The sequence below is a fragment of the Silene latifolia genome, chromosome 1, assembly GCF_048544455.1.
Source record: "Silene latifolia isolate original U9 population chromosome 1, ASM4854445v1, whole genome shotgun sequence".
Lineage (NCBI taxonomy): Eukaryota > Viridiplantae > Streptophyta > Magnoliopsida > Caryophyllales > Caryophyllaceae > Silene > Silene latifolia.
Genome location: NC_133526.1, coordinates 171,943,590 through 172,060,853, shown reverse-complemented (window position 1 = coordinate 172,060,853; position 117,264 = coordinate 171,943,590). Strand labels below are relative to the sequence as shown.

Here is a 117,264-nt window from a genome sequence, read left to right as displayed (position 1 = left end):
ACAAAGTACTATGTGTTAACCAAGTGCTTGCAGTCTAATGATAGACTTAACCTCCCCAAAACGCAAAGTAAAATCATGGCGTCCCCGTGTTCGAACCCACGGATGAGCAATTGCATGCGGTTATCTCGGCGGCCCCAATTGGGGTGGTTTACATGGTCCAGGTGGTGACGCCGGAATGCCTGGGCCGGGGATTAAAACCCCTCGTCACCAAAAAAAAAAAAAAAAAAAATACCATGTGCATCAAAACTTCCCTTTTTGGCCCCTTTACACCAAGAAAAATCTAGGCCAAAACGAGGAGAAAGTGTGGATTGTTGACAATTAGCAGTTGGAGCAACTTTTTCAAGCTAGCTTTGTTTAGGAGGTTAGCTTGTCTTAGCTACACTATTTAGCCTGTTTTCTTGTTGATTTGAATCTTATATGTGGTTTTTGCACCAGTAAAACTCTAAGAAACATATTCCCCAATTTGACTGCTAATCCTCAGCTATGATTACTGCTAGTAAGAACAAATTGGTATGCTGTATTGCTGTATCATTTTCTCAGCAGATATATTCATCTGTATAGAAACTTCAAATCCAGCAAAAGCAACATCTCGCTTCCATTGCACCAATAAACATCACTAACACACACAACCATATAGTTCAAATCACAGATGTGAGTTCACTTGATTCAGCCTAACAACAATAACTCGTATAACATTTCTGATCAACAGTCATCTAAAACATAGAATATATTTTCTCTTGATTCAGTCTTGCAAGTATTCGCCAACAATCTTGTCTACTCTACGAGCTTTAACTATTCGTAGAGAATCAAGCCATATAAGCAAAAACAGCGTGTTTTAAAACAACAGTTTCATTTCAATCGCAACCACGTGTGTAAAAGTAAACCACATTGCTCATAGAGTCAGAGTTGGCTATTACTGAAGGCATGATTGTATTGGGAGGTAACCATATCCAATCAAACATAAAGTTTACTTCCATAGTCAGATTGAACATCCACTATCTGTATCCCTATTCTCTTACTGAAGGCATGATTGTATTGGAGGTAATTGTTATGGGGGGTAAAAGACGCAAGAATGCAACATACAAAGGAAAGTAGGAGATATTGGTGGTGGTGGATAGAAGGAGATGATGATATGCTAATAATTCTGCGACAAAGGGAGTCATAGTTATCCACCCCCTTCCAGTGTAAAGCATTATCCTCTTATGGTAGTACTAATTCCCTCACGACCCCGTTTTGTCTCTTCACCACCCTATCCTCTCTTCAACATCCTCATTTTCTTCTTTGTTTTGAGCTCTATTAACCTCGTAAAATGATCCCAAATCCAAACGAGCACCAAGGGTTCGATACTTAGATTCTATGACAACTTGAGTTTGCACTTTTTTAGTCAGCATAACGTTTACAACAGTGGGGTTTCGATACTTAGATTCTACGACTACTTGAGTTTGCATTTCAAAACAAATAGGGTTTTCTGAGTAGCTCGTAACAGAAATTGGTAACTGTGTTCGACATGACAGTGACAAACAAGTCCTACAAGCTGCAGCGCTTCCCCCAAATACAAATAAACAAGAGCACAAAGAAATATGGGATGAGACTTGAGAAATGGTAAATTGCAGAAGGATTACACAATCACTACCTGAGCAGTAATAAACAGGAACTACACTAAGATTACTCGTATGTGATTGAGAAGACGTAAACTGCAGAAAATTACACAACCACAACCCGAGTAATAAACAGGAACTACACTAAAACAATTCCACTAACAAGAGGTGATATTAATCATCATATTTAGGCTTAAACACAAGTAATTAGTAATTCGCTACTAGTTCTACAAGTACGAGGCCGGTGGCTAAATCAAGTCGGGATAGGATACAAAGTGACTGAGTTTCATCTTTTTAAAAAACCCAAATCCTAATACTGCAAAGTGAGAAACTTGAATAGCCTTAAACCGCCCTCTTGATCTGTACCTTCATCGACAAGCCTAGTCATCATCCTCGTCCTCCTAAAATTCAAGAAGCAACAAGGTTTAATTAGACACCAGCAGATTATAGAAAACCTCGAACAAAAAATCAACTGTTTACAATCAAAATAAGTTTATTCACCTCGCCACTGTCATCACCATCATCCTCATCGTTAACCTCAGACCTGGATTTGTCTGACTCGTCTTCTGGCTCATCTTCAGGACCTTCAGCCTACATTTTCAACATGTTCCACATCGTTATTAGGTCAATCATAAACATTTAGGGAGTTACAATCTTCCAAAAGCACAAGGGCACCAAGTTCGAAAGGCTATGTACCAGTTTCTTGTTGTAAGCATTCATGTTCTTTTCATAATCAACTTTCCTTTTCTCAGCCTTCTGAACGTAAGGAGCCTTCTCCTAAAATTAAGAAAACACACAACACAAATCAGTATACTAAGTATTTCAGTTAAATGCACAACAGCGAATTCCGTAATTTAAGCAATAGCTGATAAACTTACAGCATCAGACAATGACTTCCATTTCTCTCCACCGGCTTTCCCAACCTATAAACAAGGGTGTAATCTTGTTAACAAAAGCTGTGGACAATCTACAAATATTAGATCGGATTCAAATCATCTGAAATTCAAGTATGAAACAGGACTCACAGCAGCAACAGATTTGTTGTTAGGGTGTTTCTGCTTATACTGAACTCGGAAATCCTCCCTAATATTGACAAAACAGCAATCATGAGGACCACAGCGAGGAAACTAAGCACACGACAGTTAACCAGTAAAGGAAATAGTCGGCCAACAAAAAGATTACATGAAAACAAAGAAGGCACTTGGTGGCCTCTTGGGCTTGTTAGGGTCCTTGGCTGGCTTCCCCTTCTTAGCAGGGGCACCTTTCTTGACAGCAAGCCTGAACAAAATTTCCGAGATCAATAATCTTTCAACAAAAGAAAACTTATGGACAGATCTAGCATCAGAAGTGCGTATAACATCATCAGAATAATATAACTGTCACTCTATTTTTAAGAGGTCAACGTATAACAAACAGCTACTCAAAATCAATCAATCTAGACTATAGTTTTCAACTTCATTTATTCACATAACTAACTTGACATAGAAAGAGCTTTAAAGTTGTTACAAGTACAAAAGTCCATCGAAAAAACGGGAAAAAAAAACAAGTAATCGGATGTCAATTATCTACACAGTGACAATAGCTAAATTGAAAGGCACGAAATAGAGCAAAAATCGATACAGATCTGTAACTCCTTTAAATGTCAAAGTCGATTTTACGATTACTGATCAAAATCAGATGCCGCAAATGAACTTATAGCAAAATCTAAAACAAAACCACAGCTCATGTTGACCTCAACAAATTGACCAAAACGCTGAACTACAACAATTTACAGGTGAAAAAAAGCAAAAAAATGATAAATTATTATACAGAAGACTTAAATCACAAATTAACTAAAACTAAACAAAAATTAACACAATCAAAATTCATACTCATCCTCGAACATCAACTAACTTCAAAGATATCTCAATCAAACCAGATCAACAAGTAGCGAAACGTTCCGAAAAGCAAAACATGAAGAAAATCAATGAAGATGTTCATACTATGCTCGAACATCAATAACGAACATCAATAAACGCCAGAAATAATCACAAAAACCAGATCAACAACAAAGCGAAACGTTCGAAAAGTAGAACGAAGAATATCGGTGAAGATAACTACCTTCCTTCGGCTTTTTTAGTATCCGCCTTAGACTTTCCTCCCTTCATTATAACTACTGTAACATAAACACAAAAACGCGATCAAACATCAAAATCATAGCAAATAAATCGACAAAATTAAGCAAAAAATCGATAAAATCAGCAATAACAAGCGAACGAATCGACAATAATAAGCAGAAAAATTGAGGAAAACAATCGAGAAATCGAGTAAATTAGAGAAATAAGCGAAAATTTGACAATATGAACAGAAAATTTGACAAAAACAATAAAAAAATTCGTCAACAACAAGCGAAAATTTGACAAAAAAATAAGCGAAAATTTGTACAAATTAAAGCGAAAAATGGAGAAAAAACAAAGAAAAAGAGGAGAGAGATGTCATACCAGAAAGATAGGGTTAGGGTTTGAGAGGGAAGAGAGAGATTGGGGAAAGGAAAGAGGGGAGAGGATTGAAGGGAAGAGTTGGGAAGGAAGGGGGGATAAAAGGAGGAGAGTTGAAGGGTGTTGTTGGTATTTGTTTTGTTATTCTTTCAGCGAGTGTGTTTCAATTCTGTGTTAGTGTTTTTGTTTCTCTTTCTCTACCCTTTGCAAATTTAGGCGGGTTTTTGAAATTTGGGATTTTATTTTGCTCTTTTATTTGTTTGCCACGCTAGCTATCCGTCCCGCCTTTGCTTCTTTCTTTCTATTGGTCCGGTTTGGTTTTTGTGTTTTTCCGGGTGTGTTTGTTTGATCATCTCCCCAACGGCTCTTTTTTTTTTTTTGGAGTCTGATCGCCATCCTCATGCAAGTATGCAACGTCCTTCAAGACTCAATGTTCATCATCATACGGTATTGGTTGACCAACGTTGCTAAGATGTGTGTTACTCCCTCCATTTCAATAAATTATTATCTATTTATTTTTATACAAAGACTAATAAAATAAAGAGATTATTACAATATTACCACTTGCATACACTAGCCACTTGTTCAATATTTGCCTTAAATAGAAATAGATAACAAATAAATGATACACCTCAAAATGAAAATAGATAACAATTTACCTGGACGGGGGAGTGCTGCATATCATTGTCAATTTGTCATGATATTTTATGGCGATGTCATTCATTCGGGGTCTTAATTTAACATCCTTCAAGACTCAATGCTCAACACACCAACGAAATAACGGTTGACCATGATTGCTAAGATGTGTGTTACTAAGATGTGGGGGTTAGGGTCGGGTAAGCCTGGAGGAGTGGAGGCCCTGAACTGGCAAGGTTGGACAAAAAGGTTGGTGGATTGAGAATGAGTGAGCCAGTGACCGGCCCGGTTGGGGAGGTGGGTTGGACAGGTTGTGTTAGCGGGCCAGAGACAAAAGGGACTTGTTGACCGGGTCGGGTTGTGGGTCTCTTGCTATGACCATTGTGCCCGTGTAAAAGTCTGACATTTTGTATCTTATGTGTTAAGATATCATAGGTCATGCATCAAGATGCATCTTTGATGTTTATTTTATGTGTTGCCCTAAATTGAGGAAAAAAGAATTACGCATCGGACGTATTACATCAGATCCCTTTATTAATTGAGTTTATATGTAATTTTTCTAAATTTGTAACGTTTGTAAATTATATTTTATTTTATTTTTACGTCAAAACTTAAAACTAAGTTTATTTATATGTATAATTTTGAGCAATATTGTATTTTTTAACTTAATATTTAAATGGACAAGCTTAAAAACTCATAATGTATAAAACAAAACTCGAAAATTTTATTATAAAATTCAGAAATTACACAACTAGTTGTACAACATCTGATGTATACTCTATGAAATAATAAATTAATTGTGGATTACTCCTTGCAGTCTTAATTAGTGATAGGCGTGTCGTTGGGGTTTACCAAACACAATTATAAACTTAACTTAGCAAAGCGGTAAGTCAAGGTTGATTCATGGGACGGGGATGTCTAAAATAGTTCATACATCTAAATTAGAAGTGCAAGTTGTCACGATCTGAGTTTGGATTAAAGTTCTAAATTATGAAATGTAAATAAAACAATAAAGTAATGTAAACTAAAGCAAGGAACTAGAATAATCGATATAAAATCAACAAAAGAGGAAACTAGTGTTAGTTGGGTTCATATGGGGTTGATTAAGAATCTACTGGTTGGTAATTAATTATCATTTGGGGTTCTATTTGGTTGATGAGTTGAGTCTCTCTATCTTACGACTCTACCCAAGGCAACACGAGTTAGCTCTCTAGTACAGAAGGTCCTCCTACCAAAATCATGCACGCTTCTAATGACATCTAAGACTTTCGATCTTATAGATGCGTAAAACAAGCAATAAAACTTGAGAATTGATCATTCACGCCTTTCATCAAACACATTGTGTGCAAGGATTGGAAATAAAACCATTAATCAATAATCATACACAACAATCATAGATTAACCCTTGATCATGTCTCCATAATCCCTCTATAACCCTAGCCTAATCACTACTCACTCATGACTAGTGAAAATATGCTAACAATAACATAAAACATGGAATCTAAACTAACAATAACATAAAACATGGAATCTAAACTAAACATAACGATCTAAAGCAAGTAATTAACAAACTAAACAAAAATTAACAAATAATTAAAAGGAGATTAAAGATTATACAAACTAATTAGGAGAATGATAATAATATATAGATGAAGAAATAAGAAAGGATCCTAAATTAATAAGAAGATTTTGTCACCAATCTTCAACAATTAACTAGTCTAGAGAACTAAGCTAGATTAAAGAAAGATTAATGCGTAATTATGGAAAAATTAAACTATTTAGAAAAGATTAAAGACTAAATGTAGATCTATGGTTTACTTAAGCTGAGATGATCTAAGATATACCCCAATTACAATTTATGGGTATATAAGGCTCATCATTAAGGGTAGTGAACTCTATAAAGAAAATGGGGCGGTAACAGTTTTATCCGATCGGGTAAAGTCTTCCTCAATAGTCATCATGAACACATGTAGCTCTAATTCTCCCCCTTCTCCCTCAGATATGCTCTCCTACCAGTTAGGGACCAACCTTATCCGTTAGGGAAGGGTGATAGAGTGTCCTTAACGGTATGTGGGCCTTCTAGATAGTCGTGCCTCGATTTTCCTTGTTCGGTTTCCTTTTGTCTTCTTGTGATTGTACTTTGATGTCCATGAATCCTCCTTTTGCACTCAAATTGGGGTAAAAACCGCTCCATTTAGTTGTTTACCCGTAAAACCGTTCATAAAGCGCAAAATTGCAAATAGGAAGGAATTGTCACCAAATATCGCTCATAATAGCGTAAATAGCAAGGGAAATGGGACAAATAAGGGCTTAGAAAGTGCATAAATTGAGACTGTATCAATTAGTTGATTGGTTGATCCAATGTCCGTGCGGGTTGTTGATGGTGTTGCATGTGAGAAAATGTTACAACATTTATTTGTAATAAATACTGTATCGATATATATTGATTGAATGTTTTGTAATATCGCATATTAATGTTGTTATATAGTGGTTAATCTTCGTTGATTTCGCTAACTAAGTGCTCTAATAATTATTTGGAGATTACTTCATGTTCAAATTATTGTTTATTTTATCGGAGTTGTAGAAGACTTGTGAACACCTGTATGAAAATGGCTAGACTAATAACGTAAAAAATGAAAAAAAAAATGGAGGACATGCTAATTGCATACTTTAGAGTGAAACCTTAAATATCTTCAAATCCAAATGTAAAATTATCCCATGAACATATTGACAAATATCGTAGATTAAACCATCTGCATCCAGTCTAAAATGCACTTTGATTATTTATTTATTCGTAATTTACGTATTACTCGTTATCTCAAATCCACTGGACCACCCTTTAGACTTTACCATGGACATCGTTGTTTGTTACCTCCGTTAAGCCTTAGCCAACCTCGTCGTGCCGCTAACAGTCTTTTATTGGATAGAGCCTTGTCTTATCAGTCGTCACTATGAGCCATGTCACCTTTCACGAATATATCAGCTCTCCCTCAAGCTTAGGAGTTCCACGCCTTATATTGTATCATTTGTATGCCACCTTCAACTTCTTGAGCCTGATGCTTTTTCTTATGCCTAGCCCAAGTCGATTGGGGTTTGGTACTACTTGTTGTGTGAAAACGTTGATACTTCTAGTTTGGCCTTTAATGCGTCAGGTCCTCGCGGATTTACTATCGCGTTTCTTCCCAAAAGGCTTCGTACTATTAAAATTAGTAGATACTATAAATATTTTTCCACTTTTACACCGTCAGTGTGAGGCTTGAATTTACACCCTAACCTGTATTAATACATAAAACCATCAATTGGGTTTCAACATTAACTTAAATTATGGTAACATTGCTATCTCACACTATTTTGGACAAATTATGTTTGAGAATTTCTATTAAAGCTATCCACCTTTTTTTGTAAAATGGCCAATCTATTATTACAATTTCTCATTGAAGACGGGCACTATCCGTCACAAACTGAAGACGGATAGTGCCCCTCTCACAATATGCAAGTGGCACTATTCATGGGGTGCTCCATTTCCTCCCCACTTGCCCTCCCGCTTGCCTTATTGTGAGATGGACACTATCCGTCACAAGCAAGACGCTTTGATCTATTGCAAATCAACAAATCTTTTTTAAATTTACATTAAATTTATTATTTTTATATTTATTTATACAAAATTTGAATGTGCAACAAAAATAATAATTATAAGTTTAGTTAAACGAACATTTATTTATTGTCACAAATTCTTTTGAAAGACGGTAAGAGAGACAACATTTTTGTCAACCATTGTATTTGTTGAAACTATTTTTAGTAAAATTTCCGTCAACTCTTGTATTTGTCGATATTATTTTTAATAGTTGATAAAGTCATAAGAGGTGACGCTTATAAATTAAGTTTAAATCTCATAAACATCAAATTTGTCATTGTGGTTTCCATTAGACCTCCCTAAAACAACTTTCAATAACGCCAGTGTGGGTGGTAAGAGATCTCATCTCTTAAACAAGTGGTCAGAGGTTTGATTTCCGACTCTTTCGAATGAAAATCAAACTTGGGTGGGTCAACTCATTAAATTGTCTTCAATACCTCAAAAAAGATTGTATCAGTTTTCGGTAGAGGTCTTGGTCAACACCAATAACGCCGGTGAGTCCAGGGGCGGACCCACCTGGTAGTAAGGGGTGGCGGCCGCTATCCTAAACGTAAAAAAAAAATCGGTTAAGTGTACGAATTTTTGCTACTCCAAATATTGTTGAATAGTAGTTATGTATATATATGTGAATTATATATGTAAGAAACATCAAGTAGTACAGTGGTAAAGGCTTTGGTTTCTATATTCATTATTTTTGCTACCCCAAATTTTACATTCTGAGTCCGCCCCTACCGGTGACATCTTAGTTTGATACCTATTCTAATATTCTTATATTTTACATAGTACTTATTTTTGACATTCGTAACCTTTTTTTGGACTTTCGGTTCCTAATTTTACAATGTTTGTAATTATTCCCGGTCTCTTAATAAGATGGTCTCCCATGAAATTTACTTAGCTAGTGAAAGCATAAAGATGAAACAAGTAGAGAAAAAAGCCGTACCATAATTTAAATTAAATTAAAAAAAAGAATATATCAGGAATTATGCATTTATGCCCACTTTAATCGCACACTTTAACTTTCTATGGTGCACGTGGTTGGATGAAACGCCGATAATAATCGGTCATAAAGATATTTTAATTAATTAATTATTAATTAATTAATTAATTCTCCAAAGAATCGGATCAAGAAGAAGATATTATTTGTAGGTTTATGGAATATGAGTTGTGGGTGAGATAAGCGTTGTAAATATATTTCCCAAAATACCCCCAACTTGAGCTATACACAAGGCATACGCGTTTCCTTCATCTTATTCCCTAAATTCCCCAAAATGACCATGATTCTGGTGAAATTACTTATTTGCCCATGAAGGGATAAGGGTAGGATTTTCAACGTGGAAAGGTTTATCACGCATTTATGCGTACCAATAAATATCATTATCGGGTTATTAGACGGGCCTTTATTTAATTTATGTTAATAAGAGGCCCATTAGATTTATACTAAGAAGTCTTGGAAACTAGAGGAACATAGCCCAATACTTTGGGATGGCATATACTCTAATACTCTTGTGATAATGACTAGTATTAGGCCATGTTTTTTGTGAATTAAATTGTCTGAACTGAATTGAACTAAATTTAATGGAGCTGAATTGAGATGAAATAATAATAAAAAAATTACAACAATAATAATAATATATTAATATAATATGATAATAATAATTTAATAAGATATATAAAAAATAAAATAGTAATATAATAATAAATATAGTAGTAGTAATAATAATAATAATAATAATAATAATATATTAGTAATATAAATGATAAAATTAATAATAAAAATAATATAGTATATTAATAATAATAACAAAAAAATAAATATGATAAGTACAATATAATAATAATAATAATATAAATAATAAAAAATATAAATAATAAATAATAATAATAATAATAATAATAATGATATAATAATAGGTCTAATATAATAACTTATTAATATAATAGTATTAAATGTAATATCATAATAAATATGTTATTAATGTTCAACTGAACTGATCTGAACTGAACTTAATGGAGCTGAACTGAACTGAACTTAATGGAGCTTAACTGAACCGAACTTAAAAGAACTAAACTGAAATTAATTCCAAAAGAACATGGCCTTAGTCACCCAAGTGAGAGTAATCTACATTAGAAAACCCAATTGATATTCGTCGTCGACATACTACTCCAAATCATCGACAATCTTAATAAAAAACATTGATTAAATCTACGAAATAATTTAAAAAATATTTTAACAATCAAGATCGAATTACTAAAAACTTGATTGACAAAAAAAATCATTAATTAAACTCTTAGAAACAATGAATTACACAACGAATTACTAGCCGACATAAACTAATCGAATTAGTAACAATAAACAAGATCAGAATATCGAATAAATTTAATATAAAAAAAGGAAAATGACTTCAAAGTGGAACCACCACGTCTCCGTCTGGGTCTAGACGTAAAACCACCACGTTTGGCCCTATGCGTGGACGTGGAAGCACCATTTCTCCGTCCAGGTGAATACGTGAGTTATCCACGTCCAGACCTAGGCGAACATGTGAATTAAAAGACAGTTTTTTGATTGTGCTTACCTTGGTGATATAGACCTCGATGAAACCATGTTTGAGAAAAGACTTGCATTGTTGCATGTAATCGGTATGACATGTAATAAGTTATGGGAGGTCGTCATTGCCATCCTACAGTAGTAAGGTAAATGTCTTTCCAAGAGAATTTATCATAAACCTAATTAATTAACATCATATGGAGAACATTGTTTAGTTTATTTACCTTTGAATAGGGGTGTTCATCGGTCCGAAATCGGGCCGGGCAAGACCGAACCTGTAACACCCCCTTCCTGCCCGACCAAGGCAATAAAAGGATGTTACCATCTCGATATCCCGAGCCGGTGAATCAGAGTTGCAATTAAGAAACAATTAATATAAATAAAGTATTTAATGAATTACATAACCGTGAATGAATAATTAGGAGAAATAGTACAAGTCATGACTACTATACTCTTATAATGAAGTGACACTCGGCTCTAAGTCCAAAGCTCGTCCCGCTTCCCACGTGACATCAAATAAAACCTATAAATGACTGCTCTCCATATGATCGAAAATATCATATGGATCGACACAGGCCACCCCGAAAATAGGTGACAATTTACACACAACCCAAACACGTCAGTTTCAATAAATAAACACGACACACGACACAACATGTAAAAATGCAATATGCCAATGATGTGAACAAGACATTATTATACAATCACCACGCCGGTACCGGGACATGCCCCCAGACGTACCCACAATCACCGGTGTTAGGGACACGCCCACGACACCACACCTCACAAACAGGTACTCGGGACACGCCTGTGGTATCGGGTCCGAAAGCCAACCGGATCCCTTACCAGACGTCGTGCCTCAACCACACGAGTTCCTCCGTACTCAAGACATTAATGTGCACGTCTCTCTTGGAGTGTGAAGCTCCAAGAGGCGAATCAAGCATAAGACGGTCTCCCAACCGTCTTACGTCTCCTCAACAACAACCACATCTTCCACATATACGACAACAACAATGATATAATATGAAACACAATATATCAAAATACGACTTATTATGAGATACACTTCCCAAACATGTCATACATTCAAGTTCTCAAATGTCCCGACTCTTAAAGTCGTCACCAACTAACATCATGTTATGTATTTTCGACCACATATGAGACTCACCAAGATCCTTGATGCATGCCCTTTGTATGCGTTTATTCACTTGCTTGGCACGTATTTCTATAAGTTTATTTGATTATTTCATTCTATTTCCTCCTGTATTTGCTACTTGGGTGTGTTTCATGTCTCTTGCAGGTTTTGAGACTCATTTATACATTTAGAAGCCAAATTCGTTCGACAATGGAACAAGAGAGAAGCTTAGACGAGCTTGGGAGAGAAGGACTGAAGTTTTATACAGGCTGTCTATTGACAGGCCTCCTATGTCTATCGACCATCAGTTACATATGTTGTTAGACATTGTCCAAACGACGCATACTCCTTGAATGTTGATGATTTTGGCGTTGTCTATTGACTAAGTCTCCTATGTCGATCGACTTGCCCCTCTATGTCGATAGACAGAGTGCTATATGTCGTTAGACATGACCATTAGACACAGATTCACGTTATATTGAAGGCTTTGCTCAATGTCGATCGACCAAGTCTCTATGTCGATCGACCACTTGCTCTATATGTCGATAGACATTGTTCATTCGACACAAGAGGAACACTGTTGGAGAGTCTTGCTCTTGTCGATCGACCAAGCCATATTGTTGATCGACTAAGTAGACGGATACACGTGATTTTGCTCGGTTTATTTCTTTTTTTTGGACCTAGTATAAAAGCTCTTGTAATCTTTTAATTAGGTTACACTTTCTTTTATGCAAGGAGACAGTTAGAAACATTATTACGTAGAAAATTTCTCAAACTTCTAGATCTAGATTGAATTCTCCTCTCTACTTTGCTCGTACTCGGATTTATTTTGGTAATTAATTTAATCTCCTATTTCGTTCTTCTTATTTAGTTTTATTTATTTCTCTTGCGTTCATCATTAGTTTTAGTTTATGTTTATTTCTCTTCCGATCAATTTATTTATGAATCCTTTTTATTTATCATCTACTTTAATTATTGTTATCGATTTCAACATGAGTAGCTAAATCTCTTTCTAGGATTTAGGGGATACATGGAAAGTTAAGGGTTGTTAATTAGGTGATTAGGTTAATCAATTTTATTAGTCTTTATTGTTAATTGCAACATTAAATATACGAATAGTTAATTAAAGGTCACAATTGGTTATTTGATTTGGTAAATCCTGACCTAAGATCGAAAGTCTGGTAAGGATTAGACCTGTTGTAAACATTAGAGTGCCCTAGTAAGTTGCGAGAGCCCGCTGGAAGTATTTTAGGGCGAATAGTGATCCGAAAGGACCTTTTCACTGCCTTCTAGACCGGTAATTGAGACTGACCTATGACCCTACCTTAGACCCGCAAATTTCCACGGTGAACCGACGATCCTAGTCTTTTCTCCTTATATTTTCACAGTTTAATTTCTCTCTTTTAATCCTTTTTATTTTAATTGTTTTAGTTATTATTCAAACAAACAAAATCCCCCATTTGTTACATAACAAACTTGAATTAGCAAATAGATTATCATCTGTCTCCATGTGGATACGATCCCGACTTCCCTAACTACGTTAGTTAGAGTATAGTTGGTTACTTTTGATAGGGTTGCGACAGCCTCATCAATCTGCAAATACCAACACAATATGCAATACGACTCATACAATGTAAACAATGATAAATGACCCATTAACAATGCACACATTATCGAAACCGAGTAGGATAACCTACCTCTTCGCAAATATCCATATTCTACACGAATCCGACCCGATTCCGTCTCATGAGATCGTCACATCCTATATAAACCATGTAATAACTATCACAAAGCATCCTACACTATTATACAATACAATGCCCTTACTATTACCCATTAATTACCCATACTAATTGCTAATTAATTACTCATAATGAAATCCCCAAAAATTAGGGTTTATACTAATTGGAAGAAGGGTAGATCTTAACTTACCAAATGATAAGAAAGGAGAAGGAAGGTAAACAATCCACCAAAACAAGCTTGAATTCCATAAGAATGGGTTTGTGAGGTTGTTAGAGAGAAGAGAGAGGATTTAGAGTGAGAAGAAAGAAGAATGAAATGATTTGGATAAGGTTAGGATAAGATTCCTAAATTAAGCCTTATCGGGTATTGCAGTTGTATTCGGCCGAGTGGAACCTACTCGGTCCCCATAAAGCTCTACTCGGTCTACTGCTGGTTCACTAGGTCTAGTTTAGGTTCTACTAGGTCTAATGTATGCTCACTAGGTCTATCTAACACTCCCCTAGGTCCACTGTAGGATCACACCTTACATCCGAGTGGCCTCCCGTCTCACCTAAGACCCTCTCACGCATCCCAAGGTGATATAAAATAATCACGCGTTTTACCAAATTGATGTAAAACTAGTACAATTTTTATTGTTGGTTCTAGATGAATGAAATACGCAGTGGAATTAAAGTGTTTTTGGTATTTTTTGTATAAATAAATGCTCGAAAATTAAAAATAAATACGTAAATTCCGCTGCGTTTTTATTAATCTAAAACTAAGTACGATTTTTTAAAATAATGCTCAAAAATAAAATATTTATCGTTTTGGGTTGGTTTTGAAACTATTTGTCAAAATAGTGTCCACGTAGGCTCGGGTATGTGAAACACGGAGTAAACACGTCATTGGTAATGGCGTGTTTAGTTTAAATTCAAAATTGAGGAGAAATTTTTACTTGACGTAGACACGCCACTATGAATGGCGTGTCTTTAGCACGATAAAAATTCTGAAGTAAATCAAGTCACAACAACAACTTTTCCAGTGCTGTGCTATTTTAATATCTCTTCTTCAATCCTTCCATTATCATCAACCTTCCATTCTCGCATCTCCATTACTTCCTGTGGACAATGGGCCCACGGGGGCGCTTGGGAAACAAGCGTTTGCATTTTGTATGGAGTCGCCACCAATTTTTATGGGAAATTGGAACCGTTCGAATACCTCGTGTCATGTCAAGACACAAAGTAGTGACATGAACACTAAGCAATCGTTACCCTTAGCATTCTATGTCTAGAATGACTCTCGTGGATGCCAATGAACACGGGTGTTCACAGATATCTTGAGTAAGGGGTGAGGGTACGTATTAGGAAGCTCTTTTGATCGAACACCTAATCCCGCCCGCCTCGATAGCGGCCTCTACTAATGATTAGGGAAGTTATCTATACTTGATATATCGTCGATTATATGCATGCAATGCAACATCCAAGTTTTAATCCTAGCATGTGAGAATTAATACTAAGTCGGTTGACACATAATTAGCATACAATTGGGTCGAAGTAGGATTTAATGCTCATTTACATGTGAAAACATACAAACAATAAAAGAAATACAATAATTACAAATTACAATAATGAAAATTACAATAATTACATTGGAATAGGCGATTTATGTCGAAAATACCTTTAAAACGGATGATTTGGGAAAAAAGAATAAAAGAATGAAAGAAACTAAATTAACAAACAGGAATCAGCGCGATATTACGGTTAATAGTTAGTTAATACGTAAACTAATTAAACTAGGTCAAGGCAAAAACGGAGTTCGGGACGAAACTCGGCCAGAACAAAGCAAAGAGCTGCGTCCTTTGGGAATAAGCGCAGCAGACGCCGCGTCTGTTCCTTGGCTTAAACGTGAAGCCGTAATTGCAAGCCGTTAATGTTAATTGGTGATTTAATGATCAATTGGTATTATCTACTCGGATGGAAGTGATTAGCATGTTATTTAACATATGAACGGGTCGTGAAAACAGCAAAACATGAATAAGACGGAATTAAACGAATTAACATAAGATGGATTAATGATAGAAGTGAAAAATATTAATGAGTCAAACAAATTAAATCAATTAACTAAGTTAGATACGATGGATTAATGACGAATATGCGATGATACGACAAAAGACAGGTGAAAACTATATCAAAGACGAATTCCAGAAACCCAATATTGATGAATTGAATCTCTACAACCCGGAATTGAATTTAATGACGAAAACCCGCAAATATTGGATTATTAGGGATTTAAGTCGGATTTGTGACGATTAAAAGCATGTTAATGATGATGTTTATAAATATACATGTGAATTATATACTGACATGATGATGAATTGACAAACAAACAAAACAAAAGAAAGGATTTTGGGACGAATAACAGAGGACGAGCGAAGAAGAAAGGAAGCAGGAACTGCGGCAGCCTCACGAAGAGGCGCAGCAGGAACTGCGCTCCTTCAAAGAGGCGCAGCAGTTGCTGCGTCCTTTCTCGACGGTTATCTACTGGAAATCCGTAAAAAGAGGTTTTAAAGCATGGTTTTAGAAGTCGGTTTTAATGGTATTTTTGACATAAACCTTACAATCGATTATGATACAATAATTAAAATACAATAAATAAAAGAGAGATTAACACCCTCAGACTTACATGTTGACGAAACGAGAAGGACTAAGATATCGATTAGTGATGCTCGACGCGAATGCAAAGAAAGTGCCCTCGTAAGAGGAAAACGATTAATTAATTAAGTTGATTGATGTGTAGTTGGTCAAATTGGTCGGTCATGCAAACGGGGAGGCTGGTACTCAGAAGGATCCGAGCTTACGTGGTCGAAAGTTCAAGCACGTAGACGCCAAAAGTAAGAACAAAGTCTGTAATGCAAAGAGATAAGAGAAGGGCGGACACTCGCGTGAGAAATATGAGGAGCGAAGGCTCCTATTTATACTAATCACGTGAAGGAATTAGGGTTTCGGAGACTCTTTGGAAGTGAATCTCGGAAAGATATGAAAAGATACGAAAAAATATGCAGAAAAGGGCCTGGGAAGAGGCGCAACAGCCACTGCGTCTCTTGGAAGAGGCGCAACACCTGCTGCGTCTATTTCCCAAGGGGTTTCCTCCTGCAGAAGAAAGATTTCCGTGTTTGAGTTATGGTAGGACGGAAATAATTCGGTCTTCCTTAATATCTTATGTGAATATTACGGGAAATTGTTTACTAAAAGATAAAATTTATGAAATATGGAATAGAAATATCCGGAACATTCCAGAACATTCTGACTCGGGATTTAACGGTTATCAGAAAATGGAGACGGTTTTGGGCCCGGACTCCGAATGTACTCTAATTACTGTCAAAACGACCGTATCGGGACGTAGATGACAACTAAGAGGTAGACATTAATATTTGAGCAATCACTTGACGATAATCTTACGAATTGTCACAAATCGTTCCGCGTACCAAACATGCGGCCCAATCATCACCGGGTGGTTTGCGGGAGGTGCAGAAATGAGGTATCTACAGAGCCCCCACTTTGACTGAGGCTTGGACAAGGCGAAAATCAAAGTATAGCCATCAGGTCAATCGAAGATTACAACCTGACGACTATGGCGAAGCGAGGCGGTTCAAGGGGTCTGAACCAAGGACCCGTCGTCGGGAACATTTTAGAGTCTGTCGACTATCGGGGAGGGTCGTTTAGAGTCCATTAGACTACGTAAGGAGGCTCGCCAGCCATAAGAAGAGACCATACCTAAGACTTCTTCTCGAGATGCTTCCGGAGGTGCATAGGAGCTAAGGTTAAGCATGGGAGCTAAGGGTAAGACCTAAAAGATAAGTAAGGATTTGCGCTAGGGTATGGGGCCCTAAAAGGAAAGCATCGACGGGAAGGAGGCCAAAAGTAAGTTCAACTTAAGGGTAACTAAAGCTTGGGTATAGGAACTCTATTGGTTTGGGAACTTCTGGAGAACGACTCCTTGTCGAACTCCGCGGGGAAACACGAAATATTGTGAGTAGCAGGACACAGGCGGGAGCTGCTGAGAGAAAACTGCTTGGGTAGTCTTCGGGAAATAATTGCGAGTAGCAGGACACAGGCGGGAACTGCTGAGGGGAAATCTGCTTGGGTAGATGTCAATCCTCATGTCTTGAGAGGGACAGTACGTCCGCTTACTCTCGCTGGCGACATGATTGGGAGTTATTCTTCTTGTCTTGAGAGGGAAAGTATATCCACTTACTCTCGCTGGAGACATAATGAATGTGTGTCAAATTCTGTGAAGGGATAAACATGTGACAGTCTGCTGCTGGCTTGGAAATACGGGCCGGAACGAAAGAAAATCGTCAAATGGACCAAAAGAATGAAAATAGCATCGGGGAAGAGGCGCACCAAAGATGGGCCTACAAATAACGAACTCATAACGAATTTTTGAAAATCCGTATGGAGGGAACACAAGGAAGAGGCGCAGCTAGAGCTGCGTCTCTTGGAAGAGGCGCAGCGCCTGCTGCATCTGTTCCCCAAATTGGTTTTTCTGCGTAAAAATGCGAAGAATCAGAGGGATTGCTTCATTTGCTCGAAACATAAATAACTCATTTCTCTCTCAAATCTTCACCATTTCCGCCAAGATTTGATCCAAAAGTTTGCATTTAACATGACTAATCGAGGTATGTGTCTCAATCTTGCATTAATCTTCTACATTCATTCGATTTTGAGCCGAAAAATTTAGGGTTTATGACCCTTTTGATCGAAATTTTGGGGCTTTTCCCCCAAACGCATTTGCCTTGTCAAATTGACATTAGAAATGGATAGTAGGTGATATTAGGAACATAACCATGTATTTGTTTCGAATTTTCATCAAGTTTTGAGCCTTTGAGTGAAATTTGAGACGGTTTCTGGTTTGAGCCAATCAGAAATCGCTTCGAAAATAGCCTTAGGAATGCCCATTTGCGATGAAACTTGATATTTGGGATCCTTGAATGATGGGTAAACTTTATACCATTTCGGAATTTTTGTTTGTGACGGCTTTTTCAGGACACTTTTCTAGGGCATAATCGCCGTTATAACGAAATGCTGCCGAAATTTCGACTCGAACCCGGAACTAGGCTTCGAATTAGACTTGACTTGACCCAAATTACCACATGAGTGATCGGGTTGGTGGGAATATGGCCAAGGATGGCGAGAAAAGGAGTGGTTTCAGGGCTTTGAAGGCTCGAAAATCCCTTAACCCAGGCTCGCCGTCACGTGACGCGGCCTAAATTTGCTTTAATGTTGCAGGTGATGAGGCTTCTACTTCCGGGAGAGCTCCCATGGAGATCGACGCTGCTACCGTCGAGGAGGCTTTAGAGTAGGCCTTCACCGCTGCGGTGATGGCTGCTGGGGACGAGATTCACGAGGAGGAGGTCGTCGAGGAGGAGGAGACCCCGAGACGGGCCAACGTTGGATGAGGAGGTCGTCAGCTGAGAGGAGCTCCTGCGTGGGCTGAGACTTGGGAGAGCAGGCACCTGGTGTAGGCTGCAGAGGGTCACATGTCCTACAGGACGGTGAAGAGTTTGGTAAATAGGAATTCACTACTCATTACTCATCCCCTTTCATTCTTTTGTTCAAATTTCTTTCAAATTTCTTTCAAAACTAAATATAGCTTTGTTTCAAATCACAATAGGAGGTCGGGAACATCAGGTCGTTCTCGGGTTACACGACAGCGATGGAGCACTGCGAGCGGTTGTCGGCGGAGGAGAGGGCCATGATCGAGCGTGGAGCGTTCGGTCCTTTGGTTCAGGTCTGGAGGGACATCGCGAAGAGGAAGTTGCGGGCTAACCTTAGCCTGGTCCGCGCTTTCTTGGACCGATTCTGGGATACGACTTCCACGTTCCACATGCCTTTTGGTGAGGTGGGAGTCACTCTGGAGGACTACGGCATGATTTCTGGTCTGCCGTATGGGACCGAGAAGGTGGTGTGGCCAGAGACTGCCATGAGGGCAGACTCGGCCGAGGCGAGGAGATTGATCGGCTGGAACTTGTCGCCGAAGGTCTGTTCGATCTTGGGTTTGATACCCAGTTCTTACGTTCGAGACTACTTTGCGGGGAAGACCCCGGCGCTGGTGATGATTGACGGGAGGGAGACGGCTCCTCCTCCCTACACAGCTGAGCAGAGGGCCCGTCTGTGGCTCTGGTGGTTTCTGTCTTCGATTTACCTCGGAGACAAGGGCGAGAGGCTGTCGACGAAGCTTCTTCCCTTCCTTTCTGACCTGAGTTCCCTAGGGCGTTGGGACTAGGTCACTGTTGGTTTTGCGGTCCTCATCCGCTTCATGAGGGCCATGGTTCGTCCGGAGCTGATGGAGAAAGGGACTTCTCCTGGTGCCGTCGGGCCTGGACTACTGCTGGAGGTATGAACCTTCCTTTAGACCAAAGTAAATTCTTTTCTTTATCTAATCATGAAAGATCGTCATTTGATCATTCTACTTTATAGGCGTGGGTGTACTCCTACTTCCCGAGCCTTGCGCCCAAGAGGACGGAGCCGCTGGAGAGGGCCTATCCCGTGGTGAGGGATTGGGTGATGTGATGGACGAAGAGCAAGCGTTCTTCTCACAACGTCTACCGGCGGGACGTGAACGCTCTTCAGCTGAGCAGCGTGAGCATCTCACTTATATTCACTTGCTTCTTATATTTGCCTTTAATTGATCATAGGAATGATCTTTGCTTTATTTTGTCACAGTGGGTGCCCAGACCTTGGGCGGAGTACGCTGGAGCGCCTCCTTTCGTGGCTGAGGTCCTTCGGCCTAGGAGCTCGAGCCGACTGCTGTTGAGGACGTCGATGGGTCCTGTGTGGTACTTGGGCGAGCGCTTGGCTCGTTAGTTCTCGTGGGGCGTGCTGACGGTTCCCGTCGATCCTCCTAGGACGATGTTTAGGGAGCCTTCTGAGGCTGAGAGGGAGGCGGACCTGGCTGGTGCCAGTGGCGATGCCCTTCTTCTTCCTGGCGAGGACTACTCGGCGTTCCTTTACGGGAGGTTGGCGTACTGGCCGGTAGTGGTGAGCATCTTTTATTTTTCCTCTTGATTCGATTTTGAGATTTATGATGAAAGATCATCGATTCGTGAGAATCATTTGTCTTTGCAGGAGGTTGAGGCGGCTGGCATCGAGCCCCTAGAGTACCCCGAGACCCTTGAGTACACTGACGCGACCGGGAGGACGACGATCTCCGAGCTGCGTGACTTTGACGTAGCTGTGACGGATCTTGGCTGGACGATCGGCGACATCCCGATTCGGAGGGTGAGCCTCTAACTTGTATATCCTTTGTGTAAGAACACATTTAATTGAGTTTGTTCAATTGTTGAGAATTTCTTTTTGAAAATGCAGGTTGCGCCGTCTCGGTTTGTGGCATTGTGGAGGGTGGCCAACCGGCTGCGAGCTACTGCCGTCGAGGCACTTGTCGGCGGTCGAGGTCGTCAGGTATGAACCTCACGCCTATTTCCTTTTTGATTTTTGTCTTTTCTAATTTTGCTTGAATCGATTGACATGAGCCAATTTATTGTTTACAGGGTGACCGCGGGCTGGAGCGAGAGTTGACCCAGTCTCGGGAGGAGACAGCTCGCGTGTTGAGGGAGCTCGAGGTTCGGGACGCCGAGATCGCCGTTCTTGTGGCGAGAGTTGCAGAGTTGGAGGGCGCCCAGCAGTAGTTTTGTGTAGCTTTTGTCGTATTTTGCACATTTGTACATTTGGACTATCATTTCGAACATTTTTTTGGACTTTGTTTGGGGCTCGAGCCCCCAGTTTGTACATTTCCTCCGTTTGGTATATATATGACGGCCTGAGTGCCTTTGCTGCTGGGTTGCGTTGCTTGTATCTGCAGGTTAGTTTCGAACATGTTTGGTAGATGACGGTTTACGCCGTCATGCTGCCGAAATTCACATAGAAAACACGCAAAGCATACATCTTTATATACACATGGCCTTAATTAGCGCAAAATGAGAGACTCAAAAGAACACGAAAAATGCAAAAATTTTGCCGGAAATGACCGGACGGACGGTAGGGAGGGTTACCCCCTAAAAAAAGAAAAAAAAAGAAATCTATAAGTTAGAAATGTAGAAATGAAATTAAGAAATTGAAATTAATATATACACGTTGAGCTTCGGTAAAATAAATGATTTAAAATGAAATTATTTCCTAAAAAAGAAAATTAAAATGAAAATTATTTCCTAAAAATGAAAATATACAAGTGTGATATAATGGCAGGAATGTCGATGTCGCCTCGAAATGCGTGCCCGCGAAATTAGGAAACCTGAAACATGGTAATCTTCCCGTATTTACCAAAATAATAACCTGTAGGAATAGGAAATTATTCGTCATGGAATTAGGAAAGATCCAACGCGGAAAATCGCAGAAGTGAAGCTGAGGAAGAGGCGCAGCATGGATGAGTCCTTTTGAAGAGGCGCAAAGCCAGTGCTTTGCGCTTTGTTCCCAAGGTGGTCTGTTCTGACGGATTTTTGGAAACAACAATTAGTATAAATAGAAGCGTCGATGGAGCTTTTATTCACACAAATCTTCCGTCTCTTCTTCGTTTAATTACACAAAATTCTTCAAAATAAATTTTCTCATCATGAATACTTTGGTTCAAATATGGAGAAGCATGATATGGGCTTTTATAACTTTGGATCGTTGTTGAGTTTGAAACTCTTCAAGGTTGTTAAACCGTTCTTAGATGCTTGCCTTGACTATTGGGACCCGAATTTCCATGTTTTTGCGTTCCCTGGAGGTGATATTTGCCCCTTTCCTGAGGAAATTGCTGCTATTGGTGGGTGGGACCCCGAACACTTGCCTGCCATTCCTTCTACTTCTCAAGGGTACAAGAGCAAATTTAGAGACTTGCTTGGATTGACTAGACTTGAGGTGGACCGCCTAGTTACCTCCAAGGGTGTGAGGATGTTGGACTTCATAGATCGATTCATCAATCGGGCCGACCCCACCGTTTCTCATGTTGCTAGGCGGAGGGCATTAGGCTTTTGCTTGTTGCATGTGTATGTCTTCCAAGGGCATGTTGATGAAGACTTGAGAGGTGATCCCCGTCTTCTGGGCCTTGTTGAGCAGATGGAGCTGCGCAGGTGCCCAGCTTGCTTATGCTTAGGAGAGGTTATATTGGGTTTGGATAATAGGAAATCCAACCGTGATCTGCCGTTCTTGGGGAGTCCCGTCATTTTGCAGGTAAAAACACCTTTTCGTTCGTTTTTTTTTTTCTTCGATGTCTAATACCCGCTTTTGGTAGGTTTGGCTTATGGAACGGCTCCGCTTTATCGAGCCCCCAGTTCATGCGCTTTCCTATCATGCCCGCTCGATTGCGATGAGGACAAGGTTGTATATGGTTGACTTCACGCGGGTTTGTGATTATTGGAAGAACAAGCTGAAGAGTGATGATGGCCCGTTAATCAGGTGGGTCGTACCGTGGTGGCACCTCAAGTCCGTCACTGGAGTGTCTTCTTTGGATCCCACTAGGTCCGTGCGCATTCCTGGATTGGAGTTTATGGTATGTATCTTCCCGGAAAGGCTGACACTACTACAAAAATCAATAAAGAGGACGGTTAAAAACCGTCCTTATTACGTAAACAAACCGTCCTTAATTAACCCGTCCTCGTAGGCTAAGAGGACGGTTAAGATAAAGTCTAACCGTCTTCTTTTGTTTGTAAAAGCAGGACGGTTGTCTCAATGAACCGTCTTCTTTTTATTTTCCAAGAGGACGGGTACAGGTCACAACCGTCTTCTTTTGGATAATGACGCTTTATCATACAACTGTGTTCTATATATTTTTGCGCCAATTTTTGAAATCAATTCCGCGCTACAATTTCACGCCAATTTCAGGTTTTTTGCGCCAATTTTTGAAATCTATTTCGCTCTACAATTTCACGCCAATTTCAGGTTTTTTGCGCCAATTTTTTAAATCAATTCCGCCCCCATTTTTTAAATCAACTTCAGGCCAATTTTCAAATATTACATGCACACAATATTGGCACATATCCATACGCTTTCACACAACCATATTTTTGAAAAGGAAATTGTTTCATTCATATTCTATATGACAATAGTCGCTTAATATTATATTCGGCTACATTTCAAAAAATCCAGCAAATCTTACCATTATACTCTAAAATCCAACCAAATAAAACCATATAAGTTTGAACCTCCAAAATACAAGGCTATCAACGACTGATTTTTGAACACACGCACTAACACAAGTTTCTCCATCCACAAACCATTACATGAACTATCTGATCAACCTAATTACTTTAGACGCTGCCATCAAATACTTGCGCCTTAAACTCCAATGCATATTAAGCCCAAATTTCCCGCATCTCATCAATTTCCTCAACCGAGTATGTTTTCGGAGCTTTAATCATGAACTACATACAAAGTAACCAAAAAACATAATTATAATTATTTACATACCAACATATTTAATTTATATAAAATGAAGTAAATATTGAAACAAAATAAACAAATGAAAGGACGTACTCACGTACATTTGGAATAATACTAATATATCGTCCTCTGATGATCTCGAACATATATCGGCAGACATAATATCCACATAAGACGGTCCCAAATGGCTGTGTAGGACACTAAATTCGAAATCATGTCAACTACAACGTATATACAATAAGTCCACTTCATTAGTTATGTGACTTGAAAACTGAAATCACTTCAACGATCCAATATTTACTTCGACCAAGGAAAATGATTAGTGAACACTCCATTTTAAAAAGTTAAGTGCCACACGTATAATGTCTTGACTCATGGCCAACTAGGGTGACACGGACACGGCTCCTTTTGTAAAAGATTATATTTATTCCAACCCTTAATTCTCCTTTGTCATAAACGGACCCTTGCCACCTCTATGACTATCTCTTCTTTATTCTTCTTCGAAGTGTTCTTTTTACCATGTTCTCTTCTTGCTCTTATCTAACGCAGTTAAAAATTCAATCTGATGATGTCAGCAAAGTGTCAGCATCATGTTTGAGTTCGTCTTGTCGGGGATGTGTCTTGCCTTATGTTGGCTGGGGTGGCTAAGTGAAATTTCAGAAGTAACTAGAACTAAACACGGAAGCGCTTCATACTTCACTCATTTCAAAATGGGACCTTGCTTGAACATGATTAATTTTTTTCAGGATGAAAAGAGTGAGAAATTCACATTGCCCACAGTAACGTACTTGAGTGTTTCTTTTTATTTTTTTATGACGAAACCCATAAAGAGTAATTGAGTGTTTCTAAGAACCTATATTATAATCAACCAGATCATCTAATACACGCATGAAGCAACCGATTGATATTATGGAGTGCAAACTTTGACATAAACCAGCATGAAGTAAGCGCCAAAAACATGAAAGAGAATGAAGAGCACATTACCTCTCTGGACCATCAAATGAGGATGGGATGTAGATACCTGGCTCGATTGTTATAACCTGGCGAAAGAAAAAATAAATGAGAAACATGTGGAAAACAAATGGACGGTGGTAAAATCCATTCTGCAAGCTCAAGCCTCATGTTAATCGAACTATTCATATCACCTTGAGTACGCATGACGCCGTACACGGGCACGACATTGGCGTACTTCATTTTAGGCCAAAGGCATGTGGAGTTTTCCATTAAAAAGGAAAAAGAACCAAGCCATGTCGAATACTTCTAAGAGAGTCAGAGTAACATAGAGTGAGCGTATTTAGATATACAACGCAATTAGCCAATGAAAAGAAAAAGGACGGGCCTCGCTCCTTTGGAAAATGAAAAGAAAACCCCAACATGAATTTATACAAGATGAGAAAATGCACGCTACTTACTACGCCTGGCTTCAGAGGACGGTCATTGCTGATCGTAGAGCAATCATGAACATCCATGCCTAGATAGTGACCTGAAGAATAAAATAAGAAGAGATAAGTCGGCCAATTGTTGATTAGATGTCAAAATTTCAAGCCAAAGCCTTTGTCCCTTTTTTTGCTTAATATTCGGACAACAATATCCAAGTAGTGAACAAAAATTACATTAGTCATGAGGGACACCTATATTTGTGGGATTGAGCTGATGATATAATCGGTAACTGCTCGCTTTATTTTTCAATATCCCAAATTTTGTTAATCCTTTGTGAAGCTTATGAACCTACACAAGCACATAGCATACAATCAGTTAGCGTATATAATCAGCATCACATTATGATTAGCAGATACTCTTGTTACTCCGTAACTTCTATTTTCAAAATTTCTAGAGTATTTTTTTAATTGAAATCCGTAATCTCCATATGTTCATATGTATCAGAAGTACAAGCATCGGCTTTTTTGGGAACACTAAAACACTGTCTGTGTGCACAACTGCACAAACATAACGACTGACAGATTGACTGACCAGAAATCAGAAATTCAAACTGCATTTATTATGAGACCACAGAATATCATACCGAATACTCGTGTATGTTGCTTATGCTTACACCTGGTTTACAGAGCTCTATACATTCTTTGTTTGTCTCCAAAATAAGCTCATAAAGTTCAGCCTGTACACAACAAACGAAAGCACATCAAAACTTATGAAAGCGGAAACAAAGAAGATGAAAATAAGCAATTTTCTGCATCACATTCGTAAAACAACTTATGAGACCAGTAAAAGTCATTCAATTTATAAAACTCAACAAAGCATACTAAAACATTTAGTACGGAGTAATTAGGAACTTCAACAATGGCTACAACAAAGACTTGCAACGAAATAATTTGGGTTGCTAACATAGAAGATGGTAAAACATATAAAGGGTAGCCAAAATTTAAAGAGAGCATTAGAAGGACATGTGAAGGAAAACACAAGAAAGTAAACAAGATTTTAAAAAAAAAAAAAATTAAAAACAAAACGAGGAGACTAGGTGAAAAGCAAATGATGAAGGGGAAAAAACAATTAAAGGAGAATGAAAAAGAAAAAAACAAGAGAAATAATAAAAAAACAAAACAGAACTCGAACACCATTTTTTACCCCTTTATCAAGATCAACATGACACAGGTCAAGACAGAAACACGAGTTACTAGATACATGTATTATAAGCATCATCAAATTCCATCAACAGAATTTCTGCAATTTCTAATGAGGCATACTCACTCACACAGAAGATCAGAGTCGGAACAACACCTTTGTGACGACGTATGGTAAACTAATAGTTAAAGAATAGGAACTAAACTTTATTGAAGAATCTAAAACTATTGTTGCCTGTGTATCGTTTACCATAATTCACCAATTTTATGGCAAATGATAATCAATTTCTCATTATAAGGGCCGGTCTCATGATAATCTAACTATAAAACTGTCTTATACGAAAGAGCTTGCAGTAAGAAAGATTGATAAATATAGCAAAATCAACAATTAAGCATATAATCACAAGCAGAGTAAGGGAATTGGGGATAAGCACAAGCAAATTAACGAAAAACTGGAGCAATAGCACAAGAAATTAACGAATTGTCAGAAATTAAATGCAGAATATGATATATAGAATTGATTTCATTGTTCAATTATGATAGTCACGAAATCAATTTGTACTAACTAAACCATATATCAGATACATAATGAAGAATATGACGATTGACACACCTCGATAAGGCGATGAATGACTGACGGTGATCGTGCTACGCTGTTGCTTTAGGGCTATGATGAAGAAGAATGCTGAGGCGGTGGTTTGCGAGGCGTTGGTGGTTGCGTCAGAGTTGAACGACAGGCGATGAGATGGTTTATGTTCTTTAGGGTATAAAGAAGGGTTTTGTGTATATCCTATTGTTTGAATAAGCAGGGGTTATATGATTGGGAATTTCGATCATCGTATTAAAATACAAGGAGATGGTCGAGTAATATAACCGTCTTGTATTTTAATAAGAAGACGGTTTAATTGACCAACCGTCCTTGTTACTTTTACAACAAGGACGGTTGTCACTATTAACCGTTTTAAGTATGTTTTCACTAATTGCGCCAAAATTTTTGACTGATATAAGACGGTTTCGTGTCCAACCGTACTCTAAGTGGCATCCTCTTTGAGTAAAATTGTAGTAGTGTGATGAGACAAGTTGGGCTGAAACAGACGATCCCGAGGCTTGATACCGTCCCGCAGACTGTTATGGCGCTTACTACAGAGAGCCGAAGAGAGTGGGTTGTTAAATGGGCCCAAAGAAACATGTGGTTCTTGAATTTCTCCGCCAATGATTTATGGGTGTCAGATTCTTATCTGAGATGGAGAAAGGCTACCACTTCGGAAGAGCGCGAGAAATTGAGGAAGCGCGAGCCCATCGACTACAAGGTGCGCGAGGGAGAGAAAAGAAAGAGAAGCATTGACAGAGGGAGAAGAAGAAGCCGGGTTTCAAGTTGTTCATCCTTCGAAGAAACCAAAGACTACTCCTGTCGCAGAGATGGTGATTGGCAAGAATGGAAAAGCTAGGCCTCGAGAAAGACCGTTGGTGATTAGGTCTGAAGTGGCGCAAGAGCGTCCGGCTCGAGGTCGTGACAAGAAATATGACAAGAATGACAAGGGCAAGGGGAAGATGGAGGAATAGCCCGAGTCTTTATTGTTATTTGATTATTATTATTATTATTATTGTTGTAATAAAAAAGGTGGGGTTTTTAGAATCCTAGCCTATTCTATTTTTATTATGTAGCGTACTATTATTATTAGAAAAATGAATGAAATAAAAAAGGTTAAATGGTTATAAAACCGTCGTGGTTTTCTATTTATTATTCTTGTCGAATTTCAAATGCAATGCAAATGTCCTTCTATTTACATTTTAGATATAATGGGTTGAATCCCGTGAAGGATTGCCTACCTATTCACTTAAAAAGCGAAATCAAACCCTTGCGCGTAGTTCGAGTAAATGTAAAAGAATAATTGTTCTAAGCAAGAGCTTGTAATGAACTTAGAAAGGAAGCATGAGCTTTTGCTTACTCTGAAGGTGCGAATTTAGTTTATTTGATGATATGAGGATGATGAATTTGCCAAAATGCAAGAGCACAGTGACATTAGCTTATTTCAGCTTGGCCAGGGACCGTTTATTTAGTACCACAAGAGCGACACGTGGGGTTACGCGAGGCGCATTTTCATTCCTATTCTAGGCGTAGTATCGTTTCAGTTGGTCAAGGTTTGTGGGGTTTGAAAACTCATTCCCGTCTAGGTCTGTGATTCTAACCGCACCCCCCGGGAGTATGGATTTGACTAGAAATGGTCCGGCCCAATTAGGTTTGAATTTTCCCCGTGGGTCAACAGGTAAGAGAGCTCTAACCGATTTAAGCACTAAGTCTCCTTCTTTGATGTTTCTTGGCCTAACCCTTTTGTTGAAAGCTCGTTTGATACGTGCTTGATATGTTTGGACATTATGCAAGGCGCGTAGCCTACGTTCATCCAGGAGGATGCGTTCTTCATATCTATCCCTCTTCCAATCGGCTTCAGGGATTTGACTTTCGAGTAAAATACGCAAGGATGGTATTTCTAGCTCGACTGGTTGTACAACTTCCATGCCGTAGGTCAAATAGAAAGGAGTAGCCCCAGTGGGCGTCCTAAAAGATGTACGATACCCCCATAAAGCGAAGGGTATCTTGCTTGGCCAATCTCTATAGTTGTCAATCATTTTCTTGAGAATCGTGACAACATTCTTGTTTGCCGCCTCTACCGCGCCGTTAGTCTGTGGTCTATAGGGCGAAGAGTGGTGATGCTTAATCTTGTATTTGGCTAGCAATTGCTCGGTCTCAGCTTGGAAATGTGATCCGTTATCGCTGATGATCTCATGTGGGCAACCATATCGACAGATGATGTTGTTTTGTATGAACTTTGCCACATTTTTAGCTGTAAGACTAGTGTAGGAAGCCGCTTCTACCCATTTGGTGAAATAGTCAATCGCTACTAGAATGAAACAGGTGACCTCTGTTGTTAAATTTGGGGTTATCTTCCCGATTATGTCAATTCCCCATGCAGAAAAAGGCCAAGGGGATGTCATTGTGTAGAGCAATGAAGGAGGGACATGTTGCACGTTCCCGAAGATTTGGCAATTGTGGCAATGTCTTACGTATTTGATGCAATCGGATTCCATTGTGGTCCAATAATATCCTAAACGTGTGATTTTCTTTGCCATTATAGGCCCACTCATGTGAGGACCGCATTCTCCGTCGTGGACTTCTTCAATTCCATCACCTTTCGTGCCTGTGAATGATCAAGGCAACGTAGGACTACACCAAGAGGTGTTCTTTTGTATAATTCTCCTTGCATGAGAATGTATTGGGAAGCTAGTAGGCGTATAGCACGTTGTCCCCTCTTGTCCATATCCGGTGGATCTGTACCATTAAGCTTAAAATTCAGGATTGCTTGGAACCAGGGTTCTTGTGCGATTTCCTCTTCATCGGTGATTTGGTGGACATAAGCCGGCTCTGACCGTCGTTCGATGCACAAAGGCATTTCCATCATATGATCTGGCATGTTGATCAAAGATACAAGTTTCGCAAGAGCGTCTGCAAATTGATTTTCTTCCCGAGGTAGGTGTAAGTAGGTTACGTGATCAAAGAATTGAGCGACTTGGTCTATTCTAGCCTGATAAGGTGCGAGGCTTTCGCTTCGGATTTTCCAAGATCCCGTAACTTGGTTGATGATCAAGGACGAATCTCCATGTACTCGGAGGTTTTTGATGCCTAAGCTCACTGCCGCTTGTAGTCCAATGAGACAAGCTTCGTATTCTGCAGCATTGTTTGTCACCTCGAAGTCGAGTTTGACAGCAATTGGTGTATGCTCGCCTTCAGGAGAAATGAGCAACACCCCTATTCCGAATCCTCTTAAATTCGATGCTCCATCAAAGTACAGGTCCCAGGAGTCTACATCAGTTTGGAGTATATCCTCGTCTGGAAATGACCAAGTATCTATTGTTTGTGCGTCGTTGATAGGATTTTCTGTGAAGAATTCGGCGACGGCGCGACCTTTTATAACTTTCAGTGGCACGTATTTGAGGTCGAATTCTGAGAGCATCGGGGTCCATCTTGCTAGGCGTCCGTTGAGGACGGGTTTTTCCAAGAGGTATTTGACTGGATCCATTTTGGAGTATATTTTGACGGAGTAGCTAAGCATGTAATGGCGTAGCTTCTTCGTTGCCCACACAAGAGCGAGGCATGTCTTTTCGAGTTGTGAGTATTTGCACTCGTACTCCAAGAACTTCTTACTAAGGTAGTAGATAGCTCTTTCTTCACTTCCTACAGTTTGAGCCAGCATGGCACCCATGGCCGTTTCGGTTACTGTGAGATATAAACCAAGAGGTTGATCTCGTTGTGGTGGCATGAGCACTGGTGGTTTAGCCAATATCTCCTTGATTCGATCGAATGCCTTTTGACAATCAACATCCCACATGGTGTGGTCTGTTTTCTTGAGTTTCTTGAAGATAGGCTCACAAATTATCGTAAGTTTCGATATGAATCGACTTATATACTGCACTTTTCCCAGGAATCCTCTGACTTCTTTTTATGTTTGAGGTTGTGGCATTTCGATCAGAGCTTTGATTTTGGAAGGATCTATTTATATACCTCGTTGGCTAACGACGTATCCCAGGAGTTTGCCAGATGTTACCCCGAATGCGCATTTCTGAGGATTGAGCCTCATGTTGTATTTTCGTAGCCTTGTGAAGAACTTGCGAAGGTTCGCAATATGTCCTTCTCTTTCCTTGGATTTGACAATCATGTCATCTACGTATACCTCAACTTCTTTGTGCATCATGTCATGTAGGAGAGTAGTTGCGGTGCGTTGATATGTAGCTCCGGCGTTGATCAATCCAAACGGCATTACCGTATAGCAATAGGTTCCCCATTGGGTGACGAATGCGGTCTTATGCATATCTTCCATGTCCATCTTGATTTGATTATAACCCGCATACCCATCCATGAAGAATAGTAATGCGTGGTCTGCAGTATTGTCCACCAATATGTCGATGTGAGGTAGAGGGAAGTCATCTTTTGGACTTGCTTTGTTTAAGTCCCTAAAATCAACACAAACACGGATTCTCCCATCCTTTTTGGGTACGGGTACTATGTTAGCTACCCAGTCAGAATACTCGGAAACTTTGATGAACCCGGCTTTGAATTGCTTGTCAACTTCTTCCTTAATCTTTAGAGCCCATTCTGTTCTCATTCGTCGAAACTTCTGTTTTACAGGTTTGAAACCTGGCTTAATCGGAATTCTATGTTCAGCGATATCCCTGTCGATCCCTGGCATGTCTTTGTAGGACCAAGCGAAAACGTCTTTGAATTCATTTAGGAGGTCTATGAAATCAGCCCTTTCGGTAGAGCTCAAGGTAGTCCCTATCCTAAGTTCTTGGGGTTCTAGTTCGGTTTCTACATTGATGGGTTCGGTGTCCTCTATTACTGGTCCCCCTTCCCCTTCCTGTAATATTTCTTTGGCTACGTAGGGAGGTATTTCGATCGAGTCTGGGTCTTGGTCATCCTCAGTATCATCGTAAACAGAATTGCACTCAAGATAACACGAAGAGTAAGCAGAACCTGATTTATTCATATTAAAATTTGAGTAAAGTTGAAACAGAGAAGCCAACTGATCCATGGTCAGTGGCGGCAAAGGGACAGTGGTTGGGGCATTTCCCGAACTACTGTGACTACTCGAGACTAAGCTAGGAGAAACAAAGGGAGTGGGGATGACGACAGGAGTAGACTCTCTAATGACTTCTCTAGACTCCGACTCTGACTCCGACTCCGACTCGAACTCATCGTCTTCTGGTTCTCCTTTGAACATCTCTCCTTCTCCAGTGGTGAGCTTGAAGAATCTTCCTTGATTGTTGGTCCACTTGATTGATTTTCTCCATCCTTTCTGCTGTCTTGCGTCGGTTTTCTGTGATTAACGCGGTGGGGTTGAAGCAATCGTCTTGTAGTATCATGGTAATGATCTCATCCTGCGCGGCCCTAACGAATCGATCTTCTCCAAACAATAGGCTAACGACTTGTTCGTCTAAACAAGGTGCTTGACGGGTTTTGACGGTAGGAACCGTTTCTGGAGGGATAAAGTAGCAATCATGAAAGATCTCGATTCCGGCTAACTTCCTCTCGAGATAATGCCAAGGCTCAGGAAATCCGTGAAAGAGTTCTAGACTTCCTTCTTGAACAAAGTACCCATTTAAAGTAGGGAGATAGGGTCGCATTTGGACTCCTACGTGCTTGCGGTTTTGGACTTGGGCAAGCATTTCGAGAACCTCCTCTTTTGTGGGTTTGTACCCTAGTCCAAGTGGTATCCTCGTTGAGTTGCCTTCCTTGTATGGTGCGAAGGTATTCTTCCGAATAGGGTTCAAAGGCATTCCAGGGAAGTATCCCTGGGATTTGAGTATGTGGTTGACCACCAAGTTGGAGTAGGGATTATAGTATAAGGGTGCCAACTCACTTTCTATGACACTTACACTTTGGAAGCCCCCAAGTTCGTATACGGGATCCGCAAGGACTTGATTGTTCGATTGCTTTTCGATTATTGCCTTGATGGGTGACGAAGTGATCGTCACCACTTTGCCGTTTAGTGGGATCTTGATCTTTTGATGGAGGGTGGATGTTACCGCTTTGGAAGCGTGAATCCAAGGCCTTCCCAGAAGTATGTTGAATGAAGCTTCAATGTCCACTATTTGGAAGTTGACCTTTCGTTCGATTGGTCCCGTGGCTATGGTTAGGTTGATAAGTCCTACCACCTTTCGTCGTGTACCGTCATATGCACGCACACCTTGATTGGTGGGGGTCCAATCCGACTCTTTCATGCCTAGCTTGTATGCCGTTTTGAGGGGTATGACGTTGACTGCGGAGCCATCATCCACCAAGGTCATTGGCACATTCTTCTTTAGACAAATGACAGTGATGTATAGAGCAAGGTTGTGACTAGCGCCAAAAGGTGGCAAATCTTCATCCGAGAAAGTAATAGGATTACTTAGCTTTGGTGATTCTTGGAAGACCAAGTTGACTACATCTTCAGGAGTGGAGTTATGTGCTACATTTAGTTTGGCCAAGGCTTGCAGTAAAGCTTGGCGATGTGGGAATGAGCTTGCTACTAATTACCAGACTGAAAGATCAGCCTTTGTCTTTTGTAATTGCTTGAGCAAATGATCAGTGGAGTCATCTTCGTTGTCATTTGGTATGATGACGTTGGTTGGACCATTTTGAGTAGTGCTTTGATATGGGCGACCCGAACGAGTTAGGTGGTCCACGTCTCGGTCTTCACCATTTTGGACTATTTCTTTGACTAGGGAGTTTTCATTGAGATACTCGTCCTCGTCATCGTCGGCCCAAACTCCATTGATTGTAGCTAATTCCCTCATTCTCATGATATCATCTTCTAGTCGTATGATTTGATCGATTAGTTTATCAACCACGGTGATTATTTCTTGCATAGTAGCGTTTTGAGAGAAGATTAGTGGCACATGTTCTTCAGGTGTTGCGTTGGGATTGCGTAAAGTTGTTACCACGTTTTCTAAGTCCCAAACTTGCCTATCTACACTCCTTGCACATGTGATGAAGTCGGAAATGGTAGGGGAGATAGTGGAGTAGAACCCTTCATTCTCGATTGCATGAATTTCATTTTTGATTGGAGAAATGAGGTGTGAGCAATCTAAGGTAGATTCATCACTTGTGATTACTAGAACTCCCAAGAGGATTCTGAGTGTTGTTGGGTTTACCTCTCGGTGGTATTGGTAGTCGACCATCTTCAATCATGTCTTGAAGCACGTTTTTCAACTTGTAGCATTTTTCTGTGTCGTGCCCCTTACCCCTATGGTATTCACAGTACTAATTCTCGTCCCAGAACTTGGACTTCCTTTCGGGTTCGGGAGTAGGTCCAATGGGTTGGAGTTTACCTTGCTTCATTAACCTTTTTAGAGCGTTGGAGTAAGTGTCCCCAAGGTTTGTGAATTTCCTTGGTGGGGTAGTTTTCTTGGATGGCTCGAGAAGGTTAACTTCGTCGGTCTTGCTAGTGGAGCCGTATGAACGACTTGTGGACCCTTGATATCCTCGGCCTACCGTTTTGGACAAGAGTCCTTTACGGATGTCATCTTCAATCCTTGTCCCTAGTACGGTCAAGTCCTTGAAAGTTTTGATGTTTTGGTATCTCAAATGATTGGCATAGATGGGTTTGAGATTATCCACAAACTTCTCCACAAGAGTGGCCTCATCCGGGCGTTCAACTAGTTGAGTGCTAGTCTTCCTCCACCTACTTAGGAAGTCGGTGAATCCTTCTTTGTCGTTTTGGGTAAGAACCTCTAGAGTACGCATGTTGACTTGGATCTCGGCATTATCCGCATATTGTTTAGAGAACTTGATTGCGGCATCTTCCCAAGTAGCGACCTTCTTGTGATCTAAAGAGTAGAACCATTGTCTCGGGATGGTATCAAGAGATGAAGGAAATATCCTTAAGAACATCTCGGGTTTGATGCCTTTGATAGACATGTAATCCTTGAAGGCACGGATGTGGTTCAAAGGGTTCTCGTGTCCCTTGAACTTAGGGATATCCGTCATACTAAAGTTAGTTGGCAATTTTGAATTGACGGCCTCATACTTGCGATTGTTCTCCCTATAAATGTCATCCCCCTTAAGGTACATCAATTGCTCCTCTAGGTATTGGAGTCTTTTCTCAGCTACAGTCATCCCCATGAGAGGATTTTCATCCTTGGATTCGTTGTCAGAGTCACGTAGTACTTCACTTTCATGAGGAGGCAACCTTCCCTCTACGGCATAGATACGGCCCTCGATGAGCTCAAGGCGGTCATAGGTTTGTTCTTGAGTAGCTTGCATTTGGGCTATCGCGGCTAGGATTCAATCATTACCATCTTGAAGTTGGTGGAGATTTGTTTCATCACTTGATCCGGGCATCTTGGAAACTGGATAAGAGATCAGCGGCGAATCAAAACACGATCGACCATTCTAACACACTTGCTAAAAGAAGAAATGTTTTGACTCGTGAAGTGGGTGTGTGCCACTTGTGTTGAGTGAATTTTGAAGAAAGACAAGGTTTTTTGAAAATGTGTGTCCTAGTCAACTATAGTGTAGTTGTAGGAGTGGACTCGAAGTGAGGTTTTGAAATGGGTTTGTGGCCCGAATTTTGACACGACAAACGGACAGAGTTTTGACCGGATTTTGCGCTAATTAAGAGCCTATTTCGAAATTTTGTTTGAAAATGGGTTTTGATTTTTGAAAAATCGTCATGGTTTTGTTTAGAAATGGTGATCACGTAAGGTATACACATTTATACAAGCATTATAACGGCTGAGTGCATTTAAAAGGGTTTTGGCTTTAAAGGGTGGGTTGCCATACCGAACCATCAAACCCGAACTCTGTGGAGAGGCTCGTACCAAACCAGAGTAAGGCCGATTCCTAATCCATTTCCTCAAGTAGCGAAGGCCCTTGATACAAACAAGAGTAAGCATCATGGTATGGATGACGTCAATCGCTATCCATCCTTAGGCCCAAATAAGAATTAGGACCGTTTAGACGGGACGATTGGTCGAATGGGTTGGGTTGGGCCTAGGAAGGCCAAATAAACGATCTAGGAAGACCGAGTTATGAAAACCGACAATTGTCTTGTACAAACTATTCCCTAACCTTGTTCAAGTTTCACCCTTGGCTACACGTAAGTGTATTATCCCCAACGGAGTCGCCAAACTGTGGACGTCACCAAACTGTGGACAATGGGCCCACGGGGGCGCTTGGGAAACAAGCGTTTGCATTTTGTATGGAGTCGCCACCAATTTTTATGGGAAATTGGAACCGTTCGAATACCTCGTGTCATGTCAAGACACAAAGTAGTGACATGAACACTAAGCAATCGTTACCCTTAGCATTCTATGTCTAGAATGACTCTCGTGGATGCCAATGAACACGGGTGTTCACAGATATCTGGAGTAAGGGGTGAGGGTACGTATTAGGAAGATCTTTTGATCGAACACCTAATCCCGCCCGCCTCGATAGCGGCCTCTAATAATGATTAGGGAAGTTATCTATACTTGATATATCGTCGATTATATGCATGCAATGCAACATCCAAGTTTTAATCCTAGCATGTGAGAATTAATACTAAGTCGGTTGACACATAATTTGCATACAATTGGGTCGAAGTAGGATTTAATGCTCATTTACATGTGAAAACATACAAACAATAAAAGAAATACAATAATTACAAATTACAATAATGAAAATTACAATAATTACATTGGAATAGGCGATTTATGTCGAAAATACCTTTAAAACGGATGATTTGGGAAAAAAGAATAAAAGAATGAAAGAAACTAAATTAACAAACAGGAATCAGCGCGATATTACGGTTAATAGTTAGTTAATACGTAAACTAATTAAACTAGGTCAAGGCAGAAACGGAGTTCAGGGACGAAACTCGGCCAGAGGAGCAGTAAGAGGAAGCGCCTTTGGAATAGGCGCGCAGACGCTGCTGTTTCCCTACTCGATTCTGGCTGTGAAGCCGTAATTGCAAGCCGTTAATGTTAATTGGTGATTTAATGATCAATTGGTATTATCTACTCGGATGGAAGTGATTAGCATGTTATTTAACATATGAACGGGTCGTGAAAACAGCAAAACATGAATAAGACGGAATTAAACGAATTAACATAAGATGGATTAATGATAGAAGTGAAAAATATTAATGAGTCAAACAAATTAAATCAATTAACTAAGTTAGATACGATGGATTAATGACGAATATGCGATGATACGACAAAAGACAGGTGAAAACTATATCAAAGACGAATTCCAGAAACCCAATATTGATGAATTGAATCTCTACAACCCGGAATTGAATTTAATGACGAAAACCCGCAAATATTGGTTATTAGGGATTTAAGTCGGATTTGTGACGATTAAAAGCATGTTAATGATGATGTTTATAAATATACATGTGAATTATATACTGACACGATGATGAATTGACAAACAAACAAAACAAAAGAAAGGATTTTGGGACGAATAACAGAGGACGAGCGAAGAAGAAAGGAAGCAGGAACTGCGGCAGCCTCACGAAGAGGCGCAGCAAGAACTGCGCTCCTTCGAAGAGGCGCAACAGTTGCTGCGTCCTTTCTCGACGATTATCTCTTTGAAATCCGTAAAAAGAGGTTTTAAAGCATGGTTTTAGAAGTCGGTTTTAATGGTATTTTCGACATAAACCTTACAATCGATTATGATACAATAATTAAAATACAATAAATAAAAGAGAGATTAACACCTTTAGACTTACATGTTGACGAAACGAGAAGGACTAAGATATCGATTAGTGATGCTCGACGCGAATGCAAAGAAAGTGCCCTCGTAAGAGGAAAATGATTAATTAATTAAGTTGATTGATGTGTAGTTGGTCAAATTGGTCGGTCATGCAAACGGGGAGGCTGGTACTCAGAAGGATCCGAACTTACGTGGTCGAAAGTTCAAGCACGTAGACGCCAAAAGTAAGAACAAAGTCTAGAATGCAAAGGGAGAAGAGAAGGGCGGACACTCGCGTGAGAAATATGAGGAGCGAAGGCTCCTATTTATACTAATCACGTGAAGGAATTAGGGTTTCGGAGACTCTTTGGAAGTGAATCTCGGAAAGATATGAAAAGATACGAAAAATATGCGAAAGGGCACGGGAAGAGGCGCGGCGACTGCGTCTCTTGGAAGAGGCGCAGCACCTGCTGCGTCTATTCCCAAGGGGTTTCCTCCTGCAGAAGAAAGATTTCCGTGTTTGAGTTATGGTAGGACGGAAATAATTCGGTTTTCCTTAATATCTTATGTGAATATTACGGGAAATTGTTTACTAAAAGATAAAATTTATGAAATATGGAATAGAAATATCCGGAACATTCCAGAACATTCTGACTCGGGATTTAACGGTTATCAGAAAATGGAGACGGTTTTGGGCCGGACTCATTGTACTCTAATTCTCAAAAACGACCGTATCGGGACGTAGATGACAACTAAGAGGTAGACATTAATATTTGAGCAATTACTTGACGATAATCTTACGAATTGTCACAAATCGTTCCGCGTACCAAACATGCGGCCCAATCATCACCGGGTGGTTTGCGGGAAGTGCAAAAATGAGGTATCTACACTTCCACCTCATGGCCCACAACAACAACAACAACCCACCATAAGTCCCTCAATCACCATTGATTAATCTCTTAGCATCATCATAAACCACCATGAGCACACCATTAACAACTTAGCTCGATAATTAATTTCACCATACCCACTCACATAAACCAAATCTCTCTCCTCTCTTATTTTTAATCTCCCTAAGTGCAGTGATTACACATTAATAATATAATTGAAGATAAAGACTCCGACTGAGACAAAGGAGGAAGAACAATGTTGGGTTCCTTATGTTGATGATAACATGCCCATTTGATTTGTGTCATCTTAGTTTACCTTTTCAGGATTATTGATGTAATCAAGCATGGATTAAGAAGTGTTGAAGTTGTTAATCATCCCATTGTATTAAGTCATGTGTCATCTAATGTACAAGTGAGAAAGTAGAGTATATTAGAGTAATAGAAACAGTCCAGACGACTGTTGCTTTCACAAGTAAACAGCTGCTTGGATTGTTGCCACAACTCGTAAAACTTGAAGTCCCTTTTTATCTTTCAAATGCTCTCACGTGACTCTTATTTTTCAAAGATAAAAATCAGATTTTTATTAAGGAGATGGTCTTCATTAAAGAGTGGTTTGAATTATTATTATTCAAAATGTTTCCTCTTTATGCAAATTCAACCCTTTGGTTCTTTAAGAAAACAAAGAAGGTTTTTGCCATTTTTGTGTTAACTTGTCATCATGTGACTTGTCTTTTCTCTCTTTGTTTTCTGAATTTGCATGAGCTTTTAAGGATATCTTTCAAACCATCTTTCCCTATTCTTGCCTTTGCAAAAGAGCCCTCTTTGGTGCAAGTTTTGGGTGGTTGCAAATACCCTTCACATGTGAGGTCTTTGACCCTTCAAAACCCTAGCAACCTCCTCATCCATTTCCTCTATAAAAGGCGAGCCCCTCCTTCATAAATCCTCAAGACTTTTCTGAATTAATTTTTCCATCTTTGCAAATTGTTTTTAAAGCATAAAAATCGCGTTTATATGCAAAACCTTTAAAAGTCTTCAAGTTGTTACAGTCGTGGCTACTGTTACTTTTATACTAAACTCTCTTGCTTAAGAATTGTTGATCTTGTAAAAGTTGTCCATCTCTATTCTTTGCTAAGAATATGTTAGTGGAAACTTTATCCTATAACATTCTAAGTGTGTTAGTAGAGTTTAGGACGGAGTAGTCTTTAACTCTTGGCAACCGGAGTAGGTTGTGAGTTGGCAACCGGAGTAGGTTGCGAGTTAGCTTGTCACAAGAACGGAGTAGTTCTTGTACTAGCTTTACAACCGGAGTAGGTTGGTGTCTTTTATTGTAAGGGTCTTTTAGTTGTCGGAGTAGACCACTAAAAGAAAGCAATAAAAAGGTAGATTGGACGTAGGCACTTGAGTATTTGCCGAACCAATTCAAAAATCTCGTGTTCATTGTTTTTACTTTATTTCCGCTGCAATTTACTTTGTTTGTTTGTTTGTTTTGCTTTGCTTAACCTTAGAAGTAATTCATCATCTTTTCGCATTTGGTCTGCATCATATTCCACAAACTTAGACAAATAGATACAGTCAGAACGATTGTTACTTTCATACTTCAGCAAACATTCATTGGGATACTTGTTCAATCTTTCAATATTATTCAAAGTATCTTCTCATCTCTTTTGTCCTCGTAACTCACTTTAATTCAATAAAGTTGGAGTTATAAATTTTTAAATAGTACCTAATTCACCCCTCCCCTCTTAGGTACTTGAATCCATAAACTCAAAATTGGTATCGAGCCTCGTGCTCTTGATCGAGGCTAACCGCCTTAGAGTTTGATTCGTGGGTAATGGATTCCGAGAAACACTCCAAGATCCCGGTCTTTACCGGTTCGAATTTTGGATGGTGGAAACTCAAAATGGAACATTACATCAAAAGTATCGATTATCAATGTTGGAACATCATCCAAAATGGACCTCTTGCCATTGAGGAAACCGATATTCTAAACGGTTTCACCAAGACAAAAGAGGAAAGAAATTACAATGAGAACGACTTCAAGCTTGCCGAAAAGAATTCCAAAGCAATGTCGATTCTTCAACGTTGTGTTGGTGAGGGGGAAGTTAGTCGAATCTCCGGGTGTCCTACGGCAAAATCTATTTGGGATTCCCTTGTACTTGCCTATGAAGGGACGTCCCAAGTAAGAAAACACCGTATTGACCTACTCATTCAACAATATGAGATGTTTAGAATGTCAAAGGACGAGTCTTTAAATAGTTTCTCTTCTCGTTTTTCTTGTATTATTAATGAGCTTAAAAGTCTAGGAAGGAATTTCGAGTCCGAGGACATCATTCGAAAAATCCTTCGTAGTCTAACTCCTAAATGGCAACCTAAAGTCACCGCCATAGAGGAAGCTAAAGACTTGTCAACCCTATCTCTTCATGAACTAATGGGATCACTAATGGCTCACGAGTTTAACCTCGATAAGCATTCTAGTGAGTCATCAAAGGGAAAGTGTAACACCCCCATACTCCAAGTGCCTTACCAGGACCACTCAGGTATGAAGACATTACCATCTCGGTTACCCGAGGCAATGATAATCAAACAACAATGAAGAAACAACGTTTATTATAAATAATTAGCGAATAGTTACACTCCTCAAAACCAAACCAAAAGTACGATACATGTTCTCAAACTGACTGTTCTAACTGAAATGTAAATAACTAATAAGCTACAGCGGAAGGCTCCTATCATCATGTCGTGGCATCCCAGCTATCCCAGTACTCATCTCAATACCTGCTCAATATCTGCTCACCATCCCCGAATGGATCACCGCAGGTTTACAAAACAACACCGGGGTCAGTACTAATCACACAATTCAATACATACTAACAATAAGATAAACAAAACAGCTTAACTGTCACACACACACATCCACGCCAAATCCAATCATCTCGATCACTGACTGTCCACTGGACCAGCCCTGCCAGTGGGGGACCGCAGCCGTACCCACCAAATCCCCGCTCCACATAGTGAGCGATAACCCTGTCCATTAATGTGCACATCCCTTCTGTGGCGGGTTCCACAGAAGGCGAAACTAGGCGTGAAGCCACTCCCCGCAAGTGACCCCACTCAGCCGAGGCCACGCCTCGCGAACCATCAACAACGATCACAACCACAATCACAGTACAATTATTATGTCAAACAACCAAATACAATACATCAACCAATATCCCATTATGGGACTAATACTGAGTAGGAAATCCTACCTGGTATGCACACAATCAGACGGTCTCTCTTCACTGAGTCAAAAAGCCTCTTCTATGAACCCTCCTCCTATCATACAACACATAGAGGCTACCAAAATCACATACTACACATAAAACCCCCAATCTCTAAATTAGGGTTTAACCAATTCAAAGGAAATACAATAAAAAGGGTACATAGATCTTACCCTCGACGCAAGGAACTCAACGGTATAATCAACGACAAGAACTGACCGTCTGAACTCCGGGAATTGCTAAGAATGCGATTAAGAAGATGAACTTGTTTGCTTTCTCTCTTAAACAGTAATTTAGGTTTTGTAAAAGTGATTTAGAATAATGACGACGAAGCTTAAATACCTTAATCGCATAATTAACAAAACCCGAGAAAACTCCCCGTAAAACCGGCTACTCGATCGAGTACCCAAGGTACTCGATCGAGTACCCCCTTACTCGATCGAGTGCCCCAGCTACTCGATCGAGTACCCAACAGGTCAGAAACTTTTCTAAAACGCAACTTACCCTTACTCGACAGAGTAAGGCCTACTCGATAGATTACCCCAGGACTTATAAATACGGAGTATTACAGTCTTCCCTCCTTAAAAGGAACTTCGTCCCCGAAGTTCAAACCACTACTAAACAAAGGTAATCCCATAACATTCCCGACTCAACAACCAGAACAAAATTCAACATAAAACATACCGACACAACATATAAAAGGGGTATAAAACTCTTAAAAACTGTGCGCGATCATCTCCTACCCCCCCAAAAGAAACAAGGTTACGTCCCCGTAACCATACATACCTGATCAAAAAGGAAAGGGTAACGCTCTTTCATAGCTTCCTCTGGCTCCCATGTAGCTTCCTCGGTCTCGTGGTTAGACCACAGGATCTTAAGCAAAACTGTCTCACCACTCCTAGTCTTTCTAACCTTTCGGTCTAGAATCTGCTTCGGCACCTCAAGGTATGATAAAGACTCATCTAGCTCTAAGCTCTCTGCCTCTAACACATGTGACGGGTCACTCACATACTTCCGCAGCTGCGATACATGAAACACATTATGCACTCTCTCTAATGCACATTTGGTAAAGCCGGACGATAAGCAACTTCCCCAACTCGCTCTAAGATCTCATAAGGCCCTATAAACTTCTGACTTAGCTTGCCTTTCTTCCCAAATCTCATAACCCCACGCATAAAAGACACTTTCAAAAGAACCTTGTCCCCAACTTGAAACTCTATGTCCCGGCGATGTAGATCTGCATAACTCTTTTGTCGATCCTGAGCCGCTCTCATCCGTTCCTGATCATCTTAATCTGTTCCACCATCTCATGCACCATCTCTGGTCCTAAAACCACTTTGCCTCAAAGACTATCGTCCCAACAGATTGGACTCCTACATCTCCTCCCATACAAAGCCTCAAACGGTGCCATACCTATACTGGTGTGATAGCTGTTATTGTAAGAAAATTCTATCAAGTCCAACCTCTGCTCCCAGCTACCACCAAAATCCATCACACAAGCTCGCAACATATCCTCAAGAGTCTTGATTGTTCTCTCAGTCTGCCCGTCTGTCGCAGGATGAAATGCTGTACTCATCTTCAAAGTTGTTCCCAACGATTCCTGCAACTCCTTCCAAAACCTCGATATAAACCTCGCATCTCTGTCAGACACTATGTCCTTAGGGACTCCATGTAACTTAAGCACGTTCTTTCGATAGGCCATAGCCAATTGTGCCTTAGTCCATGTATCTTTCATTGGAACAAAGTGAGCTGACTTGGTCAGACGATCCACTATCACCCAAATCATATTGTTACCTTGCTGACTCTTTGGCAAACCCACAATGAAATCCATGAAAATGGATTCCCACTTCCACTCAGGTACCTCTAAAGACTGAATCTTACCTTGTGGTCATCGCTGTTCCCCTTTAACTCTCTGGCATGTCAAACAACGGGACACAAACTCAGCTGTCTCTTTCTTCATCCCAGGCCACCAAAACGTTTTCTTCAAATCCTTGTATAGCTTGTCTCCACCCGGATGTACTGAATATGGTGTGCAATGTGCCTCTGTCATGATAGTCTTTTTCAACTCCTCATCATTAGGAACACACCACCTACCATCAAACCTCAAACTACCATCTGTATGAATAGAAAACCGGGACACTGTCCCTTTCTCTACTCCAGCTCTCCACTCCATTATCTTAGGATCCAAAGCCTGCTTACCTCGAATGTCATCATAAAACTCAAGATGTACTGTCATATCACCCATGGCATCTCCTTTCTGCATCATATGTATCCCAAAACTCGCTACCTCATCTCTCAGCCTCATCAAAGATAGAGCTGTACACAGAGAATGTACACTCTTCCTACTCAAAGCATCAACAACAACATTGGCCTTCCCTTCATGGTAGATGATTTCCATGTCATAATCGCCAATCAGCTCCATCCACCTCCTCTGTCTCATGTTCAACTCCTTCTGTGTGAAGATGTACTTGAGACTCTTGTGATCAGAAAATACCTTAAAGATTGCTCCATAAAGGTAATGTCTCCATATCTTGAGAGCAAACACCACTGCACCCAACTCCAGATCATGAGTAGGGTAGTTCTCCTCATAAGGCTTCAATTGCCTAGAAGTATATGCAATCACTTTACCATTCTGCATCAACACACATCCCAACCCATTCTTCGAGGCATCTGTATAAACCTTAAAGTTCTCGGTCCCTTCAGGCAATGCTAAGACAGGAGCTGTGGTCAAACGCTCCTTTAATGTTTGGAACGCCGTCTCACAACTCTCATCCCAACGAAACCTGTTCTCTTTCCTCATCAACGCTGTCATAGGTCTAGCTATCTTGGAGAAATCCTTCACGAACCGTCTGTAGTATCCAGCTAAACCCAAGAAACTCCTAACCTCGGCAACATTCTTCGGTGCTTCCCACCTTGTCACTGCCTCTATCTTCGCCGGATCCACAGCTACCCCATCTTTAGAGATTACATGCCCCAGAAAAGCAACTTTCTCTAACCAGAACTCACACTTGGATAACTTAGCATACAACTCATGATCCCTCAAAGTCTGCAACACGATCCTCAGATGCTCCTCGTGCTCCTCCTTAGTCTTAGAGTAGACTAAGATGTCATCGATAAATACCACCACAAACTGGTCCAAGAACTGTCTGAAGATTCTATTCATCAAATCCATAAACACTGCTGGCGCATTAGACAACCCAAACGGCATTACCACATACTCATAATGGCCATACCTCGACGTGAAAGCTGTCTTTGGTATGTCCACCTCTCTAATCTTCACCTGATGGTACCCCGACCTCAAATCAATCTTAGAAAAGACTGATGCACCACTCAACTGATCAAACAGGTCATCTATCCTTGGCAAAGGATACTTGTTCTTTATCGTCACTCGGTTCGACTCCACCCCAATCTATGCATAACCTCAAACTCCCATCTTTCTTCTTCACGAAAAGAACTGGTGCTCCCCACGGCGATACACTTGGTCTAATGTATCCCTTCTCTATCAGATCATCCAACTGCTTCCTAAGCTTCTCCATCTCCCTAGGACCCATACGGTACGGTGCCTTAGAGATCGGCCCCGTCCCTGGCTTCAACTCAACGGTGAAATCTATCTCCCTCTTCGGTGGCAACCCCGTAATCTCCTCTGGAAAAACATCTGCAAACTCTCCCACCACTGATATCTCATCAACTGTCGGACTCTCTATCCGGTCATCTCTCACATGGCACAAGATCAAAGGACATCCCTTCCTCAGATAAGACTTCAAGGTGACAGCTGCAATCAACTTAACTTTGGGTTTGACTAGAAACTCACGATAAGACACACTGACACCCTTAGGACCTCTTAAAGACACTTTCTTTTGATGACAGTCTATCTTAGCTTTATACTTTCCTAACCAATCCATCCCAACTATCATCTCAAAACCGTTAATAGGAAACTCCAGCAAGTCTACAGGGAAATCAACTTGCCCAACTATCGTAGATACATCTCTAAACAATCTCCCACAAGATACAGACTCGCCCGAAGGTATGAAAACTTGCTCACTAACAGACTCATATACTCTCAAACCCAACTGTTTAACATGACTCGAAGACACAAACAACTGAGAAGCCCCCGAATCAAACAAAACAAAGGTACGAATACCATTAACAAGGAATGTACCGGTGATAACGTGCGCATCTTCCTCACCGCTTTCTTCTCCATCATGAATAACTTGCCATCGGTCTTCCGCCCACCTCCCCGGACAAGATCTTGGGCCGAGGTGGTCGGCTTAGCACCCGACCCTTGATTGTTGTTGTTGCTCGCTGGTGGTTTCGATAAGAATTACCGCCGTTGCGGTTGCCTCCACTCGTAACTCGGCTTCCCGGTTTGGCCATGATCCAGCCCGGTCATTGCTCGCGAAACTCTGCGCGGTCTCTCGGAAAGATCCCGGTGCACTTGTGCACTCATGTCTCTTGTGGCCTACACCACCACAAATATAGCAGTCACTCCCCAACTATTACTCACACTTCCACGGCCACGCCCAAAGGAAGCCCAAGATCGAACCCGGACCCGGAAGAAAATCCCTTAGACTGATTGTGGTTGCCTTTCTTGTGATTCGATTGGCCACCACCCTCGCTCTCGGACTTCCTCTTCTCACCACCTAGCCTCTCCCGAGCCATCTCTACCACCTCTCTCAGCTCTCCCGGCCCTCTCATAAGCTTCCTTAACATCAGTAAGGACTCCCACGGGTAACTTATCCATAATCTTAGGGGTCAACCCCTCTCAAACCTCAATGCCGATTCTCCTCACTCAAACCCATATCCTCGATACCTAGACTTCTCATTGAACAGACTGTAGTACTCAAACCACGACATCTCGGCGGTCATCTTAAAACCATCAAACTCTTCTCTCAACTTACTCCTCACATGTTCCGGTACAAACTCCTTCCTCACAGCCCTACGAAACTCCTCCCAAGGTATAGCAGGTAAGCCTTGGTTTGTATATATCTCCTTAGCACTCACTTTCACTGAATCCCACCACTTGCCACCGCCTCCCTCGGATAGAACGCAGCTGTTCCACCTCATCTCATCGGACAAAGTGAACCAAGTCTAATATGTTCTCCATCTCTCTCAGCTAACTATCAAGAAGATTAGGCTCCCCAACTCCCTTATATTCTTTCGGGTTAAACCTCGCTATATAGAGGCTGATTTTAGAGTGATCAGCCTCCTTCTCCTTATCTTTATTCTTATCCTCATTCACTTTCTTTAGGGTCTCAATAAGAGCATCCTGGTGCTCTAACATCTTAACGATGTCATCCATGGTCATAAGCTCAGCTCTCGCATACAAAGCAGTCTTCTTGGGCGGCATCTTGAAACTATACATATATAAGAAGGGTAGATATGAACACACGTACTAAACTTCAAAACACGAAAACACGCCACCCAGGACCTACTCGATCGAGTTCCCAAACACACTCGATCGAGTAACGGGCTACTCGATCGAGTGCCCAACATACTCGATCGAGTACCCAAACATCAGACCCCTAACAGACCTTCTGATCTCTTACCTACTCGACCGAGTAGCTAGGCTACTCGATCGAGTGACCCCCTACTCGATCGAGTACCCATAGTTACTCGATCGAGTACCCAAAAACACGATTCGGACTCAAAACCGTCAAACCCACCCGATCGAGTCGGTCCCCACTCGATCGAGTCATGCCAATTCATAAAAGCTACCAAAGATGTTACGTCATATGCTAACATGCTAAACTTTATAAACCACATTATATCATAATAAACATGCTACGCATCTTTTCTACTATCTAAGAGATCATTTCATCATGTTATTAAATGCCGCGTTGTAAAACATTCAACATGCTATCATTCCATCAACAGTTTCCACATATTTCATTAACCTTTAACATTCTCAACCTTCAACCTCGAACATCCAACAATTAACACATTTCATCACCTTCTTACACAAGTTAACCAAACACACATACGACTCGACAAACACTCCCCCATGTGACCGGTTCAAAGTTGTAGGGCGACCCTGCGACTTTAGGACGTCTCCCAAGCCTTTGCATTAGCTCCTACAACTTTTACCCCGGTTCATTTTAATTGACTCCCTATGTTCATTAGGTTCATTGGTTACGGTTTCGGGATCGTCGCTCGATACCATTTGTAACACCCCCATACTCCAAGTGCCTTACCAGGACCACTCAGGTATGAAGACATTACCATCTCGGTTACCCGAGGCAATGATAATCAAACAACAATGAAGAAACAACGTTTATTATAAATAATTAGCGAATAGTTACAATCCTCAAAACCAAACCAAAAGTACGATACATGTTCTCAAACCGATGTTCTAATCCGAAATGTAAATAACTAATAAGCTACAAATGAAGACTCCTATCATCATGTCGTGGCAATCCCAGCTATCCCAAGTACTCATCTCAATACCTGCTCAATATCTGCTCACCATCCCCGAATGGATCACCGCAGTTTACAAAACAACACCGGGTCGATACTAATCACACAATTCAATACATACTAACAATAAGATAAACAAAACACTTAATCGTCACACACACACATCCACGCCAAATCCAATCATCTCGATCACCGACTATCCACCGGACCAGCCCGCCGATGGGGGGACGCGCACCGTACCCACCAAATCCCCGCTCCACATAGTGAGCGATAACCCTGTCCATTAATGTGCACATCCCTCCCTTCCTGGCGGGTTCCACGAAGGCGAAACTAGGGCGTGAAGCCACTCCCGCAAGTGACCCCACTCGGTAGAGGCCACGCCTCGTGAACCATCAACAACGATCACAACCACAATCACAAAGACAATTATTATGTCAAACAACCAAATACAATACATCAACCAATATCCCATTATGGGACTAATACTGAGTAGGAAATCCTACCTGGTATGCACACAATCAGACGGTCTCTACTGCTGAGTCAAAAAGCCTCTTCTATGAACCCTCCTCCTATCATACAACACATAGAGGCTACCAAAATCACATACTACACATAAAACCCCCAATCTCTAAATTAGGGTTTAACCAATTCAAAGGAAATACAATAAAAAGGGTACATAGATCTTACCCTCGACGCAAGGAACTCAACGGTATAATCAACGACAAGAACTGACCGTCTGAACTCCGGGAATTGCTAAGAATGCGATTAAGAAGATGAACTTGTTTGCTTTCTCTCTTAAACAGTAATTTAGGTTTTGTAAAAGTGATTTAGAATAATGACGACGAAGCTTAAATACCTTAATCGCATAATTAACAAAACCCGAGAAAACTCCCCGTAAAACCGGCTACTCGATCGAGTACCCAAGGTACTCGATCGAGTACCCCCTTACTCGATCGAGTGTCCCAGCTACTCGATCGAGTACCCAACAGGTCAGAAACTTTTCTAAAACGCAACTTACCCTTACTCGATAGAGTACCCCAGGACTTATAAATACGGAGTATTATAGAAAGAGTCTCGCCCTTACATCTTCTCCAAGTGATGAAGAAGATGAGGAGGAAGACGAGTTTGCTATGTTCACAAGGAACCTAGCCGGGTTGGTCAATGGACAAGGTAACAAAAGGTTCACTAATAATTACTCGAAAAAACGCTTTCCTAAGAAACGACCTAACTCCACCGTGGGATGCTTTAAATGTGGTGATAAAACTCACCAAATTAAAGAATGTCCCAAGTGGGAAGAAATCAAATCTAAGGAAAGAAGAGAAAAAGTTAAAAAGGACTATAAACATAGAGTCATGAGTGCTATTTGGGGAATGTCCGACTCCGAGGAAGATGAGGAACTCATCGAGGAGGAACTTGAGGCTAAAATGTGTCTTGCAAATCATGGTAAAGAAAAAGTCTCAAAAACCTCAAAACTTGAACACCTAAGATGCCTCATGGCTAACCCCGACGATTCCGACTCCGATTCTGACAACGAGGTAAATCATCTAAAGGCCAAGGCTAGAACTTACTCCAAAGAGAAAGTATGTAAGCTTCTTGACCAACTTTTTGATAAGTGTCGGTTTCAAAATGATAAACTCGAGGTAATGCAAAATGAGATTGAGGAAATTGCTCAAGAGAACTTTAATCTGAAAAATGAACTAAAAGCAACAGACTGCGTCACTGTCACTTCTGAGGCATATAATGAAGTTAAAAGAGTCAACAAGATAAACAAACATTTGACTAAAGAACTTGAGCGTCTTAGGTTGACCCCCACTGATGTCTCTGACCTTGAAAATGTCAATACTACCTTGGTGATGCAAGTTTCCTCTCTAACCAAGGAACGTGATGACATTTTGAAGGACAAAGATGCTCTTGAAAATGAGATCTATGACCTTGTAGTTGAAGTTGTAGACTTAAGATAAACAGTGTCTAAGACTGTTGCTTCTGACCACGATTTAGACAAGTCTGAAAGAAAGAGTGAATGGTTGGAAAATGAAAACGAGTGTCTTAAGAGTGAGGTTGTTTGTCTCAAGAATGAAATAGAAGATCTCCATGATAGGCTTACCTTCTTTCAAAAAGGTATGCCTGAATGTAGTACTTCTAGCTCTTCTCCTCACCGTAGATCCGATGAAGTTGTTGATCTAAACAAAAGACTTGACGAAATGACATCCAAATATGAAGAGTCCAAAGAAAGAATCATATATCTCGTGTCTAAACTCAACAACCACACCCATGACTTCATTGTTGAGAAAAGATTGTCCATAGAAAGTGTTAACAATGATGAACTTAAAAGAGAAAAGGAAAAGAATTTGCATCTTCTCTCACGTGTCAATGACTTGACCAATGAACTTGTTAATGCTAAGAACATCACTGAAAAATGGGAAGGAAGTCAAACCGTGTTAAACTTCCTCACGAATCAAACCGAGAAATGTGATAAAGTTGCTGGTTTGGGCTTCAAATGGAACAGTCAGACTGACTGTTGCATCCAGAAGCCTAAAAACGATTTTAGAGGAAGGAAGTATGTAGGTCTTCCCGAATACATCATTTGCAATTATTGTGGTGACAATGGTCATGTTTTTAATGGATGTATAAAACGATTTGATGACATTGACAAGAATACCAAAACTTTAAAGCAAATGAGCATTAAGAAAGACACCACAAGTTATGTTGATCACAAAAAGGGACCCAAATTCATTTGGGTTCCTAAACTCAAAAACTAATCTTGTGTAGGGCTTGGTGAGAGGCGGCCGCAATTGGTACTTGGATAGTGGATGCTCTCGTCACATGACGGGTGATAGAAGCCAATTCCTCTCAATTAAAGCATATGATGGTGGCACGGTAAGGTTTGGTGACAACAAGAAAGGTGAAGTAATTGGTATTGGAAAGGTACAACACATGGATGATGAGTTTGAGATTGGTCTTGTTCGAAAGGACTTCGTGTTCGCGGATGAAGAAGCTCCCAGCACTGAATTGCAACAGACACAGAGACTGTCACCTTCAAAGGAGATCAAGAACTCGGGGGAACACGTAGCACCTCTCACTCTTCGATTCTTCTCTGGAAGCAACAGACCCAACGACTGTTGCATCCACCTCCAGAACTGAAGTAACCCAGAATAGTGAGGATGAAGAACCTTCCAGGCCAATAGAAACAGTCACCGTGACTGATGCTGTTGAGGGGGAACAAGAAATCATTGTTCCAAAGAAGTGGAAACATCAAAGCTCTCATCCACTCACTAATCTCACAAGTGATCTCAACTCGGGAATTCGAACAAGATCATCCGTCAACAATCTCGCTCATCTCAATGAGTATTGTGCCCATAATGCCTTCCTTTCTCAAATTGAACCTTCAAATGTAACAGATCGCCTTGATCGATGCAGATTGGTTGCTTGCTATGCAAGAAGAGCTCAATCAATTCAAAAGAAACGAGGTATGGCACTTAGTCCCTAGACCGCCTAATCGTACCGTCATTGGTACTAGGTGGGTCTTTCGCAATAAGCTTGATGAATCGGGAGAAATCGTAAGGAACAAGGCTAGACTAGTGGTGCAAGGTTATAACCAACAAGAGGGTATTGATTACGATGAAACCTATGCACCGGTAGCTAGACTTGAGGCCATACGATTGCTTATAGCTTTTGCAGCTCACAAAGGCATTAAACTCTTCCAAATGGATGTCAAAACCGCTTTCTTAAATGGATATTTGGAAGAAGATGTCTTTGTAGAGCAACCACCGGGTTTTGAGAACAATGACTTGCCTAACCATGTGTTCAAATTAGACAAAGCTCTTTATGGTTTAAAACAAGCACCAAGATGTTGGTATGATAGATTGTCTAAATTTCTTATTGAAAATGGTTTTAAAAGAGGCTCCGTTGACAAAACATTGTTCTTGAAGCAACAGTCCAGTGAACTGTTGGTTGTACAAGTATATGTTGATGACATTATATTTGGTGCAACAAATGAACTCCTTTACTTATATTTTTCGGAACTAATGAAATCGGAGTTTGAAATGAGCATGATGGGTGAGCTAGGATTCTTCCTTGGGCTCCAAATTAAGCAATCAAAGGATGGAATCATGATCCATCAACAAAAGTATATTAAGGAAATGCTTAAGAAATTTGGGATGACTAATGGTAAGCCTCATGATACACCCATGGTAGCCGGGTCCAAATTGGAAAAAGATGAACTCGGTAAGAATGTTAGTGATAAGGTGTATAGAGGTATGATAGGCTCACTTCTTTACTTGACCGCAAGTCGTTCCGACATTCTCTTTAGTGTTTGTTTATGTGCTAGGTTCCAAGCAAATCCGAAAGAATCACATTTCAAAGCCGTTAAACGAATTCTTCGGTATTTGATTGGAACACAAAATCTTTACCTATGGTACCCTTTACATTGTCCTTTTGATCTTATAGGTTTTTCGGATGCGGACTATGCGGGGTGCACGGTGGATAGAAAGAGTACCTCCGGAATTGCAACGTTCTTGGGTCCTTGCTTGACTTCTTGGGCCTCAAAGAAACAAAACACGGTAGCTCTTTCTACGGCCGAAAGTGAGTACGTTAGTGCGGCACATTGTTGTTCTCAACTCCTTTGGGTAAAACAACAACTCTTGGATTTTGGTATTATTTTTGACTCCATTCCCTTAATGTGTGATAATACGAGTGCAATAAATATTTCCAAAAATCCTATTCAACACTCTAAAACCAAACATATTGATATTCGTCATCATTTTATTCGTGATCATGTTGAAAAAGGACATATTAAACTTATCTTTTGCAAAACCGAAAATCAAATTGCCGATATTTTCACTAAGCCACTTGCAAGAGAACATTTTGAGAAATTTAGACTAGAAATTGGGTTAATTAATAGCTTGTGATTTTTAATGTGAGTTTTACAAATTTCCTTAATTGATTAAATTAAAATTGGATATAAGTTATTAAGTGTTCTAAGTGCATTGACATCATGTTTAGACCAAAAATTGACACCGTATTTGTGAGTCGGTAATCACTCAACCTCATATCTAAATTTACGTTTATTATATGCTACCTTGCGTTTTTATTTCGAGTGATTAAATGCGTCTATGTTGGGCCAACCACCTCACTTACCTCATTTATTGGGCCATTAACTACGTCAACCCACCATCTATGCCTACCCGTCCAAACCTCCTAATCCACTAAACCCTTCATCTCCCAAATCCACAAAACTCCCTCATCTCACCTACCTCTTAACCCACCATGGTCAAGACCTCTTTCAATACCCACATACCCATCAAACCAACAAACTTGACATCCCTACCCGTCACATCCAATCCACCGATAACAACTCAAACCATGCCCTCACAAAAAATCTCCTACGCCTTCCCTCCACAAACCTCAACCTCGACTCAATCTCCATCACCTCAACCAAACCCAGAACAGCCTAGCCCTCTTCCAAATCCTCCTTCCACTGTCCCACCATCATCCGACGACATCCCTATCTCCACTATGGTAGGACGGCGCACACGAGGAGGTCGAAAGAAAAGCTCTACTGTCCCAAGTTCGTCCTCTGAACCTGTTACCGTGAATGTTGAAGATGTCGAAAAAGAAACCGAGTTTGATTTGAATGAGAATCCCACCAAGTCCGCCGAGTCTGACCCGACTCCGGCGAAGAAAAACAACAAAAGGAAAGAAAAAGCCTCTTCATCCCAATTACCCCCAATTTCAGAAAATGTCGAGCAAAGTAACATCGAAAACCCCATTGTTGATACTCCAACTGAAACTCCCAGTGAACCTCCCCAGAAAAAATCGAAACCATTGAAGAAGAAGCTTGTATACCTTTCTCCCTCTGATCCGGTCTCCCTAACCTCGAAATGGGACTTGGCCATTGTTTGGGATCACCTGGAAAGTATAGACCTCCCTACCTCCATTTACAAAAATTGTGAGAGGTTGATGAATATCAAAGCAATCCACTCTCCTCGGGTTTACAACCAAACCTGGTTTGAGCCACCTGCGTTTCATTCAGTCCGTGACATGGTCTTAGCTCAAGGTTGGGAAAAATTATTGGAAATGCGTGAACCGGTCTTTGTGAGCGAGGTGATTCAGTTCTTTGCAACGGTACGTGTTGATAAATCGGGTGAATTTCTTACGGCTAAGGTGAATGGTAAGCCTCTTAAACTTTTTCAATCTGATTTTGCTACCGCCCTTGATATTCCAGTCGGAGGTTATGACAAACTCCCCTCCGAAACATGGGTCGCTTTACCTTATGCCTCACCACTTAATGTTGCCCAAGTAGTGTGTCCCAAAACCGTTTCTCTTGGTCCCGTGAGCAACACCCAAATACCCCCTCCTCTTCGCATCATTTTTAATATGCTTTGTCGCTCAATTTATCCCTCGGGTGATAGGGGAAAACTCACCATAGCCCAACAATACCTTATTTATCACATTGCAACTCACAAAAAGGTGAACTTAGTTGGGTTAATGTTTAAGCGTTTTCATCTCATCTCGACCAAACTTCGTAGACCCTCTTCTAGCATGATTCACTTACCCTATGGAATGTGGTTGTCGGTTGTGCTCAAGGCACAAGGGGTTTTAGTGAATACTAGCTTGGGTTCTTTGGATATGTGTGATGTTATGAGTGATGGTCAAATGGGGAAGATGCTTATCAAAATTGAAAATGATGAATTAATTTCGGTGAAAATTAAGAAGGACCCGGAGGTTGGGTCATCCAGTCAAGTGAATACGGGTGGTATGCGGGAAGTGCTTAATGCCGTGGCTGAGTTGAGTGCGTGGCTTAAGGAAGATGCTCGTCAAAAGGACTTGGAAATCTCGGCCCTTGCTTCTACAGTGAACCTCATCCGTGGTGAGGTGGATATCATTTCCACCCTTGTGTCAACAAAAGAAATTGGTGATGATGCTCATGTGGATGATGATCCTTTGGGTAGTGGCTCGGATGGTGAACAAGCTTCCTCCCCTTAGCCTATCCTTCCCTCTCGGCCTACTTGACTCTTACCCGTGCCTCTTTCATTTTGCCCCACCCCGGTTGTGCCCTTCTAAGACAATATTTTCTTTGCTTGTTATCTTGACATTTGGTGGTGTATTTTAAACTTTATTTAGCCATGTTGAACTTTGATTAACTTATGTTTAATCCTTGTTTATGTTGACCTTGTTACCTTGTTACAATTACATGTGTCTTTTTGTGTTTTCTTGTGAATTATCTGCACTCTAATGCTTTTGACATCCCTATCCGTTTGATGATGTCAAGAGGGGGAAAAGGTAAACTCATGCTCTTAATCTCCTTGCTATTGATTAACTAATGTCTTGCCTAACCTTCTTAGTTTGCTTCTTGTTTTGGGGCAATGTAAAATTGTCATGGTAGTTTGATTCTAGCTTTTGCCTTAGGTAAGGTAATATTGTCCCTTCTCTCATTTGATCTTGCTTGCTTAAAATCTTGAATCAAGGTGCTTTCATTGCTTATACATTCGTTTGGGGCTTGTCATCATCAAAGGGGGAATTTGTTGGGTTCCTTATGTTGATGATAACATGCCCATTTGATTTGTGTCATCTTAGTTTACCTTTTCAGGATTATTGATGTAATCAAGCATGGATTAAGAAGTGTTGAAGTTGTTAATCATCCCATTGTATTAAGTCATGTGTCATCTAATGTACAAGTGAGAAAGTAGAGTATATTAGAGTAATAGAAACAGTCCAGACGACTGTTGCTTTCACAAGTAAACAGCTGCTTGGATTGTTGCCACAACTCGTAAAACTTGAAGTCCCTTTTTATCTTTCAAATGCTCTCACGTGACTCTTATTTTTCAAAGATAAAAATCAGATTTTTATTAAGGAGATGGTCTTCATTAAAGAGTGGTTTGAATTATTATTATTCAAAATGTTTCCTCTTTATGCAAATTCAACCCTTTGGTTCTTTAAGAAAACAAAGAAGGTTTTTGCCATTTTTGTGTTAACTTGTCATCATGTGACTTGTCTTTTCTCTCTTTGTTTTCTGAATTTGCATGAGCTTTTAAGGATATCTTTCAAACCATCTTTCCCTATTCTTGCCTTTGCAAAAGAGCCCTCTTTGGTGCAAGTTTTGGGTGGTTGCAAATACCCTTCACATGTGAGGTCTTTGACCCTTCAAAACCCTAGCAACCTCCTCATCCATTTCCTCTATAAAAGGCGAGCCCCTCCTTCATAAATCCTCAAGACTTTTCTGAATTAATTTTTCCATCTTTGCAAATTGTTTTTAAAGCATAAAAATCGCGTTTATTTGCAAAACCTTTAAAAGTCTTCAAGTTGTTACAGTCGTGGCTACTGTTACTTTTATACTAAACTCTCTTGCTTAAGAATTGTAGATCTTGTAAAAGTTGTCCATCTCTATTCTTTGCTAAGAATATGTTAGTGGAAACTTGATCCTATAACATTCTAAGTGTGTTAGTAGAGTTTAGGACGGAGTAGTCTTTAACTCTTGGCAACCGGAGTAGGTTGTGAGTTGGCAACCGGAGTAGGTTGCGAGTTAGCTTGTCACAAGAACGGAGTAGTTCTTGTACTAGCTTTACAACCGGAGTAGGTTGGTGTCTTTTATTGTAAGGGTCTTTTAGTTGTCGGAGTAGATCACTAAAAGAAAGCAATAAAAAGGTAGATTGGACGTAGGCACTTGAGTATTTGCCGAACCAATTCAAAAATCTCGTGTTCATTGTTTTTACTTTATTTCCGCTGCAATTTACTTTGTTTGTTTGTTTTGCTTTGCTTAACCTTAGAAGTAACAGTTCATCATACTGTCGCATTTGGTCTGCAGTCATATTCCACAAACTGAGACAAATAGATACAGTCAGAACGATTGTTACTTTCATACTTCAGCAAACATTCATCGGGATACTTGTTCAATCTTTTAATATTATTCAAAGTATCTTCTCATCTCTTTTGTCCTCGTAACTCACTTTAATTCAATAAAGTTGGAGTTATAAATTTTTAAATAGTACCTAATTCACCCCCTCCCCCTCTTAGGTACTTGAATCCATAAACTCAAAAAACAATACTGTCGTCGTCGTTCGACACCGATACTTCTGTTCGAGAAAACCGCCAGCGCCACAAAAAGGAGGTTAATTGGGATCGTAGCCACCGATATAATTAGTGGACATGGTGTCTTTGGGCATTAACATTGTTTATCGTTAGAGGGCGTCCCAATCTTGGACCGTTGTATTACTTGTATACTTATATGTATCCGAGTGATTTGGGAAGCTAGTGTAATACCCCGTTTTTCTAAGTCCTATTACTCGGTCGAATAGGGCTTACTCGGCCTAGTAATGCATCGTGTGTTTCTGGTCAGGCTACTGTCCAGGAATACTTGGCCGAGTATTCCCAATATTATACCAAGTATGGGATACTCGGCCGAGTATTCCCAATACTAGACCGAATATCAGGTCTGACGGGTATTATTTCCGCGGTTTTGATTAAAATGATTAGAGAAGTATAAATAGCGTGTTGAGCAGTTTCTAATCAGTTCTAAATCATTATTTTACAAAACCTAGCGACGCGTTATAAACTCGGCCATAAGGCCAAAACCTAGTAGATGTTGTGTGGTGGGATGATGCTATGATCACCATTAAGACCCTTTTTGCAAGTATGATCGACCATAGGTAGTTTAGAGACCATGAATGACCGAATTTTGGACTACCAGATGACACTCGGTGGAGTGCCGTTTTCACTCGACTGGGTAGCGTTCCACTCGACCGAGTGCCCCCAAATCACTCGATCGAGTGAGACGAAAACAGACCTTGGAAACCTTCTGTAAAAACCCGCACTCGACCGAGTGACATTCTCACTCGACCGAGTGACATCCCCACTTGATCGAGTAAGTCTCCACCCAATCGAACGGACTATTTTGACCTTGTTTGGATTGTTTTGAACCGACATGGATTGAGTACTCCCGTTTTATAACCCAACCACACCCTAGTAGTTGGGTAAGCGTAGAAATCAGTAACGAATGAATTGAAATGAGTTATTTACATTGTTATGTGCCGCTTTATATGTTGTAACATGAAACATGTTTAGTCGATGGATGAGACCTAACATGCTTAGTAAGGATAATAATGATGCGGTAATCGGTAAGCATAATTGAGAATTCTATGAGTCTTATACACGATCGAGTCTTGTGGCAACTAGAGTGAGATGATATGATACGAGGATGGATAAGAATACACGCGTGATCACGTGGCTTATGCACAACATGAATTAGTCGGGAACAAGGAATATGGAAGAGACTGAATCACAGTAGGCGAGGTACTCGACCGCGTTACGATCCTTATATACGGAGTCATGAGTTATACACTTATACCTAGAGTCACAAACTATGCACGATTCGACTAGGCCCTAACCATGATAGTGGGAATGAAAGGTGAGCTTGACTTGTACTCGGACCCATGAGCCAAGATCGAGTGAATAAGAGAATCCTTCTTGCGAGAGATCGAGCGGCGAACTTCGGGACGAAATTCTCTTTTAAGGGGAGTGAATGTAACATTTAGGATAAGAAAGAGCATGAGAACATAAAAGAACACGCACGGTAAAGAAATATGCATGTGCACTAGCGAAAGAGACGAGTGAAGGCTTGAGGAAGAGATTGGGAGTGAGGCATGACAAGAATGAGACGAAAGAAAGTGTTAAGGAAAAGTGAGGATGAGGCGAATTTCGAGGACAAAGTTCATTTTAAGGAGGGAAGATTGTAATACTTGATCTTTGTGGGACCCGTACTTAGACCTTGGGATGCATGAGAGGACCTTTAGACCGATAAGAGATCACTCGGGAGGGAAGGATAGCCTTACACTAGACTTGGACTAGAACGTGTGGTGTTGCAGCGGATCGAGTGGTCCACTCGGTCGAGTGAAGAATACACTCGACCGAGTGAGTCCACTCGACCGAGTGGACTTGGCACTTGGTCGAGTGACGCGGTTTTCAGAACACGGGATAAGTCCCCTTTCTCCCCTAACCCTAAAATCATTTTCACCTTCCTCCTTATCTCTCAAAACTCTCTCCTCTCTCTCTAAACCCTCACAAACAACTCCTACTTGAGATTTAAGCTTGGATTAGAAGATCTACCACCTTCCTCTTTATCTCCTTCACCTAGTAAGTAAAGATCTCCCCCTTTTCTAGTCCTTTAAACCCTAACTTTTGGGGGAATTTGTCATGGGTAATTAATTAGCAATTAGTATGTGTATTTGGGGTAATTAAGGGGCTTTGTAGTATATATTAATAAGGATGTATTGTGATAGTTATCATGTGATTTGTATAGGATGAGACGGTTCATTGAGACGGTTTCGGTCCGGATTCGAGTAGCTTGAGGAGATTGCTAAAAGGTAGGTTAATCCTACTCGATTTCAATAATGAGAGGTTATTTATGTTGATGTTGTAGTTAGTCTTGCATAATTAGGGTATTTGCATTATAACATGTTAGTGGTAATCGCATCATTAAGAGGTTAATTATGATATGTTGGTTGTGGTTCATGTATTGGTCATTATCACATATGTTGGAAGATTTGTTGTTGTTGTTGTTGTTGTTGTTGTTGTTGTTGTTGTTGTTGTTGTTGTTGTTGTTGTTGTTGTTGTTGTTGTTGTTGTTGTTGTTGTTGTTGTTGTTGTTGTTGTTGTTGTTGTTGTTTGTTGTTGTTGTTGTTTTGGAGACGTAAGACGGTTGGGAGACCATCTTACGCTTAGGTCGTCTCTTGGAGCTTCCCACTCCAAGAGGGATGTGCACATTAATGACTTGAGTTACGGAGGGACTCTTGTGGTTGAGACACGATGTCTGGCAGGGGATCCGGTTGGCTTCCGGACCCGGTATGTCTGGGCGTGTCCCGGTACCTGTTTGTGGTTATCGGTATGTCTGGGCGTGTCCCGGTACCAGTGTGGTTGTTGGTATGTCTGAGTGTGTCCCGGTACCGTGGTGGTGGTTGTTGATGGTAGTTCATTCATATCATAGTCATGTTGCGTATTCACACATTCGAGTCGTGTCGTACTTTATTTGCTTATTGAAACTGACATTTGTGTTTTTGTGTAATTGTCACCTTTCTCTTTTGGGGTTGCCTGTGTTAATCCATATGATGTCCTTTGGTCATATGGGGAGGAGGTTAGATACAAATTGTTGGATAGTACGCGGGAGACGGGACGAGCTTGACGAGTCACGAGATGAGTATAGCTAGTTAGATGAGTATAGTAGCCATGAGTTGTATGTTATTCATTAGTTTATGGTTTATAATCACTAAACTTATCATTTATAATAAATGTTTCTTTATTGTAACTCCGATTCACCACCTCGGGATACCGAGAAGGTAACATCTCCCAATTACCCTGGCCGGGTAAGAAGGGGGTGTTACACAATAACTGTTCAAACTTGACACTTTCTTAGTCACTATAAACACGCCATTAGCAATGATGTGTTTGTTCCAATTTTTTGGTTTTGAAAACCCGATCCTACGTGGACACCATTTTGACAATTATTTTCAAAACCGACCCAAGACGAAAAATACTTTATTTTTGAGCATTATTTTTAAAACGGATTCTAACCCTAAACATAAAAATTTGAGTAGTTTTACATCAATTTGGTAAAACTCTTGGTTATTTTACATCAAAGTGGTATAAGAGCTGTGTTCTAATTTGTTTCTTAACACATTTATCTTGGGAAAGAAAGTGAAGACTTTAAAAAAGGACACGTTGAAGCAGAGCAACATGAAAGAAAAAAGATTTTTTTCCTATCGTAGAAGATGAATTTCTTGTCGATCCAAGCTTACCTCCTATATTTGATGATTATGGTGATGAGGAGCCATTTGATATTGTCATATTTAACTACTGCAAGTCCTATGAACTTTTATACGATCGATTTTCATGAAGAAGAAGATTTAAATCCTTTTGAAGAAATATATGAAGAGGATCATATATAAATCGTTTTTCGATCCACATCTGCCTCCAATTTTTTATGACAATATTATTGAAGTATTTGCCATTAAAGAAGAGAAAAGATCATATAAATCTCCGCTTGAATCTTATATTGACGAGAAGCTTTATGTTGTTATGGAATTTACTCTCAAGATTTCTAATTATGTGTTAATGATTAAACTTGAAGGTATTATTGATTTGTGTCAATTGAAGATAAGATTTAATAAAAGGATTTGGTGTAACAAGTTTGAATGCGTCGATGTTGATAAATTTAAAGAATACATTGAAGATGATGAACTAAAGATATATTCTCATGTCTATCCTAATTTAACTATATACTCGCTTGCTACATTATTTGTATTTGATCCAGGAGGTCGTTGGTCCAAGAATTGAGTTTGAGAATTAATACAAGAGTTTCTTGTTGTGCGCCTATTGCTTGCGAGTTATAAGATCTTTATTTCCTCCTTGCGAAGTAGAGATTTGAGTGTGATTCAATCTTTGCGAGGTGAGAGCCATACAACCCATTCGTGTTCAGTTTTTGAGTTCCTTGCGAGGGAGGATAGTTGTTCACGTTATATCCTAATTTTAGTTGAGAAGTTTTGCGAGATTTTCACAACTAATTCATTTCTTTGTTTTCGTTCTATATCATACAAAAAAACTAAAAATAAATACTTTAATTTCACTGCGTTTTCATTAATCTAAAACTAAACATAAAAATTTGAGTAGTTTTACATCAATTTGGTAAAACTCTTGGTTATTTTACATCACAAGGTTTCTTTTACGGGTCCCACAATATCTGAGTATTACAGAAACGGACCACGAAGACCCGCAGACCGAACAACCCCCACCCGAAATTCGGAGACTGACCGGTTAGGTGGGGATCGGAACCGGACCGGAACCATTTAGGTCCGATTTTTCCTGAGTTTGCACCGTTCAATTTTTAAAGGTAATTTGAGGTTGTATTTTTAGCTTGCACCGGATTGGAAATCGGTTACCTTATTTTGTGGACTGGAAATCGGACCGGATTATATTCGGTTCAGACCGGACCAGTCAGTCCGGATCAGTCTGATTTTCCGGTCCAGTCTACTTTACGAATACCCCTACGCCCCTACCTTTAAGACCTGATTGGCTACTCACTACTGCAATGAACCGTAAACTCTAGTCTTTTTCTATTGTTGTTCGTATCCAAAGTTTTTGTTAGGGTCTGTTTGGATAGGAGGATTTGGAGGGAAGGAGAGGGGAGGGAAAGGAAGGGATGATAAATCCTTTGTTTGGTTAGCAAAATGAAGGTGGAGGGATTTTGAGGGGAGGGAAAATGAATCCCTCCACTTCCCCCCTCCAAGCCAAATTATTTCCTCTACAACAAAGGCAAGATTTGGAGGAATAATGACCTCCTCCATTCTCCCTCCCCTTCCCTTCCATCCCTTTCTCTTCCCTCCTTCTTCCTCCCTCTCTTTCCCTCCACTTTTACTATCCAAACACACCCTTAGAGTTTGTCAACATAATCAATAAACCTTTAGGCTTGACTTTTGAGTCCTTGTAATTCTTCCCCAATTTTCACTAACTTAAAAGTTGAAGCAACTTGAGTATTCCATCTTTGATTTTAGATAAAACGCCATACGAATTAATATCTCTTTTTTTTTTTGGATAAATTCATACGAATTAATCTTGTCAATGATAAACTGAAGAAACAAGTTATGTGGAAAGGTTGGCTTGATAGCCGAATCAATTGCATCATAAAACAGTGAATGTACAAGACCTTAAATACAACACTAACCCTAGAAGAGATCTTATAAAAGATACAAAACTTAGCAATACAGAAAACAATAATATCTCCCTAATATTCCGAGTAAATCTGCCACATATCTCGAATATTTCGGTTGATATATTTCCATACTCCCCCTTAAGTTGGAGCATTAGGAGCCCGAATGCCCAACTTACGCTTCAAGTAGTCGAACGCATCTCCACCAAGCGCTTTAGTAAAGAGATCCGCTATTTGCTCTTTACTTGGAACATGGCTCGCTTCAATGGTCTTGCTTACCAAATATTGTCGAATGAAATGACAATCGACTTCTATATGTTTCGTTCGATCATGAAATACCGGATTCTTAGCTATGTGTAAGGCGGATTTATTGTCACATAATACACGCATAGGATAGTCATGAATAATACCGAGAGAATGAAGGAAAGATTTCAGCCAAATTAATTCGCTTGTGACTGCCGCCATTGCTCTATACTCCGCTTCCGCGGTGGACTTAGAAACAGTAGGTTGCTTTCTAACTTTCCAGGAAATGGGTGTCGTGCCCAAGGAGACAAAATACCCGGTTAAGGATCGTCGCGTCAATGGACAACGAGCATAGTCCGAATCCGAGTAGCCATTGAGCTTAAAAATCGTGTCTTTATGCATGACTATGCCCTTTCCTGGGTCGCCTTTCAAATACCGTATGACACGTAGTGCAGCATCCCAATGATCCTTCCGAGGTGCTTGAACAAACTGTGACAAAGTATGAACAGCATATAGCAAATCGGGCCGAGTAATAGTAAGATAAACTAAACGCCCCATCAACCTCCTATACTTTAGTGGATCCTTCAATGTAGGACTTGATGATAATGCTAATTCATGGGTCTGGGCAATTGGTGTCCGTATGGGCTTTGCTCCCTCCATCTTTGCCTCTTTAATGATTTCCATAGCATACTTTCTTTGACAAAGAAACAAACCAGTTGCTCCATGTGCCACTTCTATGCCCAAAAAATACTTTAATCGACCGAGATCCTTGATTCCAAATTTCGTGTCGAGAAAATGTTTTAAATCATCACTAGTTTGGACATCACTGCTTACAATGATCATATCGTCCACGTAAACTAATACACCAAGGAAGACACCGGCATTGTTCATTGTAAATAGAGAATAATCAGCTAGAGATTGTGTGAATTCATATCCCTTTAGTGCATCCGTTAATTTCGCAAACCAGTTTCTCGAGGCCTGTTTTAATCCATATAAAGACTTCAAAAGACGACATACCTTTCCTTGCCCAGTTACTACGAAGCCTTGTGGCAATCTCATATAGACCTCTTCACTCAAATCACCGTGAAGAAAAGCGTTGTTGACGTCTAGTTGAGCAATATTCCACCTTTTTGCCACGGCTACTGCCAAGAGAAGTCGAACGCTAGTCATTTTCGCCACCGGTGCAAATGTCTCATGGTAATCCACTCCCTCAACTTGAGTGAAGCCTTGGGCTACCAATCGCGCCTTGTACCGCTCTATGGTCCCATCCGCCTTATGTTTGATTTTGTAAACCCACTTGCACCCAATCGGTCTCTTGTCAGTAGGTAGATCAACAATTTGCCAGGTTCCATTTTTTTCGAGGGCCTCAATCTCACTTGCCATGGCTTGTCTCCATTCCACCTTCTTTACTGCTTCAAAGTAGTTTCTCGGTTCTCGTATTTCATCAATGGCACCAAGAAAATTTCTGTGACACAAAGAAAAACAACCACTTGTGACATAATTAATTATCGGATAACGAGTACCTTTCGTAGATGACGGAGCTTGAGACGGGTGAGTAATTTGTGTAGGCATAACACGTGTGGATTTACAAACGTAATCCTTTCGCCAAGCTGGTTCAAACTTCTGCCGTTCCCCTCGTCCAAGTCTCGGCTCCTCATTGACTACTGTATTCTCCCCCTCATCACCAACATTGGTCAACTCATCACTATCAGGCTCCTCGGCAGAGACCTGCTGTTCTGTTTCGTTCACTGTTGAGTTGTCCTCTGTTTTGTCCATTTCATCCGAGGTCAACTCGACAACATGTTCCTGAACAAACAAATTTTCTACTGGTTCGGGCACATCACTGTTTGATAACCAACTTTCTTGAGACGTTTCATTATTTGTAATAGCATAAGGATAAATATGCTCATAAAATTGGACATCCCTTGAAACAAACTGACGTTTTGTCTTTAAATCATACATACACCATCCTTTTTGAGACTTAGGATAACCAATAAAAATACACCGAGTCCCTCGTTCTTTAAATTTATCCTTCGGTCGTTGCTTATTATGAGCGTAAGCAAGACAACCCAAGACCCGTAAATTCTCAAGATTAGGAATTTGACCGTGTAACAGTTCATATGGCGTACGTCCGTCCAATATTTTAGTAGGGGTGCGATTAATGAGATAGGCAGCTGTTAAAACACATTCCCCCCAGAACTCGATAGGCAGGTTAGCTTGGAAACGAAGGGCCCTTGCTTTTTCTAAAATGTGTCTATGTTTCCGTTCTACCCGTCCATTTTGTTGTGGGGTGTCAATAGAGCTAGTTTGGAAAAGCATTCCGTTTTCTCGGTAAAAATGTTTCAATGACCCCGAAAGAAATTCGGTGCCATTATCACTTTGAACAACCTTGACTTGCTTCCCAAATTGTGTGTGTACCATTTTACAAAAATATTTCATTAAATCACAAACTTCCCCCTTATCCTTCATTAAATGAACCCAAACACTTCGACTATGGTCATCAACAATGGTCAAGAAATAGTGTGCCCCAGATAAACTAGTGGCATGATATGGTCCCCATATATCACAATGAATCAAATGAAATAAAATAGCATGCCTTTTATTATTAAGCTTAAAACTCGACCGTGTTTGTTTGGCACGACAACAAGGGTCACAAACGAAATTCGAATCAAACGATAAAGGTTTTTTAATTAAATTGCTTAATAATGGATAAATATGGCTTGAAGGGTGACCTAATCTCCGATGCCAAGTCCTTCCTTCATGAACAGCAACACGCCCAACCATTTCTCCCACACGTGTCATGTAGTAAACTCCGTCTCTCAACTCACCCCGTCCAATCTCCGTCTTCGTAGATTGGTCCTGTATTATACAATAATTATCATTAAAAGTCACGAAGCAATTATTTTCCTTAATGAGTTGAGGAATAGAGATTAAATGACAAGTTAATTGTGGAACGTATAATACGTCCTTCAGCTCGAAAGAATTATTGAGCACAACTTTGCCATGTTCCTGTGCTATAATAGTGGATCCATCCGGCAATCCAACGGTGGACGGTGCTCCTTGCCATGGACTCATAAGCATTTCCCGACAACCTGTCATATGATGTGAAGCTCCACTATCTAGCATCCATTCGTTTAGATTGACATAATGCATACCTTTCAATTTTTCGTTACCTTCGGCTTTAGCATTGAGAAGGGTCCTTAACTGTTCCATTTCCTCGGCCGTGAACTCCTTCTTGGATGGTTCTCCTTCGCTGGTGGTGGTGGTTGCATTAGCAACCTGGTTGGTATTTCCATTTCCTCTTCCACCGCGTCCTCCACCACGGCCTCCACGCCTACCTCTGCCACGTCCTCTACCATTAATTTTGTGCTTCTCCCAACAATTCTCTTCCGTGTGGTACCATTTACCGCAATGCGTGCACTTTGGAGGCTCATACTCCTGCTGTTCTGGCTGGGCAGAAAATCCACGGCCATGGCCTGCTCCAGTACGAGCGCTCATCGCTACCTCGTTTGCTGGTTCTTCTCGGACACGGGTCACAGCCTTGTGGCGTTCCTCTCGCAAAACAAGAGCATATACTCTATTGAGAGAAGTCAGGTCATCATCCATTAATAGACTGGAACGGAGGTTATCATACAAAGTGGTATTTAACCCCATGATAAAATGATGCACCTTCTCCTCTTCTTTCTCCTTGAGGAATTCTGCTGCGGCTCCACAGGTACACGCAGGGACGCGGCTATAGGTAGCTAATTCATCCCATATTGATTTGAGATGAGTGTAATAATCAACTACGGAACGATTACCTTGCCTGCACTCTGCCAAATCACTCTTGAGTTGATGGACTCGGGGTGCATTGCCTGCGGCATACCGCTCCTTGAGTTCCTTCCATATCTCGACAACAGTGGCATTAAAATTAATACTTGGATGCAGTTTTTCATCTATCACATTCCGCAACCAAGCTTTTATCATGGCGTTGCACTGACGCCAAGCCACCATTTCATAATTGTTCTGTTCTGATCCTTCGGGTTTCTCCACGGTTCCTTCAACAAAACCTAACTTGTTCTTTGCGTCAAGCCCGTTCTTTACCGCAGCAGCCCATAGATCATAATTGTCACCATTAAAAGTCATGTGAGTCAATTTTAGACTCGGACTATCGGAAGGATATAAAAATAAAGGGGATGATAGAGGTATGACCATGGCTTCGTTACTACCACTGCCTTTTCCTTCTCCTCCAATTTTTGTCATATTAATAGACTTTTAGTGGTTATGATTTTTTTTTTTTTTTTTTGTGTTGTTTTGTTTGTTGTTTGAAAGAAACGGATGCAAGGATCAAACCTGCTCCGATGATACCATGATAAACTGAAGAAACAAGTTATGTGGAAAGGTTGGCTTGATAGCCGAATCAATTGCATCATAAAACAGTGAATGTACAAGACCTTAAATACAACACTAACCCTAGAAGAGATCTTATAAAAGATACAAAACTTAGCAATACAGAAAACAATAATATCTCCCTAATATTCCGAGTAAATCTGCCACATATCTCGAATATTTCGGTTGATATATTTCCATAGTCAACAATTAGCTTCATTCTTGTTTGTTTGTATCGACGAGATGACGATAATGTGAGAAAAATCGAATTACAACCTTTAAACTTTATTTTAATACACAATTTTTGACAACTATTAATATGAATTTCAACAGTTTTCACTTTTACAAATGTAACGTAATATAATTTGACTTTTGACTAAAATAAGGAAACACCACAATAGTACAATACAACTTGTTAATTTATGTTGCTTTTAATTTCACACGCATCACCCAAATTAAGAGAACATATAAACTTTCGGGATTTGATAAAGAGCAATTTGTGGGGTGAATCTGTACACCTACATTTTCTCCTAAAAAATATGCCTCACACATGTCTTGGCTTACGATAATTATACAACTAAAGTTTCTTGCGATTACAATTTTACCTTTACAGTACAGAAAAATTGCAATTAACACGTTAAGCACAAATTAAAATGAAAGATGAATTTCATTGTCAAGCAAAGAATAGAATACACTAGCTCATCTTTTATCAAAATTTGACGATGTCTTAGTTTAACGATTAAGATGGAGAAACTGAAAACAATAAACAGTAGATACTAAGAGCATCCACAATGGTAAGCTAGTTGGTACTAGCTTACCTTTGCCACATCATTTTTTTGAGCAACAACAATTTCAAGCTACAAGTTACTCCAATGGTGAATCCAATTTAGTATTAGCTTGATGAGACCTAACTAACACACTTTTCTATTAATTTATTTAATTCTTAATTACTAAATAAAAAATAAATGAGACAACTATTTTTCTATTGGTTATATTTTCTTGTGGGACCATTTGAGCTACTAGCTCCATGGAGCTACTAGCTCAATTTAAGCTAGTTGATGTGGAGTGCTCCAATGGTTAAGCAAGTAGCTTGAAATCTTTTTTATTTGCAAGCAAGTCCTTTTAGGTAACCATTGGAGATGCTCTAATCAATCCTTCCTGAAAACTTTCAATCAAAATGCTAATTAATGAACTTGTTGAGAAAACTAAAAACTTCAAAACAAAATGGTGCAAAATGTAATGTATTTCTTTTCTCCTACAAATCTATCTATGAGACTATTATTTTCCTACCCCGTAGTTTTTTCTGTACATAATGTAAAAAAAAAAAAGAGAAATAAAATTATCATGCACTTTGCCAAGCCATGACACCGGTGTCATTAAGACCGAACCATGTCCGGGTCAAGACTTTCATCCGGTCATCATGTACCTCACAAAACCGTTGAGCCCAACCCGAAGGTTCAACGGCTTCGCATCAAGCCCGGGGCTCGGTCATTTGACATAAGATTAAGTTTTTGCCTCCAATCGATAACATACGCAGACACCCTTCTACGAAACTTGGCTTGAAACTCGGGCCAAGCTTGATACTTGTAGTGATTCACTATGGCTTGGTTCGAGTCAACTTGACTCGACCTGTAACCATCCTTAATTTTAAAATGGTGGACGACATTTAAAAGCGAGTGATCTACCGCATCTAGTAATACGATAGACTTATGTCTTTGATCAACCCGTCTTCTACACGTGTACCCTTGTGTTACTCCATCGAGTGGATGAGCCGTTAAATTAGACGGACCAAACTCGTTACACCTAATAGTCACTTGACCAACTCGATCAATTGGATTATGAGGGTCTTTAGGCAACATCGACTTTAACATGTCACCCTTAGGTTGAGGCGAGTCAAGCCACATTGGGGAAAATATAAACTCGTCCACATCCAAAAACGCGACCCAATCACAAAGTTGGTTCGAGTACAAAGCACAATGTGAAAACCCGGCCTCCTGAGTCTTCGGCCATGCCCAATAAACCGTCCTCACATCGTACCCTTCTCGATTCAATTCATCCACGACAAACCGTAAATTATCATTACTATCATTATCGTATAATATAAACCGGTCCAACCCAATATTATTATGGTACATAACCCACTCCCTTAAAAACTTGGCCACGTTATAAACCATCGTACATGCACAAATTAACGACTTGCTCTCGTTAAATTCTACGGTGCGTCGTCTATCAGGTACATACTTAACCAACGACGGAATCATCGCGACCGTCCGATTATTCTCCAATATCTCCAATGTGGCTGAAACCGGACTGTCCCTTGTTAACCCCGGGCACGGACACCGAAAAATTTCCTGTACGGACGAGGTAACCGGAACTTTAACCGCGGTTAAAACATCATCCCCAAACACGCAGTTAAAATCCGAAGGCGGACGGTTAATTCCTTGACGATTATTAACTCCTTTAACAAGCAAAACGACGTCGTCTTCCGTCTTAAAAGAATCATACACAATAAAATTCCACCTTAGAAGCTCTATCAATGGCGGATTAACCTCACCTAAATCTCTCCCCTCCATTAATACAAGTTGCGGCTGTAGAAACGGTAATCTCCGACGATTTCTCGCCGGAAACTCACACTTGAACGCCGTTTCTCGGCGGAAAGGCAATTCTCCGGCGAGTCTCGCCGGTGATGTGGCTTTATTCGGAAAAACGCACGTGTAGTTTCCGATAATTAGGGTTGGATTATCCGATACCGCTATTACTAAAACCTCCCAATCCGGTATCAATATCGAAATTGTTTTCGGCGACGATGTCGATAACGGTAACGATACCAATGACGATGACGGTAATGACGGCGGAGGTGACGAAATGTCCGGCGGTGGATATGGTGGAGGTGGAGAAGGTGGCGGCGGTGCGGTGGAGAGAGAATGTACGGCGGTGGAGAGAGGAGTGGGTTGGATTGTCGTACGGTGGAAATGATGAGAAAGAGTTCCAAATAAAACAATGGCTAATAAAATGATTAATGATATTCTAATTGATGTGTATTTTCTATACATAATTGTTTTATTGTGTTTTTTTGGTGTTATTTTTTCTAAATTATTGAAACTCATAATTGTTTGAAATATGAACTTATCTGACCAACCAAATCGAGACGTATTATGAAAAATATATGAATAATTTAAAATAATGATGATGAAATTAATTTGAAGATGAAGAATTGAAGAAGATGATTATGATGATAATGGTGATTATGGTGATGGTGGAGAAGGTGGGGGAGTTTGAATTGTAGGAGGGAAGATGGGGGGTTATTATTATTATGATTATTATTATTTATTATTTATTATATTTATTTTTTTGTTTTTAATTTTTGGAATGTTTTTATTTATGATACTAATTTAGATTTGGGAAATTGTATATGATTTAAGTATTGGATTTGTTGTGGGCTTTTATTTGAAGGGTGGAAAGGAATTGAGAGTGTGAAAATATTTTCGGAAAATTCACGTGGTGCCCTCGAACTCTGCCATTTTTCACGTGGTACCCAACTTTTTAAGTTTGTGTACATGATGCCCTCCATGTTTGATTTTCATGCACAACATGTCCTTTTTGTCGCTATAAAAAAACTCAATTGCGCATAACTCCTAGACCAGAATTCAGAATCAGCCAATTTTTTTCCTAAAATGATTATATCGTCATAATCTACGATTTGAGGGAAAAAAAATTGTCGACTGACATTTTAAAGGTTTTTTTTAACGAAAATCTCAAATCAACCATATCTTCGATCTTAAATTTCCGAATGACCATTTTTGTTTTATCAATCTATAGATCCCGAAGAGGTAATCGATTTGGGAAAAAAATTAGTCAATTTCGATTTCTGGTCTATGATTTATGCTCAGTTAAAATTTTTAAGAATGATAAAAACGGCACGTTGTGCTTGAAGATCAAATCTCAAGGATATCATGTGCACAAACTTAAAAAGTTGGTTACCACGTGCAAAATGGCAAAGTTCGAGGGTATCACGTGAATTTTCCGAAATATTTATGGAAATATTTTTATATTCATGGCCTCGTGGGATTGGGAAAATTTTGTTGATACTTTGGATGGTGATAAGAGGAAGGAATAAATATGTAAAAGTTTTAGTTAAGATTATGGTTTTTATTTATGAGAAAAGAGTTTAAAACGGGTCAAATACATGTCAAATCACATGAAAAGTTTTTTTAGGAATGCCTAAAAATTTGTCTTAATTACCACTAATCCACCATGTAATAGCATGTACACCCGCGGGTTTACCCAGTGCGCACCGAAAGTAGCGGCTGCAGGTTCCCTCGTTACCAAAAAAAAAAAAAAAAAAAAAATAGTATTTAATCTGTTTTACTATGATCTTGTGGTAATATGGGATCTTAAATTGCTTATATAAATGCTCTTAGGAAACATTTTCATAAGATGATTTTTTGTGTAAGATGGTTTACAAAATATTTACGGAGTATTATTGTCATTGTTGAACACAATTCGTAGGATGTGGTATTTTTGGAAAACAATCGTTGGTGTGAAAGTAATCAAGGAAACACATATGGGAGTATGGGATTAAGAAATTTTTGTCCATAATTGGATAGTCAAGGAAATAAGTGATTTGTGAATAATTTCATAGCATCCCCACTAAACTAAAAGAATAAGAAATTCTCAGTGTTTTCCCGCCCAATTGATTGACATAGTGGTGCGCCATGCTAAAATTATACTAATTGCTATTGATTGACTAACAAAAGAAAGTGGGACCCATGTTATTCTATACAAGTTTATTCAACTCATACAATCTTCTACCCTACATTCTTAACTGAGTACAAAATAAAGTGGGCCCAATTGATTGACTAATAAAAGAAGGGAATTGCTAAATCCCGCACACTATTTTACAAAATCCCGCACATTTTGACATCTTATCCTAAATTTACCCCTTTCATTTCTTCCCTCAAATTACAAATCAAAAATCCCAAAAGATAACAAATTTCCCCAATAGCACTGGAACATCAGATTGCAAATTTTATCGATTGAAAACTGGAATAGAAGTTATACAACACTGATTTTTTTGGGGCTGACTGAATATGACGATGACGATTATGTGTACAAGGATCATTTAGTTTGTAACTGCAAAAATTAAAAGGCGGAATTATGTTTAATTTATTCTTGTTATTGGTGGAGATGCATCTTTAAATTGTACACCGACGACCGTTGCAACAACCACCATCGTACATCAACAACCGCCCACTACTCCGTCCAAAAACCGAAGACCGTCGAACCATACTCCAGCCAACCCTTCGACCGCCAATTCACATCAAACCCCTTTAACAACCAGTGAGGATCCTCTGTCTCATTTGATGTCTCATTGTATGTGCCACACCACTTAGCTTCTAACACATCAACAAATTAATATATATATATATTGTAATATTTTATTTTGTCACAAGTGATGTGTCAAAATGCAAGTGGTGTGGCACACACAATGAGACACAAAAGTGGGACAGATGATCCTCACTGTTCAACAACAACAAAAAATCAAACCCTAATTGTAAATTTCATTTTTCTTTAAATAAACATTCGTCCAATCAAAGAAAAAACTTGTATTATTGAAGTTGTTGGTAAAACGGCAAAATTACTTCTAATATGTCGAATTAAGATGCATGATTGACAAACTATTATTGAATTCGATTAGTTTTTAGAGGGAGAGAAGAGAGAAAACTTTTTTTTTAATTGTTTCTAAGAGGGAGGGTAAAGTTGGAATGTTAGAGGCAAAATGTGCGGGATTGAGTAAAGTCTTGTGCGGGATTTAGCAAATACGTAAAAGGAAGTTAATATATGTTTCCGTTTAGATGTGTCGTATTATTTTTGTATATGTTACCGTTATAAAGTTAATATATGCGATTTACTTACATTTCGTCCGTTTAGATGTGTCGCATTATTTTTATATATGTTTCCGTTATAAAGTTAATATGCGATTTACTAACATTTCGTTTTTAACTCAATGCTCATATCTCCTATAAGTAGTGACCCTATATTAGATCATGTTTTTCCATAATAGTCGGCTTTCATTATTTTTAATAATAAAAAAAGTTCGCACAAAAAATAATTTAATCTAAAAGTCCTTTAAATAATACACTTTTTCTTGATGTTCCGGGTGTAATTCCAGAGCAGTTATTTGGTACCACCCGCGCTTGTAGAATGACGTCTTTGATTGAATCCTCCTTTCGGTCTCCTGAAACAATGAACAAACTGAGGGCTCGGCTTTGCACCGAGCGAACTCACTCCGACGCTCAAGTCAGTAAACTTAAAGGGATTAAGTTGTGTGTTACTTGGCGAAGTATATATTAAAGAGAGATAAGGAAGATATTATCAGATTATGAGGTGTTTAGGTTATTTTTCGGATAAATTATGGATCCTTTCCTCAATGAGGGTTGAGGAGTATTTATAGACTTTCACCTTTTGTCACGTAGTGGCCAAGTGGCTAGCAGGTGGAAAGACCGATCTACCCTCGGCCGAGGGACACATGACAGGCCGGCGGGCCCTGTTGACTCGCCGCCGAGGGGTCTTGGATATGAGTACGCGGATGTGTGCCCCGACTGGCTAGTTGTCCCAGCCGAGACCCAAGAGACAAAGCCGACGGGCGTCGGTTAAATTTGTCTAAGTCGTTGACTTGCTGTTGATATCTTTGACCTTGCTCAATATGTTGACTCGGTCAGCGGGTGCAGAATATGCCCCATCACTTGAAAATATCACTAACATTATAATCAGTACATTACAACTTATTATAAGTACAACTCATTTATATAAATATCTTAAATTCTTACTATATAAGCCAAGCTCACAAATGTCGCGCTTTAGCTCTCAAATGTCGTGTTTTAGCACGGGATCTCAACTAGTATAAGCTAATGTTGTATGATATCATAAAATAAAAGCGATTTACTCGTATTAATCCAAGGCTTATTTATATTTCTTATTCCATGATGTTATTATTTTAATCTTCAAACTTGAAGGCCGAAGCCCGAAGGGTTCGAAAAACCAAAGATCATTTAGATTTTTTCACGGTATAAAAATATAAGGATTACAAGGAGTAGTAATTAGACAAGTGATGGTTAAGTATCTGGATAAAAGAAAGGCAAATCGAAAGCAATGAGTGCGTCCCCTATGGCTTCAACTAGACATGGCAAAAGTATACCGAACCCGAAAATCGATCGAAAATATCCGAATCGACACCTGACCGTATACCCGAAAGGTATAACTAAACTTCACCCCGAAACCTGAATTGATCTGAATTGATTCGAAATCAAACCGAATTTGTAATATCCGAAATAGACCCAAGATCGAATGAACCCGAACTGTTTCAACCTGAATTGTTTTAATCCGAATCGATATATACCTGAACCGATTTCAACCCGTACATTGATGACAGAAACCCAACATTGAAACCCGAAATGACCCGAATGTACCTAAGTGTCACATTTAGGGAGACTTTTTGTACATCATAGTCACCCCTTTGACATCAATGAATTAATATTATATCGTAATTATACAAAAAAACATTATTTATTACTTTTTTTAAAAAATTATTCGTATTATATCCAATGTTTTGAATGAAGACCTAATCCCTTGACATCCGATCCGATTATGACCTTACTCGAATCTCATCTGCTTTGATATTGACCCGACTCGAATCTTATTTGCACCGATATTGACCCAATTCGAACCTGAACCGACCCGAAATATCTAAAACCGATTAAAACTGAAAACTGAATCCAACCTGAGTTGAACCGAACTGAAATCGAAAAAAAAAACCCGAAATAACTCGATCCGAAAGAACTCGAACCGAAACAGATCCGATTGACCCGTTTGCCACCTCTAGCTTCAACCCAGGAAGTGTGCATAACTTATTGCACTCCAATAATGAAATACTCCTACGTACCAAGACAGCTTGAGAAAAATCAACTGTTTAGTACTCACTCACTTGTGTTTTATTATCCTATAATTTGTCAACCAATTATACTCGTAGAATATTGAATATTGAAATATTTGTCTGTATGGATAATGATAGAGCGTTATTGGATGACGCCGAGATTGAGTGTCACCCTCTTACATACATCCTTTATAGAAGGGGTCCCTACTTATTGCATCTTAGAGGGTGGCGCCGAGATCTCAATCTACTATTGACGGGGGCGGAGGGAGTAGATTGTATCTCAATCTACTATTCACCAAACACTCCAAACAATATACTCAAAGTCAAACATGCTAAATGCCGTCAAATTTGCTAAATATTCATCAGTTCGCTGTTTACCAAACACGCTAACAAAAGAATACTCTACATCTAAATCCTCGTATTCCTAATCGAACAAATTAACTATGTCAGTGTTTGGTGTTGGATATATAGGTCATTATAGGGGCGAAGATATATTGAGAGAATATATGTTGTTGTGTCGTGGTATGAAGGCCACTGAATGAGAAACGAAATCGCCCCGACTACGGTACAAATCGATATAGGTGTCGTCTCCCTAGGGCACACAACACTCCTAAAAGTTGTGTACTCAACTATTAGGAGTTGAAACTCATATGGTATGCTCAAAATTATCATAGAGAAGGTAGTAAAGATATATGGAGATGTGTATTTCTCAAACGACTAGACTTCTCTATTTATAGTGGTTAATTAGTACCATAACCACTAAGTTAGTGGCCTAACCACCACCATGAACATGGGCCAAAAACATGGAGTTAGTGGCTATAATCATACAAGTAGTGGAGAAAGTGTAGAGAATCTCTTACGAGGAAAATGAAAGGCTTATCTATAATGTAATGTATTTATACAACATTACTAGCCTTTGCATTACTCCCAACATTTGGTACTCAACCGATTATTATTAGCAGAATTAATTGGTCAAATAAGTTATAAATGATAGATTTGATTGACAGATTTGACTAGTACTCCCTCCATCAATTCCAAAGTTAACATGAATCCACTTTTCCCCTCACAAAGAGTGGGTCCATGTTACTTTTGGATTGGATGAGAATAATGAGATAAAATATATTTCAATTAGTTGATTTAGGCCCTGTTTGGTAATCAGCAGATTGATATTAGTAGAAGCAGGTTGGTCAAGCAGATTATAAATGACAAATTAGATTAACAGGTTTGACTAGTATATTTCAATTAGCATATTTAGTAGAAGTGTTTGGTAATTAGCAGATTTTGGTTAACAGATTGTTGTATTTATGTGTAAATTGTTGACGGATTCATATTTCACAATCTACTAATGTGAATATGCTAGGTAGAGCAGCATATTGGAAAACAGTAGATTGAGCTCCAATCTACTCTGTCAATATGCCATTTACCAAACACTCAAAATAGTAGATTGGTAAGTCAAACATGCTAAAAGCCTTGAATATGCTGAAAATTTTCCAATCCGCCGTTTACCAAACACCCCCTTAATATAAGTGTTTGTTAATTAGCGGGTTTATGTTAATAGATTGTTGTATGTATGTCTAAATGCAATTTAGATTCTCTCCATTTCTTCTCCTCTCCATTTCCTTCCATTTCCTTTTAACGGTCCGGATTATACTTTACTACGATCTAATGGTGCAAGTGATAGATGAGATAAATGTGGAATACTAATATAATATGGGATTGTGAGAGGAAATGGACAAGAAATGGAGAGAAGGAAATGGAGAGGATCTTTGCTCGTCTAAATGGTTGACATATTCATTTGTTTTTACCATCTACTAATATATTAGGTGGAGCAGCATATTGTAAAAGAGTAGATATGTTTGCCACTGTTACAATACGTCATTACCAAACACTTAAATTGGAGTAGTAATTAGGTCAGTCAACGATGCTAATGAAAATATCATAATATGCTGTTTATCCAACGAGCCCTATAAATAATCAAATTTTTTCAATTATGAATAACAGTTTGAATGTAAAACAAGTATTCGACTTATTATTTGCAAATTATTAATTACTTAATATTAATTAATGTTTTCTTTTGTGCTTTTATTAGATTCTGTTTTGTTTTATGTATAATTTTTGGTTATTTTAAGCTTATAAATCAGCGGTGGAGAGTGGCGGGATAATATTGACACATTAGTGGTCGTCGTTATCGGTGATGAACGACATGAGGCGTGGGTCGTGAGAGCCTGAGTGACGTGTGGTTTAAGACCGTTGAGGTTGCCAACACTAGGAGTAGGGATTTGAACGTGGTAGAGGGGATGAGGCAATTCCCTGCTTGGGAGAGAGTAGAGTTGTTCATGGTGATAAGGAGGTGTTTGAGTCACGGCCTAGACCTGACAAAGTTGACTTGATCCGAAAAGGCTGACCCAAGGCGCGAAAGTGACCCGAATATGACCTGAAATCCGAATTGATGCGACCCGACCCGGACCCGACCCGAACCTTGATTGACCTTATGTTGACCCGAATCGAAAAGACCCGATTCAAAATGACTTAAAGTAAACCAAAATGACAGGAAATGACAAGTAAGTACTAAGTCATAGTAATGTTATATGCATCAAAATAGAGTTTCATTGGTTACAACCATTTTTAATAAAATAGTTAAATTTGTAAAATAGTATTTCTTAATCAAAATAGTACTAACTAAAGTGTTTTAGCCATTAACCTGAAAACGGCCCGACTCAAAATGACCCATACCCGAAAGTCACCCAACAACAGGTCACCCGAAATGACCCGAACCGACCCGAAATGCATGACAGACCCGAAATGACCCGACCCATACCCTACCCGATTAACCCATTTTCCACCTCTAGGTCACGCTGCGGGTGGATGGCCGTGGGAGGGCGGAGATGGTGGTGGCCTGGTGGGGGAAGGTAGGGAGGTTGAAAGTGGGGGGATAGGGTTTAGTAAAGTTATTGCCTTAATTGCTCAATCATGGGCTGGATTAGCTCGACCCAATACGTGGCCTCTATATTCACCTTTGATTTACTCCATCAATTCGGCCCATTGTATCACGTAACAGCCTAGTATCATGTTATCCAATTTCGTTTTTCACCCTATTAGTCTATTACAATTCAACAATCATGACACTAATAGGATTGCTAGTAACTTTGGCATCAAGTTTTCACCTGAAATAACTAAACGCAACTAATATTTCTAGAATGTATCTAGAAATTACCAACTTAGGGCACAAGGATTTTTTGCTAACTCCTTTTCCTACTCTAATACATTCATCGCACTAAATCCCATTATAAATACTAACATAATGTATAAACCTAGTTTAATTTCACAATTCTTTACTCTAATCATCTCTCTAAAAAATCTATCTAAAACAAAACCCTAATTTACTAATATTATTAATCTTCATACACAAAAACATTATTATAATAATCATATTACTCATGGATGCTTTAACAATTAGTCTCCCACCTCTAAAAATAATTGCACCACCTGATCAACTACCTGTTATAACTTCCAAAGTTATAACTCCATGTCCTCATATAATTCCACAATCCGACTCACAATCGACTCGAATTGAAATCCGAGTGACAACGGAATACCAAGAATTCGAGCGGTTAGTCTACCAAACATCTACAACGCCATACCGAGAAGTTGAACCCGTTACTGAATCACAACCATTTAATCCACTATGCGAAGAATGCTACTCTCGAAAGATGCGATACTTGATATCGCTTGGAGTCGGGCAGAGGTTCGCGAAAGAAACACTATCGAAGCTCCGAGAGTGTGTTTCCGGGTTAATAGAGAAGTACGAAGGGTATAGTAACGAAGAAAGAAAGGAAGTGACGTTGGTATTGAGTTTGGTGAAGTTGATTGATAGACCTTGCATGGATGAAGAGGAGTACGTGTCGTGGGTGCAGCGAGTTTCTTTTGAGACAGCGGCTGAGGAGGCGGGTTCCGTAGTAGCGGATGTGGAGGCGGTTGCGAAGTTGGATGTTGTGGATGCGGCGGAGGTGGGTGGTGATTGTGAGAATTGTGGTGTGTGTTTGGATGAGTTGAAGGGTGATGGAGGAGGATTAAGGAGGATGCCATGTCAGCATGTGTTTCATGAAGGATGTATTTTTAAGTGGCTTTCTGGTAGTTATTTTTGTCCTCTATGTCGTTTTGAGTTGCCTAAGTGATGATTAATTACGAATTATTTTATTTTGTAAATAATTATTGTATGAACAAGAGCTTGGTTATTATTTATTAATCAGTTCTTATTAAGAGATTATTATATTCTTGATGTTTCTTTAGCAATGTAAATATGTTTACCAATAACATGGAGAGCTAGAACCCTAAACTATTTACTTATCCAACTAACTGTGTTAAAATCATAAGTAGATGTAATAGAAAAAGGAAGACGATTTTTATTAAAGGGTGGATGATAATGGGCACCTGATTTCAAAGTTTTCTTAAATAATTGAGTAGGTTTAATCGGCTAATATTGATGATTGAACCTATTGAGTTTAACCCAATCACTAATTGTTATATGAGGCAGTTTTATAATAGGTTTCTAAGTTTTTACCTGATTTAATTTTTTTTTACCTCAACGAGGTAGCTGTGTAGTTTTAGGTCGATAATAAAATTGGTATTGCAACAACAGGAAACCGTAGCATAATCCACTGGGATGATCTTAAGAGTAATCGACATGTCTGAATCCGTCTTTCCTGGCCCATTTAGCGAACCAAGGACACTGTTAACGGGCCTCTAAATTCTACATCTGCTTATTTATAATTCGAAGCTTGGATTATAATTTATAACTAGTTTTGGGGTCCGTGGGAATCACGGGTTTATTTTTTTAGTCTTCGGCGTTTGTTTATTTTTTATAATTCGTTTTTTAATCGTAATGTTGTTTGTCTATTTTCGACGGTTAACTTTATTTTGTTTTTGCTATGGTTTAGCAAATAACTTTGATACTGTGTTTTTATATGGGTACGATAGGAGACACGGTTCTCTCTATTATTTTTCGTTTATTGGAAATGGTTTAATGTATATATGAATATGATACGGTTTTTAAGTAGTTGTATTGGTGAGGTAATACTGGTACGGTGTATACGTTTCATGACGGTTTTTGTCTCTTAATTTTGAGAAATGAGAAATAATCGAAAAAAATTTAAATAAATCAATTTATTATTGTTAGACGGTGAGCACACAGACACACAACCACCTAACATTTTAGATCTCCCACCTCGTCTTCTCGTACTTTCCTCACTTTCTCCGCTTCTTCAAAGGCCTCCTTTTCAGCCTAGTGCACAAACGACAGCAACATTATTCCTCTGGTAAGATAAAAAGGAGTCGGATTGTAATAAGCCTTGACCTTTGTGTTGTTTCAACACAAAGAGGTTGTTTGGATGACTCGTAATGAAAATTAAAACTGCAGTTATTCAGGCCCAAGTAATCGTAAAAAGTTCGCTCATTGGAAGTAAATCACTACATCTCAAGGAAATTGCCTCTCTGTTGGTAAATATTTCATCAACAACCTCCCGTGAAAATTCACGGGATCGTTCATGATATCTCCTATTATTGTTCTTTTGATAAAACGGATATTAACATATGTAAGTGTGTAATTGGTGGAGACCGAGGATTGTACTCCCTATATCTCACAAGTCACAAGTAATAATGGTTACATTTTCCATTCTGAAGTGTGTTAATCAATAATTATGCGTTTACAATTTTGATAGTTTTCGATTTAAAAAAATGACGTGTTATTGGTAAAATAATAGAAATAATTGATTTATTTTACATTATTTCTCATCTCCTTGAAGTTTGTGCAAAACAATATTAGATTATTATTAAGTAAGAGAAAGTATTAATTTAGAGCTTGTTAGTTTTTTTTTTCCTACAAACTAAATTGGAACTTGGAAACATGGTAAGTGTCTAGCTAGCACTGTTCGAAAGTAAAAAGATGATAAGACCACAAGTAAGCAAATGTTATAAGAGACCTTAAAATGAAATATGTAAATAAATAACTGAGGCAAAAGGAGTAGATAATAATGGGCAAAATGGGGATTTGTCTTGGATGTGTGTAAGATAACCCCCAGTAGTTAAGTACATAATAAAACCATGCATCCAATGTCTCTTTACATAATTATAAAGTAACATGTACATTGATAGTAGTTGAAAAGTTTTCATTTGTGCTGAATTTAGAACCCTTTAAACATTCCAACATAATGTTATAGCTTATCGGCATCTCCAATTACAATTGTTGCATGCTTGCATTCCTTTGTCTCTTTTAAGTGAAACCTAGAGAAAATGATTATATTAAGGGTTTGCTTGTAATGAGAGTAATTATTAAGTGAGTAATAAAGCTAAAATGAACTAAAAATGGAGGGAAGAGATAGGGGGTTGGAGATAGAAATGAAAAAATAGCGTAATAGTCACTCCTCCGTTAAGGGAGTAATTATTCCCTATCTCTTCCCCCAAGTAATGCATTACCTCCATATGAAGGTAATAATTCCTCCCTCATCTTATCTTTTCACCCTCTATATCCACTACTAACCACCAATCTCCTCCTATTTCTTCTTATTTTAGCTCACATTACTCGCTTAATAATTACTCTCATTTCAAGCAAACCCTAAATAAGAGTAGTTTCTCAGTAAATTCCTTTATTTGGATCCTCACTCGTTAATGCTCAAAGAGGCGAATCACATTTGTCGCTAGATAACATCAAAATCAATTTGCTTTTATCAATACGATTAAATGATACATGCTGGAATTGATCATGTGTACTCCAAGTGCACCTTCGTGATACACAGTTTGTGAGTTACAACTCTTACAAGTGCTAAATACCGGCCTGATGAGGTAGATAAACAATAGAGTCCGTTAAATGTTTATTTACTCTGCATTACATTACATGAACAAATAAAGGAAACCTAGTTATGTGGAAGTACTCGCCACCTGCAAGTTGAGGGTTGCCTACAAACACAGGATGAGACCGAATTACACAACGAATGTTGACATGTAAATAACATTTTATAATGAAATGCAATCAATTCGATTAATCAGAAATAAATACGCTTGTTATTTTATGAAAAATTGTTAACCCGCACAATCTAGTGTGAATTAGAGGGAGACATTCATACCTTCAAATACTTGAATTCCACCTCGGGTTTAATATGGGAGAAATCAATGGTTGTACTTCCTGTATATATAAAGAAATTTTCAACATCGACCCATTCAGATTTTATTATGCATTGAATTAATGGCAGATCAATGGCCGGAGAAACGGAAAATCAATAAAGATGAATCATTGAATTAAACTAAATTTGAATGAAAGATGGAGTGTCTTATCTGCATAATGATGGAGTAGTAATAAGTTTGGGAATAGGGAAGATGGGCGGATAAGTTTGGGTCATCACATATTAGAATGTTATCAAAGACGGATCCTGCCTTCACCTAAAATGAGAGTAAATTCTTACATGTTGCTCATGGACATCGGAAAGTTGCTTAAAATGTGCAAAAGAGAAGGTTAAAGAATAATCATGTTTCATACCTGTAAGACTTCTATACCCACATATTCGATAGGCTTTAGAACATAGAGATCGGGATCATCTTCAAACTCTACAGGAGAAACCGTAAATCCATAATACCTCATTAGATTTCCTTCATTTTTGCATTACAAAGAGATGAGAATTTACGAGACATTGTGAAGTTATACCTGGATTGTCAATCCATGAAGTCTTCCACTTTCCCTTGTAGTTCGGGTTCTTAACTTTCTAGCGTACAAAGAAAAAAAAAAGTGAGTTTGAGGCACTTTGAGCGAAAGAGATGACAGTAATGTTAATTCTAAAAAGTGATAAGCTACACACCTTTCTCCTCCAAGGTCCTTTGTATGCTGGATTTGGTACCTTTCGTGGTTTCCACAAGCCGTCCTCTTCCTCGTCCCAATTTTCAGGCTGTTCAGAGTTCAAATCCAATGCAACTTTTTAGTTCTTTCTTCTATATATTAAGCATAACATTTGATCAGATGACAGAAAGTTGGAGAGCAAAAGTTAACTGTTTTTCATTTGGGTCCGGAATTTCACGTGGAATAGAATCATAACCCTTTACAAAATGATCATGTTATTTCTTGAACAATATTACATTCTGCAATTTCAGAATAGTTGACAGTTACAGTGAGTTATGAGCTAACTGAACACTTCATAGTTTATACCTCGGGTTTATTGTCGTTTGGATCATCAATATATTCTTTTTCTTCCCAGTTAGTAGGCTAAAAGTTCAAGAAAAAGCAATTAATTTACAAATTTTAAACTGAAGAGCATATTCAAAGAGCTGCTGTGTAATTTTTTTCTTTATTTTTTCCCGCATGTTTCTGACAGACTCGGTATTGAACCTAGATTTTATTTCCGATGGAACCAAAGACTCACCATTTTCATTATGATTCTTCCCGAAACTACCTCTCTGTATCGAACAAACACAAGTGAGGCAATATTATTGTTTTATTTAATATTAAACCTGAAGTTCTTGAACTTTAGAGAGGGGAGAGGCAAACCTTCTTGGCTTTGGTGTCTTTGATTTTTCGAGGAGGAAGGATGTCCCACTCGGTATATAGACTACCCGAGTCTTTTTCTGTAACACTCTCTCATACCAAGGTGCCTTACCAGGACCACCCTACCATGAAAGTGTGTTACCATCTCGGTTACCCGAGGTTAGTAAATATCAAAAGCGTCTGAACTAAGCACATTTATTAAAGTACCAATAAAATAATGTTTACATCAAAACCAAATCTTAAACTGGTCCAACGAAATATAAATAAATGTCTAACAACTAGAAATCATAACTACGACTCGAACAGTGGTGCTACGACTGATGATGACAATTCCCCCATGACTGTCCCAAGCTCACCCATAGCAATACCTGTCAAGTCTGCTCACCATCCCCGAATGGATCACCGCAGATTTTACAAACAACAACACGGGGTCAGTATTACTCAATCAATGTAAGGCAAACAACACGGTAACCAGCTGATCATCCACACTCCCCGGTCTCCCGATCTCACATAGTAACCGACTACACACCGAAGTGTGTAGCCCTACCAGATTACCCATCGCAACAGGTAATCCACGCCGCCAGTGGGTGACCGCAGCCGATCCCACCAAGTCCAGCTCATCAACAAGCGACTAAAACAAATCCCTGTCCCTTAATGTGCACATCCCCTCCCGTGGCGGGTTCCACGGAGGGCGAACTAGGGTGTGAAGCCACTCCCGCAAGTGACTCCACCACAATCACAACACACAGCATCACAGCTGTCACAACCTCTCCACACCAACACCATCACAACAACGCCCATACTCCGATGATCAGCAGTTATCAATAATCACGAAACAATCATACCATAACAATTTAACAGTAAAACTGAGTAGAAAACCCTACCTTAGAAATCAACAGTAGAATGTAGATCAGACAATCAGAAAGGCTCCTCTACGAAGTCTTCTCCTATACAATAATCACATAACACAATTACATAATGAACAATCCCTCCTTTATTCCCTAATTCCAAACATACAGTAGTCCCAATAAAACATAAATGACATAGGGAAATGAACTTACCAACAGTAGGATGCGAGATTGCACGTAAGGGTCACAACGAATGTACACACACGAGATTAGAGGATGATTAGGGAGTGATTAGAGAGTGATTAAGGTAATCGTCAAATGATTAGGGTTAAAATGACGTTTTAGAAACTGACGGTGAATATAAAAATAACTCTAAACACTCCCGCATCAAACCGATAAAACAACACTCGTCAGACCGGATACTCGGTCGAGTAAAGCTATACTCGGCCGAGTATCCTCTACTCGGTCGAGTATTCCCATACTCGGCCAAGTATTCATCGGCAGAACCAAAACAGACCCTACAATTAACACTACTAGGCCGAGTAGACTCTACTCGGTCGAGTATGCAACTTAATAAAATCCGTAGTATTACAGTCTTCCCCCCTTAAAAGGAACTTCGTCCCGAAGTTCACACCCCAACTAACACGGGACACCACAAACACAAAAGACAAAAAGACTTTCCACACAAACATTTGTCAACCCAAAGGAACTACCCAAAACACCACCAACCCGACTCAAAGTAAAACAAAACACAACCGCGACCATCTCCTACCCTCTTAAAAAGACAACGGTTACGTCCCCGTAACCAAACATACCTGATCAAAAAGGCTAGGAAAACGTTCTCGCATGGCTTCCTCGGGTTCCCATGTGGCCTCTTCCACATTGTGATTGGACCAAAGTACCTTGAGTAAGACCGTCTCACCAGTTCTTGTCTTACGGACTTTGCGGTCAAGAATCTCTTTAGGTACCTCGGCGTAGGACAAGGATTCATCAAGCTCGATGTTCTCCGTCTCAAGGATATGCGATGGATCACTCACATATTTCCGAAGCTGAGAAACATGGAATACATTGTGAACTCTATCCAAAGCTGGTGTCAAAGCTAATCTGTAGGCTACCTCGCCTATACGGTCCAAAATCTCATAAGGACCTATGAACTTTTGGCTTAGCTTACCTCTTTTCCCAAATCTCATCACACCTCGCATAGGTGACACTTTTAAAAGGACCTTATCACCTACTGCGAACTCAATGTCCTCATGTGTAAATCGGCATAACTCTTCCGACGATCTTGAGTTGCTCTCATCTTTTGCCGAATTAACTGGACTTGCTCAACCATATCTTGTACCGATTTGGCCCTAAAACCACCGTCTCAGAACTATCATCCCAACAAACTGGACTTCGGCACTTCCGGCCATACAAAGCCTCAAAAGGTGTCATCCCGATGCTCGTGTGATAACTGTTGTTGTATGAAAACTCGATCAGATCAAGCCTGTCTTCCCAGCTGCCCCCAAACTCCATAACGCACGCCCTCAGCATGTCCTCTAAGGTCTTGATGGTTCGTTCCGTTTGATCATCAGTTGCTGGATGAAAGGCTGTACTCATCTTCAAGGTTGTACCCATCAACTCCTGCAGTTCTTGCCAAAACTTGGATATGAACCTCGCATCACGATAAGAAACGATATCCTTGGGTATACCATGTAACTGAACCACATGTCTCCTGTAACCCAATGCCAGCTGCATCTTAGACCAAGTATCCTTCATTGGAACGAAGTGAGCTCACTTAGTTAACCGATCAACAATCACCCAGATCATGTTGTTACCTTGCTGTGACCTAGGTAATCCCACAATGAAGTCCATAGAGATTGACTCCCACTTCCACTCAGGTACTTCCAAGGATTGTATCTTACCTTATGGTCTCCTTTGTTCACCTTTAACTCTCTGACAGGTCAAACACCTGGCCACGAACTCAGCTACATCTTTCTTCATGTTTGGCCACCAGAAAGTCTTCTTAAGGTCTTTGTAAAGCTTGTCGCCACCCGGATGAACTGAATAAGGAGTGCAGTGAGCCTCCGTCAGGATCACCCTCCTCAACTCCGCATCCTCAGGAACGCACCATCTCCCATCAAAACGGACACGCCCATCTGTATGGATAGAAAACCTGGAAACTGTCCCACTCTCTACTCTTGACTTCCACTCTTGAATCTTAGGGTCGAACTCCTGTTTACTCTTGATGTTCTCATATAACTCTGGTTCGATTGTTAAATCTCCGATGGCATTTCCCTTCCTTAACATAAAGATTCCCATCTTAGACATCTCGTCTCTTAGCTTCAGCAAGGACATGGCCGTACATAGCGAATGAACACTCTTCCTACTCAAAGCATCTGCAACAACATTAGCCTTACCCTCGTGATAGATGATCTCCATATCGTAATCCCCGATCAGCTCCATCCACCGTCTCTGTCGCATGTTAAGCTCCTTCTGAGTGTAGATATATTTTAGGCTCTTATGATCAGAAAACACCTTGAAAGTTGCTCCATAAAGGTAGTGCCTCCAAATCTTAAGAGCGAAACAATCGCACCCCGACTCCGGATCATGAGTATGGTAGTTCTCCTCATATGGCTTCAGCTGTCTCGAAGCATAAGCTATGACTTTCCCTGCCTGCATCAAAACACAACCAAGACCATTCTTTGAAGCATCGGTATACACCTCAAAGTTCTTACATCCCTCGGGCAAAGCTAGGATAGGAGCTGTGGTCAAACGTTCCTTTAAGGTCTGAAACGCCGTCTCACAACTCTCATCCCAAACAAATCTGGTCTCTTTCCTCATCAAAGACGTCATGGGCCGTGCTATGGTAGAGAAATCTTTCACGAATCTCCTGTAGTAACCAGCAAGGCCTAAGAAACTCCGAATCTCAGCAACATTCTTCGGTGATTCCCACTTGGTTACGACCTCAATCTTACTAGGATCCACAGATACCCCCTTCTTAGATATCACATGCCCCAGAAAAGCCACCTCCTCTAACCAGAGCTCGCACTTAGATAGCTTGGCGTGAAGTTGATTCTCTCTCAGAGTCTGCAAGACTATCCTCAAGTGCTCCTCATGTTCTTCCTTAGTCTTAGAATAGACTAAGATGTCATCGATGAACACAACCACGAACCTATCTAAGAACAGTGTAAAGATCCGATTCATCAAATCCATGAAAGCTGCTGGTGCATTGGTCAATCCAAAAGGCATCACTACGTACTCATAGTGACCATATCGAGATCGGAACGCGGTCTTAGGAATATCCTCATCTGCTATCCTCAGCTGGTGATAACCTGACCTCAGGTCAATCTTGGAGAATACACCTGCTCCACTTAACTGATCAAACAAGTCATCGATCCTGGGCAAAGGGTACTTATTCTTCACTGTGACACGGTTGAGCTCTCTGTAGTCGATGCACAGCCTCATACTCCCATCTTTCTTCTTTACAAAAAGAACTGGGGCTCCCCACGGTGACACACTAGGCCTGATATAACCCTTGTCTAGCAACTCATGTATCTGCCTTTTCAACTCTGCTAACTCCTTAGGTGCCATACGGTAAGGTGCTTTGGCTATCGGACCTGTTCCCGGTTTAAGCTCCACGCTGAAATCAACATCCCTCTTGGGAGGCAAACTCGGTATCTCCTCAGGAAAGACATCTTCGAACTCTCTCACTACAGGTATCTCAGAAGCTGTCGGCGGCTCTACTCGGTCATCCCTCACATGACAGAGAATCAAGGGACACTTCTTCCTCAAACATGACTTTAAAGTCATCACAGCTATGAACTTACACTTAGGCTTTACCACAAACCCTCTATAAGACACCCTAATACCCTTAGGACCCTTTAAAGACACTTTATTCTGCCGACAATCTATCCTGGCATCATACTTACCCAGCCAATCCATCCCAACAATCACCTCAAACCCATCCATAGGGAATTCTAACAGGTCCACCGGTAAGTCTACCCCTCCAACCACCATAGACACTCCCTTGTACAACTTGAGACACGACACAGATTCCTCTGACGGTATGAATACATCATCTTTTACAACCTCAAACTTACCCAAACCCATAGACATGGCATGACCCTTAGACACAAAAGAGTGTGGAGCCCCCGAATCAAACAAAACAAAAGATGGTACATTATGAACAAGAAAGGTACCGGTAACTACATGAGCATCATCTTGCGCTTCCTGTTTGTCCATCATGAAAAGCTTTCCACTGTTTTTATGTCCTCCACCCTGAACCGAAGCATTGGAGGTACTTGGCTTGGCTGTTGAATCTTGGGTGGTGGTGTTGTTCTACCGCTGATATGATCCACCACCGCTGCGGTTGTAGCTGCCCTGGTTGCCCTGTCCACCTCGGTTGCCCCATGAACCTCCCGGTCGGTTACTAGCAAAACTCTGAGTTGGCCCGTAGGAGAAATTCCCATGCTGGTTTCCTGATCCAGTGCCAGGCCTGAAACTGGTGTATTCCCGTCTTCTGTGGCCGACACCACTACAGCCGTAACATGTTATGTTGGAGTTGTCACTCACACTCCAACCTCCGTTCTTGCCCCAGCCTCGAAAACCCCCGGAGCCATTACCCCCACCAGAAAAAGCTTTGGAGTGGTTGTAGTTACCGTTCTTGTTGCTTGACTGACTGTTGCTTCCACTGTCAGCCTTCCTCTTTTCCGCAGCAGTCCTCTCGTTGATCTCCTTTGAGAGATTCACCATCCTCTCAGCTTGGCCCACCCTTAGATACACTTCCTTAACGTCAGTAGCAACCCCCGCTGCCATACGATTCATGATCTTGGCAGATAAACCCCTCTCAAAGCGGAGAGCTAAACCCCTCGGTCCTAGCTGCATGTCGTCAACATAACGAGATAGCTCCATAAACTGATGATAGTAGTCAGTGACTGTCATCTCCTCAGTCATGGTGAAGGAATCAAACTCGGATCTCATCTTGTGTCGAATATGCTCTGGCACAAACTGATCTCTCATAGCACTCTTCAGCCCAGACCACGGAATAGCTCCTAAACCTTCGGCCTGGTAATAAGCTCTAGCATCATCTTTGACAGTTTGCCACCAAACAGCAGCTTCACCTCTCAGGTAGTACACTACCTGCTCAACGATCATGTCTTCGGGGCACTCAACCATTTCCATGAGAGCTTCAATCTTACGGTGCCACTTCTCGAGCAGCTTTGGTTCCCCTACCCCTTCATATGTGGGAGGGTTGAAACGAGCAATGTTGATGCTGAGCTGAGTAGCATCCATCGGCTTCTCATTTCCCTTTCCCACATTTCTAAGAGCTTCAATTAGGGTCTCTTGTTGCTCAATCATGCGAGCAACCTCATCAAGAGTCATCTCGGAAGCTTGAATCTGTGCAGGGGTTCTTTTGGGCGGCATTTTGAGCTGATAAGAAACAATGAAACGTAAGCACAAAAACCTACGGCTCAAAATGTAACAATCTCCCGCCAAAAGAACACTCGGGCGAGTATCAAACAACACTCGGTCGAGTAACGACTACTCGGTCGAGTACCCTAGGTACTCGGTCGAGTTGTCGACTCCAGTAGCCAATCTAAATTACCCAAAATTCATACTCGATCGAGTATAAACGACACTCGGCCGAGTAGACACTACTCGGTTGACTACTCTTATTTACTCGGTCGAGTAAACACAAACAGTAGCCACTGCTACTCATTGTAAAACTACACTCGGTCGAGGAGGAAGGATGTCCCAGTCGGCATATAGACTACCCGAGTCTTTTTCTGTAACACCCCCTCATGCCAAGGTGCCTTACCAGGACCACCCTACCATGAAAGTGTGTTACCATCTCGGTTATCCAAGGTTAGTAAATATCAAAAGCGTCTGAACTAAGCACATTTATTAAAGTACCAATAAAATAATTTTTACATCCAAACCAAATCTCAAACTGGTCCAACGAAATATAAATAAATGTCTAACAACTAGAAATCATAACTACGACTCGAACAGTGGTGCTACGACTGATGATGACAATTCCCCCATGACTATCCCAAGCTCACCCATAACAATACCTGTCAAGTCTGTTCACCATCCCCGAATGGATCACCGCAGATTTTACAAACAACAACACGGGGTCAGTATTACTCAATCAATGTAAGGCAAACAACACGGTAACAAGCTGATCATCCACACTCTCCGGTCTCCCGATCTCACATAGTAACCGACTACACACCGAAGTGTGTAGCCCTACCAGATTACCCATCGCAACAGGTAATCCACGCCGCTAGTGGGTGACCGCAGCCGATCCCACCAAGTCCAGCTCATCAACGAGCGACTAAAACAAATCCCTGTCCCTTAATGTGCACATCCCCTCCCGTGGCGGGTTCCACGGAGGGCGAACTAGGGTGTGAAGCCACTCCCGCAAGTGACTCCACCACAATCACAACACACAACATCACAACTGTCACAACCTCTCCACACCAACACCATCACAACAACGTCCATACTCCGATGATCAGCAGTTATCAATAATCACGAAACAATCATACCATAACAATTTAATAGTAAAACTGAGTAGAAAACCCTACCTTAGCAATCAACAGTAGAATGTAGATCAGACAATCAGAAAGGCTCCTCTACGAAGTCTTCTCCTATACAATAATCACATAACACAATTACATAATGAACAATCCCCCCTTTATTCCCTAATTCCAAACATACAGTAGTCCCAATAAAACATAAATGACATAGGGAAATGAACTTACCAACAGTAGGATGCGAGATTGCACGTAAGGGTCACAACGAATGCACACACACGAGATTAGAGGATGATTAGGGAGTGATTAGAGAGTGATTAAGGTAATCGTCAAATGATTAGGGTTAAAATGACGTTTTAGAAACTGACGGTGAATATAAAAATAACCCTAAACACTCCCGCATCAAACCGCTAAAACAACACTCGTCAGACCGGATACTCGGTCGAGTAAAGCTATACTCGGCCGAGTATCCTCTACTCGGTCGAGTATTCATCGGCAGAACCAAAACAGACCCTACAATTAACACTACTCGGTCGAGTAGACTAGCTACAAAAAGAATTAAAACAGGCGACTGATTTTGGCGACTGAAATCAGTCGCCAAAATCAATTTGGCGATCAAATCGATCGCCAACGTCGATCATGCGGACCTTAGTCGCCTTTTTTAGCTTTGGCGACTAAAGTCGGTCGCCAAATTTAGCGACTGACAAATCAGTCGCCAAATACCAAAAATGGCGACTGAAAGGGTAGTCGCCAATTTGGCGACTGATACCAAGGTAGTCGCCAAAATGGCGACTGAAATGCAGTCGCCAAATGCTGATTCAGTCGCCATTTTTGGGTGACGTAGCCAATTTGACTGAGGCAATTTGGCGACTGATTACAGATTTGGCGACTATAAATCAGTCGCCAATTTGGCGACTACCTTAATATCAGTCGCCAAATTGGCGACTGACTTGCAGTCGCCAAATCAGTAATCAGTCGCCAAAGCTACTGTAAGTTTTGGTGGATTTTTTCGTTTTCATTGCTAGCCAAAAATTTACAACCTGCATACAAACCGATGTTCCACAACACCATACATCCCATTTCAACACACACAACACCATACATTTCAACCCAACACCTCCCAATTTCTCAAACTTCATTTCATATATTGAAAATGAAAGTTTTACAAGCTAAACTATTCTAAATGTTCAAGTCTAAATGTTCAAGTCTTACAAGCTTACATGCTAAAATCATCTTACTTGGAAGCCAACACCTAGCTCCACTCCCCCATGTGGACCATGCGGATCATTTGGATCGTAGTTGGATCTAGGTCCGGGGTTACAACCTTGCCACCAATCCTCAAACATTTCCATTCTTTCCTTCATTTTCCGGAATTCTTCATCACGTTTGGCAAGTTCTTCATCACGTTTGGCATCACGTTCATCACGCTCTCTTATTTGACTTTGAAGTTGACTAATAATTCCCGGTTGATACGTGTTCTTGGAATTGTTGAAGTCGATCTCCTACGCGTTTTCTCATAGAAAGCCGGTGTTGAACTTCCGGTACCATACACATTCCCTTTCTTGAAGCCATCCACCAACTTATACCATATGTCATTATCCGGAGTTTACGGATTGGCGGCTTTTTCTTGTTCAAATGCTTCCTACAATATTAAACAAATGGTTGTAAGTTAATATGGTAACCACCTTATATACGACATTTTAAAAGAGAGTAAATTAACAAAAATTAAGTGTTACGGAAACTTACATATAATTGCTTGTCTTTTGGCTTAGTCCAAATTCTAACCCCTTTGTGGTCAACCCGGAATGCGTGTCCGAAACAGCTTAACCGACGCAATCGGGCCGTGACTTCTTCTTTCCTCTCTGAATGAAAAAAAAAAAAAACATACATGTTAGAAAATCAACAAAAAATGTAACATAAAATAAACATGTTGCATTGAAAACAAAAAAAAAAAGTGTGAAATAATAGACAAACTTACCCCCAACATACGATTCCAGAACGATCGTGAACCCGCGAAATGAGTAGGCTCGTTCACGGCGTCTTCCTTTCCTCCTCTTTTGTTGAGGGATGCTTGCTTAGACTTCTTCTGAAAAGCGGGAGTTTTGGTATGCTTTATTAAGCCTTCATACTTGTCACCTGCAATTACACATATGAAATCATAACTAATAAGTTACTGATATTATTTATAATATAAGAGAGTATATACTAATTAATACAAATAACAAAACAAGTTAATTAAATACCTTTCATGTGCTCTGGTTCCTTTGGGCGCCTAACTACCTTCCAAATCACGTCCCGATATCGTCGAGTACCGACTTCCTCGCACTGATACGGACATTCCGTTCTTGAGACGGTGACCAAGCATATGATTGCTACAAAAAAAAAGCGACAAAATTTCATATTAGTATTTATAAAAGTATAACCTTGGTTATTAAAACAAAGAATTACGGAAAATATGTACCCGAAAGTTATTGAACCACGCATCTCTTTGTGCTTGAGAAGCTTGTGTCCACGATGTAGGAATTGGACCCACGAAATTAGTCTTCGTGCTTTTCGTGACACCTCGTATCACGCAATCGTCCATAAACCTGCATTTATTTTGAACATGTAAAATTACAAACAATTATTATTTTAAAAAAAAAAAAAAAAAAAAAAAAATAGTAGACTAATAAAGAATAAAACTTACCATAATCCCGCCGGCTCAAGAATCATCTTATGATCCGAAGTGTACCGTATCGGCACCCGTGGCTCGTCGGTAGCGTCGCTCCTCACCGTCACCGTCACCGTCCGTCATGCAGATCGGATCCTCCCGCACAAACTCCTCCTCCTCTCTCCGGACGCGTATTGTCCTCCTCCTCGAGCCGCCTCCACGCTTCCTACCTCGACTGCTCCAAACCATCTGCAGATAATACAAATAAAAATTAACACAAATAATGATAAATGAAAATTATACAGACTTCTAAATTTTAATAATTTACTCTTGAGCAATACAAAATTATACCAATTTAATCATCTTCATCTTCAAACCCCTCGTCCTCATCCTCATCCTCTTCCTCATCGTCATCATCATCATCATAATCATCTTCATCTCCAAACCCCTCGTCCTTCCTCCTTTTCTCCTCCTCCCTTCTCCTCCTCACCTCATCTTCCCCCTCCTCTCCTCCTCTTCTCTTCCCTTCTCTCCTCCTCCTCCTCCGCCTCATCCTCCCCCTGAGCTCTCTTCCACATCATAAAATTCTTCCTCTTCCATGTCTTCACCATCTTTATTCTCATGCTCATAGTTGATTTCATCGGGTGGAGACAAAAGCGTTTCATTTGAAACGTTTTCTTCTTGAAAAAAGTTGTATCAACTTGTGACCGTGCCTTCGTCTTAAAGATTGCACACCACGCATTTTGATTTCTATCATTTGTTGTGCTTGGATAAGTAGCAAAATACACTTGATGAGCCTGATGTGCAAGTATAAATGGATCATACTTAGAGTATGTTCTAGTACGATTCACTTCTACAAGCTTGTATTGTTCATGTACTCTCATTCCAGCCACAGAATTATCCTTCCAGTCAACCTTGAATAAGACAGTTTTATAAGCTCGGTCACGTCCACTATAACTAATTTCAAAGATATCTTCAACTATACCATAGTATTCGTTGTCATCAAGACAAGAAATAGTAACCCCCCAATTGCACCTAGCCTTAGCTTTACCGTGGTTGAATGTTTGAAAATTAAACCCATTAACCGAGTATCGATTCCACGTTCTTACCATTTTTGAAGGACCAAAAGCCAAACTTCTTATCAAATCATCTTGAATATTCAACTCAATTACATGTTTCTGAAACCATGATGGAAATTGGTCCTCATGTTTGTCCCAAACATCATCCTTACTTATATTAGGATTCCTCTGAATGAAATCATTAACAAACTATGTTTCGTATGGCTCCAAGAGGTCACAATTAGATAGCACGTAAAGGTGGGCACGATTATACTCTTTATCATCCAAATATCGTGTTTGCCCCTTTGATGAACACCCTTCATCATCTTGAGTTTGAAAAAATTCGGGTAAACTTCCGTCTACTTCATCCGGTTTCTCAACATTCAAGTTTTTTGCTTTGGTTTCTATATGTTTTTCAAAGTAAAGAGAACAAAAGTTTGCAATCTCTTCCGTTAAATAAGCATTGCATATAGAACCTTCCACCCTAGCTTTATTACCAATTTTTTCTTCAAATGATTAAGAAACCTATAAAAGTTAATGATGAGTTTTATTAATAATAAAGTTAACATATAATAAATAGATTAGTTATTATTATTAATTTTAATTTAAAAGTAGCTAGATTATCTTAATTACCTTTCAAATGGATACATCCACCTATATTGGGCGGGTCCCCCAACTTTGGCTTCATATGGCAAATGAACCGGTAGATGCTCCATGGAGTTAAAAATGCAGGAGGAAAGATCATTTCAAGCTTACACAATATCTGTGGTATTTGCTCTTCCAGACGAATCATGTCATCAACACATATTGAAGAGGCACATAAATCTCGGAAGAATTGACTAATCTCAACAACTGCATTCCAAACGTTTGTCGGCACGAGGTGTTTCAAAGCAACGGGTAATAATCGCTCCATGAATACATGACAATCATGACTTTTCAAGCCTTGCAACTTCAACTTCTTAAGATCAACACATCGACTAAAATCTGATGCATACCCATCAGGAAACTTCAAATTTTGTAACCACTCACACAATACTTTTCTCTTAGCTTTGTCGAGAGTGAAAATGGATGTTGGCTTAGACCCGTCGCCGCGAATGTGTAATTTGGGACGATGACAAAATTTCTGCAAATCTTTTCTAGAAGCAATGCTATCACATTTTTCACCTTCTACATCCATGATCATGTCAATTAGTTGCTCAAAGAAATTCTTTTCTATGTGCATTACATCCAAATTATGTCTTATCAACATTGTCTTCCAATAAGGAAGGTCCCAAAGAATGCTTCTTTTAAACCAACCGTTTTTCTGCTTTTTCAATTCTTTAAATTCTTCCTCGGTACCATCAATAGGGGATGGTAAATCACATACCGTCTTCCATATCTCATCCCCAGGCACTCGTTTCGGAGGGGCATCAAGCACCTCTTTACCTTTTGTGAAAGCTTTCTTGTTCTTCCTATGTGGATTTCCCTCTCGTAAGAAGCATCTATGACAATCAAACCAGCTTATTTTCTTGCTATTGGGAAGCCAAAATGCTTTACTTTCCTCCATGCAACAAGGACATGCTTTTTGTCCTTGTGTAGTCCACCCAGATAGCATACCATAGGCGGGAAAATCATTTATTGTCCACAAAAGGGAAGCTTTAAGTTGAAAATTTTGTTTTTTTAGACACATCATAAGTTTCCACCCCAACTTCCCACAAATATTTCAACTCCTCCACCAATGGTTGTAAATAAACATCCAAATTACGTTTCGGGCTTTTTGGTCCGGGAACAATAAGTGACAAGAAGATAAATGGTCTTTTCATACATAACCAAGGTGGTAAGTTGTATGGTGTGACCATAACGGGCCAACAAGAATACTTCCTCCCAAAATTACCGAAAGGATCAAATCCATCCGTACACAAGCCAAGTCGTACATTGCGGGGTTCCTTGGCAAAATCAGGATACATCTGATCAAATCGTTTCCATTCTTCCCCATCACTAGGATGACTCATCTTTCCCGGAGCACGTGGGTTTTCTTTGTGCCATCTCATTTGTTCGGCAATGTTTTTGGTGGCATAGATTCTTTGAAGTCTTGGTGCGAGAGGAAAGTAAAACAATTGGTTACATGCTATTGGTTTCTTACTCTTTTTGGCCCTCTTACTACCGTTGCCTTTTTCAACACCAAAACCGTATCTCCTTCACTTGTCTCATATCTATCCGCCCCACAACCTTTACATTTGTCAAGCAAAGCATCATCTTTCCAAAATAGCATACATCCTTCAGACATGCATCAATCTTTTCATGCGGTAATCAAGACCTTTAACTACTTTTTTGGTAGTATAGAAACTTCGGGTCATGATATTATCATCGGGGAAAGATTCCTCAAGGAACGAGGCAATGCCATCAACAGCAACAAATGGCATATTGAACTCACATTTCAAGGTAATTAGCCTAGAAGCGGCTTGTAACAATGTCATTCTGCTTCCTTCATACAAGGGTTTTTCTGAGGCTTTTAACATGTCAAGAAAGGCTTTTGCTTGTGGGTGTGGCGGTTGTTCTTCTGAAGTAGTTATATGGTCATCACTATTAAAAATAGTGGAATCCATAGCATCAACAACCATCTCTCTATATGGGTTCTCATCATTTTGTATTTGTTGGGTGTGAGTTTGTTCATGAATTGGAGAATATGCTTCTCCATGTGAAATCCAATTGTAATAATTTGGCTTAAACCCGTTTATAATGAGATGTTCTTCTACTACAATGTCAAGCTGGTATTTCAGGTTTTTGCATTTGGCACAAGGGCACCTAAGTTTTTTGTCTACCAAGTCATATTCATCTTGTTGTTTAGCAAATTCAATAAACTCGCTAACACCCTTTATAAATCTAGCGGTAGGACGTCTTTTCTTATTGGAATGGTCTAATCTTCCTTCATACATCCATGAACGTTCCAATCTCTTCATTTTAATCTAAAGAAGACCCCAAAGAAATTTAAACATTTTTAAAAAATAACAATAATATTAAATACAAAATTTAAACATTATACTCCACATTATACAATAAACATATGAAAACAATATATAAATATTGTCAATAAGTAATCCATCTTCGAATGGGGTCCTTATCACTCCAACCTAAACCCGTCAATGTACGTTTCAAGTCACTAGCAAACACACTTGTAATTTATTAATGAGGAAAAAATTCGGCAGCAATTCCCTTCATTTCTCCAAATACACATATACATGTATTCGGAGAACATTAAAGGGATCGCCACCAAACTCATTCCTCATTAATAAATCACAAGTACGTGTTTACTACCTAAATGACTTGAAACGTACAAAGACAGTCCCAAAATGGGGACTATTCAAGAATTACTCCTAATGAGTAATTCTTGAACGGGTACTAAGTCAACATCAAATCAAACAACAACACAATCAAGTACTAAATTAATTAAGTCAATCAATAGCCCAATTCAACCACATAGTAAAGGCTTCTATCCTAAAGTCCGTAACATAATTTGAACTAAAATTAGTAAATTTAAAAAGTAACTGGTAAGAGGAGGTTACCTAATCAAGTAAAAGCAAAAATGAAAAGAAAACAAGAAGCAACGACTCACAGACGTGCGGTGGTGCCTAGCAACAAGTGACAACCCCCGAAAAGAGAAAAGAAAAACAAAAATAACAAGGTTATTCTACCTCAATTCATCAATAACATGAATTATCAAACTAAATTTATCAAAATCAAGTCCTAAAGAAGGTTCTACTTAGCTAATAGATAATTTCTCTTAATCCAAAAGACGGTTCCACTTAGCTAATTCCATTAATGCAAAGGACGGTTTCACTTAGCTTAACATTAATAATAATAAGGCGGTTTAATTAGTAATAATAATAATAATAATAATAATAATAATAATAATAATAACAATAATAATAATAATACTAATACTAATAATAATACTAATACTAATAATAATAACAATAATAATAATAATACTAATACTAATAATAATACTAATACTAAACCCTTCCCCCACCGCCACCACCCACGGCCACCCTTCCCCCACCGCCACCCTTCCCCCACGGCCGACCAAACCCCCACCCATAACCCTAAACCTAAACACAAACCCCCTTAATCATTCCCTTTTAATTCAAACACAAATTAAACTAAATCTAACTACAAATTAATCTAACATACTAACTACAAATAAATCTAACAAACTAACCACAAATTAATCAAACTAACTACAAATTAATCTAACAAATTAAACAAATTAAACTGAAATTAAACAAAAAAAAACTAACCTAATTAAAGAGAGTGATGGAGGCAATGAGAACGGTGGTCACGGTGGTGGAAGTGGTGGTGTGGTTTAGAGCTGATCAAGTGCGGGTCGGCCCGTTCGGCCCAGCCCGTCCGGCCCGCTAAAATAGCGGGCTCGGACAAGAAAAACAAAAAATTAAACGGGTAACGGACAAGAAAATTAGGTCTGCTAGAATAAATGGACGGGCTTGGACTAAATAAAATTGCCCATGGGCGGCCCGCTAGGCCCGCTATTAAAAGTAACCTCATAAAGGTCCTCAAAAACCCTCAATCCTCAGACCTTCTCTGCTCATTTTATTTACAATTTGTACACTCTAAAGCAATTAGGTAGCGCAAATGAATACTTATGTCTTACGTATAAGTGGAAGATTGTCGGTATTTACACTTGTCGTATAAATATTTTTCGACAATGGACGACATGCTAACGCGATTGTCGTATAAACATAGTACCTTATAAGTATATATTACACGGGAGTGTATGTAACCGCTAACAATGCCGCACAAACACCAAGGCAAAAATGAACTTTTGATGTTTGTAGTAGAACATTGTCAAACTTGTGTTTTTTCCAAAATCTAGTAAAAACCTATCTTTTGAAAATTAGTATATACTTTCTTAAGGGTAAGCTTTTAAAGACAATTGTTAAGTTTTAGTGGGATGTAGCGATAACAAACTCGTGTTTTAATAGAAACACTAATTTCTGTATTTGATTTTAGGCAGGCCCGCGGGCCGGCCCGCTCTTTTGAAGTGGGCGGGTACGGACAGTTGAAACTAGCCCGCTTAGCGGGCTCGGGCTATAAAATAAGGCCCGTCGGACACTTTTTTAGCAGTTGGGCCCGGCACGTGTCCGGCCCAAGCCCGCCTTTGATCACCTCTAGTGTGGTTGTGTGGTTGTTGTCGTCGCCTTTCGCCCGCTGCTTCCTCTCTCTCTTTTTTTTTTTTTTTTGTTTCGAAAGAGTAAAGCAGGAGAGAGGACTGACCGTTTTCTATAAAAAAAATTGGCGACTGAAGAGCCCATTTGGCGACTGCATTTCAGTCGCCAAATTTGGCGACTGCACATATATCCGTCGCCAAATTTTAATACTCGGTCGCCAAATTGATTCCCTTTTTAAAAATTGATAGCCTGGTTTCTACTTACAAAATTGGCGATCGATTGTCAATTTGGCGATCGAGTTTGATCGCCAAATTGGCGACTATATCTAATTCATCGCCAAATTGAAAGTTTCAGTCGCCAAGTTTGATTCCTTTTTTGAAAAAGTCAGTCGCCATATTGGCGACTAATTTCAGTCGCCAATTTAAAAATCAGTCGCCAATTTGGCGACTACTTATTTCAGTCGCCAAATTTCGGTCGAGTATGCAACTTAATAAAATCCGTAGTATTACATTTTCTCTGTTGTCGACCAGGACACTATAGGTAACATCAGGCCTTAGTATGCATGTATAGAAGTGTGTTAACCAAAGGGAGTTTCAGCAATTTAACACATTTATCTTATTAAACTGTCTTTCGACATAAAATTGTCGAGCTTAACGGTGCTGGTAATTCAGTTTTTTTATGCCGCAGAAAATACATATAAGTTTGTGTCTTTAATTTAACGTAAGTCAAATTAAAAGTAATACAAAATTACAATAATAAAATCATAATAATCATTTTGCATGTCTATATGATAGGCCAAACAAAGGAAGGCACAGTACTAACCCGCTACAAATTCCAAAGATGAATCTGGCCCGTTTGAAGCAAAAAACGACTATAAAACTGAAAATATGTACAAACATCTAGTAGTACCTTCGAATGTTTTCAGAGTTCCATATCCAACGACGATCGAAATTATTCGAGTCCATTATTCTCAGGCTGATTCTGTTAGAAATTGTGGCACGACAACAAATTAAAGCCAATTACAATAAAGCAATTAGAGTAAACAATGGGCAACACGCAATGCAATCGTCAAATTGTATACAACGATCAAACACACAAAAACCCGAGTGTTGCAAATGGTGAATAAACATACCTGTCGCATATAATATGAGCAAACTCACTATTTCTCCAGTAATAATAAAAACCCATCTCCCTGAAAATAAAATTAACCACTACCAACTGTCGGCTATTCACAGGTATTCACATTCACAATAACTAATTCAACAACAAATGGTTAATTGTTCCATTGCGATTCTGCCCGAGAGCGTCTGAAGACCTTGTTTTATCAATACCGGTTTCAATATCAAACAATTTGGATATAATAGAGTTGGTTTTTGATTTTGAATTCAATACGGAGATGAATATCAATCAATTTGAATATAATAGAGATGAAATATTGGGGAATAACGATGTAATTTGATGGTGAATAATGGTGACTTCGGTTTCGGACAGAGGTATATGAAGAGGGTGAAGATTAAGGGACGATTTTTATACTGCTTTTTTGAATTTCGTAACAATGATTGTGATGAATTTGGCAACTGAGCAATTATAATTTTTTTTGGGTCTAAACCATCCGGTAATCCGAACCACATTGGGCCGACTAATCCGGATTTCGGGGCGTGTCCAAGGATTACGGTATTTAAACCCTCCCAATCGCAGTTGTGGCAGATCGATCCGCAGACCTCCCTACCAAGCGCAGACCCATGCTACCACTGCGCCAACCAACGATTGGTAGCAATTATAATTAGTAGGCACTCAATATGGGCTTTCAATTTGGTTTAAGGATTGAACTGGAGTTAAGAGGGAGATGAAGGAACACATCAATGTTTTGGTTTCCTTTCTTTCTTAACGGTTTTTTTTTAATCTTTCTTTGCAGGTAGGAAATGATGAGTAGCAGTTGACGTGTACAACACGTGGGTAATCAAAATCCAGGTGGCTTTTTTCAGTCCTACGTGGATTTGTCCGTGTGGCGTTTATTAGCCATTTTAGGGGAGACTTTTAATTATATTTATAGACTAGTTTTGTAATCCTGAAAATCACGGATTTAGTTGTTTCTTTTTTCTTTTTTTTTTTTTAAAAAAATTGTGAAAATATAATTCTCTTATTGTTTGTCATGTAATTAGAAGGACTGTAATCGTACTGATAATCATTCTGGGTGCGAAGAATTCTAATAATGTTGTGATCAAATCGTGTCGAGCTTCTGCATCAATGGCGCAATACAACAATCTCGGTTATCAATGGCTGACGGGATTCTATGAGAATCGGGTACTCAGTTTGGGGCATCGTCTTTTGTAGCAAATAAAATTTAACTGCTAACAGGGAAAGTGAATAAGGGTTAATGGTGGAAGTAGATGGAGTGGTTAGCGTTGGAAGTAGATGAAGTGAGTCATTTTTTTTGGTATGTGAGAATTAAATCAAACCCCAAAAAAATAAGGAAAATGAAAGGGCGCCACCGGGTGACACCCAATTTAAGCATCTGTAACACCCCCGTACACCAGGATGCCTTACCAAGGACCGTCCCAGTATATGAAGGTGTTACCATCTCGGTTTCCCGAGGTAGTAGATCAAATAGACAATGAAAGAACATTTATAATACATTAACGTACTCTTGTAACTCGGTACAAATATAATTACATGTGATGATAGAGACGATTATAACTCGTGATTCTGCACTTCTAAACCAGTACCATGATGACTCGATCCCTCCAAGCCCAACAACCACAGACCAATAGTACCTGCTAAGCCAACTGCTCACCATCCCCGAATGGATCACAGCAGATGCCACAAAACAACAACAACGGGGTCAGTACTGTCTAATCAAGTTAAGACAAACAAACAACGTAACCGGCTGATCATCCTCCATAGTAACTGACTACACACCAAAGTGTGTAGCCCTGCCGGATTACCCATCGCAATAGGTAATCCACTCCGCCGGTGGGGGACCGCAGCCCATCCCCACCTAAAATCCCGCTCATCAACGAGCGACAACCCTGTCCCTTAATGTGCACATCCCCTCTCGTGACGGGTTCCACGGAGGGCGAACTAGGGTGTGAAGTCACTCCCGCAAGTGACTCCACCACAATCAACACACACATCACAACACCACGGCATCACAACTGTCACAACACCACAACCATCACAACATGCACCACCGTCACCACAACACCCATACTCCGATGATCAGCAGATAACAACAATTACAAAACAAACACAATCTTAATCAATTAACAGTAACTGTGTAGGGAAACCTACCTCATTGTCAATCATGAAAAGCATCCACATATAGCCAAGCAAGACTCCGACATGCATCCTAATAACGCGAATCGATGGTGACACGGACGATGACCACACACGCATCCTTCCTAAGCAAATTGATTAGCCAAATACTAGGTCGTTAAATACTAGAATTAAACTATCAAATTAACAATTTATAAGCCAAACTATACTCTAAGTTACTCCAATGGATAAAGCAATATAGTGCAAGTAAGGGTCGATCCCAAGAGAAGGACTTTTAAACTAAAAACTTGAATTGTAAACTATTGACTACTAAACAAGACTCTACTACCAATTTAGGCTCTAATGTCAAGTTTATGAACAAACAAATGGTTATTAACAATGACAAACAATAGATGAACATAGACAAAGGAGAGGTTTTGAGTTGATTAGTAACATAAAAACAAAGTAAAGTTGCAATATTTCTCTATCAAGCAATATAACAAACACTTGGAGAGCAAGAGAATTCAATATTAAAGAGGACTTGGTGCAATCCTTCCTTAGTAACCAACAATAGTAAAGTTAGACTCTTTTATAATTCTCCTCTTATTAGCTACCCAATACTTTCTAATCAAGATATCAACATACACAAATTAAACCATCCATGTATATCCTTCAAGTTTAATCAACAATTCATTAAACCATGAGTGCAAATCAAACATGAGCATTAAGAGTTGTGCCAAGATAAGAAGCTAGGATCAATTCTCACAAGATTAAACCATACAAATGAGAAAAGACATGAAATTTCCTACTTATTGCATGAATCCTTTAAACCAAATCAACATGCAACAAGCTTGCTCCAAATAATCCTAGATAGGTTAAACCATTTCTCTAGGATTTGCAATAGTTGAGTAAATAAGATGCAAGAGTGATCAATTCTAACATTCATCTACTCAACATGAGAATTAAGCATAAGGAAAGATCAATAGATAAATAAGAAGAGATTAAGAGAGTCTTACAATACCAAAGTTAGAAACTTTGGATGAATTACACCAAGCAAAAGAAAGATTAGCCTTCCATATCCTTAGAAAAACCCAAGAAATATGGAAAGATTAATATCCCATGCCAAAAGATTACAACTTTCTCCTAAATTACCAAGTTTTCTTAACATACAAGTCTTTGAGATTTTTGCCTTAATAAGAAGATTAGATGATTCTTGGTAAGGAGGTTGTTTTTAGATCTCCAAACATGTGGGTATTTATACCCTTGAGCCTCCCTTTTTGGTCACAAACAAATGGGCTTTCGAAAATAGGAAAAAGGGAAAACGGTCGTAATGATCAGGGGAAGACCGGAGGCTCCGGTGGGGGCCGGAGGCTCAGGTGGGGACCGGAGGCTCCGGTGGGGACCGGAGGCTCCGGTATGGGCCGCAGGCTCCGATTTCAGCTTGCACCACAATCTCGCGAATGCCATATCTCCCTCGTTTCTTGGTCAAATAAAACATTCAACCTATCGTTGGAAAGCTAAGATCACAAGCTTTAACCTCCACTTGTCATTGTGTCGATACGAGGTCTGGAACTCGAGATATACTCGTTTGAAGTTGAGCCTTGTGAAACCGAGTTTTCAATTCTTCATTTTGGCTTTTGTTTGTCTATGCCAAGGCATCAAATCTTCCATTAACTTACTTTTCTTGACTTTGAACTTATTCCCTTGGCTTACCTTTTGCTCTCCTTCTTCATCTTGGTTGATCGTGGCTCGGGTTTGACTTGTGAGTCGGCTTGTACAAAATGATCCATTCATCCCAACTTACTAATATGAAGTACTTGAATTACCTTGAGATGTAAATACCAACAACAAGTTCAAATGATCCAAATTACAACCAAAGTGGATTCACCTGAAAATACAACGATTAACACTCTAAACCGGCTTTGTGACAAGTTTATTCAACTAAATGTACCTAATTAGGCAAACACTATTTGACTCTTATCACAAATCCCGACCTTCCCATGGTTGAGGTGTAGGCTATAAACATGAGAGTGTATGGAGGTAAGGGTGATAAGAGAGAGTGGTAGATTAGGGTTTGAGAAAGAAGAACTATCGAGAAAATGAGAAAATGAAATGAGTCTCGGAATTTGCGTTTTATATTAACGCGTCAACAGCAGCCATACTCGGTCGAGTACTGGCATACTCGGCCGAGTAGGCTCTACTCGGTCGAGTGTAGATAATACTCGGCCGAGTAGCCTCTGGTAGGTCGAGTAACCACTCCTATCTAGTACATATTCCTATCATCGTCTCTCACCTATTCTTCCCTAAGGTCTTTCTTGGTCAACAGAGTCCTTAAATATCCTGGGTGTTACAGCGTCACCCTCTCACATGGGGTGAGTGAGAACCCCTTCAATTAAGAATAGTTGTGAGAGGGTGGCACCTAATTTGAGCATCACCCGGTAACGCCCTATCACTATCCAAAAAATAATACGGAGTAGTACTCTTCTTTCAGATGGCTCTTGACCAAACAAATTAAAAATAAAATAAGACAGTGGGGTAGGGTGAGGTGGTAAAAGGTAGAACACTAATTAACTTTTTTTTTAAGATAAAGTTTATGTCAAATAATAAAATAGTAATAATGAATAATTGATAATTTATAATCCAAATTAATGGAAGCTAATTGTGATAATCCTAGGATGTAAAAAATTAAATGTATTAGGATGCCTTTTAACTATATAGTATAAATGTTGCTAAGTGATTTAGCGCAGTTATTTTTTATTTTTCAAATGAGTGCATTATATCGCTGATAAGAATCGAACCCTTAATCTTATGATTGGAGTAAGAAATCTTTTAACAACTGTTTTTATTTAACGCAGTTATTAAGGTATGTTTAGTATTCGAAAGCCAGGATTAGCGAATAAAATCTCAAAAATTAGAATTACTAATTAATGATGTCTTTTTATATGTATGGCTTCCACGAAGAAGTGTGTGATTTTACCTTTGCAAGAATAGTACTCCCTTCCTCCCGGTCATTTGTTGTCCTTTTTTATTTTGGCAGTGTCCTAGTCATTTGTTGTCCTTTCTATTTTAGGAATAGATTTGATGAACAATTTGGTCATTCACACTCAATTTGGTCCACATGTCATTTAGTAATTGACTCCCTTCTCTTTTCTTGGTCTTTGTGTCAAAATCAAAGGACAACAAATGACCGGGACGAAGGGAGTAATACGGAATATTGTGAAATGGAAGGCATCGATCTTCCACTAGAATATACTCCATACTCTTTTCATTCATTTTATTTTCGAACATTTGTTTAATATATATGAGTAGTATTTTAATCCAAACAAGTTTATCTGTAAGCCTTATTTAACTAATTAAGTATTTGTAACTTATTCATTTTTTTGTGAAGTGGGCACATATTCAACTTTTTTAAAATATAAATAATTATACATTGATAATTACTAGGAAAAAGATTAGTAAACCGTAAATGTATAGTTATTTTTTTTTTCAGCTTTCAACTAACATTATTAAACCGAATCTAAAGATATAAATGCAACCACCGGGCTAGCTTTTCCCTTTTCTTTGCCGTTTTAAGTAAACTTTTTCCTTCAATTGATCAAGTCAATTGTTGCCAATTTGCCCTTTGCCATCCTTGTCCGGTTGCCCCCTCCTAAATACGAATCATTACAAAACTTAACTGACGAAATTATTGTATACTTGTATATAAATACACACACAACATGCTCTTTCACATTTTGTTCCTCATTTTTTAATATTTTCTTACTCCATATATTATTTTTATAACAATAATTTGCATACGTATAACCGTAGAAGGCTACTACCTAATCTCTTAGGCTTTGACTTGATACAACCTTCTCCATACCACTAGATTCTCATTCGATAATTGCTCTTATATGATAAGTAGTTACTTCGCAATAATTTAATTTTCTATTTTTATTATTTCATATAACTTAATAGGGTTCTGATTTTTTTTTATTAATTTCAGCTTTCATATGAAATAATTTAATTTTCTAATTTTCTATCTATCTCAGCTTACTACAATTCAATTAAGCTTCCTTCAACTCTGAGCTTATTACTGCAGTTGAGTTCAACTCACTTCAGCTCAATTCAGTTATGTTAAGTTTTATTCAACCTAAAATTACAGGGTCTAACTAAATATTATCATATATCTGATCTTACATAGCTATAATATTTTAATTTAAGACGATTTCTCAAAAAACTTACTCGGTATTATTACAATAGCGAAATCTATCATATTTTTTTTTTTAAATATATGTTGAAACTAACCCACGTCATTGATTCACTCAATTCAATGTTATACATCCATTTATCAATTATGTTTGTCAAACTCTAGTTAAGCAAGATTCGTCCTAATCAAGAAAAGATGCTTGAAATTTACCTAATACACGACATTCGTCTAAATAATTAGAATTGTATCTAAGGAAAAAAACAAACAACCGTGGAGACACAATATTGTAGCCATCAAGTGGGGCTACACCATTAGTATTTAAAATTATTGAGATGAGAGTACGTAGATTATTTAGTGCTTCCTTTTGACTTATTTTTGTTTAAATACCCTAATTCAAATGCACATTTGTTCTCATAATAGTTTCAACTTTCAACAAATTAAAGATATCCTCCATCATTAACATGGGAAATTGCTTGGGATCTTCCATTATTGCACCTATCTCCAAGAATTCTACTAATTCATTAGGTACTTTTAATTTATATTTCAACTTTATCTTCCTTTTTAGTTTTATTTATGGCGTTTGATGCAAACTATTGATGTCAAGTAATGTATTTCATAGGTTATTTAGTTGATTGTATGTGCATGTAATACTCATATCACCCTCTAGTGAACCTTAGTTTACATTTTGTTTCTTTTATGACGAGGGAACCTGCAGCCACTATCTTAGTATCTTTCTTACGTACTGAGTAAACCCTTGAATATATGTGACAACTTGCAAACCATGTATATCAGTTTCTACTAAAAGAGTTGTACGAATTTTTATATGATATTCAATTTCCTTTCAGCTTAATATCCTATCTAAACAAAAGAAATTATATCGCTATATCACGTTGTAGATCGTCTAGGATAAGTCATATTGAGATAATGTTGTTATTGTTGTTGTTATGTTTTAGGGTCGAAGAGTAGTGGCAACTCGTCAACAACGAAAGGGGAAGGAAATGGAGGAGGAGGAGGACCATCAACACACATATTTGGAGAAATTGTAGTGCCAAACCTAAAAGCATTCTCATATCAAGAATTAATAAAGGCAACAAGTAATTTTAAGCAAGACACAATGTTAGGAGAGGGAGGATTTGGAAGGGTTTACAAAGGGTGGATTGATGAGACTACTTTGGAACCTTCTAAGCCTACTCTTGGTGGTCTCCCTATTGCTGTCAAGAGAAGTAAGGCTGACAGTGCCCAAGGATTTAAAGAATGGAATGTATGTCATCTTCTTTTCTATTACACCTTTATCGATTTTTTTTATAAAACCCGTAATTGGGTAAATAATTCACTTCCAAGATATCCAAAATCACAGCATCAACAATATCATGGAATATTAGATATTAACTAGCTTAGTTGGTAAAGTTATGAGAGATTGTACTCATGACCTGGATTAAAAAAAAAAAAAAAAAAAAAAACAATCATCTGCAATAAGTTATCAGCCCAAGTCATTCGACCTAGTTGTCTTAGATGAGAATGTGCTAACTCATGAGCTACATACATCTTCGCGGATTTTGATTATTCTTCATTCTTCTTTAGTTTCCTTTATGTCAAAATCGATGGCATAATCAACATATTACGTGATGCTCAATTGCAATTCAAGTAACAATTTTCCACACGTGTTTTGTGACGTAACTACCATGCTGTGAGTAGGACTTGAGATGGCACAATTTTTCAAATAACTAAAGTTTTACGTTGTAAAATATATTTGATTTGAAATTTTATGCCTGTAAAATATTAGAACCTCATAACATTAACGATTAAATAACAATTGTATTAAAATTGACTTCGCTCTCTGTCAAGTATTGACATGCAAATTTTGATTTATGATCGTGATTTAAAAATGAATGTGATTTGATGTAGATGGAGATCAAATTTTTGGGGAAGTTATCACATCCAAACGTGGTTAAGTTGATTGGCTATTGCTGCGAAGAAACGGAATTGCTTCTTGTGTACGAATTCATGCAAAAAGGAAGCCTAGAAACCCATCTTTTCCAACGTAAATTATTTGCACTCTACCAACTCTTATAAACTTACTTGCTCACTTTTTTGCCCTTAATTTATGGCTTTATTTTCCTACCTGAAAGTTATTAGTGTTATTTTTATACTCCCTACTAGGAGTATAGTAATTAGTGATGGAAGTTTTTTTTTCATAAAAAGCGAAATAAATTTATGTTTTCAGCCTAAAATGAAATATCTTAGTACGCAAATGTCAGATTATTAGTCGCGTCATAATACATACGGAGTACTAGTATGCAAGTAGCCAAAATAAATAACAATGTTGATACAATTAGTCTCCCTTATTATGATGACAATATCAGTCTAAAATAAAAAAAACGCGTCAAGTAACACAACAAATAAATAGACGAAACAATTTTTTTCCTAATCCCTAGGACCCTAGTGGTTTTGCGTTTTGTCTTGTTTATCTATTTGACCTGTTTTCAATAAAAATGGATACCACAGTCATACTACCGTCTTAAATAAGAACTTGTGACGTTGATAAAACATGCAGAGAATAGAGAAGCGCCATCATGGAGTACAAGAATAGATATAGCAATAGATGCAGCTCGTGGGCTTGATTTCTTGCATACAACTGAAGAAGTTGTCATCTATCGAGACTTCAAAGCTGCTAATATTTTATTAGATAAGGTAATTAATTAATTAATTAATTAATGTATAATATGATGATGATTAAGGCAATAATAGTACTTTTGTTAGAAGAATTGATTGATTGATTTCACACGCTTTTTCGTGTTTACATTGAGTCACATGTTTGATTGAAGAAGACATGTGTACTTTCAGGAAGCTAGCTTGACTTTCTATGAGTTCGGTTGGACTGTCGTCTACATAACAAAATCTAGGCATAAGGCATGCAACTTACAGGCTAACAAGACATTTAATTGGAGCTTAAAAGATTATACAACTGCCCTAATTTTTAACCATAAATTCTTGTTTAAGGTTTCAGAATTTGTTTTAGCGGTAAAACGGATTAGAATAGGTATTACTCTGTATATGATAAGGGCAGTTGCCTATGTTAGCAAGAAGGTTGCCTTATTATCATCGAATGATAGTATTTAATCTGTTTTATCATTAAAACAAATATTGTCGTCTTAAACAAGACTAATTGTTTTATCATTAAAACAAATATTTCCGCTTCCATAAATACTTGTCTAGGTGCATCATTACAAATATTTTCTATATATTCCTAAAATAAGAATTATTGAGTTTAGAACACGATCAAACTTACTGAGAATGTAGATCAGACGAAACAATTAAACACGTGGTAAACTAATTTGACGATGTTTGTTTACATTTTTTTGACACAGAATTACAATGCTAAACTCTCGGATTTTGGAATTGCTAGATTGGGTCCGATTGATAAATCCCACGTGACAACGCAAGCCATGGGTACATATGGCTACGTTGCTCCTGAATACATCAACACCAGTATGTTATACACCACATCTTTACATTTTTAAAACTTCCTTTATCCATAATCGTGAAATTTAATGGTTAGAATTTCGCTCACACACATATAGATTCAAATTTAAAACAAATGGTTATACATAACATGCACACTACGTCACTATAGATTGGTTTTGCAATGGAAGCCCTTAGTTAAACCAGAAAAATTCCAATACATTTCTAAAAATTTCGTTTTTCACAAATATTTGTGATTATTATAATGAGATTACTGTCTACATGCAGGTCATTTGTATGTAAGAAGCGACGTATATAGTTTCGGGGTGGTGTTGCTTGAGTTGATAACAGGCCAACGGGCCTTCGATTCTAACCGGCCCAGCGGACAGGCCAATCTTGCTGATTGGTGTAGGCCCATGCTTAATCAAAATTCCAAATTAAAGAAGATAATTGACGTTCGATTGAAAGAATATCCTCCGAAAGCAGTGAATGAGATGGCCCAACTCATATGGAAATGCATCCAAATTGACTACAAAAAGAGGCCTCATATGTGTGAGGTACTCTTAATTCTCGAGGGAATTAAGTCGATTCAGGTGAGCCCGAAAGGTGTAAACGGCTTTATTAAGTCGAACTCCGATGGCAGAGACGTAAGGGTTAGTAGACGGGGAGGTAACGGGGGTGTGAGCCCAAGGCAGGCAAGTTTACCGTAATACTCATGGCTAGTTGATTGTCCAAGCGACATTGTAGCATAACAGGACATCTATTGCTGATATCTGATTGTACGGATCGGAGTAATAAATTGTGTTAATAGATTGTTGAAAAATATACCCTTGTATAATGTTACAGTACAATGGATATGCTCTGTAATTCGACAATAATAATCAAAGGAGCCGAGCTCAACCTTGAAGATGATTGAAGGATTAGAGAGAATAGTAGAGAGATATATAAACTGTAAAAATGAAATGTATATTATATGATTGAATGAATGAGTTTGTTACAGCTTTGATGTATTTATATAACTAACATTGCCAGCTAATGACAACTAACAAACTGCAAACACATTGACAGCTAACAACTTCTAACAGATTTTAACTAATTCAACCAACTTGATATACTACTCCCTCCTAGCCTGATTATTGGTTACTGTTTCTTTTTTTATGCTAGTCGGGTGTTGGTTCCTCTTTCCTTTTTTGACAAATTTTTGGGGTGTGAAATTACCATAGGGCCCTCACTAGTCTCTTGTATTTACTAAAGTTGTCATCATATTGGCCCACTCTATTTACAGTGACCCAACCCAATTACCCCATCCCAAGACTAAACAAGACACCCTAATTAAACAAGCCCATCAACTAAGCCCAATTAACAATAACTCAACCTAATCTTCCCGCCTCTTGTAGATACCTCATTTCTGCACCTCCCGCCAAACACCCGGTGATGATTGAGCCACATGTTTGGTACACAGAACGATTTATGATAGTTCGTAAGTTTATCGTCAAGTGATAGCTCAAATACTTGTGTCTACCCCTTGATCGTCATCTAGGTGTTATTACGGTCGTTTTGGCAGTAATTAGAGTACATTTGGAGTCTGCGTCAAAAACCGTCTTCATTTCCTAAAACCGTCAAATCCCGAGTCAAAAGCAATGTGCTTGTCTACCTAAGGTTAGGATGTCATAAAATGTTATGAATATATCTCATTTTGAGTCCCATGTCACTTCTTTAGGCTAAACTTTAGTTTACATTACAAAAATGTGCATTTCATTTAGCTAAAATGATAACCCGACCTTTAGATCCATTTTACGAGGTGATAACGACTTTTTTGGGCCAGGCCTATTTCGCAGAAAGTTCTAGATCTTTCTCTTAGCTTTCCAACGCCACCCAAATGACCTTATCCCGAGTCTTGTAGAGAAAGTTATGCCTAAAATACGACAGACTGTCAAACGCGCTTTCTTGTGCAGGAGGAAACCGCTGGGGAAAGGACGCAGTAAGTACTGCGTCTCTTCCAAGGGACGCAGCACTTGCTGCGCCTTTTCTCCAGGCTTTCTTTTTGTCCAAGTTTCCGTATTTAACCTAAGTCGGTTGTTTCCTGATCTTTCTCTCCTTTCCTAAACCCTAATTCCGTGATTAGTATAAATAAGGACCTTCGTTCCTCATATTTCTCACGCGAGTGTCCACCCTTCTCTTCTCTCACTTTGTATTTTATGACCACGCTCTTGCTTTTTGGCGTTTACGTGCTTGAACTTTCGACCACGTAAGCTCGGATCTTTCTGAGTACCAGCCTCGTTTTGCATGACCGACCAATTTGACCAACTCCACATCATCAATCAACTTAATCAACTTTGTTTAATTTCCTCTTAGAGGGCACTTTCGTCGTACATTTGAGTCGAGCATCACTAAACGTTAACTTAGTTAATCTCGTTTCGTCAAACATGTAAGTCTGAGGGTGTAAATCCCATCTTTTACTATTGTACTCAATTTTTGTAATCATCATTGTAAGGTTTACATCGAAAATATATTCAAAACCGATTTATAAAACCTTTATTCAAACCCTTTTACGAATTAACGGGAGACAGATGTCGAGAAGGAACGAAATCAATCAAGCTGCGCGCCTCTTGAAGGGGCGCGACCTGCTGCGCCTCTTCCTGAGGCTGCCGCAGTTCTTGCTTTCCTTCTTCTTCCTTCGTCTTTTGTTTAATTCGTCTGTTTATTTTTGCTTCGTCTTTGCTTGTTCTTATTTTATTGGCATGATGATTTTAACATATAATTCGCTAGTAATTTATCACTTTAAATTCCCGACTTAAATCCTAAGTAATTCATATTTGCGGGTTTTCGTCATTAAATCATATCCGGGTTTTAGAGATTCGATTCATCAATATCAACTCTCTGGAATTCATCTTTTGTATATTTTCATCTGTTATCTATCGTCGTAATCAGTAATTTAGTTTAGCATTAATAACCTAATTAACCTATTTAATCTAATTCATTATTAACCTTGTAATTAATCTTGTAATTAGTAATTAATTCATTCTAATTGATTTGAGTCCATGTTTTATCGATTTTATGACCTATTCGCATGTAAATAATATGCTAAACAACTTCTATCCGAGTCAAATATTATTAATAGATCTTTAAATCACCAATGAACAATAACGATATGCGATTCCGGCTTCACAGCCAGAATTCACCTCAGGAACAGACGCAGTGAGCACTGCGCCTCTTCCAAAGGATGCACCTCTGCTGCGCCTGTTCCGGGTTGAGTTATGTCTCTGAACTTCCGTTGTTGCTTTGACCTAGTTTATTAGTTACATATTTAATTTACTATTAATCGTATTATCACCTAATAATCTGTTCATTAATTTATTTTCCTTTTCTTTTCTAAAACCATCCGTTTAAGTGTATTTTCGACCTAAATCCATTAACCCATTGTAATTATTGTAATTTTCTCTATTGTATTTTTATTGTATTCGTTATCATATTGCTTGTTTGCTCTCACATGTAATCAATCTAAAACCAACTTTGACCTAATGCATGTTAAATTACGTGTTTACCGACTTAGTTAATTCTCACATGCTAGGATTAATCTAATGGATGTTGCATTGCATGCATATAACCTTCAACATATCAAGTATAGACAACTTCCCTAATCATTAGTAGAGACCGCTATCGAGGCGGGCGAGATTAGGTGTTCGATCAAAAGAACTTCCTAATACGTACCCTCACCCCTTACTCCAGATCTCTGTGAACATCCATGTTCATTGGCATCCACGAGAGTCATTCTAGACATAGAATGCTAAGGGCAACGAGTTTTTGGTGTTCATGTCACTACTTTGTGTCTTGACATGACACGAGGTATTCGAACGGTTTCCAGTTTTTTCACAATAAATTGGTGGCGACTCCACAAATGCAAAGCTTGCTCGCTTTTCTCCCGAGCGACCCCCGTGGGCCCACGTCCACACCTCTTTGTTCTATCTAGAAGCATCTATACAAACCCTAAATTGTTGTGTTCTTCATTCATCTTCAGCAGACATCCCATCATCTCCATTTCTTTTATCTAGAATCATCTAAACAAAACCTTAATCTTCTTTGTTCTTCCCTCATTCATCTTCCGCAGTGTAATACCCTGTATTTTACAATTATATAAATAATATTATGTTATATTTTATACGAGTTATGTATGAGACGGAATAATAATAATAATAATAATAATAATAATAATTATTATAATTATAATTATTATTATTATTATTATTATTATTATTATTATTATTATTATTATTATTATTATTATTATTATTATTATTATTATTATTATTATTATTATTATTATTATTATTATTATTATTATTATTATTATTATTATTATTATTATTATTATTATTATTATCATTATTATTATTATTGATGGGGCATATTCTGCACCCCGTGACCGAGTCAACATATTGAGCAAGGTCAAGGATCAAGAGACAGCAAGTCAACATGTTAGACCGCCTAACCGACGCAGCCTGTCGGCCGGTCACTTGGGTCCCGGCTGAGTCATCAGCCAGCCGGGAGACATATCCGCGTACTCATATCCAAGACCCCTCGGCATGGAGTCAGCCGGCCTGCCATGGGCCCCTCGGCGGAGGGTAGAATAATCTTTCCACCTGCTAGCCACTTGGCCACTTGGCCACTACGTGACAAAAGGTGAAAGTCTATAAATACTCCACTTCTCTCATTGAGAAGGGGATCCACAATCTAACCTAAAGTTACACTATTCATCTGGTATAAACCCCCTTATCTCTCTACAATATACTTTGTCAAGTAACACACAACTTAATCCCTTTAAGTTTACTGACTTGAGCGTCGGAGTGAGTACGCTCGGTGCAAAGCCGAGCCCTCAGTTTGTTCATCGTTTCAGGAGAGACCGAAAGGAAGAGTCAAGACAAGGAAAGACATCATTTCTCCAAGCTTACGTGGTAAACAAATCTGCTCTGGAATTACACCCGGAACAATTGGCGCCGTCTGTGGGAATAGATACTAGAAGCTAGTCAAATCCCTTACAAAAAAAAAAACACAAAACCCACCCAACAAGCTAAGAAAATGTCAAAGCAACAAGAAATAGTTGTGACTGACGAAACCGAATTCTGCCAGGATGATACATCCACAATTCTGGATTGGGCGGTCCCCCACCGCCGAGTAATTCAGCCGGGCGACGGATGCCAATAATACCAGAAACACCGCTGCCCACCGACCAAGTCGCTGTCATGGGAGATGTGGTTGATGCAGCTAAACTAAAGCTATTACTGGACCTAATGGGTAGCACGCCGGCTCACACTGTCACGACGACAAGAGCGGCGGCACCCCCACAGGAGACCAGGGTCCAAAAAGTGACTCCGAGAAACTTGAACGGAGCATTGGAGGAAGCTGACCATGTCAAGACGCCGGGGAACCCAGAGTGCCGGTGGCGGACACGAGTCCTTCCCGCACTCGCGGGAGGACAGGCGTCGCCGCGGCACCCAACGAGGCCTGCCCCAGTATGGAGTGAAAGAAGTCCGACTCACCAGAGTCGGAGAAGAAGTCCGACTCACCAGAGTCGGAGAAGAAGCCCTTCCCGCCACGGGGAGAGGAGCCGGACTAAGGATGCGAGGAGCCGATCGCCGCGTGTCACTCGACACGTAGTCAGACAGCCCCTCAGTGCCTATGTCCTAGAGGTCCCGATGCCGACTAAGCTAAAGTTGTCGCCCATATCATACAAAGGAGAAAGCTACCCAACCGACCATGCCGAGGCTTTCGAGTCTTACATGTCGGTATGGGAGCAACCTGATGAGGTTTGGTGCCGAGTCTTCCCAATGACCCTGCATGG

General features: G+C 39.4%; 4 protein-coding genes, 2 long non-coding RNA genes and 1 pseudogene across 8 annotated transcripts; 1 reads left to right on the top strand and 6 right to left on the bottom strand.

The window, feature by feature from the left end:
• Positions 1-1,751: 1,751 nt before the first annotated feature.
• Positions 1,752-4,283, bottom strand: LOC141611782 (high mobility group B protein 3-like). Of its 2 annotated transcripts, none has more exons than XM_074430412.1 (8): positions 4,079-4,283; positions 3,699-3,750; positions 2,781-2,876; positions 2,624-2,681; positions 2,477-2,521; positions 2,295-2,375; positions 2,100-2,189; positions 1,752-1,999 (listed from the first exon to the last, which is right to left on the bottom strand). In XM_074430412.1, the coding sequence occupies exons 2-8, from the start codon at positions 3,743-3,745 to the stop codon at positions 1,979-1,981; spliced, it is 438 nt and encodes a 145-aa protein (XP_074286513.1). In that variant the 5' UTR covers positions 3,746-3,750; positions 4,079-4,283; the 3' UTR covers positions 1,752-1,978. The 2 variants fall into 2 exon arrangements, with proteins under 2 accessions (XP_074286513.1, XP_074286508.1); XM_074430407.1 differs by having other exon boundaries at positions 3,699-3,753; positions 4,079-4,231.
• Positions 4,284-25,012: 20,729 nt separating this feature from the next.
• On the bottom strand, positions 25,013-51,748 carry LOC141587676 (intermediate cleaving peptidase 55, mitochondrial-like). The gene is made up of 5 exons (XM_074409152.1): positions 51,572-51,748; positions 26,189-26,281; positions 25,797-25,893; positions 25,578-25,648; positions 25,013-25,205 (listed from the first exon to the last, which is right to left on the bottom strand). Exons 1-5 carry the CDS (start codon positions 51,746-51,748, stop codon positions 25,146-25,148), a joined length of 498 nt encoding a protein of 165 aa, XP_074265253.1. The 3' UTR covers positions 25,013-25,145.
• A 14,304-nt stretch (positions 51,749-66,052) lies between these two features.
• LOC141611180 (uncharacterized) lies at positions 66,053-67,677 on the bottom strand. Of its 2 annotated transcripts, none has more exons than XM_074429690.1 (2): positions 66,608-67,677; positions 66,053-66,311 (listed from the first exon to the last, which is right to left on the bottom strand). In XM_074429690.1, exons 1-2 carry the CDS (start codon positions 67,644-67,646, stop codon positions 66,277-66,279), a joined length of 1,074 nt encoding a protein of 357 aa, XP_074285791.1. In that variant the 5' UTR covers positions 67,647-67,677; the 3' UTR covers positions 66,053-66,276. The 2 variants fall into 2 exon arrangements, with proteins under 2 accessions (XP_074285791.1, XP_074285866.1); XM_074429765.1 differs by having other exon boundaries at positions 66,626-67,677.
• Positions 67,678-69,162: 1,485 nt separating this feature from the next.
• Positions 69,163-70,873, bottom strand: LOC141587661 (glycosyltransferase family 92 protein RCOM_0530710-like; annotated as a pseudogene).
• A 12,405-nt stretch (positions 70,874-83,278) lies between these two features.
• LOC141611137 (uncharacterized) lies at positions 83,279-83,688 on the bottom strand. The gene is made up of 3 exons (XR_012528536.1): positions 83,598-83,688; positions 83,447-83,504; positions 83,279-83,349 (listed from the first exon to the last, which is right to left on the bottom strand). It is a non-coding gene; the product is annotated as an uncharacterized LOC141611137 (long non-coding RNA).
• A 9,801-nt stretch (positions 83,689-93,489) lies between these two features.
• Positions 93,490-93,969, bottom strand: LOC141611092 (uncharacterized). Its single transcript, XR_012528511.1, has 3 exons — positions 93,890-93,969; positions 93,625-93,782; positions 93,490-93,508 (listed from the first exon to the last, which is right to left on the bottom strand). It is a non-coding gene; the product is annotated as an uncharacterized LOC141611092 (long non-coding RNA).
• A 14,455-nt stretch (positions 93,970-108,424) lies between these two features.
• Positions 108,425-112,135, top strand: LOC141587654 (putative serine/threonine-protein kinase CST). Its single transcript, XM_074409129.1, has 6 exons — positions 108,425-108,488; positions 108,917-109,224; positions 109,869-110,004; positions 110,518-110,654; positions 111,332-111,452; positions 111,714-112,135. Exons 1-6 carry the CDS (start codon positions 108,425-108,427, stop codon positions 112,133-112,135), a joined length of 1,188 nt encoding a protein of 395 aa, XP_074265230.1.
• Positions 112,136-117,264: the final 5,129 nt, after the last annotated feature.

Excerpts from the sequence above, each read along its gene's own strand:
- LOC141611782 (XM_074430412.1), bottom strand. The coding sequence starts at position 3,745 with ATGAAGGGAGGAAAGTCTAAGGCGGATACTAAAAAAGCCGAAGGAAG. Across the intron at positions 2,522-2,623 it reads ACAACAAATCTGTTGCTGCT|GTTGGGAAAGCCGGTGGAGA; the intron begins GTGAGTCCTGTT and ends CCTTGTTTATAG. Across the intron at positions 2,376-2,476 it reads GGAAGTCATTGTCTGATGCT|GAGAAGGCTCCTTACGTTCA; the intron begins GTAAGTTTATCA and ends TCTTAATTTTAG.
- LOC141587676 (XM_074409152.1), bottom strand. The coding sequence starts at position 51,748 with ATGATTTCTTGTTCCCCCTCAACAGCATCAGTCACGGTGACTGTTTCT. Across the intron at positions 25,894-26,188 it reads GCAACATACACGAGTATTCG|GTTCATAAGCTTCACAAAGG; the intron begins GTATGATATTCT and ends GTGCTTGTGTAG. Across the intron at positions 25,649-25,796 it reads GCTCAATCCCACAAATATAG|GTCACTATCTAGGCATGGAT; the intron begins GTGTCCCTCATG and ends TTTATTCTTCAG.
- LOC141611180 (XM_074429690.1), bottom strand. The coding sequence starts at position 67,646 with ATGGTCATACCTCTATCATCCCCTTTATTTTTATATCCTTCCGATAGT. Across the intron at positions 66,312-66,607 it reads AGGTAACGAAAAATTGAAAG|GACCAATCTACGAAGACGGA; the intron begins GTATGCATTATG and ends TGTATAATACAG.
- LOC141587654 (XM_074409129.1), top strand. The coding sequence starts at position 108,425 with ATGGGAAATTGCTTGGGATCTTCCATTATTGCACCTATCTCCAAGAAT. Across the intron at positions 109,225-109,868 it reads AAGGATTTAAAGAATGGAAT|ATGGAGATCAAATTTTTGGG; the intron begins GTATGTCATCTT and ends GATTTGATGTAG. Across the intron at positions 110,005-110,517 it reads AGAAACCCATCTTTTCCAAC|AGAATAGAGAAGCGCCATCA; the intron begins GTAAATTATTTG and ends TAAAACATGCAG.